This window comes from Phalacrocorax aristotelis, chromosome 2 (assembly GCF_949628215.1).
Source record: "Phalacrocorax aristotelis chromosome 2, bGulAri2.1, whole genome shotgun sequence".
In the NCBI taxonomy this organism is placed as follows: Eukaryota; Metazoa; Chordata; class Aves; order Suliformes; family Phalacrocoracidae; genus Phalacrocorax; species Phalacrocorax aristotelis.
This window is the reverse complement of record NC_134277.1, coordinates 47,187,444-47,310,562: the sequence shown is the minus strand read 5'-3', so window position 1 is coordinate 47,310,562 and position 123,119 is coordinate 47,187,444. Positions and strand designations below refer to the sequence as shown.

Genomic DNA, 123,119 nt, shown 5'->3' with positions numbered 1-123,119 from the left:
ACACTATTTAAGCACATTATCAAAAGCATGGAGATTGAGGCAACATCTGTTTTTCACCTGTATTTTATACACATGTTGCATGCAGGGTCCCCCTACACACCCTGGTTTGGAGACACTTTCCTTCTTCTGTTTGTATATATTAAGAGAAGGAACACAATCTTTCTTGTGACAACTTCAATTCCCATCTCTACCAGTGCAAATGAATGTGATCATGTAGCTTTCTCCTACCTACTGAAGTACTCCAGTCAGATTTCAACTTCTACACACTGATTTCATTCCTTCTGTAGTCTTTGGAAAAATCCCGAGTCCTGGAACGCAGCAGAAAGACAGCTTCAGCTCACATGCCACAGTTAGTTATCCCTTTTCTCCGCCACCCACTTTTTCTCTCACTAAAGTAAATATAAAGCCTCAATTCCATCTGTGCAACTTCCTGGTTTTACCAAAAACCAGGAGAAATCCATCCCACTCTCCCACCTCAACACTCTCTTCATATGTCCACATATTTAACTTTCACCACTGAGCATACTAATACCAGAAGGATAAATGTTGCTGTAAAAATAATGCAAAATATTTTCTAGGTGTCAGCTCTTTATGTAAATGAGGAAATCTTTTTATCAGTTGTCTCCTCTCTACAGGCACATTTTTCTCCTACAAGTACATTATCTTTTTGTCAGCACTGAAATGTCTCAGGAAGAAAGTTGCAACTTTACCCGCTGCAGGTTCTTCAGAGAAAAGAAGAGTTTCCTCATGATTCCAGGTACAACCACATGGCCAGACACAGATTCAAGCAAGGGCACTCTGGGTGATTTACCCAACATAGGAAGTCAACATGATCAACATAAGGTTCAAGATGTTGGATGTGGGATGGAAGTTTACTTACTGATTTGATTCTAAAGAATGGAGGGACACAATGATTTTTCCCACTTCGGTATTTGGTGCACCTTTTATAAGCTTATTGTCTATTTTTCTTTTCTGAGTAAAGCTTGATAATTAGCATGTTATTATTCTGTAAGCCTTAAACATTCATTATCATTCATGCTTGTATCTTCCTGCTAGCTTAAACAGCACAAATTGCAGTGAGTACACATTAATAAAATTTTTAAAATGGACCCTGGTATCATAGCAGCCTCAAACTGTTCTTAACCTGCCATAAAATTAAAAATGAACCTATAGTTTCTCTCTTCAGTCAAGAGGATCCCCCAAAACCAAAGCATCAGTGACCCCAGCTAATTACAATGTTTTCATATCTGAAGCAACCATACCAATGTACTCCCTTCTGAAGCCAAATGTGTTGAATGTATTAAGTACATATTTATATTCCTTCGGGATCCAGACCCAAGCTCTCAGAAACCTTTAAAAACCTGTTCTATCTACCTACATTCCCTTAGCTCAGCACGACCAGCCTGCACTCCTCACAACGCGCTGTAGTCTCTCCTTCTCAGGAACAGATAAAGCAGGTAGACAAGAGGAGCTGTCCTTGCTGCCAGCCAGGTATCAGAACTAAAAATTCCATAAGATTCAGACAACAAAATTTCTGAAACTGCACCGACGCCTGTCCCCCACCCTCCCAAGGCTTTGCTTCTGGGAAATCTTCAATGAAAAATCAGTTTTCTTCCCTGAAAGCTAATCTTTATCACAGAATAAAATAAAGCAAATAGCTGAGAACCCAATTAGTTGAAAATAAGGTCTAACAAGAATATTTTTCGTATCTACCTAAGACTGCAGCTGGCTATCATGAGAGTCTGGCAAGCTTTCACTTCTTCACTTCACATGCTCTGTAAATAGCTATTTACTAATCACACCCAAATTTAATTGCTATACTCAGTTGAAGTTAATTAAAGTTTGCCTTTAAGTGTATGAATTCAATGAGACTATCCCATGTTGTCATTAAAATATGACCATTACTGTACACAGGACCATGGCTTTAGACCTTTCTCCTGGTTTAGGTGGAATGTTACATTTCACCTTTCATCCCGGACAGGGGAGAGAATTTGAAAAAAAATCAAACCCTGGTAAGTGGAGCTGTGAAGCTGAAGAGGCTCTAGCCTTGTTAAACAGGTTCTTAGCTAGCAATGACTCATTCTGATCCATAACAAGCTCACTTTCAAACCATTTTGGGTTCTGGCCTCATTAAAAGAAGGGCTGAAGGGGACCCCATATGATAATTTAGGATTGTAACCAATGACGTGTGTATATATATATGTTATATGTATTTCACAGCAAAGTGGGTTTGCTTCCTACTAAGGGTTTTGTTAAAAGGGAGTAAAGGACGTCAAAATAGCTCCTTGGTATGAGGAGTACTTTTCCCAAATCACAAAGTCCTTACGGAGTAGGAGATGCATTTGCTGTTATTCTTCTTTCTTATCAATCCTGGCTTAGACCTACTTTGTCTAAGACACGTAGTGTCATGTCAGTACTAAAGAAGTATCATAGCAGTACCAGGGATCAGGTTTGTTTGCTTATAGAAAAGCATACAATGGTGACCAATAAAAAGCATTAAAGTAGGAAATCAAGACCATTTGACAGGTCTTGTAAGATGGGCCAGCTAAGCCTGGAGGATGATACAAGTAATTTGTCATATCCTTGCCAGTTCCTTTGACTGGAAGGTAGACAAATGTGAACAGAAAAGGCTAAGAATATAAACTTTACCCACATGTGCTTCACTGACTCATTCAGTAAAGGATATTAAGCGAACTAAGCACAAACATTTCATTCATGAAAGCAGCTTCTCAAAGCCAAAAGTGCTTAAGAAAACTAGCAGATGTGACTCTCCTGCTCCCAAGAATACTGAGTGGGAAAGCATCTTATGCACAGGAGTAAGTACTCAAACCCAGGCACATCTGGAACAAATTATTTTTATAAAAGTCTTGCTTTAGAACCGAAATAGTAAGTCACCTCATGTTGAACTACCACAAAGTGGGGAATTCAAAATCGAGGGCAACAGTTTATATGTAATGATACAGAAGTTTTTGAACCACCAGTACATTATCCTCTAACATATGCTAGACATGCCTTTGAAACAGGACTCAACAATCTGAGCTTACTGGTGGTGGCAAGATGCAAGTTCTTGTTTTGTAAAAGTTTTATGTAAGAAAATTGTGACCTTGCAATAGGCGCAGATGTGAAACTTCTGCTAAAATTGCTTGGCTAAAAGAACCTATTTGTCCTCATATTTATAATGCTCAAAATTATACAGTTTTACCAGAATCTGCCACTTCTGATAGCAGGAAAATAAGAAGCTAGAAAGAATCAAGAATTTTGCTTGTGAATATCTTCACAAGATCTGCCCTGAGAACAACTGGAAAACTGTCATTTTGTAGCTAGAGATGTGAGGTGTATTTCCTCTTCCTTGCCAGTTCTAGGCATTACTTATAATTAGTCCTTTAAAGTAAGTAATCAAAATTTAAACCAAGCTTTCACTGAAATGCAACATATGTGTGTATATATATCCTGTGATAAGAAATGAAGAAAGCAGGATGCCATTCATTTTTATGTCACCTCCGAAACTTTCCAGTGCTTTTCTCATTTCTGTGTGTCTTGGAAAACTGAAAAATCACCAGCACCTTTTCTCATCCTATCTTTCCTTACTGCAAACCACCAAAACTACCACGCATAAGTAATTCAAAGCTCATCATGTCTTGCCAAATGAAATGTCTTTGTAGTATTAACAAAGCAGAGCTTTTAGCCCAGGGATGTTGCATATACATTTCTGAAGCATCCTGATATTATTATTAGGTGCATATTTTAATTTGAATAATTTTGAATAAATTTTGTTTATCCAAAGGATCTTTGCTTATTCGCTGAAGCAAACAGGATTTGTTTTACTGAATATTACTATACTTGGATTTGAATGTGTATAAGAATTATGTAAATTACTGCATGCAGGCAAATCAGCTGAATAGCTTTATAGCCATCAAAAACAATGAAAATTAAGCAGCATGTTTTATATATTGCCACATTGTGAGAACAAAGCAAAGCAAATGCTAGAAGTGTGGAAAGCCGATGCTTTTTCAGGTGTCTACAGTACTTATGCTGGTAACCTAGAAAATGCCTTTTGTGACACTTACCATGAACTAGATACAAGTTAGCGCATATGCAAACATTCATTAATAATCCTCAGAAACAGTGTCACTTCTTTAGAGCTCTTAATAGGAAAAACAGTTTTGCAAGGAGCTAAGGAATTTACAACGTGGTTTCTCATTGAACCAAAATAAGAGCCAAAAATTTCAATTTCTCCTTGAAGGGAAGTTATTTGGCACCCCTCAAAACACTGCATTTTCTCAAAAAGTAGTATCCACTGATTTTTTTCAAGATACAATACCAAGCTTTTAAACACTGGAATGAGCTATATCATGCTTGCAAAATCAGGGTGCTTTTTGCTTCATTTTACAGAGGGAAGCCAAGGAACCAAGTTGCTAAGAATAAAAAATGCGCTAATAGGGTCTACTCAGCTTCAGATGTGGCATTTCAGAGTACCCAGCCCTCAAAGCACAGCTCTTACTGACCTCAGTTAAAAAAAGCTAGACTCTAGCATTACAGAAAAAAATCAGGCATGTGAAGAAAAAAAACAAATAAACAAAATCACTAAACTCCTAGAACACACAATTAGAGACTACCTGTGAAAAGTTTGTCATATATGATGTGTCAAGGGTTACACAGGACTACCTCGGCAGATGCAGGACTATCATTTGAGTCTCTAGATTTGCACTGATGGCACTGAGTTCTCTTCTTTCAAAGCCCTGTTCCTTTTATCCCAATAAACGCATCAAGGTTTGTGCACATAACCTCCTTCACTACATTTTTTTTTAATCCAAAGTCAGTTCTTCATGCAGAGTGAAAAACCTATGTAGGAAAAATACTTTGAGATAACCCAGAATTAAACACTGGTTCATACTGCATATGCACAGGGAGTCAGTCATGGAATTTAGTCTCTACAGCATCATCTACAAAAAGAAACCTGTTTCCTCAGGGACCACACAAAAGAAAACAACAAATACAGCATCACTGTTTTTTCCCCTGAGTGCTACTAAGATTTCCTGGCGAATGTTTCAGTTTATCATACACCTTCATTTACCTATTGATTGGAATTCTTACACGAGCAATTATGTTTCTACGTTCTAGTTTTGCCTTGGAAGGTTGTAGGTTGAATTTGGTTGCAAAAGGGCTTCTAAAGAAGTGCTTTTACTTCACCTGGTGCCAGGAAAGCTAAAAAAAAAAGGTGGAATCTTACACACTACATTGCCCAAAATAGCGACATATAGGTCACTGCAGTTCGGTTCCTTTTTAAAGCATGCTAGTTACTTCCAAACACTGAAAGCAGAGCTCTTGCGATCCTCTGAAAGTTGAGCATGGAAGTGGGTCCCAGTGTCGTCTCAACAGAGAGTAAGCATCCCTTCAATGAAAGGGAGAAAGCAGCCCAATATATCCAGAGTTGTTCTAGGTAAGAAAAACACTTGTACGTGCTGCAGAACTGTTTGAGATGTCTCTGGACAGGAAAGGCTGAAAGCTTATGTGCCCTGATCAAAGATGATGATTCAAGACAAAATTCCCTTAGATTAACCAAAGGGGAGAGAGCACAAGAGAACATTCAGGTCTTTTTAATGCTACTTTTCATAGAACAGAGAGAAAAAGTGGCTGCCATTGCCAACTGCTTGCTCAGGATATTTCTAGAAACTTGTCAGATATTTACTATGCTGGTAGGGTATATTTAGCACACTGCCAGAACACCCATGTAAAGGTGCTTTTCCAGAGTTGAATGACTTGGGTTTAAGGCAACCATTCCAAGGAAGAGTCTGAGGAAAACCTGTTCCTTTTGCTTCTTTTGTTCTTTTTACTAATGTGGAACTTTTTACATATCACCATAGGCCTGAGAGAGACTAGGGGTCGTAAAAGCATACTGTTACAACAGCTTGATAACAAGGTTAATTACATGCTGCAGTCCTATAGAAAGCAATGGCCCTACCATAGGATACCCTATCATATCTTCTACTTCCTGAACAAACCCGTATGTCAAGCTGCTTACACTAAGCGTTCTAGAATTTAACAAGTAGCCTGTTTTCCATCACTAAGCAATGTTTTAAGAGATGTAATTTTTCTACAGTGGAATATAAAGCTATTTAAACTCCATTAATGAGCTTAACTAATAAACTCGGAAGACTGCCTCTCAGAGAACGTTAGATTTTGAATTTGTGCCAAGGATCAGAATGCACTGTCTGCATATACCATTTATTCAATGAAGGAAAAAGGCTGGAAGAACCATGCCTTTCTCTTCAGTTTTTCATTTTATTTTCAACTTGCTTTAACTTACAGCTGTGTCATATTTTTTTTTTCCCCAGGAAACATCATCTATGTATCGTACAGTCTCAAAACCCACACACTTTTTGTTCTCTTCTGTTTTATAACAATCAGCTGTTTCAGAAAAGATAGGCTGCTTTTTTTTTCAACTTACTTCCTATCCAACATATCCCTGGGGGATATAAATGAGCAAAGCATCTGTAACTTCAATGCCACAGTTTACAGTGGATAAGGATCTGGCCTACAGATGGGGCTTTAATTCCAACCTCTCCAGTAATCTCTTTCCCTGGAAAAAGAAAAGCTATTTCACTTTAGATTGCCTGGCACTGGCAGTGACCAACTATTGCAAGAGTAACTCTACTGGCCACACTACTTCAAGGTACTAGAGAAATCTTTTGGTTCATTTCCACTGAAAGGGAGATTTAGCAGATAAGTCCGTCCCTTCTGAACACAGTAACTGAAAAAGGTGTAAAACCAAGGTGAGATGCAGCCATAATGTGGATGAGCTAGTAATGCCACTGTAAGCAAGGCTAACGCTGGAACAGAGATCACATGGTCAATGTTCCTGGTGAATCTATCCCTGCTCCCATCACAAGGAGCTCTACACAGTGTGGACTACAGCACACCAAGCAGTGGGACAACTGCATTGTTCTGTTTTTTTCGGAGAAGACACAGTGGCATTTAAAAAAAAAAAAGCATTCCTTCCAGTTTGCTGGCAGGAGCATGACAGTCTCTATGAGATGACAAGTGATCCAACAGTAGAAGACTTTGTATTATGGAGATGCAAAAGAAGGAAATTTCTTATGATGAGCCAGAAAAAGCAGTAAGTCAAACTATGGTATTCACTGCTTGTAACAGATTTTTCTAATTGAAAAAAGAATCCTACCATGACATTGATTCCACACCCCCAGCTTTAAGTTGTCCTTCTTCATATCTCTCCTTTTATATTCTGCATACTTAATCCATTAAAACTAGTGCTGTCATCCCTGTCAAGTTAAATTTGGAAATTTACGTGCCATGGCTAAAGCTACCACTAAACTTACAGTCCTAAGGCCTGGTCATGAGAAAAACTAGCTAATCCACTTCAAAAATTTAAGAACACAGCAAGAAAGGACTAAATGACAGCAAATATACACTATCCCTGACTGAAATATCCTCATGGCTACACATTCACATGGATGCGCTTCGGCAAGTCTAGTATTTTCATACTTGATTGACACCACCCTGTTTTTTCATTAAACTGTGCAGATCTCAGATGAAAACAGCTTTTAAGGTAGATACCGAACAGTTGTAGCACATAAACTCAAGGAAGTACATTTAAGCAAATTTTTGTGCTCTCTTCCTGCAGATTTTTTTTTTTCCCAGTGAAAAATAGGTCACTGTGAATGAGGTGAATCTGCTCAGGATTCTACTAAGAAGTTTAATATTCGACTTAATGGACACTGTAGTTGCCCAACACTGTTCAGGATCTGCATCAGAATCTTTAACCCCAGAGCATACCTTTAAATACATAATACTTCTTCTAATCAATGGACAGGATGAAAACACATCAACCCAGTCTCTGGAAGTGAGAAATCATGCAAATTTTAAGTCAGATAGAAATTGTCAGTTTGCCTGACAATAAGCACAGATTTAAACAGACTATAGAAAGTAAAAATATTGTGATCTACTACCTTCAACACCTGCCTTAGAGGGCAGCTTTTGCCCACGAACATGTACCATGTATAGTGCAAATGCATGTGAAGACAGGGCCTGTCAGTCCGACACAATTACTTTGTTTTAGACAGCTCAACCTTAACACAAATTTTAAAATGTCACCAAGAGCATCGGTTTATTAGTGAGAGTTGCATCATTAAGCTCGCCTAATAAACTCCATGTGGTAGAGCTTCTACTATAGTTTCATCCCATTTTGTAAACTCTATTTAAGGAATAAATAAAATCAAGGATAAATTAAAGGATAATGGAAAAGCTACCTTTTTTCCTGTAAATAACAAGATACTGGTCTGTCAGAGGTGGAGAGGCAGACCTATAAAACCTTCACTAAATGCCAGTTTCCTACAAAACAATAAAAGCACTGATACAGATTTGAACTGGCAACACTACAGTGAGCTACAAAGTTTTCTAAAATAAATCTGACACCAGATACCAAAAAGAAAAAAAAAGGGGTTGCTGTAAAGCAAGTTTCTCACATGAAAGGGTGATCATGTTTAGTTTCATCAGCTTGATGCATCTCCACTTACACTTCATTATCCCAAAAGACAATTAAAGGCTCACCCACTACCCTTTTTGTTCCAAAGGCATGTCAGATCTATCCCCGGCTGTAGCAGGCTAAATTATCATTGCGGCACAGCTTCTATTTCATTGTGTCTTTTGTTGAACAAATTATTTTGGGCATCAAACACTGTAATGTTTTGCTAATCTGTACCTGGGGGGTAGGGAGTCCCCTGGTCACTGTATGGGACTGACATTGCTGAACGTTTGTCTTTCCCAAGGGATCATTCAAACCATACCTATTTACAGAATACTGTAAAGCAAGGGAAGGTGAAAATTCTTCACAAAAACACATTTTTAAAACTGACTAACTTCTTACAAATATCACTGGCTCAGTTTTCAACCCTGCAGTGACATCTCATGGTTCCATGCTAGTTCCAGCAGCAGATATATGTTGCCAAAGAACAGCAACAAAGCTGGGGAACACAAATATCTACATGTAGAAAACCGGGTAGCTGACATTGATATGAGGTGATCTAATCCCATTAGTTGGCAACACTGAACTCATTCATCCTCCCAAATAAAGCCAATACAAGATACTGCCTGTTAAAAGGCAGTTACCTCTGCACACAGGCTTACATCACACATCAAGAATGGTAGTTTTAAATAAAAGGAAAGAATAGATGGGGATAATTAAATTATAAGAAACAAGTAAGGGTTTAGTGAAGGTGCAGGGCCAGAGAAGCAGCATTAGCTGCCACAAAAACTGATTCCCACCCTTTCTAACAGGGACAAGCTACCATGCCAACAGTCAGATGCCTTAGGTGGCCACCTGTTTTAAGTAGAAGAAAAAAGGCAGTCTCTTAGTTTCAGAGGAGCTAAGCCATCACATTAATGTCATTACAGGGAGCTTTAAATCTCCATTGCAGAAGCCAGCAAGAGGTGAATTATGTATTAATGAAGTTAAGATGTTCTTACAAAACAACTTATTAAAACACTCAGTCAAAACTGAGCCCTAGGACTCTCATTCCAGTCTAACACGTCACTGCATCCCTTTCAAAATCAAATGCAAAATCAGTCTTTATTCCTTAGTTAACTCAAAGCAGAATATTGCTTTCTGGGTCAGAAGAAAACTACTGTATAATTGATTTTGTTATGATGAATAGCAAAGCTTTTAACAAGGTCTCTTGGGAGCCTGGTTTCCTCTTGCTTGCATTGATGGACACGTTAAGGTACTTCATAGATAGAAGCAGACGGGGGAGGGAAAGGAAGAAGGCGGCTTACTTTGTTGTGGCTGAGGTTAGGTTTTGAGTCCAATACAATTTTTATGTGGTTATTTGTGACGGGATCAAACTCAGGCTTACAGTGAAAACTGCCCTTACCTGTGCACTACTGTGCCACTCCTGCAGCATTACATTTTCACTCCAGCAAATTAAATTTTCATCATGTCTTTAGGGTCTTGATCTGAATGCACATGCAGTGTCTAGAAGAACATACATTTAGCTAATAAACTATATTTCCATTTTATTAATTTCCCGCCCTACTACAGATATCGAAGTGTTGCAAACCAGGAAATGTAGTAAGTAAAACCTCTACAGCTTTAACAGTGAAAAAAGTACTTTAAAATGTAAGGCTTTACATTCTGCTTTCTCTCTCAACTCTTGGCTTTTGATGTAGGTCATTACTGAAGTCAAACCTTGCTGTGGCTTTTTTTTATTTAGGGACAATAACAGGGATTTCAACCAAAGGGCACAAAGAAAATCCACAAAGACACTCCCATCTTTTACAGAAATATGTTTTTCTCCTCTAGCAATCACTGGTTTTCATACAGAAGAAAGGAAATTAGAACATCTGGCAAAATTACCTTTGCAACGTTCCTAAGAATGGAGGGTTTACTGAGCTCTTTTATATTATCTGGAATACTTCCGATTTGATTGGTACATAAAGTGGAGATTAGATCAAGTTAATAAAACAGTCACAACTGCATGCCCTTACTTTTTAAATTTCCTTTTCAGGTTTCATAACCCATGTCACTCTCACCTAAACACTTGATTTTGCTTGGGTTTTACTTCTGTTCTTCTGACATCTTGTTTGTTTTTGAAGATTTTATCTATTGAAGAGCCTCAGTTTTTCACAGGGTGTCATACGAGAGAGAAAGAAGCAGCAATGTTTGCATAGTTGCTTCTAATTACAAGAGAACTTGACTGGACAACTCAGACCTTTCAAGCCCCTGTGTTCTTTGTCCTGCCTTTTTTTTTCCTCCCATACAATCAAACACCCATGTCACCAGTGGTATAAACTAACAGTGATTTCAGAGACCAGCAATAACTCAGCAGATTCATCCAAGCAGAGAACAGGGTAAAAGCGCTGACTCAGAAGTATGGGAAGACTTCTGAGTGCAAAATGACTATTCAGTCCAGTGGGAAAAAAGGTGACTCAGTAAAGATATGACAAATATTAATAAAGCCATGAGCAGCTTGGAGACAATGTCTCTTCAACAAAAGGACAGGATATCTACTGAAGCTATTTGCTGGCAGATTAAGAGCAAGCAAAATGGAAGATCATGTATTGAGCACTTAAAGTTGTGGAACACTTTGCAGTTAAGAGTTCAGATAAGCACAAAGCAAGAATGGACAAGTGGAAAGTAAAGTGTATCAGAGGTCATTAAATATACAGATGCCACTTTTTAGCTCTAGGAGTTTGATTCTTGAGTATTACTACATTTCTGCTGTGTTCTTATACTCTTCTTTGTATAGATGTTGTTTGTCAGACAGGATAGCCGGTCAGAGGGACATTTGGCCAAACTAACTCTGCCATTCACACTTTAATGGCTAGTTATCCAAATACTAACATTGCCACCGAAAGATAAGGAAGCCATCCAGCCCTATGGATCAAGTACAGCCCTATTGTAGCTTTATTTATTGCCTCTGCAAAGCAAAAGATTGTGCCTGTTAAAGAACAACACTAATTTTTACCAAATGACACTCATACTTGCCTAAGGACAAGAGCACTTCTAGCAGCCCATCTCTCTCTCAGACTTCCAGGGAAGGGGGAAAAATAATTTCAAATTTTTTGCTAAAACAAGGATCTGACAAATTTATTGTCATACAGAACACAAAGATGCCTCTTAGAACTCGGGTTAAAGAAGATCATTGCAGACAGCCCGAAGTTAAAGCTTTAACAGTAGGGTCCACTTTAAAAAAACCACGTGCACAAGTCACTTGTAAAACAGAGCAGAAAGACAATTTCCTGTAAAGAACACTGGGGATTTTGTCCTAAACAGTTATAACCTCCAGACTGCTCCAGTTCCAGCTCTAAACTGCTCCTTTGTCTGTTTCTAGGCAGCAAAACAGGCAAAGAAGTGTTCATCTACTAATACTGCTGGAGGTCTCAGTTCTGGTTTCCAGACCATGTTCAGTGGCAGCTTCCTTGACTGCAGTACTTAAAACTGCAGGAATTGTCTTAGTTCTGAGAAACATTTTCAAATCATCCTTCTGTTCACTCAGTCTTCTAAGGTAGACATTATTTCACTGAAAACCAAACAAATACCCTATTGGCTTTAAACTTTAAAACATTCAATGCATAAGTAAAAACACAACAAAACTGTGACAGTCACATGCAAAGCCACCACCAGGTGGAAAGGTTCCAAGATATGACAGCCAGATTGGAAGTGACATTTCCAGGCAATGTTCTTCTGTCCTTAAATCCTTCTGGTTGTACTCACCCATTTTATCTTGGTAGTTCAGAGTAGACATCCTGTAACAATGAGGATGATAAAACCCACTACATACTGTATTCTACTTAGTGTTATTTTATCACACAGTTAAATACTGTGCTGCGGTCCCACAGGACTAAAGGGAGACTCTGGTTACTTATAGAGGGAAAAAATAATAGCTGGCTTTTCATTTGAAAAACTGACTAGATTTTTTGGCTTGATCGTTTTATTAGTAGCTGGAGAGTTACGATTAGGTTAGGGGATTGAAACGTAATTTCTTTTGTTCCAGCTGTACAAACACTTACACACATGAGTAACTTAATCCTAGTGAAATTTCAAGGATAAAGTAAAAGTTTAGAATATGCAACAACTGAATGAAGTCCACCATTACACACACAGTTGTGCCCCCAGGACTTCAGTGTCATTGCTTTTTTCTGTTTCATTCATGCACAGTACAAATGGCATTCTTTTAGCACATGTTGTGAGACCTGCCTGCTGCCTGCCTACTTACCTGCTTACAGTAGTGGCCTGGCCTCCTGCAAAACCACAAACTCAAATCATGTCACTTGATGATACTGAAAAATGCAAATAATCTTTAGTAGAAACTGGCTTTACTGAGCACAAGTGTATTTATGCATGGGGGAAAGACTGGGGAAAGCCGAAGATGTAGGCTTGGCATTTACTCCAAATTCTATCAAATTAGTTCTCTGTGTCGATTCATGAGGACACACTTTCTCAGTAGACTGACAATTACCAAGATGGGTCAAAACAGTCTTGGAGCAATTCCTAGGTATCCTCCCATTACAGTTATTCTGAGCAGTTTTTCCTCATTGCCTCATACACCTTTCCTTATTCCTTCATATACATTTGTTCTTTCCACCTGGATTTTACAGCATGACAACATGTAAATGTTTTTACCAAACAGCTATCTCCAAAATTAATTAAGTCCAATGTCATTAGTACAGTAATGAGGTTAATTCACGAAGGAGAAAGACCTTCAAACATCCAATGTCTTGCTTGCCCTGAAGACAGTAATAAAGAACATGGATATTTGACAAAATCCTGCAATTTACTTTATTGAAGAAGCATTCTTTTAATTAAAGCAAAAATTTGTTTCTTAATTACAGTAAGCATATCTAGCAAAAGAATCAGAATTTTACAAGGCAACGTTTATGGATCAACTTTATCATCAGTATCAACAGGAGATTAAACTATCCAGTCTTCTGTCAAACCAGCTTAGTTATGATCCAGAGACCATTACTGTGATCCCAAGGATTTCCCAAGAAAAACAGTCTCCCCACAGTCCACTCAGCTGCCCTTTTTAATTAAATCCAAATGTCGTGAATTTTCTTCTAACCTTTTCACATTGTTGAGCATTTCCATGCTTAAATGGAAGTTAGCCCATTTTGATATATACATTAGAAGTGTTAAACATGCTATCAAATCAGAGGGAGTGATCAAAGCTCGACTGCAACATGAAATTGGTCTCTTCCTCAAGGGATATGATACCAGTCTTGCAACTGTATGTATATACAAGCGACCAGTGAATTCCACCTGTTCAGATCCAGCTGTAAGATTAGGAAGCACCTTTTTCAGGACCTGGAGTCTCTTTTACAATGTGTGTGCAGTCTCTCTGAAACAGTCATCAACACTTACCTTGTCCATTCTCATGTTTTTACAGACAGTTATAGATGCAGTTCAGAAATGGATGTTTGATAGAATTTCTTCGGACCACAGAGCTTACAGGATGCAGGCACTAAAAAAAAAGTCTGCTCCAGACATTACAGTACATCATACTGCACCCTGAACTCCCACCTAGATAACATGACATCTCAGATGTCATAGTCTACAGGAAAGACCACCCCTGCCAAGTTTCTCCAAATGGCTTGGAACTGAAAGTGAGTTCAATTCAGACGAACCGAGATATAAGCTTCAGAGGAATGGGGGAAAGAAATAGACATAGTCAAGAGAGACCAATCATGCATCTAAAAGAGACACTTTAATTAAGAGTATGATATGCAAACAAAACTACTGTTTGGCAAGGTCAGGTGCAAACTCGATCAGCAGTTGCCCCAAGCACATTACACTCTTAAAGGCAGCATACACAAAGTAGTTTTTCCTTCTCACTGACCTCATGCTTACTATTCAGTATTGCAGGCTGAAAGCATTTACATGGTACTTGGCACAGTGGAGCAGATACTCATCAAGTTCACGCCATAGATTTGCTGGTAAAAAACCACATTCTTATATGAACATCCTTCCATCAGCAGAAGCCAACACTCTTGATACCCAAACCTTCACAAGACCAGCGGCCACAGAGGTATACCACCTGTAAATGAGGGACAAAGCATGGGAGGTATCAGTGGTTCTAACTTATGTCTTCTTGATCACCAACATGTTGCAACTGGGTCTTCAACAAGGGTCCTCCCTGTGGGATTCGGCAACATCAGCTTAGGCAGCAGGGACTGCTTCCTTCTGCTGCTGTGGCATTAGTTTAGCCCATAACTTTCACTTCAGGATACACCTGCTGCAAATAGCACAGGGTAAACCTGGAACGGGAACCTGAACTCCATGTATCCTTTCTATGGTCTTGGTACTCTCCCTCAGGTCTTCAGCCATGCCTGTAGTATGTGTAATATCAAATAGCAACTAATCCAGTCCAATCACTGCCTCAGCTTTACTGAGTCACCTGCTAACAAACTGGGCGGGGATCTTTATTTGTAATAATCTAACTTTTACTTGCCTTCAAGCTAATCCCTTTATTAGTGTACTGGGTATAAAGAACGAGGTTTGGTAGTGGTGGTGGAGCTGCAGGGGGGCGCTTCTGTGAAAAGAGGTATGGACTGCCCTCTGTCAGATACAGCTGGCTCGGCAACGGACCCACTGGAGGATAAAGGTGAGCCAGTCAAAATTTGGCGCACTTCTATGAAAACAGTTTTAAGAAAGTTTAAGAAAGTTTTAAGAAAGAACAGAAAAAGCTAAGACTGAGAGGACTGACATAGAGTACCAAAGGAACAACAAGGTCAGAGTAGGAGGTGCTCCATGCTGGAGCAGGTAAAACCCCAAACAGGCTGCAGCCCACACTGGAGCACGTACTATCCCGAAGTGACTGCAACCAGTAGAGGACCCACAGCAGAGCACAGCAAACAAGCAAGCATGAAGAAGCAACAAAGGAGAAACAAGGAACAAAAAGAACCACTACACACTGACCCCTAACTCCTGCTTCACCCACCACCTCACTGAATGTAGTACGGGTAACTTGTGTCAATAACAAGTGGGGGGAAGAGAGGCATCTGGAGTGAAGTTAAGCCCGGAAAAGTGGGAAGAAAAGTGTTTTCCCAAAGTGTTTAAATGTTTGTTATCTTTGTTTTCCAATGCTCAAATCAGTAATTAAACATTTATGTTAACGGGCAATAAATTAATTTAAATTCCCCAACTGAGTCTGTCTTGCCAACAAGAGTATCTGGTGAATGACTTCCTTGTCTTTATTTTGACCTATAAGTTTTCCCACTCCTGTTCTTCATGTTCTCTCTGTTCCTCCCCCAGCCTCATCCTGCCGTGGGGGTGGAAGTATGTGAGCTTGGCTGCTAGCTGAAGCCAACACATCACAATGAGGAATGTGTACAAAGCTTTAAATGTATAATTCCTTGGGAGTCCAAATCTTACAGTATAACAAGCTGTTTCAGTAAAGGACTTGCTTGATTAAATTCAAGTCTCCTGCAAATAACATTCATGCTAATTAAAAACCCTTCATCAGAAATAAGAAAATAAATAGCACCTTAAAAAAAGCCCCCTCCCTCTCAATGAATAGAGCCTGAATTATTTATTGTTTTTCTTCAAAATAAAACAAACCACCCAATATAAACTCTTTAGGAGTTGTTTCTGGTGAAAAATTGCTATCCTGTAAATAATACTGTTTTCTTTACAGAAATGTTTTTCAACAGATGAGAGCAATGCATTTGAGCATATATTTCAGAACCCTTCTGTCCTTGAAATTGAGAAAATTTACTACAGCTATGTTGATTATTTTGACTACTTTTGGCAATTTTGAGGAATAACATGGGATATTAATAGCAAAAAACTATCAGCGCTCAGGTGTTAGTTTGCTTCACAGCACTTCCTGGGTTTATAACGCAGCACACAGGAAGGAAAGAATTGTTGTTAAGTGGCAGCCTAGCTTTTATTAAGACAGTGTTGTATATACACATCTATTATAATTCATTTACTGCATGGAGAAAATTAGCATTGAAAAGTAGACAGTGAGTGCAATGAAAGAAGAAAATTCAGAGAAGATAGCTCACGGCAAGAATGATAGAATCATTATGCTTGGAAAAGACCTCTAGGATCATCAAGTCCAACCATCAACCCAACACCAGCATGCCTCCTAAACCATGCCCTGAAGTGCCACATTGACACGTCTTTTAAACACCTCCAGGGATGGTGACTCCACCATCTCTCTGGGCAGCCTCTTCCAACACCTGACCACTCTTTCAGTGAAGAAATTTTTCCTAATAGCCAATCTAAACCTCCCCTGACACAGCTTGAAACCATTGAGAAAATGAACTAAATTATAAAGAGCATACTGACCAGCATGCTAGATACCTTTTGATGCACAGAGTAACTCTTCTGGTCCGATGTCAACATAAGTAAGTGAAAAACACCCAATATAAACTCTTTAGAAGTTGTTTCTGGCAAAAATTTGCTCTCTTGTAAATAATACTGTTTTCTTTACAGAAATGTTTTTCAACAGATGAGAGCAATGCATTTGAGCATATATTTTAGAACCCTTCTGTCCTTTATATTGTACTGACTCTATTGCTATCACACTGCTGAAACAGTGCTATTTAGTATAAAAAAATCTACAGAATTACAGTAACATGAGTTTATATTTTATACTGCTTTTTCTCTAGATTTTGGGGAGCAGAGGGTCACACTTAACAGAAAAAACAGCGTTCAACAATTTCTGGGGGCACTAATGATTCCAGTTAGACCTTTGATTATCAAACACAGTTGCCTTAGTCTCTCCCACTAGCCTCTAAAAAAGAGAAATCTCTCCCTGGCAAAGTCATTCAACAGACTCAAAATTTTACCTCAGTTCAATGCACTCATGAAGTCTTAACACATCAGAGCTCATGTGCATGTGACTTGAGCAAAACTTGTATTCCTCTCCTTACTGCAATCCATAATATTTTTATATTAGCTTCCTTTAGAAAGTACAACAAAGGTTCTGGCTCTGCTTGATCAATATGCACTTCTTCCTAAAATGCTACCAAATTTCATACAGACTAAACCAAGTTTTGTAGGCTCCTTCTAAAACCACAGAATTAATCTCTGATATCTAAGTAGAGGGGAAAGGACTGCAATAGTTTCAGGGTATAACATTATCTACAGTTCTCTGATAACTAAATTCAGAGAGTCATCAACCCAAGACTGTTTTGAATAAACTGAGAAATGCCACCCTGCCATAACTCACTACAAAAATTTTAAAAATTTTTCTTACTTTTTATACAAGATTACATCAGACTGTGATGCATGTGATTAATTATATGTGTGCACAAGCAGCATGTAGAGGTCTCTTAGTTAATGCAACAGTTCATAGTGTCATTGGTGCCTTCCACTCAAACTCATTTCATGTAAAGTTTTATTTCACTATTAAGCTTCTCCTCCCAGTCAATTCAGAAGAATCTGCAGATGCAATTCCCAAAATAAGCATGCTTACTAACTACGAAGGGGAGGAATATTGTTTCTCTCAACATATATTTCTCACTTTTCTTCCCTCTCTCCATAGTTCGGATCACATCCCTATCACCATGACCATTTGCTTCCAAACAGATGCCACAGATTACAGCCTATAAAGTTGAAAGCCAGTGTTTTAACTGTGTAAGGGGGAGCAGTTTACTTTCAGAGAATTGTAGTACTTTTTGAAAGAAACTAATTTAAGAAATTTTAGAGGACTACAGTAATCACTGCTGAAACAGTGCTATTTAGTATAAAAAAATCTACAGAATTATGGTAATATGATTTTATATTTTATACTGCTTTTTCTCTAGACTTTGGGGAGCAGAGGGACGCAAAACGTCTGGCCAGCCTGGATACTGGATGTTTGACCACAAAAAAACAAATCTAAATCTCTGTGAATGAGTCAAGAGAACTTCAAAACCAAACTGAACCAAAGCAACTTCAGCCACAATTGTAACTAAACCAAAGCCAAACAAAAAAAAAAAAGTATTTTTTCAATTTCTGGTTTTATCCATGCAAAAAAATTCTAGCTTCAATCTAACAGTAGATGGACACCTAGTGGCATACTATAATTGACTGCTTTTTCAAGTAGCTTCATATATTCAAAGCCCCACCAACAGAAGCGCTTTCTAGCATATTAGTAATTAAAATACCATATACACACACTTAAAGGCTTTCTTTTCAGCTGTGCTTTATCTGTTTTCTTAATTTCATAAAAGTACCATCTGTAGAAATCAGGGCTCTAGGTTCAGATTCAGAAGCCTTCAATCAAGAAAAATTTCATTTTGAAGTGAAAAGAGTTTAATATAATCAATTGGTGGTACTTAGGTCAATCAATGAGATAACACCATCCTGGCTAATCAATAGGCTCAGTATATGAACAGCATCTCATGTAGAAGGTTTTGAAAGTGCCTTGTGAAAGGAGAGCACTAGGGTAAGGATAGTGTCTTATGTCACTCATAAGAGAGCAAGAGTTTGGAAGGCAGTTCAATACAGGGGCGCTTGCAGGTTCCCACCCAGCGCCTTTCTTTAACAAGAAGATGGAGAAAAATTTAATTATCAATAAAATATATGGGATGCCAGTTCTTAAAATGGCAACAGGGTAGGTGTCTATGGAACCCAAACACAGCATATGGAACTTCTGCTTCTGAACAAATCGGTCAGCTACTGTAGAAACTCCAAAGTTATCTGGAAATGGCACGAAATAAGGTGAAGAGGTACGCCAGTGATACAAACACTCTGGTTGTAAAAACCTACTACAGAAAGTTGTGCAAGGATCTCCTATCATTGTGCATGTAACAAACAGCCTGTGAAATTCAATGCTGTTAAATCACAGGGGAGAAAATGCTGCATTAAGTATGTAATGGCAGATACTAAACTCTCCTTTCTCAGGAAAGATGAGTCATTCTGGAGAGTTCTCAGAACTTCAGTCAATGCTCACTAGTGGTTAAAGAGGCAAATACAGTGGTAGGAGTCATTTGAACGAAACAGAATAAAACAGTACACCAGGATACAAAATTAGTCATACGACTCTAATACTACACACCATTCTGGTCACCCCATCTCAAAGAAAACACAGGGGAGACTGAAAAGACCCTCAAAGATAAATCAAAGGTATTGAGAGGATTCTGTTCAAGCAGAGATTAAATGTATGAAGAAAGAATTAACTGAAAAAAGAGTTAGCAAAGAAGAACACAAACTTTTGGGCAACCTAAAAGATGTGTAAGATGCGATTGCAATTTCTTACAAGCAGGGGAGGGGGGCAAAAACTTAAACTGAGCAATGGGGGGGGGGATTGGTTTGGTTTTGGGTTGTTTGTTTGTTTTTTAAAGGGAATGTTATCTCATGCAACAAATTTAAACTACAGAGCACATTCCCAGAAAAGATTTTGAATACCAAAATCAAAATGTGCTAAAGCAGCAATTAGACTGATTCATCGAAAATAAGCCCGGCAATGAAGTAAGTTCAACCCATAGGCTGCAGGAAGCTAAGACAAAATACTACTCCAAATTTGCCCTCTTGTACTCTTTCCACAAGCATCAACTACACTCCAGTCAGAGGAATACAGGACTAAGTGGCCCATGCCCTGACTCTGTACTGCCACGGTAGAATGAAAGTAACCATGGGGTATTCAAACACAGACACTTGAGAGCAATACACATGGAAGACCAAATTATACCAAAGTTTTGGGGCTTTTTTTTTTAATGCCTGGGAGCATTAAAAGCTATGGCTGCAGTAAAAAGAAAATAGGTAAAGTAATATGCAAAACTGAGGTTAATAACCATCACCAACATGCAAATGTCTACCCCTACAGCACACATTTGGAAAAACAAGGAGGGGAAGAGGCAGAGAAGCAAGAATCAAAATCAGGAGGCAGGAAGAGAAACTGGGAGATAGCAACTTATAGCGTTATGGAAGACAAAAGGAAAAAAAGGATGAAAACATCTCAAATAAGGACATATGAGAATGAGCTGATTCTGTCTAATTAGCAGCAAAGGAGTATGAAAAAGAGACACCTGAATTTCTTCATTTGATATTGGCTCTGCAAAAAGGCAAGAGGTGGGGGGAGTAAGATAAAGACAACATATACAGCTACAATCTTCTCAGAGCATATTGACTGCAAAAGGCAGGCAGGAAGAAGAGATAAGAAAACAAGCATTAGATGACGTTAGGAAGGAAGGCACATAAGGAAAGTAGATGGTGGGAAGCAAGGGATACTCGGGGCAAAAAGCACCAAAGGTAGGAAAAACTGAGGCAGAGGAAGGCTTGCATGTGGAATCTGGATTTGTGCTGGGGAAAAAGGGATATAACAGGAAAGGATGCCAAGGACACCTGTAGGGATGTTAGTAGTTACAACAACAGGGAAACGGAACAAGTTGGGTGTGTGCGGGGGTGGGTGTGTGTGTGTAACACCATAACACAAAAATGCAGGGTGGAGAAGGATTGACAAGTTTAAATGCATACAAGATCAAAGAAAAATAGGGTTACCCATTACCTGTAGAGCAAACCCTTATCAGGTAGGTGCTATCCAACACTTACAGTGAGAAATGGAGGACAGAAACCAGTATCACTGGCAATTACCAGAATTTCCTCCTCTAGAGGGTGCTCTTACTTATGACTGAGTTCTTACCACAGGTGCACGTACTTAACACTTTTTCCAGCCAGATTCTGAATGACTGAAGCAATGAAGCTTCTGCCCATCATCATCAGCCCTAATAATGTTTGTCTACTTCCTATTCCTGCCTTCTGCACAAATAACATCATGTGATATTTAAGAACATTTGTAACTGGAAGTGATTTTCTGCACAGTATCATGGAACACAAAGGTTAATCGTAGATTTAAAAATTTAAATGTCTGGGATACATCAACAAGAATGGAAGGAACTGACGCCTCTTCAGCTACAAACAACAGGAGCCAATTTTAATATCTGGTTCCAAAACTAAAATGCTGCTACAAGCAAAAGGCAAAAATTGATATGTATGAAGTCTTAGCCACAGTCAAGCCTCACAAACTTACTCTACTTTTTGCACATTTAAAAGCTTCTTGTAGAATTTTACAGTAGATTAATAACAGAAACACACAAACCATTTATTATGTGAAGAGTGACCATGGTCACCAGTGACCATGAATTACTGAAAAATTAAATCTCCCAAGTGCCATTTCTGAATCCTGATTAGCTAGAAGAGATCTTAATTTATGTTACAGAATAAATGTTTCTGACATGCAAATTTAAGTAAGGAATAACATTATCTGTTGTTCTGCCCAGTTCAGTCTCCTTTTCAACATGTGTGTCACTCTGAATACTTCAGAGCTGCATTTGATCCGTAAATGGTTTAGTCTGAAGCCATGATACACAAATTAATTTTAGGCTATACAAGTTATGCCACTATGTCTAAACATCAAATTGAAGCAGACCTTGACTGAAATTCGTTGTTCATTTTCATGGCATCAGCAAGTATATATTAACCCAATATGTCTTTATTCAGAAAAATCCTTTAGTGTAAGATGCATCTTTCCTGTACTCGGATTAGTAGCATAAAACATTCTGTTAAAAAAAAAAGGAAAAAAACACACCACCCCAACCTTATCAGGGCAACCACAAGCAAAGCTATGAAGATTATAAGAACTGCCCCCTACACAGCAGATCACAAAAACCAAGTCATCTTTTACACAGAATATTACTGTATATCAATGCAGTCTGTAAAGCACAGAAGGTATAAGGAAGAGAAGATAGAATGGGAACACTAACTCTGTACATAAAATTACAGAGTAAAAATAATAGATTTTAGTATTTTAGTACCTAATATTTCTGCATTTAGCTGCACCTCTTACTAAATCTATCATCAGAAAACACGTTGAAAAGTCACCCACTCATAAAGGACAGCTTCAGAATAAACTGCCAGGCAGTATTTTTACATCTCATGAAAACACCTTGCAATAAACCGTGTTTTCAGGCAGAAATAAAAGCCCGTGGAATCACAAAATTGCCCGAATTAGAAGGGACCTCGAAAGATCACCTCATCCAACCTTCCATGAGAAAAAGAGCATAGATGAGATTATCTAACACCCTGCCCAACACCATCATGAAAACCTCTAGCGATGAGGACTCTACCACATCCCGGGGGACATTGTTCGAATGAATGATCTTACTACAGGAAATTCCTTTCTTATGCCAAGATGAAACCTCTCCCGTTGCAACTTGCACCCATTTCCCCTTGTCTTCGCCACATGGCTCCTTGTGGAGGGACCCCACTACATATTAAGTAGACATTCTGAAAGCATTAATATGTAGCTGAACTAGTTTTCACGCTATAGTGCAATTCATTAATTGACAAACACAGCCCTGAAGACACCACTTCCAGAGGGGATACAGACAAGGCTACCCAGCCCAGGGCTCTCAGAGCAGCTCAGCCTCAGGAATTCATCCTGCAACACATACCGGGGAGAAAGGAAAGCAGGTACTATACCACACACAACAAATAAACCACTGGCAGCCGCCTCCGAACGAGGACAATTTTTGCCAAAACTGCTCCTAAGGAAGAAAGAAAAAAAATCCTGAACATCCCGCATGAGATCTAGGTTACAAAACTGCCAAACTGGAACACACCAGAAGTCCTAAGACTTTTTTTTTTTTTTCAATAGGGATCTGTACATCTTATTTACTTTCTACTTTACACTTGTGCGATGTAGAGATAGACACTAAAAATGCTTTTTAACACTAGAAAAACTATCATCAAGAGCAACAATTAACTATGAAAAAGGACTAAAACACCCACCTCTACAGCTTAGGGCTTTGACAAAGCTACTAATTCTTTCAAGCATTAAAAGCCAAGGAAAGAAAACCACACTGTTCTAAAACACGGCAGTAACACCCTCGGCCTCTCCACCCGCCCAGCCGGGCGGCTCCACCCCTCCTGTGGGGTGCAAAGGCGGGAAAGCCAAGCCGTGGTCCCGCGACCCTGCGCGTGCCCACCCCTCAAGTGGCGCAGGCACGCGGCACACTGCCCCACCCTCCCCCTCGCGGCACGCAAGCATGGACACGCGCCAAACGCGAGAGCCCCACCCTCTCCCCGCCCGCGTGCCCGCGCATGCGCAAGGCAACGCACACGCCCACCCACACCTTAAAGAAAAAACACCCCAAATGCCACCCCTGTTCGTGCGCATGCGTAGTGCGCCCCCGCGGAGCTGGGGCGGGGCGCGGCCGGCCGCGAGCGGCGGGGCAGCCGCGGTCAGGTTGGGTGGGCGTGGCCAGGGAGCGGGCGGTGGGGATGGGGGCGGGGCCGGCGGCCGCGACGGGGGTAGGGAGGCGGGGGGAGCGGCTGGGTCGGCTCGGATCGGCGCTGCCGCCGGTGGCAGCGGGGGGGAGCCGGCCATGGATCCCACCGCGCTGGAGCTGGACGCGGTGAAGTTCGCGCAGCTGGCGGTGCAGCGGGACCACAGCGGGCGCTACCAGGAAGCGGTCTTCTACTACAAGGTCCGGGGGGGCCGGGGAGGGGGGCGCGCGCTGGTGACGGCCGGTTCTCTCAGGGCGCCGGTGTCCCTTTCCCCCGCAGCCACCGGCCGCCCCGAGGGCCTTGGGCTACCGGTAGGCTTCCGCCGCTCCCCGCAGCTCCCAGAGGGCGAAGGGAGGTAGGGAGGGGCGGCCCGCCGTGCCCCTGCGGCCCGGACTGGGCCCGCTGGCGGGAGTGGTGCGCCCGTTAGCGCTGCCCCCGCCGCCCGGCGGGTACGCCCCGAGCCGGGAGCGCTGCTTGGCTTCGGGAAGACGGGCCGGCTCCAGGCGAGAAGAAAGCGGAAGGCCGGGCGTCCGCGTCGAAAGTTTGGCTGTCCCCGGAGGAGCGGCAGCGCCCGGCTGGGCAGGTTGCGAAATGCCTTTTCCCGGCGTTTTATTTTTAGGTGGGAGCAAGCGCCGCCCGTGCCTGGTGTTTGCTGGCGGGCCAGGGGGGAGCGCTGCAGCCGAGGGGCTTGGGCAGCGGCGACGGGCGCTTCTTCCAGCTGCTGGAGGCACCGGCCCTTCGGTGCTTCTCGGCAAGATTCGTTGCAACCAGCTAAAAACGTCCCTGGTTCGCCAGTTTCACTCCTGGCCTCTCCCCTGCCCCCGCCGGGCCTGAAAGACTGTTCAGTTTCATGTCGGACGTGTAAAGGGTGAGCATTTTGGAGGACTGCAAGCGGGAGTGTTGCGGCTCCTGAGTGTGCAGCTGTGTACAACTTTGTTGTACAATCAGTATATGGTGAAATACAGGATGCTCAGCAGTAAGCTAGCTTCAGATCACAAGCTATCTGTGACATGTTTTTTACCAGATGTGAATATTCTTTCCATTAGGGATCCGATTTTATTTCAATACAGCTTCACAAGTCGGTGTAACTAAGAGTGTGATTAGGTTGATTCAGTGCCTTGCTCCGTACCTATAGAATCACTGCTGGTCTTTAGTAGCTTCTGTGCAACCATTATGCATTTTTCTACCTGTATAAGTTGTCTGATTTTGTTGGATTTATGTTTTGTGGAGTTACATTAAAGTTCCATACCCCGATGGCTTTACTTCTCACTTGTGAGAGAGATTTCTTTGAAGCCTATATTTATCCTTGTTGCAGTAATCATTCCACATATGCTGTTATCCTGCCAAAGTAATTCTCCTCCATAACTTGCGAACAGCTCTGTAGTTGGCCTTTTACTTCATGAGGTCTGGGTGTCTTTGAAGTGTATAAAAAACATAGTGTTATTATCATGGTGGCCTATGCATGTAAGTGTGAAAGGAAAGGAAGAGAAGTATCTCTTTTTTTAACCTTATTTTTAATATAAGGTGAGCTAAGTTTATATATGTAAAGTATACAGATGCAAAAGTTATGGTTACCCAAAATAATGCTGATAAGCTCTGTGTTTATCAGCAACAGTGTGTGCACGTGGTCTGATAGCTGTGTGCAGTGCTACTTTGTTACAGTACATTTCTCAGTATATCTGGAAGAAATTATCAAATGCTTTACAGAAGAAAACCATCTTTTTGTGGAAATAATCACTCTTGTACACTTTTGAACAGGGTATGGAAAATCTTTTCCACTTGCTGCATAGAAGTGATATTCTCGGTAAGTGGAAAAATGAATCCCTGGCAGCCTTGGTGCCCTGCAAGCTGCACATGACGAAAAATGTAATCTAGAAAACATTTGCTGGTTTGCAAAGGCTGGGCCATGGAGCAAGCATGATTACGGACACTGCTTTGTGTGAGGAAAGCTTTGAATCAAAACTCTGCAGCTAAGATTTTTGATATTCAGACAGGTGACTCTTGCAGTCCAAGATCAGGTATTGACTCTTGTGCCAGAATATGTGTGAAGGTGTTGGTGTTCAAACCTATTGTGAACAGGAGGAGTGAGAGCAAACTCAGCAGGTATTGTTAGAGCATCATTCTTTTTGTATGATTTAGCCTAGATAAGTTTAGCTTTCAGGACATTGCCTGAAGAATCACTGTCAATGTTAGATTAAACAAGAGCAGTTACAAAATATCATCTAGTATTTTGGGAGTATTTCATGCATTGTTTGCACAGTGCAAGTAAGCTCTGGCCTGTCACCAGCTTATTTATCAACTGCTTGAAGCAGTTCAGAGCCCACTGGCGCAATTACTAAGCATGCGGAAAAGTTGGGTGCTAAACTGTATTCTGCAAGAACTTGACCGTAAGGATAAAGCATGGGAAATGTGACAATTTGTTACCAATAGACAACAAGCGGACCCATCGGCATGGAGTTCCTGTGTCAAGCAAGTGCTGTTCAGTTCCTGCTGTCATGTAACTTTGATAGATCCCTAGAGGAGGGCTGCATGTGAACCAGCTTAAGGTAACTTGCTAATGATGCTGTGCATAAATATCAGAAATATTTGTTTGGGCACTTGATGACTTCAGCACAACTGATGAAGATTGTTGTTAACTTTGACATGCAAACCAATGATCGGTAGTTAGCTTGGTGCGACTGTGGCACACAATTCAAGCCAAAGAACAGTAGTGGCATTGAAGAGATCATAAATACCAACTCTGAATTGCACGTCCATCTTGTCACTGGGAACAGTTGGTGTGCTGGCTCTGCAGGCAGTTGATCAACTGCTTCAGTCCTTTAGAGCCTTAATTTATAAAAGGCTGTTTTCACTCTATTTACATCTTAAAACCAGGCAGAACAGCTGTGCTTGAAATCACAGAAGCAACATCAGTTATGTGTTGTTTTTGCAGCACTAGTTTACAAATCCACATTTGTTCTTTCCATCATATGTAGTCAACTTACTGTTATGGTACAGCGCCTGTTTTGTCAATCTGTACTTGTGATATGTCACAGAGAAATGTATACATCCTTTGAGCAGATATCAGTAGTGCTTTTTTTTTTTCTGGGGGGGAAAAAAAAGTTGTATGCTAGACCTTAACAGTAGTTAATTGTTACGTATAGATGGCACAAGTTCTTCTTTTCACCTTTCTGTTGCTGTAGAAGTTTTATGTGATGTATTATGATGATGGAGTTGACAGGGAATATGTGGTGTTTGGTTTTGTGTGCTTGTCAGTGAAGACCTATCCTGATAACAAGTACAGGCTGTATCAGGATCAGTTTTAAGCTTGGGCAAACTAGGCATATGTGTATGGGAGCAAACTGCTAGGCTTGACAAAAACCATGGCCTTAAAGCACGCAAGAGACCCTCTGGCCATGGCTCTGTGCTTGCCCTGTGCAGAGAGTCTTTGAGCACCATCTTTGTGGAGCAGCTCTCTAGTTACTCTTCTGCTTCCGACATGCTCAGCCTGCTGCATGACAGCTTCCTTCTCTCTTCTGCTGCTGGGAAGGCAAGGACTGCCACAAAAGTGGGGTGTTTTTCCATGCCAATAATGAGGACAAAATAAGGATTTTATCCTCATTTTTGTGAGTGACAAATTTCAATACTCCATATGCTTCTGAGACTGTGTCAGCTCTGACTATTTATTACAACCCTGCCAAACATTACATGTTTTTCATAAATTTAGTGAATGGATAGATGGCTTATGCAACTGAAGCATTTTTTTCGTAATAGATTTGTGCAGTATAGAAAAAACCTTAATGTAGATAATGTACTGTGCTTCTGAGCTGGAGGCCTACGCTCCCTCCCAGAAGCAGCCTTTCATCAACACCTGGTGTTTTGTGTACGTACAAACAATTAAAAAACAAAGTTTGAGGAGCTAGGAAACTTTAATTTGTAGACTTTTGAGATTTGATAGCTTTATGTGAGTCTTACAAAAGACACTCTAAACCAAAATTCTATGCATTTGATTTTGAAAAGCTTTTATATTGATTTACTTTCATTATTATCAGATTAAATGTAAATAACTAGTGTGTAGCTTTTTTTCCCCCTAAGCTTAAATCCACACCTTTAAACATAAAAGGCAGTTTGTGGCTTGTGAGCTTTGCTGAACTGATTTTAGCGCATGCTTGAAAAATTGTACTTAAAATTCTCCTAATTCCATGCATTACTCTATGTACAGACCTAAGATTGGCCTTATAGTACCTCAAAAGTTTTTTTTATAGTCCTATAGGTTGTCCCAAGTGTGAGAAATTGAACGTTTTCTCATTTATAACTTGACACTTGTTCTTTCCAGCAGAATTTTCCTGCAGCCACTGAGTCTTTTTGCACATACAGGGGCTTGCTTTCACGTAACTCATGGCTGCTGTAGGCCCTCTGTTTATGGAAATTAATTTTCTAGGCAGCAAACATGATCTTTGTCTCAAATTCTTCTCCCTGCAGGAGGCTGCACAAGCCTTGATTTATGCTGGGATGGCAGGGTCCAACTTGGAAAATATTCAAGAAAAAATAAATGAGTACTTGGAGAGAGTTCAAGCTCTCCATACAGCAGGTGAGTAAGGAGCTTTCTAATTAAAACTCTGCTTAAATTAATTTGGTGGAAAGCCTTTCAGTGCTGTGAGATATGTATCAATGATGTTTGCTCTGTTTTTCATTATTCTAAGTTTCTTGTCCTTTGTGAATGACCATAAATACAATGATCTCATCAGTGTTTTGAATTCTGAAATACATCAGGAATGAAGCGGAGAATTACTTCCTAAGGACTTGAGTGTCGGTGTTCTTTCCTTTTAAATGTTCTTAGGAACCACATCTGCAGAGCAAACCTGAGAAAGTAATAAAATATAGTAATAAAAGTTGATCAGAAACAAATCAAAACTCACATCTAAGCCTCAGCTGCATGGTGGATTTTGAAGAAAGTGGGTTCAGGTATTTATGTAGAATTACTAACTTTGAGAGGGCAAAAGAGCTCTTTGCTTTCATAGGGGTCTACTTGTTTGATCCAGTTTCAGTGCTTGTGCTTAGACCAAAATCTCAAATTTTTACAGACCTGCAATTCTCAGTTGGAACCACAGAATCGCTTGGCCAAAAAGGGACCCTGGTCTATAGACTGCCCAATCTCCTGCTCAAGACATGGTAGACATTGATTTTTGAACCAGGTTGCTCAGGTGCAGTTAGGTCCTGAAAACATATAAGGACAGAAGTTACTTTACCCTGTTCCAGGGTACAATTCTCTTTTTGGTGACTTTTCTTCTTTTTTTAAATATATCTGGTTGGATTCTTCCCTGTTGCAATTCATAGCCACTGGCTCTCAGTCCCTTTCTTTGCACCGCAGTAGAGAGTCTGAATCCATTTTCTCAATAACATCGCAGTTACTAGCAGGTTGCTAGTAACTGGACAAGCCCTGCTCCCTCAGCTTCTTCTCAAAAGGCTAAGTCCTCCAGCCACAGCCATCATGAGGGAGCTGAGAGTGGATGTGGTATTCTAGATACAGAGTGACAAGTAGAGGGTGGTAATTGCTGCCCCCATCTCCTGGCTGTGTTCCTGCTGTCACAGCCAGGGTGCTGTTGGCCTTCATCACTGGCTCGGGCTCACCCAGCTGCCCTCAGGACCCCAGGCCCTTCTCCACAGAGCTGTACCCTGCAGGGTGTTAGTCTGTCCAGACACAGGGCATAGCATTTGTCCTGGTTGAATTTCCTGATGTTCCTGTCAGCCCATTACTTTAGCTTGGCTGTGTCCCTTTGAATAGCAGTTTTGTCCTTGAGTGAATTGGTTTGGTGGGGCCTACAGCCTCGATGAAGGTGCACTCCATCTTCTCCTTCAGGTCATTAATAAAGTTATTCAATGAGATAGACACCTAAGGAAATTGTATATTACCATAGGTGATGTGTTTTCACAAATTATGCAATATTTTACATAATTAAAAATCCTTGTCCTTAGTGTAGTATGAAAGAGATTTTATTTACATTATGTGACATGTGAAATATCCTGAGAGTGTTCCTCTGCTTTGGGAGGGGGTGGTGGTGGTGTTTTCTTGTCCTTGCAAAGATGCTTTTAGCAAAGTTTAGAAAGATTTGGTTTCTAGCCAAGAAGTAGATGTTACCCATCTGATAAGAACTGCTAGCGTGTCAGTACTTACTGGATGTTCTTACAGGTCTACTGCTGTAGAAAGCTAAATACTTTCTTTTTCATTTAGTTCAGTCACAGAACACAGACCCTCTGAAGTCAAAACAACAGTTGGACTTGGAGCGTGCTCACTTCCTAGTTACACAGGCTTTTGATGAAGATGACAAGGGCAATGCAGAAGAAGCTATAGAGCTGTACACAGAAGCGGTGGAACTCTGTTTGAAAACAGTATGTTAAGCTACAGGTTAACTTGGTGGAATTACGTGATGGTAAGAAATTCTTCCACTTACACAAGTGACTGACCCTTAAAGGCTGGCTTAAAAATGGAGTACCTAATGGAGTATTTCTAAAAAACTACTATTTAATTTTTTCCACTGGTTTTTTAGTGTTTCTTCCAGTCTTTATGTTATATATTGCTATTCAACACTGTAATTTTATGGGGGTTTGTGACTTATGTTATTTTCCTGAACTGGATTATACTAAAAACTAGAAATATTCTGGAACTTTTTTCATGTGGAATTTTTGTCCTGGAGCAAATGAAACAGTAAAACAGAAATTAAAAACAGCTAAAACTGAAGATGACTTGCTAATGTGTCATCTGTATTACTTTCTGACTACATTACAGGAAGTAATTTAAGGGAAATTTTTGTGTGTAACACTTTCTGAAAACCTAACAGTCTACTGACGCCAAATCTAGTAAAAATACTCCTTCATTACTCAGTGCTCAACGTGAAAGCTATTACAAGTGAATTCAATTCACAGTGAAATTAATGATAAGGATGAATTGGCTGTTACATAAATGATGGAGAATACAATTACAGGTACTGCTTTTTTCCCTTAAGTCCAGTTACCTTAACTAACTCATTACAGGAAGAGCTCACCATCATAATGTAACTCCACCAAGTCTGTTTTTCTTTCACCCTTCTTTTTCCTTTTTGTAATGTAAATATGTGTGGGTTGTTGGGAGGGGAATGTTATTTTTGCTACATGCTGGCATAAAGTCTTCTTTTCACTGAATCCTGTAAACTAGTTTTATGTGTACAGTGTAACCAGATCACAAGTTAGTAGAACTGCTCTAGTTTTTCCACTTGAGTTGTTGGAGCAGAACATTTTCAGTCTATTACATAAAATTTACTGCAGCGGCATGCTGGTTTTCCTCTGCTGTGTTCCTCCTGTCGTGTCAGTGCATGCAAGTATTACTTACATATATTGAAGTTAGTCTGAAATTATCTCATATTAACAACTGCTTTTATCGGGTACTTCATTAGGCACAGATACTGCTGAAGTTTCTTTTAATCTTGACTAGCATATTATTTACTTAAGATGACTGTAGGCTTCATCCCTCAGGGTAATCAAAAAGTACCTCTTCCTCCCAGGATGAAAGAAGATTGAAGGAACTCTGCTATCTTGAACCTTTGCTTCTGTCTTTCTTCTCAGTATATTCAGGTGGAGAGATTTGGTTCTTCCTTACCCTTGAAGTTCTCAGAGCAGCCATTCCTCCTTTTCTATGGCCAACTCCTAGATGGGTCTGCTGGTGTTCCATCTCCACTGCTTACCCTCATACATCTTTCAAAGTCTTTTCCAACCAGCAACTCCAGAGTGTAATTTATTTGCAAATGAAGATAGTTGCTTATAGAGGGTATTTCTAGTTTTGTTTCTTGGAGTGAAAGTAGCTTCCCTTTTGTTTCCTCAGTTGACCTAGCTGACCTAGGAGGATCGGTCAAGGTACAAAACTAGAACCTGAAACCCGCTTTTGGGTGTTAAAGGAGAAGCCACGCCTCATGTTGTGCCTCTTGCAGATTGCTTAGCTGCAGTAGCCATGCCTCATCTGTAAGGAAAACAAAAGCATAAACTGGTTGCATGAGTAAACTGTCGTAGCCAACCTCCCACTGGGACCAGAAGTTAGCACTCTTGATAATCTGTTTTGGTGCCCCATCATAGATTATTTTATGCTTTAGATGTGCAGGAACAAGGTTTTTAACTTGCAATCAATCTTGTTTAATTGTATTTTATGAAATAAACATTTAAATTTGTGTTTTTCCTAAGTTACTATGATTATCTTTGACTCATTTGGGGAAAAGAATTGGAACACATCTAAGCTCAGTAATATACCTAACATTTGGTTTTGTCATCTTTCTCCCCGTAGTGTTTTAATATGGTTAATTCTTCTGGCAGACTTTTTGTGTATACAATGTTGCCCATGCTGAAGACTTTCAAATATCAGTTTTGCTTCATGAACATTCACCAGAACAGCAAAATGATATTTGCATACTTAGTGTGCTTTTTATGCTGAGATTTAAAAAAAAAACATATTTGCTTATTTCAAGAGAGAATTGGAAAAAGTAGCTAGTTATTGTTTGCTGCAACCTATAAGTGTGGAATTTGACAAATTGAGCCTATAAAACCTGCGGGTTTTTTGGATGTGTAGCTTTTTCTTTTGTTTTGCACTTAAGGCTACTGAAACTTCAGAAGCAGGCCTCCAGTCAAAACTGAAGCAGCTGGCTCGGCAGGCCCTGGATAGGTGAGTGTTGCTAATGTTAGTAAACATACTTGCTGTCGGGCCTAAGTGCACTCTCTGAGTTGGATTCTCAATCTATCATGTCTGTTCTGTACTGCAGAGTATGGATTCTGGGTAGATCTAGCTCCTCTAGAGGTCTCCTGGCAGGTAGCTGCCAGCTGCTATACAGCTGAGCATAGTAGCTGTTGTGCCAGCCCTCTGGGAATCTGGGGACACTCAGAATTAGGAAAGGGCTGTGTATTTGTTAGTACCAATGTACTACTTCAGCCTTCAGATATATAAATTGGAGTACTATACTACAATTTCTGGCTTCTATAAAAATGCTGAATTCAGCCCAGCACCAAGTCGGTGTCAGTGTCCCTTCATAAGGAAGACAGCTTAGAAACTGGGAAATACATACCTCTAACAGAATGGAGTCTCTCTCTGAAACAAGTTACTCAAGTGTGAGTTCAATGTAACTCTCTAAATCAGCTGTATGATGGTGAATAACAGCCTAAGTTGGGCTAAGTTTCAATATAAGCTGGTTTTCAGCACTTCTCAGTCTGTGTTCAAAAAAACCCCTGTATTTTGCATATGTGTGACTATCCAGCAGCTTAATGCAACGACAACAAAATATGGTTCCTGAATACACAGTCTTCAAGAAGTTGAAATGCTAGGTTGTAAGAATGCTAGTGGGTTTTTACTGCTATTGTGGCTCCTAGACAAATTAAATCCTGAAGGTATGAGAGGATGCAAATCGTTTTTTCTTTCTCTGTGTCTCAGTGGTCTTGTTCTGAGCTTCCAGATAATGAACATTTACACAAATTCTCCTATTAGCATAATTTAAAGGCAACAAAAATCTAATGAGTTCTGCCAAAAGTAGCTTATATATGAGTTGGAAATGCTATATTTTAATTGATTCTAGAACAGGAAAATAAAGAAGTACTGGCATCAGAAACTGATTTATCTTAGGAAAAGTGGTGTTGATCAACTTGAGTGCTTGTTCTTTCCATTTAACATATGTTAATATGGGAACATGAACCAAGCAAATCAATAATTGAACCATAACTGTATTTTTTTGTTGTAAACAAAATGCACCTTTATTTGCTTTAGAGCAGAGGCACTGAAGGAATCTGTGTCTAAGTCATCTCAGAAGGAGAAGTTAACTGCGGCTAAACCAAATCAGCCGGTCAGAACATTCTTTCCACTGGGACCTGATTTTTCTTTAAATGATAAACCACAGACAATCAGAGCAGTACAAGCTAGTGAATCTCAAGGACAGAGATACACTGCAGAGGAGATTGAAGTACTCAGGTAAGTTGAAGACACGTTTTTCCAAAGTGTGCTTACATCCTTTGTGCATCTTGCACAGTAGATTGAGACAGCTAAAAGCATGAGGTGTATAAACAGAGGGTTGGAAACACACCTTTTACAAACCCTGTTGCTGGTATTACCTACACATCAATAAATTCTTGTATTCTCTACAGTAATGTAATTAGTGGCTTTTATTCACAGAGCATACTTCCTAGTTTGCATGTAGAAGACAATTTCTTGTATCTGACTGTCAAGATTATTTTTTTATAGCCTTATTTTTGTATGTTATACAGAACCTACCTGACTGAGTTCATGAAAGATCTGGCTCTGAGAAGCCAAGGTACAAAGATGTTTTTATAGATTATACAACTATTACTTCACTGGAAATTGAGGAAGCAAAATATTTTGTAGGACTGTGACTTCGGTTACATCCAGTTCCTTTAGCTTTGGTTTTTATTGTAGGTGAAATAAGCTACAAGTAATCGATAAAACCTTTAGCCTAAATCATGAATTTTGAAAACTATCAAATATATATTAAAAAAAAAAAAAGAGAGAAAGAAAAAAAGCATTGTTTGGTAGGTGTTTCAACGTTCCTCCTTCTTTCCATGTAATTAAAAAGATTGTGAGAGAGGAGATGCCCAGCACTGTCCAGGATTTGATCATAAAACATTTAGTCTGCTTGTTGACGTTAGGGGACTTAAATGGGCTAAGAATATGAAGACAGAATCTATCTATCATATCTAGAATCTATATGAAGATACAAATGTACGTGTGTTGGAAAAGTTGCAGAGCATTAAGAATTGCCTTATTAAAACTTCACTTCCCCCCCCACCCCGTAGTGTCTGTGCAGTGAATATTCCTGCTTTTGTGGATGGTTTGGGTGTTCAGGGCAGGGGGGCTTGGGTTTTTGTTGTTGTTTCAGTCTTGCAAGAGAACTTCAATTGTTCACATCTTTAATCATCATTTGATTTAAAAATATTTCCCATACTTTTTTCAGTTTAACTGAAACTTAAATTACATTCACTTTTTAAATGATTCTCATTTTTTAAAAAGTGTCTGTGTGCTTTAGTTAAAAATGTACTAATACGCATGTGCAGTATTTTTGTTATTGTTGTTTGACAAAGTGTTCCAAAATACTGATCCAATTAGAGGAAATCTAAGTGTTGCTAGTTGTTAATTGGTGTCAAATTATCCTAAGAGTCTCTTTAATGAGAGGCTTAAATGACTTGAGAAATTCTATTTAGACAAATGTACTTTTAATTGTGACTTCTAGAACTATGAAGGCATTTGTTGCTGATAATCATTTCCATCCTGGTACGGTGACTTGTCCGCAGGTATATACTTGCAGGGTTAGTGACTGAGCCATCAAGTACTGCTGCGCATTTCAAACCCAAATAATACAGTCATGGTTTCATTTTCAGGAGGTAGTTATCTTGTTTTCAGAAGCACTGTGTCTTGTTAGTTTTTAAAAACTAGTTTTGTTGTTACCTTCTGGAGCTTCAGTCTTTGAAAGATGATAAATAGGTTTGTAACTACATTTATTTTTTTTCTTATGACTTGCAGGAAGACTTCAAAAATTAATGGCATTGAATATGTCCCTTTCATGAGTGTTGATCTGAGGGAACGTTTTGCCTTCCCTATGCCATTTTCGTAAGTGTGATTCAATTACTGAACTTTGCTTTTGTTTTTATTTCCAAAGCTTTCCCATATTTGGTATTTCTGTATTTTCTTTTTCAGAGTTTAAAATTGTCTAAGTAGGCTTTTAAGCACAATTCAGGCAGAGATATTTAAATACTACCACTTCCTTCTTCCAGTCTGATCTTAAAACTTTAATGTAAGCTGATTCTGCTCTGCAGTGCTTTGGCAGTTGTGTCTTCAGGCCTATAAGGACAAGGGTATATTTGGCTTTTTGCAGGATTGGGCTGGGCTGGCAGCTTGGCTGCGTTTCCTGATTCTGCTGCATGCTAATGCGTTTAGCTCCCTCTGCCTCAGTTACCTGCAAAATGAAGGTGATAGCCATTTCCTCTGTAAAGGACTTTCTGAGGAAGAGTGATAGGTAGCTGATAGACCTTCATTCATGAGCAATAATATGTTAAAATTACATAGCCAGAATAAGCAAAGACACTTGGGGTTGTTTTCAGTTTTTTGCTAAAGGCTTGTCAATCAGACAAGCCTCTATTTTCAGAACTAAAGCAACTTTTTATTATTCATTCATATTGAAATAAAGTTCAGAATTTGAGTTTCTGCTGGTGTAGATGGCTTTTTGGCATTCCCTTCTCCTCCTGTTCAGTCCTGTATGAAGGAAGCTCTTGGGTTTTATTTCATGGTTTTACTATTTTTGCTTTCCCCGCCCCCCCAAAAGTCACAAACTTAGCAGCAGTGTTCTTTGAAATTGTTTTACAGCTCTGTATAGAAAGCTGCATAACTGTTCTGCACATGTTTTTCACCATCTATCAGACATATGTATAAGACTGGACAGACCATGAAAAGCTTTTCTAAACCGCTATTGATTTATTTCTAATTTTTTCTCTCTTAAATCTAGTGATAAATGTGGGAAGTTACCATTATCCCCCAAACAGAAAGCGATATTTGCCAAGTGGGTGCGACCAGATGACATAACAAATAACCCTACGATGATTTATACTGTATCAAGTTTCAGCATAAAGCAGGTAAATTTTTCCTAAAGAGAAATGTGTGCTCCCAGCAGTTCATTGCAGGGGATCTTCTTGTTGAAAAAGGAATCCCCAAATGTGAGAGTGCTTTCCTTGGTTCTCATGAGATCAAATAAATTGTATCAATTCAGATTCCAAGCAGTCTCTAGCCATGAGAATAAACAGGTGTGTTAGCAGTGGAAGTGAAAATCAGAATTTGAATTCACCCTGGAAATCCTGTTTTCCAGAAATAGCGGTAAGGTTAGTATGAAAAAAGGCAAGGTGTACTCTGCAGCAAATTGATCACTTAATTCCCTGCATGGAAAAAATACTGCACAAGGTGTTAAAGTTTTTATTTGACAGGAAGCAGAGTGGCCCATTGAGAATAGTGGAAATGGCTTGCTTCGTGTTAAGTTGCAGATGGCCCAAACTGTTCTGAAATCAGCAATAGATTGCGCCATCGAATATGGTTTATATCGCACAGTGTTTTGGGGAGGAAGAAGTACATGTGAGTGAATGCTGAGGTATCTGCATTTGCCTCTGATTGTCATTAATAATTCTAACTCTGGTTTGCTCTGTAGGGGCATCATGTTGAGCAACCATACGTTTCCTACCATTTTAGTAGTAACTGACAGTTTTCCTTCCCTCCACGCATCCTGTTTGTCTTTCAGTATCTAAGTTACTAGTAAATGTCCTCACTGTTTTTTTCCTTTGTAGACAATAGTGTCAGATTGTTCTTTCGTGGCATCACTAGCTATCAGTGCAGCATATGAAAGAAGATACAACAAAAAACTGATCACAAGGTAATCAGCTGTTGCTTTCTAAGATCTTTTCAGACTTAATACTGCCAAGTTTTTGCAGTAGGTTCTATGGCAGTTGGACATGGTAAAAACTGAAAAACTAGCATTTGCTTGACCTTCATTTCAGTGGGACTCGTGGCTTCAGCACTTCTGAGAGGGAAGCCAACTTTATATAGATACGTATACAGACACTGGAGTCTAACTTCAGATGTGCTTTGAGAAGTAATAAATAGTTGGGAAGGTATTGTTTGGTTTTTAATAGAAATTTTAATTGTAATGCTTTATAGGTTTATTTTCCTACTTTTCTGTGCCAACTGCTGTGCAACAGGTGGTCCATCTTGCATCTCATTGTAGAACTAATGTTAACAACACTATCTCAGTTCCACTTGACTGGCATCCTGTGATAAATCTGGCATGGGTTTGGCAGACTCTGCCAGGAGCCTGTTGCCAGACCAGTGTGTGAACATTGTTCCTGGATTGTTGTTGTTTTTGGTTTTTTAACATATACTTATTAGAACTGAACTTATTCTTTTTGAGAGCAGTGAGTCCTGCACTGTCTTCTCCTCCTTCAAATGTTTGACTCGTCATTCAGGCAAATACTGTATTTATACTACAGATATATAAATACTGTATGTTTAATAGTAAGATAAATTTGTTTGCCTTGTTATGTTGGAAAAACAATTCGATTACTTATGTTGTTTTTGTTACTATATTTAGCAGAGAGCTGCAGCAAGAGCAAGGCCTGAAAAAATAAAACCATTTAAACATTTTTGTAATTTTTACTTAATTTGAGTTGCTCTTTCATTAAAAGCTCCATATTTATGTTCAGCATAAATTCCAGAAACAAGAGTATGTTAACACCACTTTTATTGTTATCAGTGTATGTACAGCCAAGTCATTTATGTCACAACTTCCTCCTTTTTTCTTTTTAACAGTATAATTTATCCTCAGAATAAGAAAGGAGAACCAGAATATAATCCGTGTGGCAAATACATGGTGAAGCTTCATATCAATGGTGTACCTAGAAAGGTGGGGAGACTTCATACTGTTAATATTTAAGTCATATTTTAAAGGCTTGGTCTGCTTCACTGTGAAGCTATGATTGCACAGCAAAAACTTTAGATACGTTTTGTTGGAAGGTGGTTATTAATTGTTAAACCTTCTGATATTCATTTTCATTGTGAAGTATGTAGCAGAATATAAGTATTTCTTCTACAGACATTAATGAAAATAGGCTTACTCACATTAAATTAATTTAAGATCCTCATATTGCTTAAAAGAATTCTGAAAACCATACAGGAACAGAACTTTGCATCCCATATTTATGAATAGCATGTGCAAGTAACCCACTTTTTCACTCCATCTTAGAAAGGAAGTTACAGAACTAAAAGTACAGAGGGTGACATCGAGGAAGAGTAGACATGGAATGACCAAAGAGGAATAACCCAAATGACCACAGATTCTTAGTAAGGAGAGGAGATGCCTGAAGATATATGATAGAACTTTGTAAACTCACAAACAACTTCATTTTCTTTTCAGTGCCATAAATAAGGGCACAAAATAGTGTGTTTCTTCGTGTAATACTTAACGGTGGCACTGATTATTGCAGATCATAGCGACTGATGAATGTTTACGGGAGTTCAGAAGTTGAGTGGTCATATTCACAAGGCAGGGGATTAAGGGGAAAGTCCTTAAAGGCTATTAATTGCTAAGATATAACCTCTGGGTCAGGAAGTCCATGAGCTGCAAAATTCTGGAACCTGAACATTTCAGGGAAATATCATTTATGTGCTTGCCTTGCTCTTAATACTCTTTCCAAAATACCTCCTAATGGCTGCCTTTTGTTAGGATGAATGGCCGTTTGGTCTTCTATAAAAAGGATTATTCATTCCTGCACAGATAGGATTTGGCCAGAAAATGTGCTGTGCTGGTAGCCCACATTGGTAACAAACTAATGCCAATGTGAAACTGAAACATCTGCTCTGGGAAACTGTTTCAGACCACTACAAATACTGCAATAACAATCTAATAATGCCAAATATATTCTACCTAATTTAAAGAAGAATGCTCTTATCTTATCAATACTTATATCTGAAGCGTGGGTGTCAGGAGGATGGGACTGGACTCTTTTCAGTAGTGCCCAGTGACAGGACAAGGGGCAATGGGCACAAACTGGAACACAGGAAATTCCACCTCAATATGAGAAAAAACTTTCCTGTGAGGGTGACAGAGCAGGGGAACAGGCTGCCCAGAGAGGTTGTGGAGTCTCCTTCCCTGGAGACATTCAAAACCTGCCTGGATGCGTTCCTGTGCTCCCTGCTCTGGGTGTGCCTGCTCAAGCAGGGGGGTTGGACAAGATGATCTCCAGAGGTCCCTTCCAACCCCTGCCATTCTGTGATTCTGACTCTGTAATACTTCCACAACTGCTGCTTTGGGTTGTTTTTCCTTTCTGGAAACAAAAAAATGTAAATCTGGAACTAGAGACTGTGAAAGTGATGTGACACATAGTTTGTTTCCTTATAGATAAATAAATGTTTATTTTTCTGCTGGTTACCAAGCACAGTCCATGCTCTGTTTCCTAATTAGGTGAGGAATATTGTCAGGGTTTTGTTTACTTTTCATACTGGTAGTTACACTGAACTTTTCTGCAGCTACCTTTTAGTATAGATATTAGTCACTTTACAAGAGCGTACTGTCTTCATCCCTATGGGGATAGTGAGGCAGGTGATCACAGGTCACCACATAGACCAGTGCAAGTAAGAGCTGGCAATAGAATTTCTTGTTCACTTGGGAGAACCGTTGCAGGATTGATAGTGGCATCCATATGTGAGAATGATGGTCAGGCCTGGCTGTGGTTGAGAAGCTGTACATTAATAAGAGTGTGGTTTTATTTTTTAAATACTTCCAAAATACTTCATTAGCTTTATGATGATTTTTCATCTGTTTATTTCACACAGGTAATCATAGATGACCAGTTACCTGTTGATCATAGCGGGGAGCTTCTCTGCTCTTATTCTAACAATAGGAATGAATTATGGGTATCACTGATAGAAAAGGCTTACATGAAGGTCATGGGAGGATATGATTTTCCTGGATCAAATTCTGTAAGTACCAGATTATTTCCAAGAGGCAAAAATTCTACTTAAATAATCTTGGGTCAAATAATTTTCCTTCTAGGGAAATTGAAGTGAATTGCCTGGGGAGGCAAATGTTGCTTTTTTTTTTTTTTTTCTTTTCCTATTTCTTTCTTTCACAAATATGCCTCCTGTACTTAAGGAGGTTTATTCCATCAAAATAGAACGAGCAAGACATCTTGATGGGCAGAATTAATCTTAATTCTCTGACTGCAGGATTGGCAGTTATGGTTGTGAAGTATATGTGCTTATATAGAGTCTAGATGAAAGTGTTGGCTGAAGCCATAATTTTTTTTGCCCATATCAATGGTGCTGATTTTTGTTTCTAACTGTCATTCAGTAAATAGGGCAGTTCTCCCTCGTTAGGTGGGGGAGTGAGCTAGAAAAGGAAGAGGCTAGTCGTTTAGTACATGTGTATAGAGGGAGCAAGTACTCTGATCTGTGCAAGTTTATCAGATTGTTCCACTCATTTACATCAGGTTCCTATAATGTGGTTACTGAAAAAAACAGTCGTCATACTGCAGCTAGGCTGACATGCAAATTATTCTTTCAAAGAGGGATGATTTACTGAAATGAGTAGCCCACGTAATCTTCATTTGTTACTTAGGAAGCATTTCTGATATGAATTTAAATTTCTTTACAATTTTAACAGTATATTTTTGATTTCATGATGCTGTTCACATTCTAGTTGTTGTCTTGATAATGGCATTCTTGGAGGGTATACTTGGTAATCGCCACCTTTTGAAAAATTATTATGGAGACAAATGTGGCTTTGTATACAGGGTAAACATAGCATATGCTTTTATGTTTATGTCAGTGTTGGGCTGCTTTGTTCTGGAGGACAGAAGCTGGTGAGAGTAGCTGTGTTTTATTCCCATTGTTGTCCTCTAATTTGCTATCTGGAAAAACAGCTTGACTTGCGATATTTAATCTCTACCCTTCCTGCCCCCTCTGCTTTCGACTGTATTATGGCTTCCTTGTGTGATCAGGGTAACTTACTGGCTGTCTTGTACCTGTAATTCCTCAAGTCCCCACCCACCAGTGCTGGTTATTAACACTTGAAGCATTTATAGTCTCTGCTTTTGCTTTGAGGAGTACAAAGCAAAAGAAAAGGGAATAAGCGATATTTCAAGGAGATGGAATATGGGAGATTGAAGCATCTTTTTATGGAAATACACGTCAGTGTCAGCTTTACTAAAAAGAATAAACCCAAACCCTGAGCCTTGAAAGTAAAACTTAAATTATTTAAAATGCATATATAATAGCAAGGTTCCAAATAGTGCTTCTGAGACTGTGCTTTAAAGGTCTGTGAATCAATGAAATAAATAGAACAGATCATAGAATTGAGTGTGATTGATCATTCTCCTATTCCAGTTTGTTTCAGAAGTTCACTTTCCAGCCCTTTTTCTTTTTTTGGGCGGGCCGGGGAAGGTTGGTTGGTGTTTTTTTGGGGTTTGTTTTTTGTTTTGGGGTTTGTTGTGGGTTTTTTTGAGGCTATTTGGAAATGGTGTCCTAAACTAATAAGTTTTTGTTTGGTTGGTTTTTTTTAATATAGTCTTATTCTTGAGTCTTTTATGTGTAGAGCTGTATTGTAACTTGTGTTTATTTCTTTCAAGGTGCTTTCATAATTTGTGTACAGACATCCTATGCTTGTAGATGGATATCTATTCTGATTTCTTTTGAATGCTTGCATTTCAGAATATTGATCTCCATGCGCTGACTGGTTGGATACCTGAAAGAATTGCTATGCACTCTGACAATCAAGCTTTCAATAAAGATAGTACTTTCAGAATGCTTTATCAGAGGTAGAATTTTATTCTTTCCTAAGTAATTAAAATGCTTGCTGTGTAGTAGCTACATTACCACAGTAAATGCAGTACAGTCACTGCTAATCCTTCAATAGCATTTTGGTACTACTACAAATTGTGCTTTAAAAAAACCTCTATATACTTTCTGGAAGAAGAGGAATTGAGGTGTTGATGGCTTTGATAGAACAGAATAGTGAAATTTTGTGGAATTTCATTTGAGGTGATTTTTTCTTGTTTACATATGAAGAAAAAAAATAGTAGCCCGTTTGTTGATGATGAAAATGGAATACAGAGTCAGAGAAAAGAAGCTTGGAACCTATATACCAGTTAAAAGTGTTTAAAAAGTAGAAGGAAATGTGTTCTGTGTTCCCACACAGTCCCCCAGAACTTTGGCATTGATCTGCTGTCCTTAGCAAGCAGATCAAATACAATATTACTAATCATGTCACAAGATCCTGGTTGTTAGACCCATGAGGAAATCTCCTGGAGGAGCAGCAAAAGTCTATCAAAACTGCAATACCAATCTTCAGACCTACCATAAAAATTTTATTTATGGTGAAAGATACAGCTGTAATTTATGTTAGCTAGCAAGTACTTTGACTTCCTTCAAAACAGTTTTGTGCAACCATTTTTTTACGCATTTCAATGCAGCAGAAGGGGGATAGTCTGTTGACTGAAACGTTTGCATTCATGATAAAAACACATGACTCCCCGACAGTGCTTGTTCAGTTGGTTAGGAGCTCTCAGTTGATTGTCAACAACTTTTCAGAATTTGCGGTGCTGCAATTTGGAGGTGTGACTGCAACTAGGATAGGATTAGCATTACTATTGTTCACCTGTGCTAGACTGAAAATGTGTCAATCCATAGTCAAGTGACCCTGTAAACTGCCTAGGGATGCTGAGTATGTACGTGGGTTTTAGCATGGGCTGGGAAACATGCTAGTGTGTTTTCACAACAATAATTGCTGTGAAATTAACAATTGCAATTCAGAACAATTGCAGAACTCAGTTGTTCTGAGTTGACAATTCAGACCCTGTAAGGCCTCTGCTGGGGGACAAAAAACTTTAGTGTAAACACCTGCAAAAGTATAGAAGCATGAACTTCTGATTCTTTTGGTTTTGGGAAGCTCGTTTAGAATCCTGGGGGTGTGACAGATTTGTTAATTTGCTATATGCAGTCATTGGCTAAGCTGAACATGTTTGTGTTCAGCTGAAGATCTGTGAAGAGTATCTTTAAAAAGTGACACAGATTGAACTTTGGGTTGATATATGCTGATTTTTATTCATAAAGAATACAAAATGATATTAAAATATTACTTTTTTACTTAAAGCCTATACTTAAATACTGAAAGAAAATAGCTCTACTTTCTCAAGCTTTTTCAGGAGTAATTCCTGCTGACAAAACCCCCCTGTATTCCACTTTTTATAAAAACAGGGTCACCCTAATGGACAGTGTAAAAACATGCTATTACAGTGTCTGGCAAATGTTAGTTTGCAACTTGCCAGATTTTAATGAAACAATTTTTCACCTCTTTTTGAATAGATTTCACAAGGGAGATGTCCTTATCACAACAGCAACAGGGGTGATGTCTGAAGAGGAAGGAGAAAAATGGGGTTTAGTTCCAACCCATGCATACGCAGTCTTGGATATAAGAGAATATAAGGTATCAAGTAAAACTGAAAATGTTTTCAGATGCCGGTTTGAAACCTGTGTCTGTGATAGGTAGTTACTGGCCGTTTTCTGTAACAGCTAATACAGTTATTTTGTCTTGAGCTCCAAGGGGAAATTGCAGAAAGCTTAATGATGCTGCATTTTCTTGAGCATGGTCCTTGTTCCATGTTAATGTAAATATAAAAATTATGTTGACAAGATGAATCCAGCAGTTTTATTTCGTATTTCTTTAGGGACTTCGATTTCTTCAGTTGAAAAATCCCTGGAGCCACTTACGTTGGAAGGGACGATACAGTGAAAATGACACAAGAAATTGGACCCCAGATTTACAAAAATACTTGAACTTTGATCCAAGAACAGCTCAGAAAATAGACAATGGTAATAAGGTTTAAAAAGTCAATACCTTTTCAGATAATATAGATCTTTGTGGTGTATCCCTGAAGGAAGGTGGAAAGAAATGCTTAAGAACCACAAGAGGGAGAGCAAAACAAATACTAGAAACTAAATAGCCCAAAAGTTTGGGAAGTATTTGTGTACGTAAATCTGTCATTTCCAGTTTGTCTGGGGTTTAAGTAATCTGGACTGTTTAATATATCTCAAATTCATTGACAAGAAATTACCTCCTTGCTTAGTGTTGCTATCTCAGTATCTAGGCATGGGGGGGAGTTCAGTGCAAAGATAACATTCTGACAAGAAGCTGTGTAATGCTGGCTTTAATTACCAAATAGACTTCTTGTGGGTTTTTTTTCTCCAACATTTGTAAATATGTATCAACATGCTTACTGTAATTGGTATTTAAATTAGTCTTGCTTGTATTTGAGGTTATGCACTGGAGGTATGTGGGATTTTTTTCCTTGCATTACATTAATATATCTATAAACAAATCTTTACATACACTCCATTTCCGGCTCTAAGAGTAGATTGAGATCTGTCTTTGAGACAGTGGTACTACTGTGTCGGTCTCCAGAGAAGCCACTTGGGATGATGCCCAGTGTTGTCCTGTCCCATCTTCCCTAGGGAGCAGCAGCATGTAGCGTCTGGAAAGTCAGTGTGGGTTTGCTGGTAGAAGGGCAAGTTGCTGACAGTTCAGAAATTCTGCAGAAGCTGCCTTTTACACTCAGAAAGAGATGTCTGCTCTTCTTATAGTATCCTAATTGCTGTGTGTGTATCTCTGTGAGGGAGCCCTTTTGTTCAGTGGTACTCTATTTGGACAACAGTACGCATCCAAACCCATTAAACTATAGCATTTATTGGTAAGCCTTGTGAAATGGATAAGGAAAACTTCTGATTTAAATCAAAAGCCTACCAACCCTGGCTTATGAGAGAGTATCTCTTTATTTATTTACCAACTCATTTAGTAAGGAATTTATAAATAAAATTACATTAGTAATTTTAAGAGATTTGTTTCTTCTGACTGGATTTACACTCTGGTCTTGTCCTCTAAGTCCTATAGCTTTTTTTTTTTCTTTCTTTCTTTTAATGGGCTGCAAGATGTTTGACTGCCTGTGCCAGAGACTTGAATTATAAGGCTGTTACCTTGTTGAGAGTTCATCAGGAACCTGTCAGCTTGCAGGCATTGTTGTTGGCTGGAGTTGCAATTAAGGGAGCTATGGAGAATTAACATAAATGCACAAGAACGTTGTAAAGATGAAGCAGATTCAGGGTGCCAAAGCAAGTCACGTAGGTGTTGGATGAAGTATCTTAGAAATACATTCAGGTGTACTCACATGATTGTGCTGGATGACTACTGAAGTAGGTTGTTGTATTGGGGAACCTGTTTGACTATGTAAATTTTTATTTTTATTTTTTTCCAGAAACCTAGGAAAGGGGAAGGCAGGTCAGAACCACCTAATGGTGTCACTTTCCGTAACACAGATTGTCTCATACCTTCTGCTTAGCACTTGAGAATGAAAAGCCTTCTGACAGCTTCAGAAAGTCCTTCATGATAAGCAGACACTAACTTGTTTTTCTTGGTTTAGATTTTTTGTTTTGGGGGATAAGTTTAAATTTAGAAATTTGGACAATGCAGATGCTAAGTTTTTCAGATGTGCTGGTTTATATAAGCTATATCATATGCCTGGAAGGAGACTTCTGAAAAACGAGTAAAATCAAGGTGTCTGGTAAGGAAACAATAACAGCATTTCCTTTTTAGGCATTTTCTGGATTGCCTGGGAGGACCTATGCCAGTACTACGATGTTATTTATTTGAGTTGGAACCCAAGTCTTTTTAAAGAATCTACATGTATTCACAGGTTGGTGGTCCAAGAGATTAAACTTGTGTCTATATCTCGCTAAACGTTCTGAAGTGGTGTTTCCTTCCTCCCATTCTTCCTAGTTACAGCTGAAGAGGTTGAACTCCAACCATGCTCTCTTGAGCCTGAGTTTACACTTTTCAATTTTCAGCCGAGGCTTTGTTTTTGACTACTTCCATAAAATAGTTGAGACTCCAGCAACCTTTGTGATGTTGCTGTGGACGTAAGGTTGTATAAGCAGATTCTGACCTCAGTCCCACATCTCTCTATTGGAATAGAAATCAGATTTTTGTGCAGTCCGTCTTTAAGCAGTGACCAGCCAGCGCTTGAGTGACCTAGTTTCTATTTGGAATTCATTTTCCTGGCCAGTTGCATGTTGTTTGTGCAGTGCATGTTGCCTTTACAGGGTGTGTTCGTTGATGTCAGAGTAGTTTAACTAATTCAGTTTTTCACCAGTTGTAGTTATCATAAATAATCTTCCTTGCCTGCTGATTTTTTAATGAACGTGATACCTGTCTTCTACCTAGCATCCATCACTTTGAGTCTTTTTGTCACCCAGATTGAGGATAAGTGTGTGTCTCAGTTTCAGAAAGCAAGGGTTTCTATATTTTTCCACTCCACTATACTGCATTTTGCCACTGCTTCTACACAGTTGCTGTGAATGTTGGCTCTGCACAATCTCCTTCATCTGTAGTGCAGCTGCCGAGCTTATCTGTAAAGGCTCCTTCCATATTTGTGTTCAAATAACTCTAAAATACACTGTGGCGATGTAGAAAGATGAGGTAGTGTGTATGCTCATCTCAAAGCTCATCTACTAGTCTGTCTTTCCTTATATTATTAGCAATTGTTGTACCTCTGTGTAGGGAAATGCCTAGCACTGGGGCAACTGCTGTAATGATGTATGTAACTCTGTAACGATGGTGATAATTTGATGCTTAGTTGACAATGCAGCCTTCCACACATGCTGTTCACTTTTAAAAATGTGGGAGGGTCAGTGGGACTTAGGAACAGTTTTATCCGCTTCTGTTTCCAGCATGCCATGCTTTGTGTTCTGTCATCAGTGCTTTGTTTTTTCATACCTTATTTTCCTTGGCTAAACAGTTGATGAGGCAACAGGCAGATTTTGCAATAAAGTACCTCAAAGATATTTTTTTTTTAAAAACAGTTCATGCAGGCACTCTTCAAAGGTAAAACAGATCAAATTTTAAAATAAAAATTATCTGAATAAAAAACTGGAAAAAAATTTGGCAAGCTTTTGGAACTCACTGTTGGACTCACCATGGAGTCTTACAGTTACAAAAGCATAGATGTTTTTCCCTTAATGTACGCAGTCGTCACAATAATGGGCTAGCCTGGGCTCCCTGAATGGCTCAGCTTTTTCTGTGCTTTGTGTGGTTGCAGTCACCACACCAAACAGCCACGCTATTTGTATTTAGCATGTTTTATTATCAACCTGCAGTAAAGTCATTTATAAAACGAGGATGCTTTTGACACTAATGCATTATGTAACCACTGTCGTAGATTCCTGCAGAAAATTAGCCTTCAGTAACTTTGTCACTGATAACGGATAGCTCTGTATGTGTAGGATTTGGAATTAGGTTTCAAAGCATAAATTAGTATCTTACTCATCTAATAACATGTCTGTATTACTTCTAGTACTTGGGATGCGAAGCAAGGCCCGGTGAAGGATGCCTACAGCCTGGCTAATAATCCTCAATACAAGCTCGAGGTCCAGTGCCCACAAGGTGGTGCTGCCGTCTGGGTTTTGCTTAGCAGGCATATCACAGATAAGGTGCCGCGTTCTTTTTCTTACATTTGCTGTATTATGAGTTCTATGATATCCTCTGTAAATCTTTTTAAATAGCTTTCTATGTTACTAGTATATTACTATTTTATATTTCCATGTTCAAGTATGTGTATCTATGTATTTGTATAAATTCTGAATTCAGCAGTTACACATAATCGTATACGAGATTGTTGAAATAGACTCAGGGTAAAAATTTGACTAAGGTAATTATATTCTCCACCATAAAGGTAATGAAGTAATTCTGAACTGTTATATATGAAATTAGTGGCAGTTTGTGTATTTCAAGGTTTGGGGTTTTTTGTGTGTGTTTTGCTTGTTTGTTTTTTAAATAATTGGATCAGGTATCATAGTAAATACAAATATCACTGATGTGATGATCGAAGGGGATGATATTGATTCTGCTTAAGGATTAGTTACATTCCACAGAAGTCTATAACTCTACTCGATTTGTCATTTTTTTCATAGGATGACTTTGCACACAATCGGGAATTCATTACAATGGTTGTATACAAGACTGATGGCAAAAAAGTTTACTACCCAGGTTAGTGTACCTTAATTGTCAAGAAGATGATGTCAGAAATAAATGAAGAATTGCAAAGCATTTAGTGGAGAGAAAAGGCACTTTTTGCTTTAAAACCAGGTGTCTCACTCTAAGAGGTCATTCTCCTGGACTAGTCATTTAGCCCTGTTTGACCACTTCCAGCAGTCTATGCTGAAGGAATAAACCACGCTGTATGTGTTGGAAGCACACTAAGGTCTACGTAGTCCTGCTGACACTGAATTTGGCACAGCATTTTCTTGATTGTTCTGTTGATTTTTGCAGTGGCAGTAGTTAATACTTAGAGGGAATAGACATTGTGCTGCTGTTTATCCGATAGCATAATTATTTCCCAGATTCGTGAAATTATTTAAATGTTTGTGGCTTCCACTAAATGAAAATGATCAAGTTTAATTGTTCTATGAACTTGGCTTAGCAAAATACGTAAGCAAGCTCATGAGATACAGCTGAACGCGTCAACATATTTCAAAGTATCAGGTATGGAATGTTTAAGAAAAATATTTAGATGTTCATATTTTATCAAAGTATTACTGTTGGTCATTATAGGTCAGATTCTACTCACCTTGACAGGAAGGGGCTTTGACTTTTGGAGCTGCTTTGTAGCTGCAAAAACACCATGTATGTTTTATTTCAAGACAGATAGCAGGTCTGTAATGCAGGCTGAGACACAGAAAATAAAGGTAATGCCCAGGTTGAATGGATAGGGTAGGCTGCAGCTTTAAGGGAGAGCTAATAATATAATATTTTTATCTTTACATCAAGTTAGAGATCTCTGTAAAAATATTTCTTGGAATAATTCGGTGAAGATGCATCCTAAGGCAGGTGGGATTTGGCCTTTGCTTTTACAGGTAGGGAACCTCTTTAGAACCAGGGTTGCATTCAGGTAGCTGCTCATGCAACACGTAATAACAACAGTTAACTAGAGAGTAGCTTTTAAAGCTCTTTTCACCAGAGTGGAATTTGTGGGGTTTTTTGCTATTGGAGTGGCTGGTAAGGGTTGCATTGTTCATCTCTGCTCTTGTTCAGGGAACTTTGTCGACCAATTCCCCTAGAATCCAAGCTGCCTTTCTGCGGAAAGCATCTGTCGAGACCTGACCAAATCATCATCTGTTTTTGCAAGAGCTGATCTTGTTAAAGCATCTGCTTCCCCTTACAGGCCAAGACATTCTTCTGGTGTTGCCAGTACTTGTAGCAGTGCTTATTTTACACACTGTCTTCCTGAAAACATTCTTAAGTGGGCAAACCAAACACATTTGTGTAGTGGAGGGAATCGTTCAGTTGTGCTTGAAAGAGACAGTCTTCCAGCAAGATCACTAGCAAGAACTGGATGATCCATATGTTTTGTCTCACTACCCAAACTCTTTTGTAAACTTTTAATCTCACGAGCTCAAACTTGTTTAAAACCTTTTTCCATGGAAATAGATTGGTCAAGCTGCAGTATTATTTTTACCATCTGTTAAAATGAGATCAGAACAAAGCAAGTTAATCCTTTGGCAGTGAGGCTGAGATTTCCCATTCCTAAGCTTCTCATTGTTTTATATTAATCCTTTCCCCTCTCCCATGTTGCTTTGTGGGAGAAAATAAAAGGACCTGATCCTGGCCCTATTGAAGTAATTGGCTGGACTCGTTCCTGTTTTGCTGAAATAAAAAGAAGTCTGGAAAGCACCAATTAGAGGCCAAAAAACAAATTATACTGTTGAATTATAAAAAGCAGTATTTGGGATGTTTAGAGTAAGTGCTGGATGTGCATTGGTACTGGGGTGCAACTACATCTGTGTAATGACACAAGGATTTGGGGAGAGAGAGACAGAAGTGTGTGTCAGTTAAAGAAATTAACATGTTTTAAAGTTTTGTTTACCCAACAGCCAAAGATTTTGGCAGCTTGCATTCTGGAACTGTCCAGCCAATGGAGAAGGAACAGTCTCCTCAGAGGTTTTTTTTAAAGAGTGCTCAAACATTCCTTATCTTTTTCTTTAAATTTCAACATAAGGTCTCCTTTGAGTAGTGACATTGGTGGGAGATGGATAAGCAGTTCTTGCGAGTCGTGGGATTTAAGCTGCACTTTCAGGTGGAGAATTTGTGTCCTGTCATGTGATGTACCTCTCCTGAAAATGATAGTTGCTCTTAAGATTATCTGTCCTTTTTTTTTTGAGCAAATCTCGAGACACTATTCATTTGAGAGCACTCAAATCTGCTTACAGTCTAACCTTAGTACCAACAATCTGACTTTCTTGGCCAAATTCACTGATATAAAACAGCTCAGAGGTTTACCAAGCTGGGGGATATTTTGACCAGGGAGAAGTGTTCATCCTTTTCTTTTTTCAGCTGATCCTCCTCCATATATTGATGGTATTCGGATCAACAGTCCTCATTATCTGACCAAGATAAAGCTGACCTCTCCAGGGCCCCATACGTTTACCTTAGTGGTGTCCCAGTATGAGAAACAAAACACGATCCATTACACCATCAGAGTACGTAGTGCTGATTTCATAATGAATGTAAACAATTTAAAGTGTCCTTTATTTGTAAGTTTGATTAAAAAAATGTACTTCTGGATTGATATTGTTATTCTGGGGGAGGGAAGCTATGAATGGTGGAGCAGAACCACTGCATGAAGTGCTTGATTACATTCTCTGTTGTAGTTCAGATAATACAGTGTGTGTGGTTTTAGTAATGAAATTTTAGTAATTAGCTGAAAAATACTTTTATTTCCTAGAATAAAAAAATAATATCTGTGTATGGGCAGAGCATTGGCTCTCTATGTATCCAAAATAAGGCTATTTTAGATCCCACTTAAGATTTGAAGTTGGGTGGTTTTGGCTTCTCTAAGTCCTTGGACTTGGTATTTGGGTTTTCCTGTAACTGCTGAGTCATGGGATGATCGATGCTAGATGTCTCATTTTGGCAACGAAAAAAAGTAAAATGCAGATTGTTTCCATTTTGCTTTTCTTAATAAAAATTAAGTAGAACTAAGTCTTGTTAGTCCCAGCACTATTATAGATTTTGAGTTTCAGACAGGGTTATCTGATGAGTAATATAGCCATGTAGCGAACAAGTATCTAAAATGTGTGGGTAGTTGTGCTTTTTTTAACATGTCATGATTTCATATGAAAAGTGCAAGATGAATGTGACCAGCTTATTCTTTTACAACACAGGTGTACTCCTTGTGCAAGTTCACCTTTTCCAAGATTCCTACGCTTTACACCATTTCCAAACGGGTAAAGAAATATTTTCTTTTATGGGTCACTGGTTAATAATTTTGGTTTAGCTTTTCTGTATTTGAGATGTCCATGGTTTTCAAATATATTTTTATACTACTACCCAAAAACGCCAGCCTAGGCCATCTTCTAACAAATGAAACTTCTTAACTAAAGCTTAATGTAAGCATCATTAGCACAAGACCAATCCTGTACTCAAGTTACGTATAATTTACCAAACAATTAGCTGCACTGTTAGCATAATTCGTACCAACATAGAAATCCTTGGACTGGTTCCCTCTGTTCACACCACTCTGTCTGGGTGGTGGCTTAACTTTCACTGGCATTTGGTGTATAAGCTCCACCTTCAATGTAGAGTATGGTGTTAGAACTGTGCAATTGCAGATATACGGTAAAGCCTTTGTAGAATAGACTGGCCTTTAGAATAACGACCTGTACCCTAATATGTAACTGTACTGCAGAGAGCAGATTGTGCTAATACTACTGCAGAGTAAAAACCCTGCAAGAGTGTTGCTCATCTTCTTTTGAGAGAATTGCCTGATTTTCTTGGGAAAAAAAAACTCCTGGCACGATGGGACAAAATCAGCAATGGCACACCAAAGGCACCAGTAGCAAGGCTGTGACAAATGGACTTGGGAAGGCAATATCACAATACATTACTATGTCTAAATTTTGCAAAGACTTCTCAAAGGTCTGTAGCCACTGGAGTGAGCACTCATACTGCTGAACAGGATCAAGGCATGTACCCGTGGTATATTTCCTATAGGAATGCTCTCTGAGAGTACAGCAACAGGGGTAAGAGCAAAAAAACTTGACTGAAACTGTCAGAAGCCCAGGCAGTTTTGGGGCCAGCTGCTGTTCGTATTTTAGCGGTCAACATGAGCTGCAGTTATACCTTCAGCTGAAGTATAAGAGCTCAGAGGATAATGTAACTTGCATGTATTTTCATGTATTAGTGATTCTATGCCCAAGAAAGAATAAGCCAGCCATTGCTGTTAACTTTAATCTCTGTACCTACCATGCATACCCTGGGGAATCCCACTATAGGCAAGTCTTCTGTTCGAACAGTAACCTCTTAAGCTTCTGTCTTCAGGGTGGGAAGGCTCTGCAGAGGGATCTGGACAGGCTGGATCAATGGACCAAGGCCAATTGTATGGGGTTCAACAAGGCCAAGTGCCGGGTCCTGCACTTGGGTCACAACAACCCCAGGCAATGCTACAGGCTTGGGGAGGGGTGACTGGGAAGCTGCCCAGCAGAGAAGGACTTGGGGGTGTTGGTTGACAGCTGGCTGAACAGGAGCCAGCAGTGTGCCCAGGTGGCCAAGAAGGCCAACACCATCCTGGCTTGTATCAGGACTAGTGTGGCCAGCAGGAGTAGGGAAGTGATTGTGCCCCTGTACTCAGGCACTGGTGAGGCAGCACCTTGAAATTCTCTGTTCAGTTTTGGGCCCCTCAGTGCAAGGACATTGAGGTGCTGGAGCAAGTCCAGAGAAGGGCAACAAAGCTGGTGAAGGGTCTGGAGAAAAAGTCTTGTGAGGAGTGACTGAGGGAACTGGGGTTGTTTAGCTTGGAGGAGAGGAGACTGAGGTTAGACCTTATCGCTCTCTACAACTACCTGAGAGGAGGTTGTAGTGAGGTGGGTGTTGGTCTCTTGTCCCAAGTTACTAGTGACAGGACAAGAGCAAATGGCCTCAGGTTGCATCAGGGGAGGTTTAGGTTGGTTATTAGGAAACATTTATTTACTGAAAGAGTGGTCAGGCATTGGAAGAGGCTGCCCAGAGAGGTGGTGGAGTCGCCCTCCCTGGAGGTATTCAAAACACTTGTAGAGGTGGCATTTTGGGTCATGGTTTAGGAGGCAGGGCGGTGTTGGGTTGGCGGTTGGACTTGATGATCCTAGAGATCTTTTTCAACCTTAATGATTCTATGATTCTCTTCGTGAAGAGAGAAACAAGGCTTTTTTGAGCCACAGTGGAACAGCCCATTTTCTAGGACACTCCTGCCTGAAGCCAAGGATTACATTACTCTATGTGGTCAGGTGGGCATGTTGGCTTGCAGCTAGGCTCTTGGGTTCAGTGTTTCATACCAGTTCTTACTTCTGCAAAAGTTCCTTGAAGCTAGCCTGTTCTGGAGAATGGTAACTGGCTAGAGAGATTCCTGGGAAGGGTGAGATGATTTGCTTGGTTCTTCCAGAAACCATTGTCCTTTTTAGCTCTTCAAAACTGGCCTTAGTTTGGGAGGACGTTTTAAGAGGTCAAAAAGTGACTGAAGGTGACCAGCTTGTTTGAGGCAGGACATCTGTTTTATGTTGTATTATGTTTCAAAAGAAAACTAAATATGTGGAAACCTCCTGTTAATTATTTGAAGATGTCTGTCTAGTATTGTATTCCTGTCTATCCAAGGCAAGCTCTGCCTTTATGATTAAATACAAAAAGTTAGTTGTTTGTGCTTAATGCTTTCTTGGTGCTTGCTTAGCAGTTGTCACACTTTAAAACAAGCAGATAACTAATTCACAGTTTACCAGTCAAAGCAAGTTGTGCTAGGTGTCTTCTACTAAAGTTGAGTTGTCACTTCTGGAGCTCACCAAGCCCTAGGCCCATTCCTGGAACTAACTAACTGCAGCAGAGGTGGAAAAGGCCTGAAAAGCTAGCAGCACACAGCAGTTTTAGGTTCCTGGGCAGTAGTATGGCGGGGGAAGAAATCCCCCTTGCTTCCAAGTTTGACACATTCGAGGTCTTTGGGCACTGAGTAAAGAAATTAAATCGCAAGAAAAAATGTTACTCCTTGCTGGTTTGACAGAAAGGGGAGGGAAGTAACAGGAGAAATGGATCTCAGCTATAAATTTGTGTGAATGCCTGGCATGTCTTAGAAGTCTAACCTTTCAGTTTAATGACTAGCAGGAGGAACTTGCAAACAGATGGCCCGTTTCTCAAAGCCTGAGCAGCTTTTTCCTCTTGTATGTCTTTGTCCTTGCAGAATCTGTCCTTATGGGTATGTTGTCCCTGTAATGCTGGTTCTCAGAGTGCACAGAGGTAAATGGACAGTGCTGGAGGCAGTGCTTTCAAAAGGAAATATTGCAACACTGCTGCTGTTTCTCATTTAGCACAACAGGGGGGTCTTTGAGCAGAAAAAATAACCTGCATAGCCCAGTAGTCATGGGATCGCTTCTTCATAAGATGCAATTTGTCAGAGTTGGAAACAGTTACTCAGTACTGACTTAGTAAATATAAGCTGAAAAATACAGTGCATTTCTAAGGGATGTAAGACTTTGATCAAGGTGGATGAAGGACTGCAGTGAAACTTCCTGAATACTTAACACAGTCTTTCACTTACACTTTAAAAATTAGGAGAGATGACTGAAGGCAGTGAACTCTAAAGTGAGAGGAGCCTCTAGTCTTGTTCGTGTGTATAAATAAGCAATATAAATCCTCAGGATATAACATTTTGTGTAATTTTGACATCTTTCAGGTTAACGGACAGTGGAAAGGTCACAGTGCTGGAGGATGTGGAAATTTCAGAGACACCTACAAAAATAACCCCATGTATCAATTCCAGCTGGACAAGAATGGGCCATTATTAATTGAACTACGTGGACCAAGGTTTGTAGACAAGAAATTTGCATCAACACAGCGAGAGCGTTACATACTAAAGATAAAAGCTTTGTCAGTATCCTCCACAGGAAGGGTGGGAAGCTCCCTGAAAATCCAGAAGACAAGGGATGGAAGGGGGCTCAGATTGAGTACTATTTATGTTTGTAACTTCACCCTCAATGGTGATTTAAACCTGCTCATTTGCTACTGAGGAAAGCTGTGGCCTACAAGGAGACCAGGAGCTGGCTTTCTCTTCAGTTTTGGGGTCTGAGCAGAGCTAGGCCTTGCACAGAAGGGAAGAAGGTACAGAGGACTCTTTCTTCCCCTTAAAACTGATTACGATCATAATTCCTTTTCTTTTGTAGGAGGGCTGATATGCAGGATACTAAACCCTTACAGGCTCTCAAATAATGGCCTGTGCAGTAGCTTCAGCTCTTGAAAGTGCATTTACTCTGCCACTAGCAGGCCAGAAGTAATGGATGCCAGTGCCCTGTAGAGTAGACCCACACAGGTCAAATTCCTTTGGCAAAATTAATCATCTGCCTCAAAATACCAGTACACAGTGCTTCTAAATAGCAACATCTCCTGGCACGCAGTCAAGTGTTTACCTTTTTGCACAGCTGTATGGTGGGCCCTGAAAAATGGCAGCACTTCTCTATCCATCCCCCCGTCTTTGAGGATACTTCTTCTCTCATGAAATGAAAACGGGTGCAAAGGTGTGGCTCTACTGTTCCACTAATTGAGGGGGGGGTTTGTATGTGTGTTTTTCTGCACTTGCAGATCGTATTTGGGTAGTTTGAATGACAGGGGCCGTGGTGCCTGTCACATGCATTAACAGGTCGTAGACAAACTGTCCTAAGTTACAGTGCAACCTGAGAAATTCTGCTGAGATCAGACACTGATTCCTCTGACAGCGATCAGATCACACCTCAGGATCTGTGCCATGTTGGCAGAACATGCCACCACAAGTTTAACTACTTGAAGTCCACTTAAATGTGGAGGCAGACTTCTAACAGGCATTTTCCAAATAGTCTAGTTCCAAACCTGAAATGTGTTCTGTCTTCCTCCAAATTCTAAGTTCACATCCTAGTAAGTTTGGCTTAACCTATGTGATAAAACTTTTGGGTGTCTTCCATTATACTGTGTTGTTTTTAATGAATAGTCCTCTTTGTGGTAATCCTGATGATCCAAATAACTAAAGTAACAGTCTATCATATCACTTGCAGGCAATACAGCGTTGGTTTTGAACTTGTCACGGTCTCAACAGTAGGAGATCCTGGTTCCTACGGCTTTCAGAAAATGAGCAGTGGTGACTACAGGTAACACTCACTTAAAGTCTGAGGTTTGAAAAATAGTTCAGATCTTAGTTCTAACAGGTAGTTTCTTTTATCATAGGTGTGGATTTTGCTACTTGGAAGTGGAGAACATATTTGCTGGCGTTTACAACATTATCCCCACCACATTCCTGCCACAACAAGAGGGTCCTTTTTTCTTAGATTTTAACAGTGCTACTCCTCTTAAGGTATCACAGCTGCAGTGAGGAGACAGACCTGTGCAATACCATTTAAGGAGGTGGTTTTGATATGTCCTGCAGCCTGAGAACAGGTGAATAACTCTTACTACACATATGTGTAAAAAGAAAATTACATTCTAAGTTATAGCCAAAAGCATGGCATCACTGATTGGCCAGTTAAGGGTGGTGGGCTCTTAGCTGTAGTTTTTGCTGCTATGGTATTGGAGCAAGCACTGATCGAGAGGCTTGTGAAGGGGCTGAAATTCTTGTATGCAAATGAACTGGCAGAACTCATTTATTGCAGTTTTTCCACACTTCAAATCAAAGTCTAGTGAGTTAAGAGGAAAACTAACATTCAAGTTCCCTTCTCCCAAAATACAGGGTATATGGGTTTAGGATTTTATTCTTAAAGTAAACATGTAGGGAAAAAAATATTGTGTATTCTGCTTATTCAGTCTCAGGACCAAATAGCTTTTACTACATATTTGTGCTGCTATCTTGAATGTTTTCAGCATTGAACTAGTTCTCACATCTAAATGTACATTTTCTACTGCTGAGCATGTAGTATTCCAGACTAACATGCTCAGCTGATCTAGAATATGTATACAGGAGCAAAGGACAAAGGAAGATTGATGCTTTTGCTATTTCTAAAAGAAAAGCAATGGCTTCACTCATATTACACCTACTTTGAGAACTGTTATTATGTATAAAGTAATACAGGTATGAAATATTACAGAACAAGATACTCTATGGCTTTCTTCCTACCAGCTGCAAGACCTAGCTTTATCCAGGTCAGCGGTAACATCAGGAGATCAGCCAGCAGCAGCATACAGACACTGCAGCACACCCTTCATTTAGCAGGTGTGAAAGGTTTTCATCTGAAGGTGCACTGTCAGATTCTCTGTATCTACTGAGGTAGTCCTATTTGCTTGTGTGAGGAGGTAGGGAGCTACCCACCATCACCATCCCAGCAAAGACATGTTTTATCCTCAATATTTTTATAAGTATTCAGCTTGTAGGGGAAGGATCGTTTAAACCTCTCCCCCAGTAAACCGCAGCCGCAAGAAATGCTGTTGCTGATCCCATTGTACAAGACATCTTTTAAAAGAAGGTACCTTTTAAGTTGAAAACAGTGAATGCATTGAGCATTTGGCCAGTACCATCAACAGGAGTAGGGTCAAAGTTCTTAAGAAAATTGCAGTAGTGGGATTAGTCCAGAATAAGATTTTTTTTTTCAGAAGCCAACTATCTGCACTCTTCCTCCAGAAGATCCATATACATTGTATCTGAAAAGGATTAAAGATAAGCAAGTTTTTCTTTTTAATTTAAATTCTAACTGCCTCACTGATCCTAAAATGCATTGGGTTTTGTCCTTTTACGAATGGCAGACTTAAGATTTCACTGCATTTCACAGCTGGGGGAGAGGGTGTTTTTAAAACAGCCACAGGAAGTTCTTTGCCACTCAGGTTGGTTTGGCAGTTTTCCAAACAGAAAGGTAGCATTTAAATCTTATTTTAGAGCACAGGTGCCACTTGGGAAACTGAGCACACATGCTACAGGAGTACCAGAAATGTTATCTGTGGGCTAAAATTGTTCCCGTGGAAGTCTGCTATTAGCCCTCTCCAGAAAATACAAGATCCATTTTGTTTAATTTCCTTCATCAGACAGCTGCTTAACAAATGTCTAGCTTTAAAAGGTCGTTGAAAACACATGCCCTTCTGACTGCCGTTCTCTCAAAGACCATCTGGGCTAGGAAATTTGTGACAAGTTTGTCACAGTGTGTCTTACCTTCTTTCCAAGGGAAATTTCTGATGATTATTGCAGCAAATCAACACAGGGAACAGCATGGGCACAAGCTGAGCAAAAATCAAATTAGGTTCTTTGTGGTTATCCTTGGCTTTTGGGAATATGTGCCAAGGACTGCTTCATCCCTACGAAATTAAAATTTCATACCAGTGGCAGTGGAGCCTTGCATATATTTTATCGCCTCTGAAGTTAGAGCTCAAGTGAGTATATTTTTGACAGTACAAAAGGCAGATGCCAGAACTGCCAGCTTTTAGTACTAAGTTATTGCACATCCTCAGCTGTTTGAGATCAAGCTGGTAGGCTTGCCTACAGTAAAATCTGTTGTTTTTCTTCTGTAGTTGGTTTCTGCTCTGCAGGAAGGGCTTTTTTTTTTTCTTCCCCCTTTCTCCCCCACCACTGCACTCACAAGCTAGTGCCAAAAGCTTATGCTGGATGAAATGAGCATAAGGCTCAATGTCCACAGTGTACTGAACTAAAAGCAAGGAATGCTGTTGCTTAACGCCAGACAAACACTTTAAGGACAAAGGATCCTGGGTCTCCACCAGAATACACTAACACTTCTTACACAGTACAGTCAGGGGCTTGGGCTCACCCCCATAACTGCACAGGATTTAAGCTTAGGATCAGTGAATAGGACTTGCCTTACAAAGGACAAACGTTTTACCCACCCAGGCTATTAGAATGCCATCACTCCGTGTTTCCCTCCATGTATAAGACAGAACACTCAGGTGGAGTATTTAAAAGGAAATAAATACTCCTAAGAATAACTCTGCAGATTCTGGTTGTGGCCAAGTAATTTTACAACGTAGTTTTCTTGCCCTTTTTTTCTTAGAAAAAAGTTACTCCTGTAAGCACTTAAGATTTGCTTTGATATATTCTATCAAATACCTACTTCTCTTTTTTTCCCCACAAATATAGCTGGAAAAATTACTAAAGAGCAAACCAGTCCTTAGCTTGTAATACAGCATCAGACCAATATCTAAGGTTAAGCTTCCCACCACCACCACTGTTTAGCATTTTTGATACATATGACCAAGAATATTAGAGGCTGATGTAAATGTTATGCAGCAAGACCTCTAGAAGGCCTGTGCGTGCAAAAGTTGAAATAGCTGCACAACAGCTCAGACCGTAACAAAGGTACATCAGTCATGTTACTTTACTTCCAGTTAGAGTGTCATGCACCTCTTGACACCTAAGTCTTCTGCCTGTAAACATGCAATTCAAGCTTTTAAACATGGAAATACAAAGCCTCATAAAGTATACCACCAAGCACCCTGCCCTCCTGAGTTGTTTCTCACACACCGTACAGTTCTATACTACTGCCTGAGCTACAGTGCGAGGGGGTGACTGACAAAATGAAAGCCAGTTGCTGTAAGGGGCCTTAAGAGGATTTACACTTTGAGTCACTAAGGGAAGACTGCTACAAAGAAATGATTTCTAGCTCTCTATCAGAGGTGCAGAGGGGAAACTGGAGATAGCCTCATCAGAAGTTTTGACATTCTCCTCACTTGCACACTGCAAAGCCTTTACTATGTAGCTTGGTTTTTTTTTAAATCTGCCTTAAAGCTCCATACATGACCCTGTAATGCTGCTGTTTATGGCTCAGGGTGAGATGCCCTCCAGACAGACACAGCCCCCAGTTTTTCATAGGAAGACACAGGTTTGTCCTTGATTAATTCGAACCATCAGTTCTCAACGACTCGGTGAGCAGTAGTACATGGATGAGCGGTATCAACAGCCTCCAGCCCATCTGCCCCATGAGTCAGAGTCAGTCCTAGGTTCCTGATGCAAGTTTCACCTAACTGTTTTGTACAGCAGTTATGCACCTGACCGCCCAATCTCTGCCATGTTTGAACAGCCAGCTATTTAGAATTAAGTTTGTGTACCTGTAGTAGAGATTTTCATTGCACAGTCAAAAAGGACATTTAAGTTGTTTGATAATACCAAAGAGAAGTAGAATTCCAAGGTTAATGTTTGCTTTATACATTCTCACTTCAGGGCAGCTGAAGTGATTACGTATACTTTGATACACCAGAGGCTTATTTTTATACCCATGAAGGCAGCTACCATCATGTTACACTTCAGAACACAGAAAGAGCTCCAACTGGAGAAAGCTTGTTCATTTGCCTGTACCCCATAGCAGTGTACGTTCATTTAAGTTTGTCATATTTATAATTATGGCTTTTATGAAGTTTAAAATAAAATGAGTTTTCCATTAATTTATTAGACACGCAGTTCTGCCTGTTTGCTTGCACATTTGAAGTGTGATTTACCTGCTGAGTCCAGGGGCTCGCCAAAGAAAGAAGGCTGCAGCAAGATCTTTAAACAAATTGGGCAGAAGTATGGTATAAGAGTAAGAGGATAGCGAGTTGTTCTGCACCCTTTCATACTTCCTCATCGATGGTTTTACCCTGCTGGGAGCTGAACCCAATCAGGACATACGCAAGGCAGTACACGTGACTGCTTTTATATCCTGCTGAACATAAAATTAATTGATCGCCCAAGTGCAGGGAGTTGGGGGTTCCAGTCAGAACTGGCAAGATGAGAGGAAATTTGATAGCAGGAGAGGATAAAAAACCCAACCAAACAGAAAACAAACACCCCCCTCCAAATACCCAAAGAAACCCAGGAAAGTATAATAGGGGTTCACTGGCAAGTCTGCAGAAAATAAGATATCCAGCCACAACTACCTCTGCTAATTTTTCTAACTATGCAGCACAGCCAATAGCTTCACAACAAAGGTTTAAGTAGAAACATTTCATACAATGTGGCACTTGAGTCCTGCTTTTCATTTTGTATATCATACCATCAGTCCCAGCTTCTCTCCAAGTATTGGTCACACCAGAGGTTGGAACCACTGACTTCTTTCCTAAGCATTTATCAGCAGAGGTCAGCCTCCAAGTCTTTGGAAGATGTAAATGTATAAATATTTAAAGCTCTGACAGCTTAACAGCTAGAATGTGTCAAATCAAATTTTTATGAAAACTGGTTTCTTTACCTCCAATTCTGCATGGTCTTACAGCAAGTTTCAGCAGCACTGAGTACAGAGGTGTTAGGTAACAGAATACCTTCCTCTTTCCTGCATAGTAAGGAATTTTGGAAAACTTGACTAAAGCTCTGGTCTCGTGCAGTTCAGAATAAGAAGTGAATCACAGATGCAGGGATTCAGGAAGCTGGAAGGAGGTAACAGTTGTCCACGTACTGTGAAGGACTGTAATACCAGAGTGATGCTGGGCTGCAATCTTCAACTGGAAGTGACTGTTTAAAGGCTAACCTTGCCGCAGGAGAAGGTTTGGTTCTTAGCGCTTGAGATAGACTTAGCTTGCACAGACTCAAAATGTGGAAAACAAAAAATGTTTACTGTAGTGTGAAGAATTTTACATGAACTTTGAGAATAGATACACAAGCTGTGGCAGGGACGAAATACAACAGGACTGCAAAAACATAGAATAGAAAATACTTTGGGCAATACTAAAATTCCCATCAAATTAACAATATAAACCAACATCTTAGATAAAATGGTGCTTTCAGAAATGTTTAACCACCAAAACTGAAGAGTCCTAGGATTTTTACTACCACTTATTAGCATAATTACCAGACACTACTACTGCCTAACAGCTGCTGGCAAAACATGCCTGTGCCCTTTCTAGTTTTATTGAACACTTTCTCTAGGGCATACTAAAATCCCGAGTCCCTTTAACAGTTATAAAACCCCACACAGTACAACCTACAGAGAAGCTTAAGAACACATTGTCAATCTACACTGGCAATTCCTTCATGCATATTTCAAGGGCAAATCCCTTATAACTGTCCTGAAAACATCTATGACTCCCATTTTTTGAGGGAAAAAAAACCAAAACAAAAAAAAAACACTTAAAGTGCTGAAAAATAATACTTCACTTCTCAGGGGAGGGGAAGGGCAAGGGGCCAGTCAACTCTTTTTGGTCACTGGAATCGCCCTCAGAGTCCCAGCCAGGCTCGGGAAGGTGGCTAGAAAGGGCCTACCACTGCTGAGTGTTACCATCCCCTTTCTGTCCATCTGTCCCTTAACACCAGTTTTTATAGGCATGACTCATCTTTATTCTCTCTGTGAGCACCAAGGGAAAAGTGAAGGTTTTTAGACCCCACACATGCAACAGCTTTCCTGTATACAAAATATTTCTACAGTTTCAGCATAATACAGACAAATACGGATGTTTAAAGAATATGCCACTTACACTCAAGAGATCCACTCTATCTAAAGAGCTTTTCTACAAAACTGAAGCCAAACCGCTCTCTGCAAACGTCTGGCTTGAATTTCAGACCCCCTGCTGGCATGAATTTACACGGGAACATTACTAGTTATTGCTTCAGCCAGGCTGCTACAAAACAATGTACAAAGTCTGTGAAATACGAGCACAGCTTAAAACATTTGATAACTTGTCCGGCCTACAAAGGATTTACTGAATAAAAATGTCAGCCCTCCACATCAATTAGACTCCTTAGTGCAGTTTTAAATTCTTAGAGTAAACGCTTAAGATTTGGCATATCTTATTGGCACAATGTTCTTCAAACACTTAGAAGTTCATGTATAAATATTTATACTCCCATTAATCAGGACAGGGCACAAGAAGGACTCAGCCAATCTGGGCAGCTTTTCTGCCTGCGCATATTCCCTCTTTGATTTTCATGCACTGAAGGGAGAGCTGCTTCATTCGGTTATCCAAAGCCAGCCCCTCAGTGGAGCTGCTCCTGTTGCTGCTCCTATTCTTGTTCACTCTGTCGCTTGTCTTGTTCTCAGCCCCTTCTGCCCTATCCCCTGCAAAGAAAGGATTAAACTAGATGTTAAACCCGGATTTCATTCTGCAAACTTAAGCTTCAAGCGGGTCCCTCTGCAGCTTCCTTTGCCAAAGCATGAAAAAAAATATAGGAGCAGGAGCAAGATGCTTTAATGGAACCGAAGTTGGCCTTCCAAGCCGCGCTCGTCTTGTGCACTGCATCAGCAAATTACAGTGTAAACAGCCTTAGGTTGGAGTACACAAGAGCGGTGGTAATCCTCTAGTCTGGGTTTGTCAGCAAGGGCTGGCAGAGCCTGCAAGAGGTTCTTTTTGGCACATTTTTTTTTTTTTTTTTTCCTGGAAAGCAGGATTTTCAGCAAGCAGGACAGTAACTTAAAAAAAATTTAAACTCAGACTTTCCTTAAAATAAACGTACCGTCAGAATCCCACTGATCACTTATTTCGTGAGAAACCTTGAACCCCTCCACTCAGACAGAACTGGGGAACCTTCCCAGCCAGGAGAAGAATAATTAAAACATTTTAGATGTCATCAATAACTGCGGGATGCAGGGCCTTCGAGAACTGCCTTCCCCAAGGAAGCGGCCAGCGGGTCAGAGCTCAGCGAGAGCGCAACACGCCTAGGGGAGCTGAGAAGGTTTTCCTGCTCCCTTTATAAAGCTGAAAAACATTGGCCCAGGGCGTATCCAGCTGTGCGTACCTCTTTCCGCTTCGCATTCGGGGGAGGATGCCCCGCTGCATTCACTTCGGGGGCCAAGGACAGGAAAAATCATCCCAAACTCGGAGAGGGATACGGGGCTGGGCAGATCCAGGCTTCCGGGTCGTGTCGCAGGAGGAAACTGAGTGGGCACCTCACAGGGACTTGTAGGACCAGAACTGAAGCTGGACACCGACTGAGTTTCCGAATCTTCTTCGGATATGAAGCTGCTGCCGTTGTCATCCTCAAATGCTTCTGAAGCCACTGCAATGTTCAAAGGATATTCCAGTTAGCAAACCTGCCCCGCTCCTGCACCCTCCCAGGCAAAGGGAGTTTCTCAGGTTTGCATTTTCCACACACACATGTGCTGCTAACCCACGGGCTGCCTCTTCTCGTACTCTGTCCCCTTTGCAAAGCCTTAACCTGGCATTTCCGGCACGGATCATGAAGGCCTGGTTCTGCTTTGAGGAACAGCATGCCTGCCAGCCATGCTGTGCAAGACCAGCTCTCCACTAGCTACTGCTCCTTGTGCCAAGATGCTCTTGGATTAATACTGTCCCTGCTGCCCCCTGCCCAGCTGGCCTTGCTCACCTCAGGTCTTTGGTACCTAACTTTGGTCAGGGCCTAGTTCCCTGGGCCCGCCTCAGCCAGCACCATCTTGATCCCTGCACAGATTCCTGGTTATTTAAGGCACTAATTAGAAAGACATAGCTCCAGGGGCAGATTGCTTCTACCTTATCTTCCCACTTTGGCAGTTAAAATCCAGCATGAAGTCCCAAGATCTCTTTTTGGATGCAGATCACCAAGCAACACCAAATTAAAAAAAAGCCCCACCCACATGTCTCATTCTCCCTGCTCATGTTTGCTCAGATCTGTATTATAATTAAAGCAAAGCGCTCCCAAACTGTCTGGCTAGATTAAGCTGCAGGCTCTTTGTTAGCAAGAGGAGTAGGTATCCATTAAAGAAGGTTCTGATTTGTGCAACATAGGGGTGTAGATTTTGCTAAAATTCAACATTTTTCAATCTTGGCTCGTTGTGGGATGGGGACCTGTGAACCAAAGACTTCCGCACACAAGTAGTCCCACTGGGATCAGAAGGTTTTTTTTACATGCATCAGCCTCTACACAACAAAAATGTGTGCTGGAATCACACTGGCCTGAAGAAGTCCCACGAACAGCAAGATATTTACAGTGACCTGAGGTTATCTTCAATTACTCCTCCTTGCAATTCCTGCCATTGTTAGACAGGCTCAGAACCACCTTGAAAGAAAAGCAGGAGCAAAGCAGCAGCGTTAACGAAATGGCTCAAAGGAGCAGTTTCAAAGTGGTTCTTCTGTTTCCCCAGCAGCCTGGGGCTCACGTGCACCACTCGGACACGAAGGGTGCCAACAGAGGCGGCTGCCGTCATGGTTTTTGCAGAGATATTCAGTCTCTGTCTGCTGTATTCGCAGATTGCAGAACTTACAGAACTGACCTAAAAGCCTTCAAACGTAAAATGGATAACAGCATTATCCACCTTCTTGAGCCCTTTCCAGGACACTTTGAGCTCAGAGACAGTTTGTCATGGTTTAGGTTTTGTTATTTTGTTTTTAACGATGTCAAATCCAAGACTGCAGAGTGGCCTTTCTTCTCGCTCGCTGTGTTTTATCAATATATGGTGTCCAATACAGATAATTTCGCAGGGGGTGAAAGCAAAACAAGGTTGGGGGAAAAAAAAGATGTTTCCAATTACAGGAGTCCTCTGCTTGCCAAGAAGCACTAACACCAGCCTGTCTACAACAAGCACAACTTAAACTCTAGCTTACTTATCACCATCTAAACTTACCATAAGACACAAGAGCAACTGCTAGGGCCAAGAAACTCTTGCTGATGATGAGGTGTTTTATTCAACTCCAACAGACAGAAATCAAGATACAGGATCTCCTTGGTGGAAAACACACACACCCCCTGTTACAATGCACAAGGGCTTAACCTGACAACACTATTTTGGTTATTATGTCTGGCAGGATGCTAGTCCTGCCCTGTCATAACCCAGTTCTGCATTGGCACTAGGCACAACCTGGAGTCCTTCCACCCATGTCAGACTGTGCAATTCAAAGAGACGGATGAGCCCGTGCTCCCAGTCCTTGCCCTCAGCCTCAGCAGTGGCCAGGAGGGCCAGCAACTGGTTGCTCTGAATTAGCTGTCCTGGCTCTTTCTGCCCCCTACACACCAGGCCCCTGAACTCCTTCAGCACTAGAAAACCCTCAACTCAGTTACACCTAAGGCTCTTGGGAGGTGCAAGGAGGGGGGACTTGTGGGTATCCAAAGAGGCAATCCCTGCCTAACTCAGGAAGGCTCAGCCTTGGGACTTCAGGGTGGCAGAAGATACACAGCCATACCAAAACCCCATTATGTCAGCTGGCCCAGGCACTGCACTCACTTGCTGTGGCAACTCAGGTCCCCGCTGCACAGTACTGAGCGAGAGGGCTCCAGCACATCACACAAAAACTCCTGCCACTGCAGAGGATGGAGGCCAGACCAGGGCTGCCTCCCAGCTCCTACAGCACAGGCAGGCTGTACCATGGACCTACGAGGCCTCGGCACCAGTATGCACCAGTGTCTATGAGGGAACTGCACGTTCAGCCTTTGGGCACTGGGCTTGTGTAATTATGAACTCCTGCAATCCTGACGTAGGCTTTTCCCTGCAGAAATGGAGCCAAGATACAAACTAAACCAGGATTTGTGGGACTGGGCGGGGGGGGGGGTAATCAAAAGAAAAATACTTTCTGCATCAAGAAGGGGAAAAGTAGTGTCCAGGAGGGAGAAAAAAGTAGGCCACATGCAATGTGAATCTCTCTGCTTTCACAGAAACAAACTCACAATACAACAGCCCATTCCAGTCTTTGCAATGCAAGGTCCCCATGTGCCCCCAGAAAGCAGAGGTTACCTAGGCCTGGAGCTTGCTCGGTGGTCACCTAAGGGAAATGCCTCTCATACAGAGCCTCTTGGTACACTGCATTAGCATATTGCTGCTTCTTCGCTTCCCTTATTTACAGCACACATGCTCTGCTGAAATCACATATTGGCAAAGGATCCTGCGGTGTAAAGGAGCTTACCCTTACACCCCTCCTATGCGAGCATCACGCCTTTCTGTGCTACTGTGACCACAACTTTAGTCCCTCTGCCTCAGGCCCAGCACTGCAAGACAAGCTCTTGATCCAAAAGGTCTGTTTCCAAACAGCACTGCTGCCTCAGCAACAGCTTGCAAACACCTCAGGCAAGTCACTGACAGCAGCATCACTGGCTTAAAAATTAAAAGTATGGTTTGAAGTACATCAATTTTGTTCCTTCCATACAGCACTGTACAAAAAACAACAGTGATGCTAAGGAAACAGCTGATGCACTTAACTCATATCCCTTCCCCTTGAGAACAGGCTATTAAAGAATACAATCAACTTCTGTAATAACAAGAAGTATAACAAGTTAGCCACAGTCCCACAACAGCCAGCAAATTTCAAACTGCAGAATACACAGAGCAACCTTCATCTCAGCATTCCTTATGACGCCCACAGGATATTCCCAGGCACAGGAGCACTTTGTACTCACTGGAGATAGTGTCTGACTCTGGTTTACTCGCTGACAGGTCTTCCACAGAGGTATTGCTCCCTTCAGCACCCACACCACATCCTCGGGGCCCCATGGCAGTGGATCGTCTCCTCTCATGAATCTCATCTGAGATCATCTCCAGGTTTTTCAAGGCAGTCTTATACTCTCCTTTTGCCAGAGCCAGTTTTGCCTGCAGGTCATCCACTGTTTTCTTCAGTTGCTAACAAGGAAGACAGGTATTAGATGCGCTTTTACTATGAACAATGCGCAGTATGCAGTTCATTATGTGTCCACGTGACTTGGCTCTGTACAGGCAAGCTAGCAGAAGCCAGGGTTGGTCATCTAGGTGATGGGAGTGCCACTTGCGAAGGAAACAGCAGCAAGGCAAACCATGGGAGCCAGGGGCTGGGACTGCCTCTGGGGTGTTGTAACAGCCCCTGACTAAGCATAGAGCAGGGTTGCCCCCGTTAACAAGCAGGATTTCTCATTAACATTAATGCGGCTCGCAACAGTACGTTCCTCCTTATCCCACAACCACCCCTAAGGGTTTGCTGGCAGCCCCTGACTGCAGGGCATAGCAGGGCTGTGGGTTGTCCCTAAAGGGGCCGAGTCTCACTCTCCTCCGAGCATCAAGCCCATCACTTCTTGGTCACTAAACCTGCAAACCAGAAAACATCATGCCTCAAGCCCTGGCAGCTGTAATACTGCAGTTTCTGTGTCCCCAGACACAAACCCCGTTTTATAGAAAGGGCAAAAAATTGTTGTACACCTTGTCTCCCAAAGGTAAAACACTGCTTGTGTATCTGTAGCTGTCTCAACTCTGTTTCATATTGTACATTAAAAGCAATCTGTGCTGTCTTCTGTAATATATTTTAAACAATCACCCCGCTTCAGGAAGGCACTGAGCAGCTGTCACAGAGGAACAACAGGCCCCCAAACAATGAGCCTTTGCCCACAGAGAAAAGGGGATTTCTCAAAAGATGCCTCTAGCCAGAAGGGATTATGGGGCTGGCACCCAGCCCAGGACCGGCGAGGATTCAGCTCCATGCAGCAGCAACTGCTGACCACTGCTCCTCAGGCAGGCAAGCCAGAGGAGGAGAGGGCAGCCCCAGCCTGGATCCCAGTAAGGAGAAGGTGCATGCCAGAATCTCAGAGGCTTACAAACAGCTGTTGCATATTTGGCAGCCCAGGGAAGAGCTCACAAAAAAGGTGTGGGACATACCTTGCATCCCAGGCAAGGAACGGGAATCTTCTAGCTAGGCTCCTGCTGACCTAGTCCCTGCTGGAGCTTTCCTGCACCTGTGGCCAACAGGGCAAGGCAACGTGCTCCACTTTGACCCTGTGTGCATCCCACACACCTACAGCACCAGCCACAACCCTTCAACTCAGAGGAGCCAGGCTCGCAGTTTTTGGGGGCCACATGCAGCAAAAGTCACTCAAATAGAAAGAGAGCCGTTCTTCCATTTAAATTTTTAGGGCAACTTTGCTCTCCCACCCCTGGCAGCTCCAAGACTAAGGGCTGTGATAGCAGGGATTATCATCCCATGCACAACTGCCATGCCCATCTCAGGGCCAGTGTGCCATGCAAGGGGTGTGCTGCGCCAAAGCACTGGCCAGACATCGTTGCACCACACAGAGTGTAGTGCAGAGATAAAAAAAGGAAAAAATAAATAAATTAAAGAGGCAGCCCTGGTAGCCTATCCAGCCAGACCCAAAATTCCACTTCTGCCAAACCCAAAATCAGAAATTCACATCTGCGGGATGTTTGAGTACTGCAGGCAGGTTACTTGTTCTGTTAATTGACCCAACCAGTGAACAGAAAAGAGCACCCCAAGCACAGTTAAACAGTCTGACGCATAAAACATAGGGAGAGAAAAAAAACAAAAACAAAGAAAAACCACACACAAAACAAACCACACCAAACAAACCCCAGAGACTTCAAACTACGAGAAGTAGAGATGGTCAAACAGTATTTTTTCGGTTCTGGCAGTAAATAGTAGGGTGCAAACGCTCTTATTTCACACAAGGAAACAAAGCCTCTCAGTCTTTTATCTTTAAAATGTGCTTAGCAGATTGCTGAAGAGGTTTTGAATTGAATTGGTTTTGTACAGAAACACAACACGGTTGTCAGAGCACTTTAGATGTAATTTCAGTATTTACCATAAGCAGTAAAGAGTTTCAGATGGATCTGAATTACATACGTACCTCTAGCTGGACATAGTACTTCGCCTTGAGTTCAAAATAAGGTCTGTGGAAAAACACAGAACAATTGTTTACAATCACTGGGCTGAATGCAGAGTGCTGGCGTGGGAGTTGCTTTCTTCGTAGCATTAACGTAGCTATTTTGTGCTTCACTGTAATCCCAAGCGATTCCTATCTAGATGATAGAACACCTACATGTGCTCTCAATGTCTTTCTTTTCCCCTCTAATATATCAATTTCTCCTGAGTCTTTTGACCTAAACACAAATCACAAAATTCCAGTTTTTGGAGTTGACGGCAGAATTCCTTCAGGCCTAGATTCTGCAAGACATTTAAATACGATGTCCAGCTTCAGGCGTAGGTACCCTGTCTGTATCCACCTACTTTTTGAGCCCACAGCACATGAAAATTCCCCACAGAAGGTGAACCTTAGACTTCCTCATGTTCAGATGTTGGGGGCCGAGGGGCAGTTCTTAGGTTTTTCAGCGCAGAAGAGGGGATGAAGGGTGGTCAGAGCACCCCAGGCAAGGGTGCAGCGCTTCCCTCCAGTGGCCCATGAGGTGCTTCCCTCTCCCTGCACTGCTCTCCAATAGTTTGCTTGGACACAGAGGACAGTGCCACACCTGGTCTGTTTCCCACTATAGACAATAAAACTTGCTTATGAGGTTGCAGGAGAACAGGAGCACAAGAGGTGCAGTACAAAGCCTAGAAACCACATTCCAGCTTCAAAACCTTGAAGCCCACAAGCCAATATCATCTGACATAACACTGGGCAGTAAAAAAAGCCCTGATTTTTAGCCAGGCTCACTACCTTCCTCACCTCTCTGAAGCTCTCCTGGAATGTGTGGAAGAGATAATCAGATATGGTTTTATATGAAACAGAACGGTAACTACTCTCGTCATAATTCTACCCTGACAGCAGGCCTCTTCTGAGCTGTAAGTCCTGCTACAGCTACATTTTGGACTGTGGACCAGAACTCGGGGGTGTAAAACTGGCTTTCTGGTCCTATATGCTTTGAAGGGTTTAATTCCCTACACAGTCATATACAAAATAACTGATGTGCACTTCCCTGAGACTAGGTTATTTCGCAGCTTCTATGCTTTCAGTTAACCTCCCTACCATCACTAGGAATGCACAGCCAAGTCTGATGTTTCCAGTGATGCTGATCCAGCCAAACTGCAGCTCTGCCTTCCCTTGCTGGGACATAACCCTGCCAAAGCCTACACAGATGGACCTGCCAGGCATGGTAAAATGGATGGATCCAACACTTAAAGGACTCCTACAGCCGTACCCCAAAGCAACGGAAGGGCAGAGACACCGACAAAATGGTGTTGCAGAGAAACATGTGCAAGGAAAACAGTGAAACCTACTCACCTCAAATGACTTAATTCTTTCCCTTCCTTACCCTGGTGGTAACTGGGAGGGAACAACCAGGCTGGAATCCTAACCTCCCATCAGCTTCCACAAGCCTGGGTGAAAAGTCCCCTTTCTATCAGCAAATGAGCATGTGTGCATTTATGTGGTGTGAAAAACATATATACAGACACACACATATACATGTATGTTTAGCCTGAAGAAGAGAAGACTGAGGGGGGATCTTATCAATGCTTATAAATATCTGAAGGGCAGGTGTCAAGATGATAGAGCCAGACTCTTTTCAGAGGTGCCCAGTGACAGGACAAGGGGCAATGGGCACAGGTTGGAACACAGGAAGTTCCATCTCAATATGAGGAAAAATTCCTTCCCTGTGCAGGTGCCAGAGCAGTGGCACAGGCTGCCCAGAGAGGCTGTGGAGTTTCCTTTTCTGGAAATATTCAAAACCTGCCTGGTTGCATTCCTGTGCCCCCTGCTCAAGCAGGGGTGTTGGACAAGATGATCTCCAGAGGTCTCTTCCAACCCCTACCATTCTGTGATTCTGTGTGTGCGTGTGCACGTACACGTGTGTGTATACACAAATACATACACATGCACCTATAAGCAGGCATGTTTACAGGTAACAGACAAGAAAGATGCTGCCTAAGCCAGGAAAAGGATACCAACAGCCTAACATTTAGCAGCTCAAACATAAGCCCCCTTCCTCATTCATCACTAACAGGCAGCTGGGCATCTGATGCCAGCAGAAAGCAATGCACTGGCAGGGGACTCGCATCTCCTCGGGTCACTTCATTCTCTTACATTGGCGACCCTGTAACTATTGAAACCTGGTCCATGATGCAGCAGGGCTGGCGAATCGTTCACTGATGCAATCGGGGTCCTACATCATCACTTGTCTAAGTCTATAACATTGCACAGGCAAGCAAAGTGCTTTTTAAGTAGATGACAGGAAGAGTGAAAGGCATTTTGCCCAAGTCACCAGAGCAGAAAGTTACTTCCAAAAACCATATAACACTGGCCAGTTCATTATCCTACAGCTCAGAGGCACTGAGCCAGAAGACCGTTAAGAACATGCAGCCATATGCACATTCGTAGCTTACAAGCAAGTAAACACCCAGAAACAAAAATTAAAAGCAAAACAAAACAAAAAACCCCAGTAATCATCTGCTTATCAACTTTACATGGCAAATCATCTAAATTACTTTCCTCCAGGCTGTCCCAGTCTTACTTTCAAGATGCTTTAAGCATCTTAATCCAGACTGAAGTGAGGAGCAAATACAGATCATTTTTTGCATGGAAAAGAGCAACTCATTCCCATGAGTTTGTGGAGAGGGAGGATGGACAACATGGGCCTGAAATGCCAGGGCATTACAGCCAACCCTCTTGCACCACCCAGGGGGAAGTGCAGAGCAGTTTGCTGGTGTTAAATCCTTCCTGAAAAGCAGCTAATAGCCAGTTACATTTCCCTGTTTTATGTAGCCACTTGACAGCACTGGTGTTTTCAGCTCAGTTGCAATTTTTCTTTACATGAAAACTGCAATGCTGAGAGACGACTGACCTTTCCAACATCCCTATGTAGTATGACAGCCTGTTTGTGCCATCAGGCATCTTCCACTTTAACACTAGGTTAGAATTGGTGTTTCTGTACACCCCTTGTTAAAGGATCTCCAAAACACCCTACCTAGGTGGTTTATGCTGCAGTCAGCCCTGCTGTGAGACAAAGGAGTATGTTGGGATCCTTCTACGCAAGTGAAAATCAGCTTATCCTGAGGAGAATGACACAAGACAACACTCTCATGAGGGTACTTTCAGCAAGGAAACAAAGATTCAGAAGACAAATCACACAAGAGGCAGCTGGGGCATCAGGCTCAGCACCATCATCGTTATGAAAAGGTATGTAGGACCCTGCTGACAACTTATCAGGGTCTTTATGTATACATCTTATTGTTAGGAAGCATCTCCTAGCAGCCAAACCACTTCTCAAATACTGCTCTTATCCAGAGGAATCTGTCATTTAGTGATCTGATGATTTTTTTCACAGTCCCTGTGCAGTGCTAGACAAAACACCATACAGCTCATTCTACAAAGCCACACTGCTAAGCTGTTTCAGCACACATGCTTGAATCTTCCTTGAGAAGTGCTAATCCTTTCTTGAATTGAGCAAACACCAATCAAAATAGATTTTTAGTTGATTGATTTCACCAAAAAGTCATTTTTAGATGGAGGGATTAAAAGCTAAATACAGAAAGCAGATTGTTTAGACAAGCTACAGTCTGGAAATATAAAGAAAATGTTGGTGAAATATAGAGAGGATTAAAAATTGGTTGTAAACAGGGCCAAAATTTTAAACAGGTTTTGAACAAAAAGCTGTTTCACTTCTCTGCAACAGAGCAAAACCACACATCAAATGTGGACACATTTATTAATGACACTTGCTGCTTAGCTATGCTCTCTGAACTGCATTTCCCTCCCCAAGAACAGCCCTCACACAGCTTTGCTATGGCAGCAATAGGAAGTAAACAAGTCTGATGTACAGCATGCGACACTGACGCAGTCTCGCACCTTTCAGGTTTCTGTCACTTGCTTTGTTGCTCTCCTAAGAACTAAACTGCAAACAATCCTAACCTGCGAAACATCTACTCAGAGAGCTCTGCAGCTCTGTAGGCACCATCTACATAAAACCCATGAGCCTGTTTCTCAAGTCACGTGCCACCAAAGGGTTCAATGCACTAGAACAAGACCAAGAATATGCCCAGAAAAGATTTCTTATCCCACTTAGTTCACCAAGTCCATCAAGTCAGATGCTTCAAAAGACACTCAGAAGAACAACAAATGCAAGGACAAATACCAGTACCAGTTGTGCTGTGAGGCTGGTACATGCAGTCAGGAGACCAAAGGGAGAGGTACAAAGGGCAACACACTTCCACAAGTTTGAAAAGAACCCCACAGAATCACTATCTCCCCCAAACATATTTCACCACTAAATTAATCTCCAAATGTAAAACGTACTTTGATTTATTGATGGCTCTTTTCAGCTTCTTCTCCAGTTGTTTCATCCTTCCCATGGCAGCATTGTATTTGGCTGCAGTCTCCTTGTGAACCAACTCACTTCTTGTTTTGGTCTGTTCTGCCTCCATGACCTTAAAGAGGGGGAAAAAAAACAGGTTGAGTGGCAAGACACGATGATCTATTTCTTATCATTTTAATTAACATCTTGAAACATCTTTAACATCTTTAATTAGCATCTTCATAATCTCTTCAATCAGCTCATGTCAGGAAAGTGAGGGTATAGAAAAAATGACTTTCAATGAATCTACTTAAGTCATTCCTGAAAGAAGCAGCAATATGTCAGATTTGCAAACACTGTTAATTATCACAGAGCTGTTGCAGCTTCTTGCATAGTATCTCTTACGTAAAGTTCAGAAGAGCCTCAAATTTTAGGATCATCCATTTTTTAACTGAGTTAGATATTCAGGAATGGAGCAGCGCTGGCAGAAGTCACCCAGTTACACTGAACAGCATTGTTTCTGTTTCTTTACCCCTGCTTCTCTCACGGGAGCCTGCCTTTCCCAGCAGGCAGGCAGTAGGCTGCTCAGCCCTCAGCTGCACTCCCACCACTCAGGAAAGGGCTGAAAATCAACCACAGCAGTGGTAAGACTGAAATGCAGTTCAGCCTGGATCACCAGCCTCCACAAAACAGCATGTCCAATGACTGCCTGTTTGCAGAAGGCCAGGAAGTCACCTTTTCAAACAGCTGACCAGCCTCAAATCACGGTTTCAACACCGAAAATGCACAGGGGTTCAAGCCCTGAGCTGACACCCCTAATACACAGACAGGGGAAGCTATGCTGGTGACCAGCCCACTATCTGGGCAGGCAGATGTTTAACACGCAGCAGTACCAGGCCCAGCACATCAGCCACCACTCTCCATGGCCAGCCCAGGCCTTCCCCAGCCAGTCAGGCTGCAGCCCTGCACACAAACTAGCAAATTCTTTAAGCAATCAGGTATTCAAAGCTTTATAAACAAATTCTCAGTTCCATGGCATTTTGCAGCAATTAGGAGTCTACAGAAGCAACAGGAAAAGTAAATGTCCCTCCATTAGATGCTCTGCTGGTATCCCCTAGTCACGCTTTGCTAGTAATTCTGTCCAGGGTACTTTTATTGTGCATATTTGAGATGTCAGAGGCATAAGTCAGAAAACTTGTTTTCTTTATTGCACTAGCAGTCAAAATACAGATAAGGAGGTAACTGATTTGTTTGAATTAAGAAAAGTAGTGACACTTCTCCATTGGTCTGGCAACGAGGGGAAGACACAGTCTCAGGCTCCCTCTCTTGCAGCTATGAAGGTATCCGTACAAAAAAAAAAATGTCAGGACTTGATTTTATCCAGTACTGGATTTTGAAACATCTCCACTGTGAAACCAACTACTCCACAATTTCAAGCAATTTTGCTCCAACTGGCTCCCACCACCAGAACATGTACCTCGGCTCTCAGATCCAGAGAGGAAGAATATTCAAGATATCTTGATTTTAAGTAACCTCACCCACAAAGCTCTAATTTCTTGAAAGAAATTTCTTTCTAATTTCTTCCTAGCCTTCAGGCTGAACTGAACAGGGAAAAGACGACAGTCAATTTCAACTTGCTTGGAGTGCTGCTCCTCTCAGGGAAACTGTCATGTCCTTTCTGATGCCTAAATGGAAGCGTGAAACTGATACACGCCAAAGCTGAACTGCATCAGCATCAACTAGAAGCTCTTGCTGCCACAACTACAGGCCACGTTTTACTCATCTGCACACACCACTGATTATTAAACAAAGAAGTTGCTACAGAACTTTACAAGAAACAAAGGTTTCCAAAGGCTCTTTTGATTATATATAAAATAATATACTCAGCTCCAACACCCTTCAACTATTTATATATAAATAAGGCATCCACTTTCAAAGAAAGGTCAAAAAAAAATAATCTACCAGATTCATAACAGGCTCTCCTCTGCGTCCTGAAAACAAGCTGCAGCCTCTTATCTTGAACAACTGTTTGAAAGCTAGGTTAATGCAATGACTTTCCCCAGTCAAATGTGTCAGACAAGGCTGGTTTTAGCATGGAAGTGTCTTAAATTAAAATGCAGTCTCCAAAGACTGCACAGAAGCTGGTTCACCTCCTTGTAGCGTGGCAAGGTAACTGCAATTTAAAAATGCTGGAAGCTACAAAATCATGGAGCATCTGGAATATACTAACGGTCAATTAAATGTCAATCCCTCGCATCCATTCTTAGAGCAAAATTAGCATCAACTTTGATATCTGGGATGAACCACATGGTAAATACTACCAGCATCAGGGTCGTAAAGCAGGTTAGGTGTCCAGTATCGTGTTGATTTTGCACATCTTTCATATCAAACATCACAGAAATGCTGAACCCTGCAGAACTGGGATTTGAGGGTGACAAATGGTAAACACCTTAAAATATCTGACAAAACACGGAATTTGCTGTCAGCCATATATATCCACGTTCATTACCCTTTCCAGAAAGAAAAACATAAAAACGCTGTATACTTCAACCTTTTGAGAAATCACTGATGTAAGGAAAACCGTCTCCCCCCACTCCCTTGTTCTCCTATGGTCATTCTGTCATCGCACTGACATTACCTGCACAAATCTGCGGAGATGCCAGAGTCAGCCCATCCCCTTCCCCCGGGACGGTGGCTCAAGCTGCATGCCCAAGGCTGTGGATAATACCTGGAAGACTGCAAGGTATCTCTGTGGAGATCCATCGTGTGCCAAGATGCGTTTAAGCATTTCATTCAGACAAGAAGAAACAGAAAGATCACCCACCCCTCCACAAAAGCAAAGTGGGCTTTAAGTAGAGAAGCTGTCCATCACGGCAGGTGGACAGAAACAGACTGCAAACCATGCTGCCACCTCTACATCTGGGAGGTTCAATGTAAGACCAGCTAGGGAAACCCCTTACCTTTTAAAAAGGTCTTAGAAGACCACTGACAAGGCTTGTGTGGGAAAGAAGTACTTCTTATCAGACCTAATAATATGGTTGGGGAAGAACAGTCTTATATGGACTTACAGACAAGTTTCTGGTCACAGCTACTGAATAAGCTGTTTTGCCTAATAAAAGTCACTGTGCTTCTATCACCAACCTTGCCTTGTTGATGTTCCTATGTGATCACAGATGTAACAGCATCACTTAGAAAAAGGCAGAGATAAAAGTGAGGATGATACCTCTTCAAACTAAGACTGCTCAAGACACAGCTCTCCCCCCTTACATTGTACCTACTATTCATACCATTGGCGTGAGCAGGAGATGTACTCTTACACAAAAACATCCAGAGTGGGTGAACTTCTAGGACGCCCATACATTCACTAGACATTTCTGTAGCCCACACCTGTCCTTAATTACTAGATCACCTATTCCAGGCAGAATTCATTCTCTCAGGTAGCACAGACTACCAGATAAAATTATTGGAAAACAAAAACAAACAAACAAAAAACCCCACCCAACACAGGTATCGATCAATTCCTCTTCTCTTCTTTCCCTACCCTCTATTTCCAACTCAGATGTCCAGGAAAGAAGGTTGGTATAGAGTATATATTTTTAGTGAATAAGCCTGTACAAGTAGCTTTGTTGCCCCCAAAAGATTTGCATGATCTGAAGTCAAAGATGGACTCCAGGCAAAATTTCAGTTATAACAACAGATGCAAAAGAAAAATTTATCAGGGAAATTAAGCAAAGCTGCCCATCTAATCACTCTGGACAACTGTTTCTTTCTCAAAAAATTAAACTGATACCTATTCTAAGCAAAGAATTAGAAATAAGAGGTAAGAGACAATGCAAGATCAGTAAACCAGGAGGACAGAATCAACAATACAAGGGATTGCATTTAACCCCTGCATTTCCAGGGTGAAGAGACAGACATTACGGCAGGGAAGGACATGGATATTTTTGTTGTTTCTCTCACAGACCTTTCTTTCCCCTCCCTTTTTCTCCAAGTATTTCTATCTGCAGGAAGTATCTCTTCTCTCTACATCACATAAGTACCCACGCATTTTACACTGACAGATGGCACTTCACACTATAATATCAAAGGGAGCTTCACAAGCCAAATTAAACCAAGAGGGAGCATGTCTCCTCCCTCTTCACTCTCCCCTCATCCCTTTCCTTTTAAAATGTCTCATGATCAAGAGCCAAAACATTTCTTCTCCCTGCCAAAATTTATGAACTGAACATATCTCAGGAACGACTGTAAAAGCAGAACCTTTTTAAGACTACAGGTTGCATCGACAATTAGAAATTAGAAATTTCTCTTGAAATTAATATAGGATCTTCCTTTCTGCTCCAGCTTGTCTCAAACTTGAGGTAACACGTCTGTCAGCACTTTCCTTCTGTACACATATACGAATGATTTTCAAGAGGAGTGTAAATGTGAAGATCTCTCTTCTTCATTCCTCCAAAATTCTCCATCCTTTGGCCCTTTTATAGCCCTGCTCTCTGCACCCCAAACTGCAGCATTATAATTCAGGGTACTAGCAGGTAGACAACACACTTCCACTTCCCAAAAACATTTTCTCCAAATTTTAAAGACAAACTGCAGTTACCAAGAACGCAGTAAGCTAATGGCTAACAGCGAACAGTACTTTTCTTCTCCAAGCAGCTTAAGAGCTCATCAAACCTGACTACATGCAAGCTAGGTGACTACACTGTCATTATAATCAACAGAGAATTCATCTTACAATGAACTTGCCCCTCTGGTCACGTGAATTATTCTCCAGACACCATCACCTTACTCATCTGACTATAACGGAAGTTTAGGCAAGTAACTGGGACACCTGAAACTGATGAGCTAAATCCCAACCTAAGTGTCATTACACTAGATCTGTGGAGAAATTGACATCTAGAAAGAAAACCCACATGAATTTACCCAAAAATACACATCAAGTTAAGAGTAGAAGTGGGTAAAGCAGCTGCCTGACTTGCAGGTTCGCATCACAGTCCTGTGCTTCACTGTGGTCAACACATCGCTCAAGCACAGACATTTACAGGGATCAGTTGCATCTTCACAGGCAGGCAGGCATCCAGCTCCTATTTAGGCACCCAGCTTCCTTTGGAAACACAGCTCAAACTGCAAGGTGAAAAAAAATTGCTGAGTGACAGCCTGTACTCCCTGTACCTATTCATGCTGGTCCTGCCTGCTCTGCGAATAAAAACATCTTCCACATGTTATGCTTCCAGTCCACCAAGGATAAGGAAAATTTCAGTAGCTCTCCCATTTCTCACCAGTTTAATTATATGATTTTCTATATCGGTGGCTACAAAAGCCTTGTTTATAGTAACCTGTTAGTCTGACACATTAAAAGTAGTGTTAGTAGCTTTCCAGTCTACGAAGAAATCAAAAAGCAATTACAACATGCAACCCTTATCTCCATTTCCTCCCAGTGAGGGTCTGCAAACAGCATTTCCTGTTTGGTACACTGGAACCCAAGTCTTTGCCCACATCCATTGGGCCAAGTGCAAATTTCCATACATGCCTGTATAAAACAATAAGTGTCTCATTCGTTCTCTTGCCTGCCCTTTTCCTTTATGCTCCCTGTTTGCATTGGTTGTCAGCTACCAAGCTGCTACAGGGCTCAGGTTTTGTTCCAACTTCAGATTAATTCAATATAGCCTGCCACCTCTGCCTAAGAAGAGCAAATAAAAACACTTTACCCTTGCCTGACATTTCTATCAATAGAGAAACAAATTAATTAATAGCCCACTTCTAAGATTTGGCACAGAGGTGCTTTTCTGCACTTGATTCATTGCTGTACAAGGCTCAGTGCAAGATTATTCTCTGCCCAGTACAACTGTCCTTTATAAATACACGCAAAAAAACCTAGCAAATCCAAACAACTAGAGTGCAAAAAACTTTCTCCAAGAGTGATTTTGTATGTGGAAGTAGAGGAATTCTACTTCTTAACCCTCAGAAACAGTTTTTTCCATTAGTAATTTCTAATCTACTTAATAGTTAACAAATGATTAACAGCAACACTGCGGCAGTCAAGCAGAACTTTTGTTCTAGTAGATCTCATCCTCCAGCCTGTTTTCATTCATAGCTTGGTGGGGAATGTTGATGTTCTCTGCTCCTTGAGACCCCAATTATTCTGTTTACCTCACTGAACACTAAGTGCTTCACCAATTGCATGCACTGAAACCATGGAAGTATTCACTCTGCTCCTAAAGAAGTTATAAAATAAAACTCAGTTAAGCCCTCCAAACAAACTAATGTTGGGTCTATTCAGTCAGGACTTCCAACAGCATTTTCACCCTTCTTGGCTCTTGCCCTAGCCTCAAGACCTCCAGTATGGCCAAAGAAAATCACAAGACAAACTTCCATGTAACTTTTTCAAAATCTGCTGCTCCCTGGAAAGGTGCAGATAGGTGCTTTCTGGGAACTGAGCTTGCCCAGACTATTTTAAGCCCTAGGAAGTGTTGGGTAACACACTTTCCATTCAAGGAGCCATCAGCTGCTCTATACAATCCAGTCCTTGCCTAGGAGATTTTGTAACTGCAGTAAATAAACCTAAGGTTCCTATTTACTGTTCAGCTGTAACCATCAGAGACAGTATGGTTTGAATCAGTCCTCTGACAAGGAGATATTCTGCATTCAGTGATGATACATATCAACACCACCAGCATGACACCAAACACTGTCAGCAGCCATCTTCTGCTCTAAATCACTGGGTTTGCCCTGCTCGGGTATACTCCTCTCACAGACTGTCAGGGAAGGGTTGCAGAAGGACACAGGGATCCCCTTGAAATATCCAATGAAAAGAGGAACCCATTTGAAATCTCAAAATTGCTAGTGTTTCTTTCCTCACCTGCCCCAACACAAATTTTCATTATGTCAGCTAGAGAGAGGCAGCTGATATGTGGTTGCTACCACCCCCCACTAGATCTGAACAGTTTAGCAGTCAACTCTAAGCAACTCCATTAGATGCTCCCAGTATTCTCACCCATCTACTCCGAGAATCAAAAATTGTGTACGTATTTCTGGGCTTCGCTCATACTGAACAAGGATAACTAGGGAAAGTGACAGCTGCTGGTGTCCTGGTACACACACACTGCAAAGGTGGGGCTCCCTTCAGAAACATGCAGAGGTTAGCAGACCTGAAAATACCTAAAGCCAACAGGGACAGTAACACAAACAATATCCTGGAGTTTGTTTTCTCTTTTTTAATATATACCAGGTTTTCCATCTCTCTCCTACAGAGCCAACATCCTTTTTGTTCCCTGTTTCTTCATCAGGCAGCTGGTTTTTACAAGTCACACTGAAATAGAGGCTTTCTTATAAGTGAGAATCTTCTGCAACAGAACAGAGCTACTGCATTGAGGACTGCAAGACAATAGAAACATTGTACAGCACACTAGCACATTTGGGATAGCAAAGTTCAGCTTCACTGGCATGTTAAGGGAACTCTGACAGAACAAAGGTTTTTAATTTTTCTTTTTGGTTCTTTCATGCTAAAAAAAGAAATCTGCTTTTTTTTTTCAATAGACAGGAAAAAAGAGACACAGCAAATGACAGGAAAATTCTTCCTGACAGCTGCTAAAATGAATACTGCCTTTCATTGTCAGACAGTACATCTCTTCTGTAGATTTAAAAAGACTTTACAAAGGAGGTAAAACCTTGTCTAAATTTAAAAGTTAACTCAGGGTAGAGCAGTATGCAAGCTTAAAATGCAACACATTGAGTAATCCTACATTGAAAAACACATTTCCGAAGTGCCTTGTTCAACTTACTCCATACTAAGAACAGGTTATACCAAAATTGGAACACATCCCTGTTTTTCCAAAGTAAGAGTTTCCATAACACATGTATTCAGGAATATCCATCCCTATGCAATTATTCTGGCATAACTCCACATGCAGATATGCCTTAAGACATTGTTTATCCCTATTATATAGATGGTAATTTTTTTTCTTTAGAGAGCTACTCCACTAGCTACTCGCACAGCCAAATATAGTTGTCGCAGTAGCAGCCCAAGGCCCAAATCATTTAACCTTAGGCTTCATAATTATCTGTAGCTTCATTTCCTACATGTCATGTATCTGGACCAATACAAAACTTTGGTCTTTCAGAAACTAAGGCTCATACACCACAGGAGAACACAAAATGTGGAAAAGACAGATGCTGGGGCAAGTCTATATTACCCTCTGAGTAGCATGGTTGAGCATCTCTTGCCAGGCAGAGTCAAACTGACGTTTGTCATCTTCCAGTAGCCTCTGCTCAGCTAGCGAAATGGTCTCTTTTGCAGCACGCAGCACTTCAGTGGCCCTCTGAAAATCCTGAGTCGCCCTCTGAGCTTCCAGCTGTGCCTAAAAAAGAGAAGTTGGGATCAGAGACAAAGCAATACCCACAGACACGTTTAGAAGAGCCACCACACTAACCCCGGGTCTTCAAAAACACCACGCCAGCATTACTGTTTCCCAATCTTTTACTTGGAAGTGACACACATTTCCTCACTGGAGTAAGTACTGCTAAGACAGCAGTTCTCACCCAAACAGGTGATTTGCAAAGAACTGTCTCATTGTGTTGGTCATCAAAAAACACACAGCTGATGGCCTACAAATAAGGTATTTCTCTCTCAGCCAGGTGCTTACGTTGCATAATCACTGAGAAACAAAACAAAAGAAAACGCAATAGCAAACTTGTAGCACGTCAAGAATATGTTGAGAATGGCACTCCCTGAGTTTAGTCAGGGTGGATTTTTATCTGGTGCACCATTAACCGCACTGAGGAAATGTTTTGGAAGTATTACATTGTTATAAAGCATAAACAAGTTTTCTGAGAAGGTGGCTTCTAATTCTTCGGACATTATCACTGGGACACAACTGATGCAGCAAGTCCACACTACACAAACACAGAGGTAACCAAAGGAATTTAAAATGCATGTAAAACACAGATAAAGGCCCTGCTATGTCCTTTGGAAACTGCTGCTTCTTTTCAGCAAAGTAACACAAAGCTTGAGCTTGAAGAGACCACTTTCAAGTGTCTGCATGGAAGCAGGGGAGAACAGTGTCTCCTGGTGAACTGTATGGTTCTTGCTGTGAGAGCAAAGACTCCTCCAAAACAACATACAACCTTCCCAGCAAAGCAAACACAGCTTAGAAGCCGTCTAGTCAATGAGCTGTGATCTCTCTTTATTCCAGACCAAAAAAAAATTCTCCAAGACACTGCATTTACAGACCACCTTCATCTCTTCTGAAGGTTTTAACAAGGCTCTCACAATACCCAAATCCCACTCTGAACAGTCCTCAGTAAAATGCTCACATTCCATCTTGCAGGCTTGGAGCCACCTCCATTTTTCACAGCTGAACAGGGTCCCTACCACAGCAGCAAGCCCTTGCCTATTCAGCCCAAAAAGGGAGAGCAGCCAATAAGTCAGCAATAATGGTAGTCATGCTGCAGGTTTCAGTAGTACCGTGGTGACAAGTCATCACAGAGTTCAGCAGTCTGCAGCGCTGCACTTTAGTACCAGTGGCAAATCTCAAATGTTCAAAATAGGTGACCCTACAACAAATAGACAAAGAATATCCATAAACAAATTATTGGTGTTGGCTGGGTGTGGGTTGGTTGGTTGGGTTTTTTTGTTGTTGTTGTTGGTTGGTTGGTTTGGGTTTTTGGTTGGTTTTTGGTTGGTTGGTTGGCTTTTGTTTGGGTTTTGTTTATCTTATTTTTTAAAAAAAAAAAAGATGTCCCCTCTTTCTATAGTTATCACTGAATGACTAGCAAGTTTAACATTCAGGCTTTCAAACATGCAGGTTTCACATTGTTTTCCTTCACCAGAAATTTTTAATTTCTGAAATTTTTTATTTCTGAAGCTTTTGTGTTCACCTGCTGTCTCAACTATATCAGCACTTTGCTGCTGTAGAGCCCTTTTGAGGTTGATGCACAAATACCCTGTTTAGCTCAAAAGTAAAATCTTTACCTGAACTTTTCTATATCACATATTCCATAAATTTCTATTTAATGTAGTATTTTTGAGCTGTTTTGCACTGAAACACCACCCTTCAAATGTAAGCTTCACATCCAATTAATTGTTGAACATCCAGTACTGTGAAGACAGTTTTCATTTACACTTCAATGATTTTCTTAAAAATAAACTGGAATTACCCAGTTTATACCTATGGGAAATGTCTTTGACCAAACATGACTGACAGAACAAAATAATGAATTAAACTGTACATGTCATGATATACAGAGAGGGAGTCTGAGGCTGAAACAGGGGAAAGGACTCTGACTACAGAATACTAAGCTGATAAAGATGACACGTTATCAATAAAGGAAGAGTTTTTAGTGTTAAGAAATGGTGGTCATCTGGGAAGTATCAGGGATTTTTAGCCACGGAATGGGAACTAAGTAGAACAATAGTGCATTTCTCCAGCAAACAGCTGGGCTACACCTCAACACCAGCTGCCCCAAATACCTTTACACTTGAGACACCACAGTTATTTGTAAAGGTAATGGAAAAACCCTTCCCTCCCCGTCCTGTGGCAGGGGAGACAGACTCTTAATTTAAACACAAGTCTCAAAAGGAAATAAAGCACACTAAGTTTCCCTCACAGTGTCCTGAAATAGCAACAAGCTCTTCTTACTTCCTTCCCCCTATCACACAGAGAGGTACTTCACCCCAAAGTGACCATGGAAAAATAGGAGTTATGTGTCAGAGGTCCTTCAGCTACTAGCTGGGGCAGGAAATCAAAGTCATCACAATCAGTGCAGCAATTTCCTTCCAACCAAGGTCCTTGATGCACTTCCTTCTGAAGTGACTGCTTGCATTTTCCACAGAAGAGAAATTCATCTAACCATGCCCTTTGCTGTTTTTGGGCAGCTTACACCACACCACCATGCCTACAGCCTTCGTGAAGAGCCAGGGCATTAAAGTGTTAATTTCCATGCAGGACTACACATCCCAAAGCAGCACAGAGCTTTGGGCCAATATTAGTGGATGAACAGCATCCTGGTGTAAATTCATCGTTAATACGCTCTCTTAGAAAGCCTAAGGAAAAAAAACCACACGTTACATCTCACCACCACCCCAGTCAACAGCTGCCTGTTTCAAACATATTAACACATTTTATAAATTAAGACTAAGTCTGACTAAAGAATATTTTAATTTAGCCAGTAGCTAACCTAAACCGTGGTACCCACCAAGCACAGGAAAGCTGAGGATCTTTAAACAAGGCCTAACCTAAGGTTCCAACAAAGGACACAGCAAGAAGCCTGAAGCTTAGGCCCCAAAATATCTCTGACATTTCACAACTTTTTTTTTCTTCCAGTAAGTTTGACCTATGCTAGTAGAGGGATCAATTGCAAATAAAGGCCAAAAGTTTTCCATAAAAACAGTTTGAGATGGGATTTTAACAAGTGAAATAAAATGCAGTAAAAGCCTGCACCAAGCACTGCAGAACAGTGCTGAGGATGTTGGGAGGAAGAACAGGACTGATTTTCATGGAAGACCCTATAAGAAGGAGCCAGGTTCCAGTAACTCCCAGGCAATAAGGCCATCAAAGCCTAGCCTCAGTGAAGACTTCAGCTCCATGGCTGCCCCACTGCAGGAGCGGGCCTGCCCACACAAGAAACAACTTAGAAATGCAGGAAAAGACTGGCAACCCATTCCTAGCACAGGCAGAACCGCACCAGCGAGTAACTGCTTTCGAAACTCTAGTAAAACCAGATCCCAGGGGCAATGCAAGCACAGAAGTACAGTTTTCTCACTGTAACTGCATCAGCACTTGAAAGTTTCTGTTGGCACAGATACCCAGGTCAGAGATCAACACATCTAAGCCAGCAAAAAGTCTGCAGAGCATTAGGAGCTGAGTTACTAAATCCCAACAGAAAACAACATTTAGTGGTTGCTTGCAGTACTAGTAGCTCTTCTGATCACGCCTCTAAAGCACAATTGGCTGCACAGCAGAAAAATGTTCTTTATGATAAGAAAACCAGAAGCTAAATTTACAATTCAGCTAGATATCTGCTGGCACCTGGACTTCTAGGACATTGAGAGCTGAAGCTGTGAACAGGCAGGCCCATAACTCTGGCCACATTCAGCTTCATGCCCCATAACTCTGTGGGTAAATGGAAGACTGAAACAAAACCGTACTTAAATATTGTCTCCCAGCTGTATCTGTGGAATGCTACTCTGCATGGCAGTTTGGAAACTGTTTTGGAACACAAAGCGCTTTTTTGTTTATGCAAAAGAGTTAGTCCAAATAGCAATTTAGCTCCAACAGTTATCTGAAGTCAGCCTAGTCTTATTTTAAGCAACTTACAGAAAGCCTGGGAAAGAAAAAAAAAAGAGCCAAATGCTAGGGTAAAGAATTATACAGTAGTCATTAAAGACGCATCAACAGGTTTGTGGTTTTCCAATGTGAAAAAGACTACTCGAACACTTCTTAGTTAGTACAGTTACTCAATAATTAGCCTTCATTTAAAACTCCCTCCAGCACATACAAGTTGTTCTGCACCATCACTGACAGACTGCTCTCATGCTCTCAACCTCAAGCCTGCAGGTCACTCAGTTTGATGGAAGCGACAATAGCATATTCTTCACATGCTTTTAAAAGCAGAGTACAACAGGAGCTCACGTCTCTGTTCAGCCTCCTGACGTTGTGTATGAACTTCATTATTTTAGACAGTGGTTGCTTCTCTCAAAAGACCAGAATTCAAAATTCAAATGAATGGCTGAAAACTAGGTTATTTTGCTTTCAAGCACAAACTGGTGCTCAAGTTAAGAGAGGTTTAGCCCTGGGGTAGCACGAGGGAAAAAGTATTAGGGACCACAGAATGGCAGGGGTTGGAAGGGACCTCTGGACATCATCTTGTCCAACCCCACTGCTTGAGCAGGCACACCTAGAGCAGGGAGCACAGGAACACGTCCAGTGGGTTTTGAATGTCTCCAGGGAAGGAGGCTCCACAACCTCTCTGGGCAGCCTGTTCCACTGCTCTGTCACCCTCACAGGAAAGAAGTTTTTCCTCAGATTCAGGTGGAACTTCCTGTGTTCTAGTTTGTGCCCATTACCCCTTGTCCTGTCACTGGGCACTACTGAAAAGAGTCCAGTCCCATCCTCCTGACACCCACGCTTCAGATACTTATAAGCATTGATAAATTCTCCCCCCTCAGTCTTCTCTTGAGGATGAAGACAAAAAACATCTCCAAGGGAGTTTGAAGGCAAGTGGGATGTCAACTTTCTGCCTGTCACCCATATCACTGGCACCTGATGGAGTCTACCCAATATAAAAGTGAGCATCTCTTTCAAAAAAAAAGTCAGAAGGAGCTAGGCCAGTGAAACCCCTTATCGGAAACAAGAGAGCTTTGACACCTTGGGAACTGGGGAACCCATGTCCCAGCTCCCACCGCCACAGTGACCAGGAGCTTGTTGTGCCTCATCATTAGTGCTTTCTGCCAGGAAGCTCAACTGAATGTCCTCACCATTGCAGACCCTTCCCCTATTAGCATAAAATATAAAATGGGGCCCCTTGAGAAATGCAATTAATCAGCCACAGAGATCTCAGCTACGAAGAATCCCACCACCACAGCAGTCTCTGTCACACACCATTTGCACAAAGCACCTACTCCTTCTGCTGCTGTGTTCATCCCTCCTCTGCAACTCAGTACTCTACAATCAACCTGCTACAAACAAGCATCCCACAACAGTAAATCCCAACAACAAGCAGCACACCCAAGAGTCCAGCTCTGCCCACTCAGCCCCCTCCTCTCTACCTCTCCTCACAGCCAAGAGCTTTCTCTTCACCACTGTCCACCCTGTGCCCTTCCACATAGGTGATCTCCTCTCACCAGCTCATCCACCACTGATCTCCCTGCCTCCGATACACACAGCCCCAAACTTCCCAGCCAGCTCCCAAAGACTCAGAGGTGACACGCAGTAGCGGCACCAGCAGAAACAAATGGAGCACTGCAATATAAAATATGACAACTTTTAAAATAAACAATGACATAAAATTACCATCAGGGCTCGTAATTGCAAGCTATTAATGTATTGGTGAAAGAAGCTCAGTCCTGACAAATCACTTCTGGGGGGATAAAAGTTGCACCCTCATGGGCAATCCTCTGCTTAGTCTATAGAGGGCCTTGCACAGAAGGGGACCATGCACAACAGCTGGATCATGTTGTTAGCTAAAGACAGTGATGAAAACAAAAAAGCTAGGCCATAGCAAGCTAATAGAAAAGAAAAAAAAACCAGGCACTTTTTAAAATGCAGTCACTCTTCTGGAATTGGCAGCAGCATACAGACAGATTTTTCAGGCCAGCAGACACATCTGCTTGTTCACTTTCAAGGCAGAAAACCCTGTACTCTTCATTATGAAATACAATTTTCTGTTTAGTCCACATAGCTTTTATTGCCCCAGTCCCCCTTGGTAGTCAGAGTCCTTGCCCAGCTGACTTAACAGAGGATTTTTCCCACCCTACCATTCATTGCTTGAATATTCTGCATCAGCATCAACAAAGACATATACCCCTCTTCCTCATTTCACCTGATCTCCAATTTTTGTTTTTGCCTACCTAGTTATACAGGACTGCACAATATCACTGACACCAAAACACAGTGCAACACAGCTATAGCATTCCTGTGAGGTTAGCTGACATCTAATACACCCTGGTAGACACTGCCTAGCCTCTGACCCGTGAGCACATGTGCACGCAGCTAACAGCCAAGCCAGGTTGCCAGAAATAGATGCAGAGGGGACATTTTGTGGGGCCAAGCCTGGTACAGAATTTCTCCCCTTGGCCAGCCTCCCTCACCAGAAGACCAGACCACAAGTGCTAGTAAATTCATGAAAAGGGCATCACTAACACAACCAGCAAATTTCCCATTAGAAATTACAGCAAAGGTCAGTTACTTTCAATTATTTAAAAAATTGGCTTCTTATTTAGCCAGGTGAACCTATCTCATACCAAGCTGCCAAGATCTTGATGCCCCACTTTCTTTCAGCATCTCTGCACTATTGCCAATAGAAGGCATGAACAATCTCTGTTTATAAAAATCGCTCTAAGCTGGAACGTGAAGGGAACACACAGCTGCTGCTCAGAACAAGGCACCAGCACATCACGTGCTGGCCCAAGGCCTTTGCTCTAAAAGACACTTGTTAATGTGAAACCAATGTCTCTCCCACTCATTAATGTTTAAAACAATAGTTTAATTGCTATCAGCAAATGCTTACTTGCTTACTACCAAATAGATAATGATTAACTGGCTTCCAGTCACACTCTTCAGAGGGAAGCAAGTTTCAGATGTTTCCATTCTGGGCCCCTTTCATTCATTTAACAACATCCCACGGTTAATTTGCTGTGCAAAGTACAACAGGGAATGTGTTTTAAATCAGCAACTTTCCTCCACCAGGCGCCCACCAAAGTTGCCGTAGCACTGCCTGTCTTCAGGGATCACTCTGATCATGGTGACCACACCACAGCATCCTGCACAAGCTTCTGGCAGGGATGAGGACAGCAGGATCACCACTCCATGACCACAGCATACCTATCTTGCCCACCACTGCAGCGGGTTCAGTAATTTGGAAGCCTGCAAGGTAAAGGCAGTAAGTGCTTGCTACAGCATTCACAGTAACTAGCCACTGAGTGCTGCTATTTTGGCTCCAGTTTTCCTCAGCCTGTTTCAATGCAGCTGGTAGCCGGTAACAAGAGCAGCAGCCCAGACATCACAAGGGCCTATAAGGCTCATCATCCTAACAACAATCTTGATACCAGCACAGCTGCGCCTCAAGCAAATCTGCAGATGATACTGAGTTAGAGGAGGTGGTTGAATAGGCAAATCACCTCAACCCAGATGGACCTTGTGAAACTCGACTGGGACAAGAGAAACCTCACACAGTTCAACAAGGAGAAGTGTTGAAGCCCTGCACCTGGGGTGGAATAATCCCATGATTAGCACTGATGGGAAACTCAGCTCTGCCAAAAAGAACCTGTGCATTACAACCAACAGGTACCAGGCTGAAAAAGCTGAAAAGGTGCACCTAAGGCAGACCGTGCCCTCGGCTACATTAAGGGCACCGCAGCTGGTCAATCATGGGAAACTATCATTCCTCCTAGCTCAGTGCTGGTGAGGTTGCACGCTGAATACTACATCCAGGTCCCACAGTTCAAGAGGGATGTCAAGACAGGGTCCAGAGGCCTACATTGACTCCTACAAGGAGCGCTGAAGGATGTGGGTTTTTTCAGTCTAGCAAGGAGGAGACTAAGGAGTAATCTAATCAGCTGCCAGCTAAAACTTGAAGGAGAGCTGCAAAGATGAGAGAGTTGAACAAACGCTTCTCAGCTGTATTGGATGGTATAACATTGAGCAACAGCCACAGATGGCAGCTTAGAAGTTTAGGTTGCACATTAAAAAAAAAAAAATCTTTCCTACCAGGAGGGTAGTGTGACCCTCAGACATGTTACCCAGAGAGGCTATAAATCTCCATCTCTGGAGGTTTTCAAGACTTGGCAAAGCCATGGTTGATGCAATCCAAGAATGGTGACAGTTCTGCTTTGAGCAGGAAGATGGATCAGATGACCTCCAGAGGTCCTGTACGACCAGCATTTCTATCAAATACCACCATTTTTTCTTACAGTTTATCAAAAAACAAAGAACATAGTTGCAAAAAAAATTGCAGTGATGCTGAATGTTCTCCTAGATTCTCAGACCCACGCATTTATTTTCCTGAATAATCAGAATAGCAATGCAGTTGGAGGAGGTGGGGGTTTTGTTTGCCTTTTTTTTTCCCCTCCTTAAAAGGACCACGACCTTCCTTTCCGCTCTCCCTGCAGACTAAAAACTCCAAGCCAAACCAGATTGAGAGTTAGTAAAAAACAAAATAAACCCACCCAAAAAACCCAGAAACCCCTTCTTGCTACAGGCCATGTACAGATGCTTATAAACAACTTGTAAAATGCAAAGCCTCGGGAGTGATCTCATTTTGGCAGATCTATGAGGCGTTTTGTGAGCTGTATATTAACCTGTGATGATTGTTTGCATTACTGACAGAAAATACAGTCTCTCAAGAGTCTAAAACACCCTTGTATTCTTTAAGCTGTTTATTGAAAAGCTATAAAATTGTACACAGGTTAAAATTTTCTTTTTTCAAAAGCAGATTTGAAGGTTTGTATTTGGGTAGAGAAGGCAAAGGGGAAGAGAGGGTGAAAATAAGACTTGCTAGGGCTTTTTGGGGAACAAACCATTTCCTCCCTGCTGCATAACTAAATGAAATGCCTGTGGAATACACTGACCAGATGTCCCTTAGTCTCTGCTTTTGATTAGGTGTCTTGTGATTTTGTGCTGGGCTTTTTGGTCCCATCTATGCATCCACCCCTCCTCTTCTAACAGCTTGATTGTTATAGAACTGACCTAACTCCTGGCTCTAGTTTATTTTCTGGTAAACCTGTAGTCTATAAAAAGGCCCAGGAAATCAGAGTAGACCTACAAAGCATGTTCTGAGAGATATCTAGCTCTGTGCTAAAGTTAGGTGATGTGTATAACTCCCTTAAGACAGGATCACAAGCCATATTCCATGAGACAAAAAGTTCAGGGCACAACCAGCAGCTTGCTTCATTATCTACTTCTCTTACAGGCAGTTGGTCTCCTCAAAGACAGAACACCACCGTCCCTTCTTTAGGAGCCTCAGAAGAAAATGAGGAAGAAAATATCTAAACATACAATTTCCTTAAACAAGCCAATCATTGCCACTGTGCACTCAGTCATTTGAAATCTACTGGACTCCTTGCTGGTTTTAATCAGCCTAGCTCCTTGCCTCAGAGGGGTAGGGAGGTGATACTCATTTGGGTGTTGTATGGGAGATACTACACCAAGCCTTTTGTCCCTCCCTCATTTTTCATTAGGTTATTGAGAGATGCTGGTCTGCTTGGAGTTACTCACACTAATTAACAAGTCTATGGCACCAGAATATGACAAGTTGTTCATCCTAATACCAACCAGACACAGCCTTCTTGGGCACTCACTGCCATCTGCTTGTTAGTTGTGCACTTGTGGCCAAAATTATAAAGCTTCTGCCTTCTGGAAGAGGAGATCATAGAATACCTCCAGGTTTCTCTCTCCAAGGTAAAATATCTTATTAAGAGAGAAAAATATCAATATAAAACCTATCCCCAACCCCACCCCCCACAATATGGACCTGCATTCTCAGGGCTTAGGCAGTGACTCAGCGAGCCTAGGGTTTATAGCTGGTTTCTAGGTTTACAGAGGCTCTGCATGCTCATCTGCACCTGGCAGCAGCCTCCTTTGCTGAAACCAAACATAGAAGCAAGGAACAAACTCCCACAAATACACGCTGTAAGATTTACACAGCCTACCCTAGTGGATTTTGCTAATTATCCAAGGAAATAAATGCTCAGCACTTACAGATGCAACAGATAGATTGAGGAGAAACACTGGATCATTGTCTCACCTAATTGCCACCAAAACAACAAATGTTTGTTGTTAGAAGTTTCCAGAGGGTTGGCAAGAAAATGGCAGGCTGGTTCTGAAAGCACATCTTGTGCACGCAAGGATACCGACATAAGCAAAGAGGCAGCACCTAGGTACAGGTTTTGCCTGGGTGATGGACTCCTTCTGGACTTGTTCTCCCAGCCCCCAGAAAGCCTCACACCCATCAGCAACAGCCCATCCTCAACAGCAAGGACATGCGCTAGAAGAAAGGCCCAGGCTGACCTTGTACAACTTTGACAGCACACTCACAGCTACTTTTGAGAGAGTCATTTTCCTAAAGGACCTATTGAAGATAAATTAATCTATTGACCCTTCATAATTTTACCTCATGGAATTATACATGTCTCCATGGCATGTGTGAGTAACGGGCTTGCTTTCTTGAAGGAAAAAGTTGGGGTGGTGTCCTGGACAAATGAAGGGCTAAGTCCATTCCTTGAAGGAAAAAGCCTAGGTAGCAGCAGGAACAGACAAAATTTCAATTTCACTGCACAGCAATAAAATTCTCCTTTAAGAACAAACCATTAACACCCTTTACTAAGTGAAAAAAAAAAAATCAGAAGCAGACACAGCTAAAGACGACGGACGTTTCTTCCACATCCTGGCAGTGAAATTTATATTCCAACAGTAGAACTGCAAGTTTGCTACAGCAGAGAGAGACTTTTCTTACATAAACTGAGTCAGTACAGAGCCATTCCCACACACGACAGAGAACTTAAGACTCTTCAAGGTAATCTTTTCCAGTAAGTACAGGCAAGAGCTCACAGATTCGTACTGTTTTATTAGAAAACGTAATGAAACACATCCAGAAGGCAGTAATCAACATCCATAGCAAGTTAGTTTTCGTAGCAGCCCCTAGCATTAGCTTTTATCACTTCATAATAAACTCCTACCTATTTAGAGCACTGTATACAATAAAGATTGGGGTGGCTGAATAACTTCCCCAAAGTTGCAAGGCTCGTGCTGCCTTCAGCAGTCATCCCTGAGCAGTTACCATACAAAACAGGTACACAGGGTATCACTCAGACCTCAAGTCTCCCAGGCTCAAATGCCAGCTACTATTTTTTAACAGATGATCCTGTCCATGGCTTACAATCTCTTGAAATAGCCTTTACTAGCGGCCAGAAAAGACTGAGAGGGGAAACAGTAAGAGAGAACAAAGCAAGGCAATCTTTCCTTTACATTATCTTTTTTTTCAAATGGTGTAGATTTGCCTTTTGGCAATAGCTATGCCAAGTACTACAGCTATGCAAAGGAACCCACAGTCTAAATCTCTTGGGTTTTTCCAAATTGAAGAGGATGCAAAATTTTGCTAATCAACTCTTCAAACAACAGCAGAGGAAAAAGGAATTAATCTCTATTTTCACATCCCAGCACCCTTTGAGAACCGCTTATACCTTCCCACTAGTTCTGGCATCTGCCATTGCATCAGTAGCTAAGAATAATAGCCAGATCACCTGTATCACTTTTTGCCTAAATCAGTTGACATCTAACAAAAAAAAAAACCAACCCAAAACTTTCCTGCCCTGGCCCTCTCCTTGTTGAAAGAAAAGAATGGAGGGCATTTCTACACCAACTTACCCCAGTATTCCAATATTTCAGACCTACTTGCCCAACACTTGTAGTACTTCACAACAAAAGAACAATCAAAAAACATTCTTGAAGGGAAGGGAAAATAATTAGGTCATTGCATTGTTGACAGTTACTGGAGAGGATGTTGAACAGCTATGCTGGCTTTGTATTGCTGCCTTCTGGAATAGCTAAGAACTGATGAATGCTTTGTGGGGTGGGAGAAAGACACCAAGAAAGAGTATTTTTTTTTTTTATCTTTTCTAGATAAATTCTTCAAAACACTTAGATGAAAACAGTATTTTCTTCTACTTCTGAAAAGAAAAACAGAAGAGGGAAGAACCTCTAATTTACAGTGCACAGCTAACAAATCTAAATAATGGAGCCCTCCAAGTCACGTCTTCTACTAATGAGAAGACCGGTTACAGTTTTTGCATCAATAGCTTATCCAAACTAATCATCCATCAACAGAATAGTGCTAACATAAAATGAAAATGTAGGATGTATAAATACCAACCAAAAATAACTAGATCCATTCACTGAGGCACAGAAAGCACAGGCAGACACTGGAGGTCTGACTTTTAGAGGGGACACATATATGCATAGAATTTATCAATACAGGTATTTCAAGTGGCTAAAACTTAGTTCCTACTACCCAAAGGTGCAAATCACATGGTATTTACAGATAGTTTTGCTACAGATGCCACCTAGTCTGCAGGAAATATGAATAACAGAGCACTAAATATGAATCAGGTAAGGATTTTTTTCAGTTCATACGTGAAGTAGCAGCTGTTAGTGTTCCCAAACACAGGGCAGATTTCCAGCTGCTCAGGGTTAAGAGGGTAGAAACCTGCCAGTCACACTGACCTACTATCCTGCATTAGCCGGGTTGATGGGAAGACACACACATTCAGGAGCTTTCCTTTACAGGATCTTCGGCATAACTTTCCAAATCTAACCAGGCAACATCTGTTATCTTCTCATCAGTTTAAGGACATCCAGTTTGAGACACTAGAATATCACACTACTCAATCAGATGACAGAGCCAGAACACAAATGTAAAACTATTTACTTAGACTTTTAAGGCCTCAAATAACCAGCAAAACCCAGCTGGTTGACCCAGATAAGTCTCCCTGAGCAACCTGCTTCCTAGGCATTGTCACAACTTTGGCCTGAAGAAAAAACACAACAGAACCATAATGCAAGATTTGAAATACAGTTTTCAGGTTTTAAGCATTCAAGTGGAGCAAGCCGAGCGCACCAAGCACAAGCTCCGTCTGGCGGCAGTGAAACACTGAACACATATGTACCTGAACACAGGGTACTGACTCCTACACGCTACTCATGGGATTTCAATCACAGCTGTGCAAACATGACAAGAAAGCACAAGAAGCACTTCATCAAATTTTGAGAGGAGCAGAACATTTTCTTTGCTTAACCCAAAGTGCATCCTAAGTTTACAAAACTCCATGCATTCCCTGGTGGAAGTCCAACAAATGACTCCTCACCCTCAATAATAAAATAACTGATGTCAGGTTCCCTTGCTTGGCTTATTTCCTCTACAGATGGGTGCCTGGCCCCACAGCCAGCAACACACCATGTGGAAAGGGAGATGAATATACTGAGAATGCCCCTGGGGATCACAGCAATGGGAACTCCACGTTTCACAAGACGACTGACGTCACATCGACATGGTTTCCCCAAGATTTAATGACGTGTTTTGCAACAAATTAAAAAAAAAAATTAAAAAAAAAGGAAAGAGCTAGTGGGAAGAAAAGGTTCAGGTCTAGAGCAGGTCCACAGGGAGCAGAAAGGGAAAAAGGGCACATAAAACTTTTTAGGCCATCAGGTACAAGCCGCAGCCTCTATGTTTCATCCTTTCAGGCATCTCTTCTCGTACAGCTCACCTACATTTCCTCTCCTTACCATTTCTTTACAGCCCTGGGCTCCCCAATTACCCACATGGCAACTTCCATGTCTCCTTTCCCTTCAGAGCACCCCAGCCATCTCTTCCCAGGCAAGGCTTGTGCTGCCTGCCTCCTCCCCTCCTGTCTCCAGCCTGCCTCAGCATTAACCAAGCCATCACATCAGCCTCCATCCCACAGACAAGTTTCTCGACCACCAACAGGTAAGTCCCAGTTCAGGAAGGAAGCTGGTCCCCTGCCTCTGGGTGGCCTTTCCACTCCACCAGCCTAAGTAATCAAAAAACAAATCACAGCCATTTCTGTATGGTTGATTTACACACCTGGGGAGCAAGCTGCTTCTCACACCATTCACCCCACCTCCCTAAAGCAGAAATTGTTACCTCCTCTACCCTCACACTACCATGAGGCTCCTCAAAAGCCACTAGGGCAGCTGCAATACAGCATCTTCAATTAAAAAGGCAAACTATCAGCACAGGCAGACCACAGATAACATAACTTATATTGCCAGCCCAGACTGATTATTGCAAATGGCCGGAGGAGCAACGTCCATACAAAATACCTTCTGCTGGCTCCACCACCATCACCACAAATATAGGTGGAAATACTCTTAGGAGCCTATGGCAGTTACTGACCCCACATTGACAGGGGTTGTTTTTATTTGATAAAAGGGACACTTTTGCACACGTCGTTTTCTACTGCTTTCTCCATGTGCAAGATGAACAAACTGTAAGAGAGACCAGAATTAACAGTTCATTACCAGCAGTGCTGCACAGATGATCATTAGTTACCAATGAAAACACAGCACTGAACTATAGCCATGGAAAGCGGTCAAGTATTCTGGATGTTTGGGTTTTTTCTTAAACCATTGGAAGGATTTGTATAAGGTTTATTAAAGTCAATTTTCAAGTTTCTGTATCCTTGCTTTGAAAATGTGAATCCACCAGATAGATTTTTGGTTTCTAAACAGTTAACCAGAAACACTCCTTCAGCCATGCAAGGTCAGTTGGTTGCTCCACTGTAACTGCGCCAATAATTTTTGCTTTCTACTAGCTTCACGGCAAGTTGCCAAACAGGAATGCAAGTCTGTCACAGTTCTGCTGACATTTAAATTTTGCATCTCAAGTTTCCTCTCCCTCCACCTTTTTTGCCAAGATAAGCTTACCAGATAATACGAATCACTCTTAACTCCTTGTTTTCTTAAATGTGAGCATGAAGGCTTCAGCTCATAAAAGTAGAATCAAAAAGGAGATTCCTTATGACATGACTATGTCCAACATACCAATGGATAACACAGTTAGTGCCTAGGAACCAGAGGGGAACACCTGGATATCCACCGCTGTTGGATCTGGACCCAGGAGCTGTCACCCACACTCAGTGCTGCCCTCCTGTCCACAGCAGAGCCAGCTGGTGCTGTGATCCCATGAGCTCTCACTCACTGAGTGAATTTGGATGGGAAACTTGGGTGCTGTGGGAAGCAACACTGGCAAGACCAGTTTTCAGTTCCTAATTAATTTTTAAGACTGATTGGCAGTTTTGCACCTCCAAGTTATGTGAATTTTAAAAGCTTTTGTCTCCTGAGCTAAGAAAGTTACCATCTGTAACATTCCACACTTGCCGCACTACTTTCAGACATGTCCAGGTGAACTCATAGAAACTGAGATACAACAGCCACTTTGGAAAGGTCCGTTCGTTTACAGGCACTGCAATCCTGACTTCTGCAAAGAATGGTATCGGTCTCATCTGCTGAGGAAGAGTCTTCCAACTAGGTAAGTATGCTTTTATCTACTTACACCCCTGCCACTTTCACCATCAAGTGGCTCAGTTCCTCCTCAGTTCCTGTTCTGCAAGGTTACAGCAGCTACTTTCCATCCTGATTCACTTTGGATATAAGATTCATCAAACCACCTGATGCAGGATTCACCCAACAACTTTCAAATGGCTAAACAACCCAAGACAAGATGTCCTAACTCCCTCTGCATTTAAGGAAGACGTATGTACCTCAAAAGGCTCTTCAAATGCACCTACCTCTCACCACTGACTACCATCAGTGATTAAGGGCCCTAAGTTTTGTGAAGACAGGCAAAATGGAGACCCAGGGTCTGAATATCTGAAAGCTCACTCCTAATAATTCTTTACCCTGTCAGTTATTTTCTTCAAACAGATGTGGTAATTTAGAATAAAATATTGCATGAGTGAAAGATTATTAGTGAGGTGAGAGAAAGGAGCTCTACTACGTAAAAAGTTGCAGTGAATGAGACAGGTTCGCTGTCCTTTCTGAACACAATCTAATTGTCCATCAGCTGCACTTTCCCTTGGGTATACCTTGACGTTAGCAGGGAAGAACCATTGTACATACCAATTCCAGCCTGTTTTTCCAAGCCTTCTCAGATAAAAAGGTACTGCTTAAGAAAGTATGACAACAACATGAAAAGAAGAACTAGTTGTAAAGCTGAACCAGGAAGAGTGACCCAAGGGGAAGCAGAACATGCATACCCTTCAACATAATTGTTCTCTGAACACTAGCTGCACGCATTAGTGAGATGCATATGGCTATGACCTAGCATAGATTGTTCATCCATTTTTGCCTGAAGCAAGTTTTCTGACACTCTGTTGTAAAAGCTAAACGAGGGTGAGGGGAATATCACAAAGCAAAACGATGTCCCTCCCAAATAAGCTCAGTACTAAAGCAGAGCAAAGCATCCACACCTACTCCCAGTTTGAGCCAGTACTGGGGACTAAAACAACTCCTGGCTCTGCAAAAAAGCTACTCAATAGTAAGAGCTAAAGCTTAATTAAAAGCAACACTCCCAGGGCTTTCATACAGGTTACAGTCACTACAAATGCATGGCTTGTTTTATTCATGGGCGTGGGAGAGAATACATTTTTATCAGATTTTTTTTCAGCAGAAGCAGAGCAGAAATGCAAGTCGTTCTGTTCAGTTTGTCCCTGGCTTCACAAGTGATGACGTACAGATAACAGTGTTTTAATGGCACCTTTCACCCAATGACCCCACAGTGCTTTTACTTCCCTTAATGAACTTGGCTTCACAGCAGCCTGACAGCTCCATTATACACGGGAACTAAGAGACAAAGTAATTTATCTATGCCATGCAGCAGCACAAAATCGGCTCCTATCAGCCCAGTGATTTATGCAATAGACCGCAGTTGCTTTTGCACAGCATCCTGTCACTAGGGAGGTAACACACTTCTCAAACTCTATTACCTGCTCAGACACTATTGCGTAGGTGCTTCCCAGCCCCAGCCCTGCAAAACGCTAAGTCAACAGTGGCTTAAGACACTCCTTTCCTCAGAGGCTCAAGCCCTATACTGTTGTTTACATTATTAATGTTTCCTGGCAACTTCACCCTTCTTCCCCATTACCTCTGGGCAATAAACGTCTAATTCTCTGACTAGTCAACCAGGGAACCAGATTACTAGCAAAAAAAAAAAAACCACACAGAAAACACAAACACCCCACAATCCGCAACAAAAAAAACACAACAAACCAAAAACAAAGAACAAAAAAAAACCTCAAACACACACACACACACACACACCCCCGAAACAAAAAACAAAAAAAAACCAACCAACCAAAACCCACAGACATGGAAGATTGATCTTCCCATAACCACCTTCTGGATTATAGGAATTTCCTATTGCTGGTTCTTCCATTGGACATGTGCATTACAGCATAGGTTAAAGAACAACATGAAAAGACAATATGCCAAATGCAAAAAAAGTTCTTGCAGCAGAGAAATACATTCAAATTTGATTAAACAACACATTTGTATCAAAATGCTCCAAAACAGTAAGGTGTGCCTGCAATAAACACAAAATGCCCACTGGTGTACCAAGTGAGGAATCAAACAAAGTTGTCTTGGCAGAAGTTGCATGAAAACTACACGGGCAAGAACATTAGCCAACTCTCACTTCTGTCTCGGCAAAAGCTGAACGTTACTACTTTGGTGCCAACAGACAGCATCTTGATTCCCTGCGCCACCGCTTCAGAGGGCAAAGCGCTCAAATCTTAACGCTAAGGGACCATTGTTCTGTTAAAGCAAAGTTTCACCCTGTGATAGGCCAAGCTGAAATTCTCTTGGCACACATTACGCAATCAAGATGCTATGAAACTCTTGCATGGGAGAATTAATTTGTTTTGAATTCACCATTTTCTGGCAACAGAGGATTGCACAAGATGGGGATAAGGGTGAGGAGACAAAAGGACTCAAGGTCCTATAGCTTCTCCAGGGAAATACTTGACTGAGGGACGTCTGTTTTTTGCTGACCCCGCATCAGTGCCCTCATACCATTTTAATGGGTTTTATCTTAATAAATGAAACATGCATTTCCAGAAAGGAATCATGCTTGTGCCAAGTGAAAACAAGCTCCTCGGTATGACTAAATACAACTTGCATCAGCCAGCTCACCCTACAACTGACATCTTAAATGCAAGTGACCCTGGACAACTCCCGCATTTCTGCCAGACTAGGCGTCATTAATTATGCCGTTCTTTGTTCCCAGAAAACTTGAATTTATAGGTCATATTTTTACTTCCCCTTACTGAAAACAACAAACAAGAATTTACACTTCCCTTTCTCTTACAAGCACAGTCGTGCATTTTTCTGTTATTGTTTAATTAAAGCTGTTTCAACCACAGAGAACCTTGTGCCTATGTTTTTCAGAGGCAGCCTAATGGCTCTAAAATAACTGTAAAGACAGAGGTGGAAAACAGTCTTCAGAGGTCAGACGTTTTTATAATTTTTAACAGAAAAATATCAAGCTGTTCCCATGATTTCTCTACAATACTACAAATCAAAGTATAAAAGAAAGATGTGGTCTGGCTGGCACCTAAACATATTAATATTCTGATAACTCCTCTAGTTTCATATTTCCCTGCCCACTCCTCCCTGGCTTTAATATAGTTGTTCCCAGTTAAGTGGAACTTTTCTAGACTAAAAACTCTTTAGGCAGGTGCTTTACTGATGATCGGTACTCATCTTTCCAATCTCCTGGTTTCCAGATAGATTCGCTGTCCTTCAACACCAACACTCCTCCTAGCACTCACACTTTCTATTTCAAGATTTTATTAGACAAAGAGCCAAAGGGAAACCAGAAATCATCTTCCAGCTCTGTCTGCTAAGCAGGTACAAAGAGGGAGCTCTGTTCTGTGACTGGCTCCATAACACAAAATGGGAAAAAGCGAAATGAACAGTTAGAAAGGAAATCCCTGCTTAAAAAAAAAAATGAAATGCTACCAAGGAATTAAAAGAAAATTGAGTGCATAGCAAATTAGCAGATCTGGGACAAACAGCATTTAAACCTAGCTAATGACAGAATGGATTGGGTGTCTTAGTGGTCTTGTAAAGCACCTTTGAACCAGAATGACTGAATGGATTTCAGGGGTAGCAAAGACATAGCAGTAAAAAATTCCATTTTCAGGACATAATCTGCTGCCAACTTCAGGACAGAGGACAAAGTTCACTGCTCTCAGCGCCTGATGTTACAAACCTCAGTCATCTGATTGTTTTGTACTGCAGAATACGCATTTCTACCATCGACTTTTCTAGGTATAACTCTTCAAGTCCTATGCATACCATGCCTTACATAGCTATTCATAGTAACAGAAGTATATGATAATACTCGAGGCACAATTTGGGGGATTTTTTTTCCCCTAAATTGCACATACTAATACAATATAAACAATGCCTTGATCTTATTTTGTTACTAACTTCCTCTCTTTCTCTGACTTACTACTGATTTATCTCTAGCACACACCATAGGCCCCATGAACAGGGATTGCTTTCAGAGCAGTTACAGTTGAGTAGCAGATACCATGCTTGCTGTGCTTTGAAGCAGAGTTTACCTATTTGCTGTGCTGCTTCTAGTCTGAAGGATTAAGCCTAATAACCCCTACACATCATCCCCACTGCCTGAAACAATGGCTCCAAAATAACGCCGAGCAATTTGAAGGGTCAACATGGTTGCATATTATCTTGCATACCGCATCCCTTCCATCCAATTCCTGCTTCATCAGGTTTCAAAGCAATGAAGCTTGTATTCATGCCTCCCTCTCCTGTGCCTTGTTCTGAGGATGTATTCTCTTATCTCCCCTTCTCTGCGAGTTTACTTTCTGCCTTCTGGAACACACCTACACTACTTCTCTCATCCCTCAATCTCATCCCCTACCTGTTTTTACTAACAAAATCCTTCCGTAATTTTCATGTATTTCACACGTGCTACCCCATCTCTCACTCTTCCCTTGAACACAATGGCAGCCAATCCTGGCTGCCCAGCCACCGATGCTGCCCCACACATCTTTCTAGCCAAGCACGGAAGCAGCAGCTGTAGGCAACTTTTCTTCTACTTCTGCCTCTCCCTGCCTCAAGAGAAAACAGAAGTAGCACCCAGGAAAAGCCTCCCCCTGCCTTAGGAAAAAATCAAAAAGCCTCAGATACCAGCAAACCCCACTACAGACAACAAGCAGAAGCATTGCCTAAGCCACCACATACTCAACTCTCAGCTACTTTTTCCCTAAAGTGAGAAGCTGCCTGACATCTCACAAGCTTTCTTGCTTTCCCTGCAGCCAAGTAGATCACACCTTTACTTCCACACCTCATCCTTTCCTGCTTCAGCCACACAGGCCTATCAATAATCAAGTAGTAACTGGGGCAAGGGAGGTAAGGTCCTAATCACAGTACAGAAAGCAGAGCTCAGTTTCTCACCAAACCAACACACTTTAGAGCCATATTCGGCAGATTCTTGCTTCAACACAACCTAATCAGCACCAAACCCTGCAGGTTTCCCTAAGTCTGCCCCACTCCAGCCTCTTTCCCAGCAGCTTCCAGCTGCAGCCATTTAGCTGCTGAGCATTTTGTTTTAAGAAGAAAAAGCAGATACACAAATTTTACACTGCATTTTCAAATAACAACAACTACTGATAGGAAAGAGCAGGGCTTTGAAAGGCCACTGATAATGAGAGAACAGCTACTCATCGTTTGTGTCTGCTCTAGCTGCTCTTGGACTAAAGAACACGTGCAGCTGCGAAGAAACACATTTTTGCCATTGATTCACATGGCTGACATGCAAGTGAAGACACAGACCAGTGTCAACCAAGTGCATCTGCTGAAGATGTTATTAATAGCAGGAAAGCAATGCAGTCAGTATGTACTCTGCGACTACCAGCACAAGCTTTATAAGGCAGAAAGTTCTCACCTGCCTGGCCACCCTCCGAGCCTCCCAGTAAGGTTTAGAATCTTCTACAGCTTTTCCAATCTTCTTTACCAGTTCATCCAGTTTTACTGTTGCTTCTACCAGCACGGAGCGGAACTTCTGGCGTGCATCCTTCAAAATGTAGCAGAAAGGGAAGAAAAAGGACAAAGACAGATTAGAGTTTGAAATTTATTTCTACCTGTTTGTTCGTACCTTCAGGTTGCTCTTTACATTCACATACAAGCTGACACATTCAAAACAGTTACTGGCATCTTGACTAAGCCAGAATTCTTCAATGGAGGTAATAAAAGGAACCCAGAACTGCATCCGAAAGCTAGCATCCTGGACACCAAATCTTTGTCTTTCAGAGACAGCTTTTATAAAAAGCCTGCAATAGCCTGTGCTAGATGTCACTTCTGGCAGGGCTTCTCAGAGATGAATAGTTTGTAAATTACTTGGCAAACAGCAGCGTAGTAAGTTCTGAGAGGGAGTTCAATGGCAAAGACATCTTTTCTAGACAATGCTAGAATGGGGCTAGCAGGCAGGCTAAATCCCCACAGCAGACTAGCAAATCAGCAGGAATCAGCATCTCCAAAAGCTTAGCATGTCACACCCTTAGTACTGTTCCCCCCAGACACACCATTTCACAATGCAAACAAGGATGGAGAGGATCTGCTTTCTGCAGGAAGAACTGGACACTTCCCACATGGCATGTCTTCAAGTCAGCTCCTCTTTCCTTTTACAAACACACCTTACTTACTTTGATAGCAGCAAAAAGCTTCCAAGTCCTCGTGGCAAGACTTTCTGCCACAAAAGCCCATGTTTTCTGCTATGGTTTGCATCAATGGGTAAGGACGCCTACTTTCAGTTTGATTGTTAGTATCTACTACATTTAAGAAAAGTAAATTCCAGCTACTTCCAAACTGGATGAGTTGCCCTCTTTCCATGATTAGCTGAAGCCATTAAAATACTTTCTCTGCTCCACTGAAATTTTAAGCAAAGTGATTCTGATTTCGATCTCAGGCATCCAACACAGACTCTAAATCAATTGAATTATTGCAGAGAGATGCAAATTCAGGCTGGGACCTGGCCCAGAATTTAAGGAGATGAAGAGGAAGGGCCATGTGAGCTCTTGACAAGCCTTGTAATTCTAATTAGAGAGCAGGATTTATGCAGACTGCTAGAGTGACATGTTGATTATCAGGAAGCAGCTGGCTTGAAGAAGTGCTCTAATTCAGAAGGTTTTTGTCATTATTGTTGAGGATTTCTAGAATGCACAACTGTTTATTCATTGGAAGAATTAAAATACATTGGAACCTCCCACCATGGTCTCAGAAGGGGGGGGAGGGGAGTGACCGCAATAACACATTAGTTTTTACAGAAAATGCAATGTACTTCAGTAAAAGCTTCTTTGCTTCCTTTTTACTGTTAATATTACCATCAGTAAAATTTTAGTCCAATGCAAATAGCTTTAGATTCTTAAGGTACTCCAATTTATTCTAAGGAAGTATGCAAATGGATAACAAGGTCAAAAATGTAGAATCAAATGCACATTAACTTATTATTTTACTAACTCAAATCCAGTCAATAATCTAATTTCTTAGTGAAAGCCTGAAATGTGTCACTCAAGCAATACGTATCGAGTCAATGATTTTCTCAGCGAGAAGAGTTTGAATATTTCCAACTAAACTATCAGGCATGGTTCACTGCTCAAGATGAGTTTCACAAGTAACTGAAATAAGACTGCAAGCTCGATGACTATATGGCAAGAAAAACGTTGAGGTACTAAAGCATATTTAACAAAAAATTCCTACAAGCGCAGGAATAAAATTAAAAACTCATTTCTAAATAAGTGAGCCTGAAGGTTTGTTTTTTACTTTCTTTGTGAAAGCTGCATATCAGGATGCTAGTTGTGGAAAGCAAATAATTAAAGAAAAACATAATTGTATACGCATTAATTTTAAAAAAGCCCTATGCAGTGATTCATCAGAAAATTCAGTTCCCATGTTTGTAAGATAAGCACTTGGAACAAAGAAACCATCACTACCACATCTGTGCTTAGAGACCTACCCCAAATGTATTAATGTGATAATTACATACACTTTTATCCAATAGGAAAGAAGAGGACTAGTCACCACCTAGAGTTTTAAAAAAAAAAAAAAAAAGAAAAAACTAACCAAAACACACTAAGGACAGAGCAGTCAAACTAACAGCAACTTCTGTACCCATTAATCACCCACCAACTCAGACAAAGTACACACAAATTACTAAACCACAACTAACCCTGTAACTGGCACCTGAGGCACAGGTCTTGCAAATGGTTAAGGACACATTTACCCATGAGCGCAGCCCCGCCACGCGTAGCTAGTTACACAGAACAGTGAGCTTCAGCTGAAGAACAAACTGCTGTGAACTTCCAGTTTATCATTTTCCCCAAAAGATGCCTACTTCCTATTTTGAGGCTTTATTTGGGTCTGACCATCCTCATTTCTTCTAGTGAAGAGCAATAACTAAAACCAAAACACCCTGGAACTTTATACCCATGTCATCCATCACATTACTTATTTAAAATAGCATTTATTCTCAGGCTCCTGACTGTCAGGAACACAAGCCTATAGGCTCCACCACCTTCTGCATGAGAGAATAAGCAAACACTCGTACTCTGCTGGGATCAGCCCCCCTTACCAAAGGTTTCCTGCCATTCACTTCGGACATGGCAACAAGATGCTGAGGTCTCTGAGAAGGTGTCGTTCCAAACCCATGCCCTCTCCTGCACTACACAAACCAATTTTACTCTCCACTAGCCCCAACTACACTACAAAAACAAACAATCCCACACTGTATATCAACACCGTGTGTGCTCCTGCAGCATCCCAGTACATTCACACCACCCAGCCTCCTCTGTCCAAACTGATTTGGCTCTCATGGTCTCAGTGATCACAGCTTTGATCTGGGAGCTACGGCAACATCTCCTGTGAGCAGGGGCACAGCTCTCTCCTGCACACGCACAGCCGCACCCAGCGCGTCAGCCCTGCCATGTGCTGGCAGAGTATCTCTAAAACTCATCACCCTTGGGACAGTGCAAAATCCCCCTGGCAGGTGCCCCTGGGGAAATTTAAACAGGAAATACAGGTGCAGCAGCTATTTTTACTCTTCATGTGAAACTGGGGAGGTTAGAAGCACCAAGGCAATTGCACCAGGAGCACTGGGCTTGGTGCTCTTGCTACTTACATGACATGAAAAGCACATCTGTGGCTCATGGGAAGCATGGGCCTGTGGTCAGGGCAATAACTTGGGAATCAGTTTAACTCCCTGCTCTATGTCTGGCTTCCTGTGGTACTGTCAGTGAGACACTTCAACCCACATGTGAAGTGGTTCAAAGCTATAAATCCTCTTAATGGTGTTTTCTGGAAGAACACTCACTTCAAAAACTTAGAGGCTCAGGAACAGCACAGCAGTGCAGTTCATCCATGGCCCCCAGCATGAGGGAAGCCTTACATCTGTGTTAGGAAGACAACCACACCACCTTCAACTCACTTACCAAATCCTCTGGTGTGACACGCTTCCCTACAAGTGTTACTATTTAACTGCCAAACTTGCTTTGTTCAGACCTTTACTTAGCACATATGGATAATAGAGACAGGAAAGACAACGATTCCTGCAACTCACTGCACTGTGTCCGTTTTGCCTGTGACAGCGTACGCCATGCACCTTTCCTAGCACAGTCCTCAACTCCTGGTTTCTGTATTTCAGTTCCTTGGAGGATGATCCTTTCCCAGCAGAAATGCTAGTTAGTGATAAAAGCAAGTATGCAGCCTTAGGTAAAAGACCTGTGAGTCACACTCACCATTTCTGGGTGTTTCCGGAAAAAAAAACCACATGGATTTGTTTTTCTCATCACTGCACTGAATACATACACAGACCGTATAAACCATAACAGAAGCAACACAACTGACAGAAGACATCTCAAACACCCAGACAACATTTCAAAAGCATGTTTTCCCCCCTACTTGCTCATAACCTTACACAATCATTTTTAAGAACACCTTGTTACTGATTTTGCAAACAGAAATGTGATATTGAAAGCTGCCTGGCTAACATTTTCAATGTTTGTTCCCTCCTATTTGCTCAATGAGATGATGACAAGCCTTTCTAAAGCTGGACAAAAGCCAATTAAGGCACTTTAGCTTCAACGCATGTCGCAAGTTGCAAAAAAAAAAAAGCTGCAGTTGAAACTTCTCACTGAAGTGATAGTCTTAATAACTAGACTCTCACTACCTAAGCATCTGTCATACACACACTGTAGCAGATAGCACTTAGTGCATCACGTGAACAGCTGCAGTTTACTTTTCAACATCTTGTTCTACGGCTGCAAGAGCTCCACTCTCAACAACTTTCTTCCTGGAAACCCTGAGCACTCTTCTCCCAAACGATAGATTTCACAAGCACAGTTTTAGGGAGCATGCCAGACTTCTACCCCATATACGCTTTTGCTGCAATAGTTCATTATTAAAAGCAGACCTTGTTTCCAGCAACTTGCTGCTGGGCAGCTATCTGCTACAGCTCCAAAAGAGGGACCATGCTTAACAACAGGCCATCCATACAGCAGCATTTTGGAGCTCTACCCTCAAATGTGGAAGGAAACAAAAATACAATTTTACACTTACGCTGCACCTGTTGGAGAATAAAGTATGCTTGTTTTCCTTTCACATGAGTGATGGTGATGAGCTGGTGTTAGCTGCCAGATGACAGGCAAATAACTATTTCTGCCCCTCAAATGAGGCACGTATTTTCAAACAATTTTCTTTTTAAAATTAACACATCAACCAGGTATGAAGCATCTTAGTACCAAGCACATCTAAATTTCATTTAGAGAGGTTGTCCTATGACCTTTCTGACAAACTGGTGTGCAGAACCACTGGCGACCCATTAAGCCAGCCTGGAAGGTGCATGGGAAATGAAATTGCTGACCAAGAGACATGCTTCATCTATTTCCAAGAGGCAGGCAGTATCCATACCTGCCTTCCACTGCTGCAGAGACCTACCAGCTGCAAAAGCTCATTTCCAACTCAAAGTAGTGTCACACTATCAACAACATCCAAGTGTGAAAGCAGGTAGGCTTCCCAGTTACATACATACCAGAGAGATGCACATGCGTGTGCTCAGAGATCTACCTCAGAGCATCAAACAGGTTAATGATATTTTTAACATCTATTGGTTTACTTGAACTGCTCAGGCACCAAGACTGACTACCAAACCTTAAAAACATAGTGCAAGGAAGCCTCACTTAATTTCCAAGCATGGGGAAGAGCATTTCCCCCCCCCTCCCCCCAGCTGCTAATTTGTCATATAAGAACAATAAAAATTGGCATTTGGAAGTTGCTCTAACCTCCTGCCTGCAGACAGTTACAGTCTGAGACTACAAACATACTGGTATTTTCAGTTCTCTTAGAAGAAAGGAGAGGAAAGCAGGCAGGGGAGGGCACTGGGTGCTCCTTCCAAAACATGATTTCTCTGCCTAACCCTTCCTCCCTCCCTTGGGGTGGAAACCCACCTCTGCTTCAAGAATGTGAATCAGCTAAAGCCCTTTGACTCACTCGGGTGACAAAATCTTTCCAGAGCCATAGCAGAGGAAGGAGCCTTTCCTTATTCATCCGTGGATGAAAGCAGAAGGCAAAATAACAAGCAATCCACACGCAGGAGCCATTTCCCATGGAAACAAGTAGATTACAAAGAGACATGGAAAGATTTGTCCTGCTAGTGCTGGACAAATCCATCATGTACATATATCACCCTCCAAAAACCAACAGGAACACCAGCCAGTGAGCTGCTTCTCCCTTATCCATGTACATGTTATGGGCATTGGAAAATGCTGCACAGGGATGCTGATAAGGCAGCAGATGTTTCTGCAGATAGACGTTTCCCCAGGCCAAGCAGGCGTGCCCAGAATGAAATTCCTGCCACTGACAGGCCATTTTTCTAAAACTTGAAAGATTGAGGAATTTTTTTTTAAAGTCTACTTAAAATTCTTGTGTGTGACAGGGTCAAAAGCTTGAGCTTTACCCCAAACACAAGTATTTTAGTGAGGAAGTAAGAACAGCAACTCTAAATAAAATAGCCCTTCCCCTTCTGAAAGGGGTTCAAATGCTGACAAGGCTTACAAGTGAAAAGAGAACCACAGCTGATACACCCTTTTCCTTCGACCCTAACACCAACACAGGGTGACGTCTAGGATAAATCGAGGACTAAATGTAACATTAAGTCTTGTAGATTGGGACTAGCGGATCTAGGCAAGCATACAAGAAGGATCCTAACCAGGCCCTACTTAAAACAAGAATGGCTGAAAGTAGCACTGTTCAGCTCTAGTTTTCACGTGCAGTTGTTTCCCCTTAACAACACTGGCAAGCTTGTAGCTCCAGCAACACAAAAACTCTCTCTAACAAAAACCACATTTGGGATAGCTGGGATTCCAGTGGTAATTTTAATGGTATGTGCTGTATTTCCCCTCCCTGCAATGATGCCAGAGGGTCACTGCGTGAATTTGCTACAACGGAATTGTACATTCAGGAGCCAAAGATGTGTATGAGTTAGCTGGACAGGAGAGTTGTGCACATTTGTTAAGTACATTTGCAACCCCTGATGTGAGTTCTGATGGAGATGCATTTCCAATAAACAGGAAAAAATTTCAAATAGCAAGGCACCACTCTAACTTGCATTTGGCCAAAACATACTTCTATCTCTACTGCAAGATGTTTCCCCCACCTCTTCACAGACACTTCAAACAAACAGGGACATTAGCGAAGCCAAGCGTTAAATCCCTCGGAGGACCCTTATCATCCTTTGCTGTGTCAGTAGTGCTTAGTGTTGCACTTAGTATGAGCAGCATTATGGATTTTAAATCAAGCCTAATCAAAGATTCATTAACAGGCAATACATTAACACAACATATAACTACCAGCCACTCAGTGCCCTTTAGCAGCTCCGCAAGTCCTGAACAGGCTTCAAGCATCATCAGGTCAGGGTATTTCCCCAGGGTTTAATAGGATAGGTCAAAAGAGCAAAAAACCAGAAACTGTTCAAGTCATGCCACGCATGTAAATCCACCCCCTCGCAGGTGGCTTTTATGTTTTAAAATAAGATCAAAAACAGGCAAGCTGACCGGAATTCCCCATTTTATCACCTCTGTGAACAGCAAACACCAGTATTTTCTACATTGTTCTAACATGGACATGTCTACGGCTACACCAAGACAGTGTAGGCTCAAAATCCTAGAAGCCTCTACTGATTTCAGGCCCATAACATTTCCATTGGGTAAGGCATCATTTTTACTTCCATTTTGCAGATGTAGACCAGAGGCACAGCGAGAACAAACGCACGGGGTTTAGAAGCATTTAACACCTACAGCCTTTTTTCCCAGTTAATGGGAACTGGAGACAGTCAGCAGTCACATTTAGAGCGACTCCTACAAAGCTACAGGAAGTCCAGAACAGACTCACACTACTTAGATGCCACAAGGTTACCCTTCCTGCTTATCAGAGTGTACATCAAGTCACAAAAACATGGGTGTCTTTTTCTGAACTTCCTTCAAAGAAACATACCTTCTACTCAAACGCCCCCATTGCTTTTCCAGATTATTCTGGGAAAAAATTTAACAGTGGGAATGCATGGACTGCCAGGTAATGCTACAGGAAGCTGTCAATCAGCATCTTGTGCTGTACATAGTCTAACAATACTGTCTATGTTCCCATTAGTCAACTATGATCAGATACTAAAAAGATGAAGAAAATAATAATAGAAAAATAGGATAAATATAACTCCATTGTCTGGTTAAAAAAAACAGACCACCACATCTTCTAATGAAATATCTTGCAATAACAGCAACACCACAAACTAGGAAGGGGTAGCAAGAGGGACCCAAAGCAGCTAATAACAGCCAAAACAGCAAATCTTCAAAGAAAGACTCAGCACGGCTCCCCCAGAAGCCCACGTTTTCAGCAGCACTGAAGGGTTTTGAAAGTCTCTGAAGCACAATCATCCCAGTTCTAAACTCCCCCTTCTAGATTCTGGATTTACCCTATAAGTCTGGTTGGCAAAGCTTTCTTTTCTTTTCCAGAGTATCAATGCAGGGTTTTTTTTCTAACCACAAGTGTGTGGTGGGTTTTTTTTTTTTTTTAATATCTTTCCTCTAGAAAGGTCTTAAGTCCATTTAAAATGCATTTATCAAGGCGTACATAAATTAACCCTTGCTTACATCATCCAACTGCATTTCTCCTCAGAATTTAAGCAGATCAAAAGTAATGACAATCCTCCCGATTCAAAATTATGCAGTTGCATGATACCACAAACTAGCTTCAATCCAGTAAGATTTTCAGATGAAAAGGGAAGAGGAAACATTCACGAAAGCATACTGTTGATGATATTTCAAATTAATTCCATCAAACACTGCTTATAGTAAGTACTACAGACAGATCTGCAGTAAACATTTAATGACATAGAGGTAGAAAGCGTCATATAATCATTCTCTGCACTATCTGACATCTAGTATTTCTTAGACTAAGGTAAGCAACAACATTAAGAGCAAGCTAATGTAGAAACACTGCTCTCTTATTTACAATGATACATCCAGGAGCCTTTTGAGCTCACCATCTGTCACACACACAGTAGCTACAAATCTCCAGGCTCTACAAATACTCGAACACATGAATAATTTTAATCAAGCAGTAAAATCCCATCTTAAGTCATTGGGACTTATTTCATGAGTATGCATTTGCATTATTATTACTATTCTATCTGCTTCATAATATGTCCTCCGTGCAAGGTTATGACAAGATTAATGAAATCCAGGCAACTATCCATAGCACCATCTTTCAATTTCAGTACCTCAGCATGAAATAAGGAGACTGAAAAGATATATATAATTATTTTTTAATATATGTATATAAAGAGTCCTGAAGTCCATTTAATTGGTACTGTTACAGACCAGCATACTGATTTTTAAAGTTCCCTCATAAAATTTAAATCAAGCTGGTGACACTGAACAGTTTTCACAGCTGAAATATAGTTTAATTTTGCATAACAAAATGTCCCCCGTTCCACTAAGTTTATTTGCCAATAAATTCACGATCTACATGCCACAAAGCACAGAAAATGCAAACACGTAGGGAGAATACGACAGCCACATGACAAGGCTGCTTCGTTTCCAAAGAAGTTCATAACCCTGTATTCTGTTTGGTGCATACAGTAGATACTCCAATATTTTAAAATACTACCAGGAACCATCCCATGCTCCAGGTACCCATCTCATGAAAACACACATACAAGGCGGGGAATCAAACACGGACTTTGACATTTTGAAGATGCAGAACAGAAATCTATAGATGTATTTTTAGAGCATGGTCATCACTGCAATCTCAGCATGTTTTGATACAGTAGTCAAAATACCGTAATGTTATCAAAATCATTTAGGATCTGAAGTAGCATTTTACGCCAGTTTTCCCTTAACAGCATATTCGTCTTACACTTCCACTGGCTTTATCTTCTTCCTTTTGCAGTTAACAAAAGAAAATTTAGACACACAAGTAGGACAGTTTGTTTTGATTTGTTATTAGGTCAGTAATACTGAGCCTTCCAGAATACCTACTAAGTAGCTGAAGCTGAAATTAGGGGACTTAGAAACAATTCCTTCAGAACTTTCTATTAGATTTTTTTAAGTGCCCAAGGAAACCTCTTTTTTCAACTAGGAAGTAATTTCCTTCAACTCCTCCAACCTTCCTTCATTACTTCTCTTACTCAGAAAGTAATTACAAAAAAGGCAAAACTAACAAGCTAAAAAAAATAGCCACCGAGGAGGAGATCCTGGCAGGTAACTGTATGGCAAAGACCTTTTAACCAAAGAAACTTTCACTGTCTATAATCACAAGAACACAAACCCAAAACAGTTACTTGTAAAAACAGAACTTATCTAAGTTTAGTTTCAAAACCTAAATATAGGGTTTCCAGGGTGGGGGGAGGAGAGGAGAGGGCTCTCCACATAGGATTCTTACACTGTCAGCATCCCTCTACCTTCTCCCTTTCTGTTCCAGCTGTTAGCTCAATTCACACCTTTAAAAAAAAAAATATATCACCACCAGACTCTTGCTGCCAAGTTACCATTCAGGATCAGCACAATTCAGGAAGGAACCTACTCATAAACAGTTCTGTTGCTCACAAAACGCAACATGAACAGAAGGAAAATGCAAGGATGAATTCCATACCTCCAGCTCCGTCTCTCTCCGATTGATATCGTCTGTAGATTGATTTAGTTTTTCTAGCTCCCCCTAGAAAGAAAGAAGGAAAAGTCAAACGCATATTAAGAAATCGGGGGAGGGGGGGAAAAAAGCGTCTGAGAAGGCTCATTCAGCACCCCCACTGAAACCTCACAAGGGCTGTGGCTTACAAATTCAGTGACAAGAGGAAACCTTGGGACATTTAGAGTAACTTTGCCCCTGATCTTCTATTTTGCTACTTACAAGAAAAATAATCAGAGAAACACTATAGTTTTATTTTAAGGCAGTACATTTCCTGTTCTGGCTTACTCCTCGCTATTAAAAATAAACATAAGGTACAGTAAGTTCTGTCTTGTTGATCAATACAGTCTGTATCTGCTAGTTTGCAGAGAGATACACGCTCCCCCTGCAAAAGGATCAGTGTGAAGTTACTACTATCACAGGAGACATACAGTGAAAGCGCAGCATTGATAAGAAACACATCTTGCAGCACGAGAGGCATTTCACTCTGGATTTTGGCAAACCCTTTTATAACACAGCCAGTCAATGGGACATATGATTACGTTTACTTAGTCTGCCTTTGTGCCAGCATTTTGATCTCTTAACAGCAAAAACAAAGGTGCTAAATCCCTTGAATAAATATTTACTAGAGGTGGTGTTGGCATGAACCAAGTTACTGTAAAAAACAAAGCTCATTCTTAATGACTTTCTTACCACAAAAAGCAACCCTCAGGAGCAGACTCCAATAGCCGTCTTTATTTGAGCAACACATTACTCCACGTGAGAGCCTATGATTTCAACAGGAGTGTCCTCTAATGCAAACATTCTTTACTTTTCAACCAGCGTAACAGAATCCGCCCTGAAATGTTTCGCTGTACAAACCAAACACTGTAAATTGATTGTCACTTGGGTGATTTCCCACTAGATTACAAAAATTGCTCTTGTTACAATCAGAAAGGAATTATTCGTAGTAGCTTAGTTCTCCTATCCTCAGAGGTCAGATTTCATTCCCAGCTCCTAAGATTTGGAAGATAAATATTTGCATAGCCATGTTTTCTGAAACAGACACTCATACAGAAATTACCTAATTGCCTTTTACTGTAAGGCTAAGAATGTTATGGCTCTCAGGGAGGCAGATGCAGCAGCCTGTTTTTTCAAACCAAACAGAAAACTCAGCAAAAACACTGTTTAACCAACAAGGTGCAAATCAGGTACGGGGAAACATGTCGCAAGCTGAAGAACCTAAGGCCAAAATTAGATCAATAGGCACTAAGGGAGCTCAGTTTCCCAAAATCAGGGCAGTAACAAGCTAGCTTTTGGCTGAGGGCCTCACCCTGTGTAACCATGTTTTGTGAATTTTGCAATTGCTCTGCTCGGCTCTGGAAAAGAAACCCTCACGATGGAGAGGAGGATGACAATTACAGCAAGGAGGGCCCTATGCCAAGGATCCATCCTCTCAGCAATGTACATATCCTTATATTCACTCATGACAAACAGTCCCAGCAACGTCGGAGGCGAAAGCCATAAGCCTGCAGAGACCTAAAAATACATTTCATTTCAGGGACCACAGCATGCTGAAGTTTGCACCAGGCAATTGGTAAAGACATGGTTTTGGGGAGGAAAAGCTTTGTTTAGAAGCCATGCAAGAATAAAAAGCATTTCGGAAGGCATTCACAGAGAGGAAACACCATCTTCCACTAGAGCTCCTTTTTTAAACAATTTTTAAAAAAAACCTATGTTTTCCCCCATATATTTCTGGACATCAGCCCTATTTCACGAGCAAGGTCACGCTGTCACGGTCAGAAAGAAAAGGGGAGGGGGATTTCAGAGCAGGAGAAGACGAAAGGCGGCCCAACGCAGCCGGGCGCCGAGCGGTGCCCGGGGCCGCGGGGTAACAAAGGGCCGGGGCGCCCCGGGGCCGCTTCCCCCCGCAGCCGGCGGGCGCCGGGACACCCGGGGCTGCTCCGCACCGGCCCCCGGCACAGGCAAATGAGATAAATATATATATGTGTGTGTGTGCGCGCGCTATGCATATGTATGTACACATGCATTAAAGGCAAAAATAAGAGGCAATCATTAGAATAATTATTATATACATTTTTAAATAAAATCAAGGCAGACACCCAGCCCCAGAGAGGCCGGCAAGGCGAGGCGGCCCTCACCTGGATGCGGGGGTCCACCTCTTCCTCCTCCGGGCGCGGGCCCTCCTCGGCGGCCCGGCCGCGCCTGCCCCCCGGCTCCATGGCGGCGGCGACCGCCGGTGCCTCCCGCTCCGCCGGTGCCTTCCGCGGCCGCCTCCGGCTCCTCCGGCCGCGGCTCCTCCGCCCCGGCCCGGCCCCCGCCCGGCCCCGCCTCCGGGGGAACCCCTCCCTCCCGACAGCGCCCCCCCACCCCCGCTTTGTGCATCCGCACCGCAAGGAGGAAATGAGCGCAAAATTGCGGGGTTTCCTTTTTTTATGTTTTTTTTTTTCAACGCTCCTTCTCTCTTCCCCCCCCACCGTGTTAATATTTGTGTTTTGCAGTGCTCGGTGCTGGCCCCGCCACGCTCCCCGCCCGGCAGACCGAGTGCGCGCAACTGCAGTGCGTGAAACCAAAATGAGTAGTTTCAGGTGCAGGGAAATGCTAACGATACCTTGGGAGGCTTTCTTCCCCCTTCCCCGCCCCCACCCTTTTTCAGGCTCTGCTGGGGGCTGACATGTCTATGGAGAAAAGGAGGCGATAAAAATAATAAAGGCCCTTTCAACAACCTTGACAATTCAAATGAAACTCAGATTTCTATTGTGTGGCAGCTAGGCAAGCAACTATTGTACCCACTGGATGCAGCGGAAAAAGATACACTAAAGATGTGTCCTTTTGTCGTCGGTAAAAAGGAACTTTCTGCAAGAAGCACCAACAGCATGCACATGCAGGGCCCCTGGCCAGCAGGGCACTTCAGATGAGGGTCTCCTTAATCATGGGGGCAGCGCCTAGGCTGGCAGCCAAACGCTAATAGGAAAAAGAGCGGACAGCCCTCCTGCCGAGCAGTGCACCCACAGGGATGGGCTCCGGCACCTATTCACCCCCCTGGCCTCAGGCACCGCTGAAACCCCTTCTATGGGCTGCAGAGAAGACATAAAATATTAAACAATTACTTTCTCTTCCCTTCTCCCAGCAACCCCAGAGAGACTAACAGCACATTCCCTTGTCATTGGAAAGGAAAAACATGATGCTTTGTCTTTTCCCTCCTCAAGACACAGAGAGGACAGTCCCAATCAAAGCACGTGGGCCAGGCTACCCACAGAGGAAAAACAAGGCAAGAAGTAAAAACTGGCTGAGCCAAGGGCCCCCTCAAATCACACCAACCACACTGAACCACTTACTCTGGGTGGATAACGAATCATTTCAAACACATGAGGAATATATCTCCACCTTAAAAGTATCACTTATGATTTAATCCCATTTTTGTTAGAAAACTCCTCAAAAGATTTTAAAAAAAAATTAAAAGTTTAGATGTGGTGAAGAAGCTTCCTTTGTGAGACTGAAGATGAAAAAGAATCTCAGCAAAGCACAAGAAGATAAAAATTTATGTTCCTAAGGCAAAAAGGAGGTGAAGGAAAAGCAGCCAAGCTCTTCCAAACACTGTACAGCAACCAAAAAAAAAAAAAGAAAAAAAAAAGAGACAGGAAGAAGAGGAGAGTGGCACAAACATTTGGATATAGTATAAACATGCAAAGTGACACCAACAAACTAAAATTATCAAGGAACAGAGGAGGTATTGAAAAACACAGATGGGTTGTTTGCAACATCTTCATTTCTCACAGCAGAAGAAATCACGTAAAGGGAAAAAAATCCCAAAATCGGCCAAAGCCAAGTGTTTTACTCTTCCTGCTGTCCATTAAGGGAATTCAATGTATACGCACAGCCAGAGGTTCCCTGGCATCTCTCATCCAGGTATGCTCTGGCTCATGCCAAGACCACAGTGGTCCAATGTCCAAAGATCACGTCCTCCAAAAAGAGCATAGAAAACACAAAGCATCATGTGGAAGAGTTAATGCTGCCAATCCCCACTGTTACCGCTTGCATTTCTAGGAAACAAGGCTACGTAAAACAGCCCCTGCAGCTATGCCACGTTTCTCCAAAACCTATGCAGTCTGACCCATGGCAGCGTCATGCAAAGTCCTGCCCACTGCTTGGGGTACAGAAATGCTCCTGCAGGGACATGCTCTCCCCAAGAGATTTGTAACATTTGCGTGAGGAACCTGTTCTTCCATTGCCACCACGACAGTCCCCATGATTGTCACAGCTCAAAAAACCTCCAGCCAAATTCATCGATCTACTACCATCAAGGCAGAGCAAGCTGTTTCTTTCCTCAGTCATACAGTGGAATTAGCAAGTTGGGAGAGCTGCATGCAGAGCTTAGCCCCGTGCAAGAGACAGTATGAATGCACAGGCCCCTTTCCCCACGGCTCTGAAATCTCACACCAAGCCCCAAGGCAATTGAGTTTATTTTATATCAAACCAATACATTGGCAAGATTTATATATTTGTAAAATCACTGAAGAATGCGCAGGTCATACGTCTGTCATCACTGCAGACATCACTAAGGCATAAACAGAAAAGCGGCCTTAAGGGAAAGACCTGACAGAAAAAGGAGACTATTCAGGACAAATAAAGATCAATAAAAGAATCTAGAATATTACCTGCGTGCTCAGTTTTTTTCTCTTCCCCATGAAGTAGTTTTGGCTGGAACTGCTGTCACATGCAAAGGATGGCAGAGCCCCGGGAGTATCCGAGGAACAATTCTGTTTAGCACATAGGCAGGCTTCGTGCTCCGCTTAAGTCAATACGGTGCACGAGGTCAACTATGGATGATGGCATTTGGGTATTACTTTTGCCAAGATATGAGTGCTCTAATCCCAGCAAATCTCCCCTACATGGTCTGTTAAAAGCTAGCCACCTCCCCAACCCCAGCCCACTCCCAGGAAGCCACTCATACTGACCTTTTTGCCTCCCCCAGATGCACCAAGGCAGCTGAGTAAAGCCTGCACAAGGCTTGACCAAGGCGGTCTGTGCTTCCTCCTGTACCAACATTTCAAAACCCTGGTCCCAAGCATTCAATATTTGAACAAAGCACCGTGAAGTTAAGGCAGGAAGAAACAGCTTGCTCTTTCACTAATGGGATTCCAGAGCGGCCACAGCAGAGAATTAGCCCAGACCTGCTGGGACCGGCTGCAGCTTGACACGAGCTATGCTGGAGATGGTACAGCTCACCTAAAAAGCACCAGGAGAGGTACCGGTGCAGGAAGAGCCATGATCCAAGTTACTTCAACAACCAATTTAATTGCATCAGGCAACACCTCTGTGTTGCGACACGACAGCAGGCTTTTGGGGTACAAGCCTTATTAATGTTCTGGAGCACAGAAACTCCTGGGCAAGGCTGATGCTCTGGCCAAGAGCACTGCTACAGTCTTACTTTTGGGGAAGTTGCTAGATAATCTTATTTTCAGGTCCCACAGAAATCCTCAGTGTACAGGCATTATTTGGCAGTAGAAGAGGGAAACATCTGTATTTTGAGGGAGGAGTACAGAGAGGAATTTTCTCCCTCGTTCCACAGGATGGTTTGTAGATTAGGTATTACATCTCTGAGTAGACACTGGGGAACTAGACGTTGCATTTTAAATGAGATCAGCTGGGAAGAAGTATGGATCAGTGAAGAACCACTTGGGGAAACATACTAACGACTGGTTAATTGGGGGGGGGGTGTCAAAATGAATGGATAATGTAATTTTACGTGTATTTGATAACGCATTTTAAGGAAGGGTTTGGGTTTTTTCCAAATCTCATCTTACATTCAAATTTCTGCTCATACTTGACCTTAAAGCTTGCTTCTGCCCAAGCACTAGAGGCAAGGGCCTAAAATACAAATCAAAGTTGCATCTCCTTCCTCAGAAACAAGCATCTCTCTTTCAACACTGAGAGCATACTGAGCAGAGTTCAGGACTAATGCACATTTGATTACTGAAGATACATTTGCAGTTCGTGGAAACCTTTGTGCAGAAAAAAGCCTGAGACACAGAGCCTTGCTTACAGAATACTGCCTCCCTCCTTGAAGGAACTGGAGAAATAGTTCTGCTCTAAAACATTCTTCTGCTTTGATGATGCTAGAGACTAACTTCCAGCTGGCCTCAAATATTGAAGCACTGCTGCAATTTGGTTTTAAATAACTCACTGTCAAACACAAGCAGAAGTAGTATGAACAGTCCAATTCTAAGGAGGAAACAAGTGTATAAAACATGGCCCCCAAAATACATTTCTGGGCATAAAATCCTCCATGTAATTTCTTAACTGAATTTACCCTGAAGACTAGTTTACCACACTGACTTTTGCAATGTTACACCAGAAATTAGTTCAGGTCAGGGAATGTCTCATTTAAAAACAAAGCCCCCATCTCCCTCTTCCAAACTGCAGCAAAGGCATGTCAACGTTCAAACCCCATATGCTTTCCTGGTTTTCAGAAGTGCATTGCATGTGTTCAAAACATTTTTAAACATGAAGTAGGATCTCGCCCACAGTCACAGCACATTTGAAGATTTGGTCCTTTATATCTTAATCTTCAATAAGAGGCTAAGCACATACATTTTTTTGAAGATGTGTGCTGCATTTACGGAAGATTTTAAATTACCTGGATGCACATGCAGGGTATTAAACACTTAAGAAGTGGTCAGGATCAAAACTTCCTCTGGCTTTGTTCTCAAGCAAATTCTCACGCTTCCGTACTCACAATTGTTGCAGCACATTTGTGCTCTGCATTTTAGGAAGCGCTAAAAATCAATTATCTCTTTTACACCAGTTTGTAAGATGCTTTGGCCTTATGAACTTGCATACAAACAATGCACACAGTCACATTAATGGAGCTTGAGCATCTATGGTACAAACAACTGTAGATTTCGCCACCTACAAGGAATGTATTTAAAGAAAAAGCTACATCCCAAAATACCCTTTAATTTCATTTCTTTTTAACAAGCACCATTTAAGGATGATTAAAAATACCCTCTAGGCTTCACAGGGCTACAAAGAAAGGAGGCTCATTTAGAGATGTACCATCTATTTTCTAGCCACGCTAATCTTAATATCTTTCATAAAAGCTAAATACAAGGATTATTAGCAAAATTACCTGCTGGGCCAATTTCTACTGGGTATACATTTATATACCCAGAGCTACTTATTAATCTGAAGCCTGATATTGATGATGCTTTATATAGTGTGAGTGCTATATAGTTTTTATATATAAATACACACACACTCTCACATATACTACGCTTTCTATATATATATATATAAAATGCATGACTAACAGCTTGCTGGATTTCCCTGCTTGTTGTTGTTTCATTGGAAAAGAACCACCATCACAGGACTTACTTTCTTGTCCTCCAACCTGTCTTTTGGCAAGGCAGGTTGCAGGTGGAATTTCCCACCGGTAACCATCAGTACAACGACACTACATCTGCAGAGGAGCAGAGCAGTCCCGCTGCTCATCTGGCCAAAATACAGCATGTGCTGCTTTTCCAGAATTAGAAAATAACAGAGTAACATGAGAGTCTGCCTCAGATCTGCTGCTGAACGATAAGGAAGATCGCTTTTACAGTGCTTGATACTTGAACCGGGAAAAACCCTATACTGCACCCTTTTAAGCTGAATATATCCACCCAGGTTCCCAGTCCTGCTGTCTGCTTTCCTTGATACGTAGTCTCTCATCAGTTTCAGTAGGAGAAGGATCAAATGCAAAGGTGTTAGTCTGTACCCAGAATAAGACCTTAGACAAGAAGCGTTGCCTTTTGAGAGCCAAAATGAGATGCAAGTGCCATTCTCTTGAACCCAGCCTGACAATTCAGTAATGCTTCTGCAGTGGTGCAGATACATCATTGCTATTCAGTACAAAAACACCCACCCTCATCTTTTATTCTTTATACTTAGACATCTGGGCAAACCATTTTTCCAGTATTTGTTTGCTTAATGTTCAGACTGATTCCATATTTGTGGCTACTTAACTATATTAGTAGGTTTCTCACTGGTAGATTTAAAGGACTAAATCCCCTCACGGGTCTCTTGCCACCAGACCACACTGCTCATAATACCAAACACAACACTGATAGGATGAAGGCAGGAGGTCCTGCAACACAGCACTATGAAAATATAATGAGAAACAAGAAACTCCAGGTAGTGTAGCTCCTGTGGGTCTGGTTCAGGGTATTCATGTGTCCAGTGTACTTGGTGAGAGCCACAAACAGTTGCCCAAAGGTGGCAGCGTCCACAACCCTTCTCTCGCACAGCATGGCTTCTCTACGTACTCTTCCAGCTCACCAGGAAAGGGGCTCCTTATGCCTCCCAGTCACAGGCAATGCTCCTGAGAGGTGCTTTGTGACACTGTTCACAGGCACCACCACTCACGCTGCCAGTGAGACACCTCCCTCCAAACAAGGCTACCTCATGCATGCAGGCTGAAGCACAGGTCTGTGCAAAAGCAACCCAGTGACCGCTGAAACTCTCTGACCACAGACTTTGCTTCTTAGTAATCTTGCTATCAGACGGAAAATCCACTCATATCCTATTTTAAGCTGCTGAGCGCAAAACATTAACGCATTGAGCCTCCAGAACACTTTTCATCAGAGGATCTCAGAGCATTCCTTCAAACATCAGCTATCCAGGGAAGCTGTCCCCTTTGGTTTCCTGCACAAATCCCACCTCTTAGAGGTGCTCATTGATTAAATAGAGGGAAACAGCACAGGCATTTCAAGTACAAGAATGGCCCAGAGGATCAGGGGAATGGACACCTATGCAAAATGAGCTTTCAAAGTGGGCTGAGTAGATCAGGTAGCTACAGAAAGATTTGGGACCTCATTATCATCATGACCAGCTCAAGTGCAGAGAAAAGGCAGAACCCTGGTCTCTATCTAGAGAAACAACAGATGAGACCTGGCAACCAAAGGGGAACTCCTTCCTCTCAGTTGTGAAGGCAGACTGGCAGCCAAGAGCGAAACAGGCCCTTCCACAGCCAAGCTTCATTAGCAAGGTATTAAGAAAGGTCTTTGTATGGTCTCTTTGCTTCCTAACTACACTTGGCTGACCCATAAGCAGTGACAGGAGAAATAGGAAATGTTTTTTCTACCCTCCTCTTTAGTTTCCTTTCCAGGCCCATTATAGCCTAATTTACCTTGTGCCAGAAACTATAAGCTTATCAAGTATCTAGATACAGAAAAAAGTGTCAGTTTAACAAACCTGAGTTAGATTCCTGCAAGATCCTAAGCATCCACACTTCAAGTGTCTCCTTTCAGAAATGTATAGAAAACCACAAGTCTTTAAAGCATTCAAATAAAAAAAAAAAAATCTTTCTCAGCTTTGTAAAAGTGAAACGCTTCCTGTGTACAAAGTCCCTTTACCCCCTCTCCTACCATTAATAGCAAGATTTTCTGCCCTCCTCCTACTGCCTGGCAGAATCATACTCTTCAGTGCTTCCCGTTACATAAAAGTCAAGCGATTGAGCACA

General features: G+C 41.6%; 2 protein-coding genes across 5 annotated transcripts; one reads left to right on the top strand and one right to left on the bottom strand.

Moving 5' to 3' along the window:
* Positions 1 to 23,747: 23,747 nt before the first annotated feature.
* CAPN7 (calpain 7) lies at positions 23,748 to 60,711 on the top strand. Of its 4 annotated transcripts, none has more exons than XM_075083368.1 (21): positions 23,748 to 23,934; positions 28,196 to 28,304; positions 29,946 to 30,103; positions 32,329 to 32,396; positions 33,486 to 33,686; positions 35,250 to 35,336; positions 36,229 to 36,355; positions 37,055 to 37,140; positions 38,073 to 38,166; positions 40,095 to 40,241; positions 41,970 to 42,076; positions 43,623 to 43,743; positions 43,985 to 44,129; positions 45,904 to 46,003; positions 47,660 to 47,795; positions 48,276 to 48,351; positions 50,695 to 50,840; positions 51,525 to 51,587; positions 55,052 to 55,182; positions 56,400 to 56,492; positions 56,569 to 60,711. In XM_075083368.1, the coding sequence occupies exons 1-21, from the start codon at positions 23,833 to 23,835 to the stop codon at positions 56,711 to 56,713; spliced, it is 2,442 nt and encodes an 813-aa protein (XP_074939469.1). In that variant the 5' UTR covers positions 23,748 to 23,832; the 3' UTR covers positions 56,714 to 60,711. The 4 variants fall into 4 exon arrangements, with proteins under 4 accessions (XP_074939469.1, XP_074939470.1, XP_074939467.1 ...); XM_075083366.1 differs by lacking the exon at positions 23,748 to 23,934 and adding an exon at positions 25,797 to 26,280; XM_075083369.1 differs by lacking the exons at positions 47,660 to 47,795; positions 50,695 to 50,840 and having other exon boundaries at positions 23,756 to 23,934; positions 56,569 to 57,108.
* Positions 60,712 to 61,836: 1,125 nt separating this feature from the next.
* On the bottom strand, positions 61,837 to 115,939 carry SH3BP5 (SH3 domain binding protein 5). Its single transcript, XM_075083370.1, has 9 exons — positions 115,759 to 115,939; positions 113,585 to 113,647; positions 103,335 to 103,463; positions 82,325 to 82,489; positions 74,138 to 74,268; positions 69,758 to 69,800; positions 67,553 to 67,772; positions 63,968 to 64,228; positions 61,837 to 63,290 (listed from the first exon to the last, which is right to left on the bottom strand). Exons 1-9 carry the CDS (start codon positions 115,837 to 115,839, stop codon positions 63,109 to 63,111), a joined length of 1,275 nt encoding a protein of 424 aa, XP_074939471.1. The 5' UTR covers positions 115,840 to 115,939; the 3' UTR covers positions 61,837 to 63,108.
* Between the last annotated feature and the right edge of the window lie 7,180 nt (positions 115,940 to 123,119).

What these genes read in the sequence shown, in the direction of transcription:
- CAPN7 (XM_075083368.1), top strand. Translation starts at nt 23,833, where the DNA reads ATGGATCCCACCGCGCTGGAGCTGGACGCGGTGAAGTTCGCGCAGCTG. An exon ending in AACAAAAAACTGATCACAAG is followed by an intron (nt 37,141 to 38,072) that starts GTAATCAGCTGT and finishes TCTTTTTAACAG; the next exon opens with TATAATTTATCCTCAGAATA. An exon ending in CAAAAAAGTTTACTACCCAG is followed by an intron (nt 48,352 to 50,694) that starts GTTAGTGTACCT and finishes TTCTTTTTTCAG; the next exon opens with CTGATCCTCCTCCATATATT.
- SH3BP5 (XM_075083370.1), bottom strand. Translation starts at nt 115,839, where the DNA reads ATGGAGCCGGGGGGCAGGCGCGGCCGGGCCGCCGAGGAGGGCCCGCGC. An exon ending in AGGTGGACCCCCGCATCCAG is followed by an intron (nt 113,648 to 115,758) that starts GTGAGGGCCGCC and finishes CTTTCTTTCTAG; the next exon opens with GGGGAGCTAGAAAAACTAAA. An exon ending in GGAGAGAGACGGAGCTGGAG is followed by an intron (nt 103,464 to 113,584) that starts GTATGGAATTCA and finishes TACATTTTGAAG; the next exon opens with GATGCACGCCAGAAGTTCCG.